The sequence below is a fragment of the Oncorhynchus clarkii genome, chromosome 9, assembly GCF_045791955.1.
Source record: "Oncorhynchus clarkii lewisi isolate Uvic-CL-2024 chromosome 9, UVic_Ocla_1.0, whole genome shotgun sequence".
NCBI lineage: Eukaryota > Metazoa > Chordata > Actinopteri > Salmoniformes > Salmonidae > Oncorhynchus > Oncorhynchus clarkii.
In genome coordinates this window covers 44,408,649-44,524,145 of record NC_092155.1, presented here as the reverse complement: position 1 = coordinate 44,524,145, position 115,497 = coordinate 44,408,649, and the positions used below count along the sequence as shown (strand labels likewise).

General features: G+C 44.4%; 6 protein-coding genes across 18 annotated transcripts; 3 read left to right on the top strand and 3 right to left on the bottom strand.

Annotated features, from left to right (window-relative positions):
* Positions 1–1,178: 1,178 nt before the first annotated feature.
* Positions 1,179–33,608, top strand: LOC139416380 (myelin transcription factor 1-like). Of its 7 annotated transcripts, none has more exons than XM_071164937.1 (23): positions 1,179–1,438; positions 5,453–5,547; positions 6,338–6,392; positions 6,516–6,546; positions 6,805–6,867; positions 7,055–7,302; positions 7,477–8,514; positions 8,616–8,735; positions 8,883–8,973; positions 9,150–9,275; positions 9,502–9,716; positions 17,214–17,422; positions 18,126–18,350; positions 19,725–19,879; positions 20,091–20,153; positions 20,520–20,588; positions 21,073–21,135; positions 21,258–21,341; positions 21,516–21,740; positions 28,150–28,241; positions 31,821–31,924; positions 32,101–32,244; positions 32,427–33,608. In XM_071164937.1, exons 3-23 carry the CDS (start codon positions 6,338–6,340, stop codon positions 32,568–32,570), a joined length of 3,564 nt encoding a protein of 1,187 aa, XP_071021038.1. In that variant the 5' UTR covers positions 1,179–1,438; positions 5,453–5,547; the 3' UTR covers positions 32,571–33,608. The 7 variants fall into 7 exon arrangements, with proteins under 7 accessions (XP_071021038.1, XP_071021041.1, XP_071021039.1 ...); XM_071164940.1 differs by having other exon boundaries at positions 6,802–6,867; positions 18,243–18,350; XM_071164938.1 differs by having other exon boundaries at positions 6,802–6,867; positions 32,430–33,608.
* A 9,397-nt stretch (positions 33,609–43,005) lies between these two features.
* LOC139416379 (protein-L-isoaspartate O-methyltransferase domain-containing protein 2-like) lies at positions 43,006–56,421 on the top strand. Of its 2 annotated transcripts, none has more exons than XM_071164933.1 (7): positions 43,006–43,111; positions 43,274–43,306; positions 50,646–50,965; positions 51,134–51,236; positions 51,608–51,779; positions 52,369–52,492; positions 54,508–56,421. In XM_071164933.1, the coding sequence occupies exons 3-7, from the start codon at positions 50,659–50,661 to the stop codon at positions 54,933–54,935; spliced, it is 1,134 nt and encodes a 377-aa protein (XP_071021034.1). In that variant the 5' UTR covers positions 43,006–43,111; positions 43,274–43,306; positions 50,646–50,658; the 3' UTR covers positions 54,936–56,421. The 2 variants fall into 2 exon arrangements, with proteins under 2 accessions (XP_071021034.1, XP_071021033.1); XM_071164932.1 differs by having other exon boundaries at positions 43,030–43,181.
* A 1,987-nt stretch (positions 56,422–58,408) lies between these two features.
* On the bottom strand, positions 58,409–86,128 carry LOC139416378 (polycomb group protein ASXL1-like). 3 transcript variants are annotated; one of them, XM_071164931.1, is made up of 13 exons: positions 85,698–86,128; positions 76,402–76,484; positions 76,222–76,224; positions 75,958–76,075; positions 72,161–72,320; positions 70,708–70,838; positions 70,466–70,550; positions 65,982–66,104; positions 64,847–65,013; positions 64,527–64,623; positions 62,955–63,060; positions 61,816–62,794; positions 58,409–61,502 (listed from the first exon to the last, which is right to left on the bottom strand). In XM_071164931.1, the coding sequence occupies exons 1-13, from the start codon at positions 85,752–85,754 to the stop codon at positions 58,776–58,778; spliced, it is 4,836 nt and encodes a 1,611-aa protein (XP_071021032.1). In that variant the 5' UTR covers positions 85,755–86,128; the 3' UTR covers positions 58,409–58,775. The 3 variants fall into 3 exon arrangements, with proteins under 3 accessions (XP_071021032.1, XP_071021030.1, XP_071021031.1); XM_071164929.1 differs by lacking the exons at positions 76,222–76,224; positions 76,402–76,484; positions 85,698–86,128 and having other exon boundaries at positions 70,708–70,796; positions 75,958–76,072; XM_071164930.1 differs by lacking the exons at positions 65,982–66,104; positions 76,222–76,224; positions 76,402–76,484; positions 85,698–86,128 and having other exon boundaries at positions 75,958–76,072.
* Positions 86,129–87,130: 1,002 nt separating this feature from the next.
* Positions 87,131–92,687, top strand: LOC139416377 (zinc finger protein PLAGL2-like). Its single transcript, XM_071164928.1, has 3 exons — positions 87,131–87,253; positions 88,174–88,326; positions 88,396–92,687. The coding sequence occupies exon 3, from the start codon at positions 88,674–88,676 to the stop codon at positions 89,952–89,954; it is 1,281 nt and encodes a 426-aa protein (XP_071021029.1). The 5' UTR covers positions 87,131–87,253; positions 88,174–88,326; positions 88,396–88,673; the 3' UTR covers positions 89,955–92,687.
* Positions 92,688–97,568: 4,881 nt separating this feature from the next.
* Positions 97,569–106,875, bottom strand: LOC139417245 (TPX2 microtubule nucleation factor). Of its 3 annotated transcripts, none has more exons than XM_071166496.1 (16): positions 106,760–106,831; positions 106,263–106,403; positions 105,848–105,988; positions 105,591–105,741; positions 105,154–105,240; positions 104,566–104,676; positions 104,151–104,260; positions 103,925–104,070; positions 103,580–103,751; positions 103,323–103,461; positions 102,798–103,017; positions 102,286–102,555; positions 101,862–102,008; positions 99,018–99,129; positions 98,424–98,611; positions 97,569–98,042 (listed from the first exon to the last, which is right to left on the bottom strand). In XM_071166496.1, the coding sequence occupies exons 2-16, from the start codon at positions 106,375–106,377 to the stop codon at positions 97,932–97,934; spliced, it is 2,220 nt and encodes a 739-aa protein (XP_071022597.1). In that variant the 5' UTR covers positions 106,378–106,403; positions 106,760–106,831; the 3' UTR covers positions 97,569–97,931. The 3 variants fall into 3 exon arrangements, with proteins under 3 accessions (XP_071022597.1, XP_071022594.1, XP_071022596.1); XM_071166493.1 differs by having other exon boundaries at positions 97,774–98,042; positions 105,591–105,744; positions 106,760–106,875; XM_071166495.1 differs by having other exon boundaries at positions 97,774–98,042; positions 98,424–98,608; positions 105,591–105,744; positions 106,760–106,875.
* A 664-nt stretch (positions 106,876–107,539) lies between these two features.
* LOC139417244 (trafficking protein particle complex subunit 6B) lies at positions 107,540–111,968 on the bottom strand. 2 transcript variants are annotated; one of them, XM_071166492.1, is made up of 6 exons: positions 111,543–111,968; positions 111,385–111,452; positions 108,578–108,695; positions 108,368–108,451; positions 108,175–108,268; positions 107,540–107,852 (listed from the first exon to the last, which is right to left on the bottom strand). In XM_071166492.1, the coding sequence occupies exons 1-6, from the start codon at positions 111,621–111,623 to the stop codon at positions 107,821–107,823; spliced, it is 477 nt and encodes a 158-aa protein (XP_071022593.1). In that variant the 5' UTR covers positions 111,624–111,968; the 3' UTR covers positions 107,540–107,820. The 2 variants fall into 2 exon arrangements, with proteins under 2 accessions (XP_071022593.1, XP_071022592.1); XM_071166491.1 differs by having other exon boundaries at positions 108,368–108,433; positions 111,543–111,865.
* Positions 111,969–115,497: the final 3,529 nt, after the last annotated feature.

Sequence of the window (115,497 nt, the reverse complement as noted above, 5' to 3'; positions counted from 1 at the left end):
GTGCCTGAGATTAGATGGGGGAGAAAAAGGCCCCAGCTGGTAACCGAAGAGGAGGTGAGTCTCTTTAAATATGCAAAACTCTTTCGAAGTTACTTCATTTTTATCGGTGCCAAAATGTGGATGATTTTTTTCTAGTTTTGCAACCGGAGGTCTGATGGATATAGACTAGGCCTGCTAGGCTATAGACCTATGCCCAATAAGTAAAAACATTTAGTTACATGCACTCCAAAGTGTAAACTACTAATTCATTTTAGCCTATTCCTATTCCTAAGTTATTAATTGGGTTTCTACATTTGTATAGGCTGCGTGATTTGATGATTAGACCTCGATGATTAGACCTCGATTACTGTCTTATATTCGTGGCTATGTTAGCATTTATTAACATATATTTAAACCTACTTCTTAAGTTTATGTTTTTTTTGCTGTTACATTATATTATTTTCATCAAAACAAAAGTTTTTCGGTTGATACTTTGGATGCCTACACAACGTGCTACGAAGACGTTGTCTATAACAGACCCCATGCAATTCGAAGTGGCATAGCGGTCTAAGGCACTGCAGTCCCTGGTTCGAATCCAGGTTGCATCACATCCGGCCGTGATTAGGAGTCCCATTGGGCGGCACACAATTGCCCCGGGTTTAGCTGGCCGTCATTGTAAATACGAATTTGTTCTTTACTGACTTGCCTAGTTAAATAAATGATAACGTCAAAAGCCGATGTTTTTTTAAATGTAACTTTGTAGGGTTTTCTATCGGTGTGCATTGGAAATTGGTTTATATTGAGCTGTAAGAGTAATTATCAAACTTATAAGACCAAATGTCATGTTTATGGATGGCAGTTTTAGCAGAGTGGTCTAGCTACTGTCCATGGTGCTGAAACTAAGGCACGCGCCACCTAAGCGCTGTCCGGGACACTGAACTGTTCAAGATCCTTGCACGGTGCTTAGATTTGCCTCAATACTGATGTTGATTGAGGGTGTCTAGTCTAAAGATAATTTATGATTGATGCACCATGATAAGTGATATCAAAAATTAACTGGAGTACCCGAAGCCCTGCCCCTCTTAGCCTATGTTGTGGGGTTTGCTATGGTGATGTCAGAGTATGGGGGAGGGGTGAACAAGGGACCATGAGCGAAAGGTAAGGCAATATTACGTATTCTCGCTGACAAAGGCAAATGAAGCCATGTTTTTTTGCTTATATATTTTGGTGTAGGCTATTCTACATTTAAAGTTGGAGTAATGCCGCATTTGTAAACTGGAGACTGTCGGAAGAGCACCCAGCTCCGGATTATGTTTGATGTCTCTAACGGTCAATGAGGGCGGTGCGGGGATGTTGTGGACGTTGTATCCAATGCTGAGCAGAAGTTGTTGAAATAGGGATCAGAAAGCCCGTTTTGCCTACTTGAAAACAACGAAGCAACCAGAACCATTCAAAAATGGTAGGCTATTTATAAATCATATTACGTTTACAATTATGCAGTATATAGTTACATTATTATGTTCCCCAAATTCGTTTGAAATCAGATTGTAAGCCTATCCTTTCGCGAATATATTTTGGTTTCTGTAATGGACGTCCCGGTCCTAATTCTTAAAGATGCAGTCTCTTTAGGCTGCTCATTTATATAAAACACTCATCTTATTTCACATAACCTTCAGTATCATATACATTATGGGCTGAAAAAGCAGAATACACAGTTCTGTTAATCCAAAGGTAATCCAAAGGTAATCCAAACGACCAGAGAATGTCAAATCGGACAAATAACTGAACTCTTTTGGATATTCCCCTTGAAAAAAAACGCTTATCGTTTTGATATGAGTTTCAGAATAAGCTATAATGTTCACAGTTTGTAAAAACATTAATGTGTGACTTGTAGCCGATTGAGTGTTGCTTAGGGTTATAGAAACTTGGAGAAAATCATAATGTTGATAAGTTTGAAAGCTGTAGGCCTTGTGCAGTAGCCTATGCCATTGTATTTTGTGGTTTACCCTTCCTTTACATATGAAGAGCCTATAGAAAAAGTAGGAGATATCAAATCATATTTGAAGCCAGGCATATTTGTTTCGATTTAGGGTGCTATTGTGAAAGTCCTTTATGTTTTTGCAACCCAGAGAGGCATAGGCCTTTAATAAACGCAATGTTGCCTACTTTTCTTGTTCCTATCTCTTCAGTTTTTTGTCTTTGTAGTTCAGTTGTATGTGGATGTTCACTCGGTGACCAATTAAGGCCCAAACCTGCATGTTATTTTGTGACAAAGTGGCTTTGCAATGGGCCTACTTGCTGCGTTACTGTATAATTCGCCTAGTGCTTTGCTACTCGGCTCGCAGGAGGTTGTGTGTCGATGACTGTAAAGTGTGTCGGTAGGAGACGGGGGAGGTGGAGCTACATTTCCGAGAGCCGATGCGCCCCTCAAATGTCACCATCTCCCGGGGCTAAGTGCGCTCAGAGTGCCATTTATAACGAGTTTATTAATATAGTAGCACTAGAAAAACCCACCCAAGCTTGATATTTGAAGGCTCACTCTCTCTCTCTCTACAGCAAGGACTGATTAAATCGAAGGCGTGGTGGCATAGCATCTCATACAGAGTGAGTGTGTTAGGTCGTGTTAGCACCATGGACAGCGAGCGCCGTTGTGTTTTTGTGCAATAACGATAAACAAAGACACGAAGCCCCGTTCTCTTTAAACCCACAATCATATATTTTTTGTTGAATCTATTCAAATGTGTCCTACAGTATGCTTTTAGGTCTAATTCCATTATGTGCAATACAAAAGAAAAATAGCATGTTCGAGGGCTATGCTTTTGGTAGGCTAGCTGCTCTGGTAAGCGGATATGCATTTCCGTTGTACAGTTAAATATTTTAGCATATATGCTTCATGACTGGTTTATTAAAGCCTATTCCTCAAATAACAAAATTACACCAGTTACTGGGCTAACTGTCCATCCAGATAGCAGGCGTAATCATAGGTAGGCCTAATATGGTGTAAAATTATACATATTTTTTTGCACATTGCTGCATGTTTTACGCAACATGATCTTAGAACACTGTAGGCTATCCCTCAGTATCAGTGATTAACTGAGAGCTCTAGTGATAACACACGTGAAGGCCTTCTGTATTGTTCTCATATTTTTCTGGGAGAATCTCACACACAGCCCAACCCTGTTCGTGGAGAGCTACCCTCCTGTAGTTTAGACGTTTTTTCATTTATCAGACGCGATTTACAGTAGTAAATGCATACATTTTCGTACTTTCACGTACTGGTCTCCGGTGGGAGTCCAAACCACAACCCTGGCGTTGCAAGCTGCATGCTCTACCAACTGAGCCACACGATTGTAAATAACAGATTAAACAAACCTGATTCCGTTTATCAACCAGCTAATTATTAGAAACAGGTGCGCTAGATTAGGGTTGGAGCGAAAACCTACAGAATTGTAGCTCTCCAGGCACAGGGTTGAAGAGTCCTAATGTATGAGGAGCTCCAAGGTACCAGGTGCCCACATGAGGCAATAGCTGTGTGGATGTAGTTCGTAATGTATAGTATGCCTAAAATGAAACAGCTGGGTCGAGTGCCCATGCTATACAGCACCAGTCAAAAGTTTGGACACAACTACTCATTCCAGGGATTTTCTTACATTTTTACTATTTTCTACATTGTAGAATTATAGTGAAGACATCAAAACTATGAAATAACACATATGTAATCATGTAGTAACCAAAAAAGTTTTAAACAAATAAAAATATATTTTATTTTTGTGATTCTTCAAAGTATCCCTTTGCCTTGATGACAGCTTTGCACACTCTTGGCATTCTCTCAACCAGCTTCATGAGGCAGTCACTCAGAATGCATTTCAATTAACAGGTATGCCTTGTTGAAAGTTCATTTGAGGAATTTCTTTCCTTCTTAATGCGTTTGAGCCAATCAGTTGTGTTGTGACAAGGCAGTGGTGGTATACAGAAGATAGCCCTATTTGGAAAAAGACGAAGTCCTTATTATGGCAAGAACAGCTCAAATAAGCAAAGAGAAACGACAGTCCATCATTACTTGAAGACATGAAGGTCAGTCAATCTGGAAAATTTCAAGAACTTTTAAGGTTTCTTCAAGTGTAGTCACAAAAACCATCAAGCGCTATGATGAAACTGGCTCTCATGAGGACCACCACAGGAAAAGAAGACCCAGAGTTACCTCTGCTGCAGAGGATAAGTTCATTAGATTTACCAGGCTCAGAAATTGCAGCGGAGGTCAACATCAACTGTTCATAGGAGACTGCATGAATCAGGCCTTGCAAAGAAACCACTACAAAAGGACACCAAGTATAAGAAGAGACTTGCTTGCTCCAAGAACCACAAGCAATGGACATTAGATCAGTGGAATTCTGTCCGCATGTGTGGTTCCCACCGTGAAGCATGGAAGAGAAGGTGTGATGGTGTGGGGGTGCTTTGCTGGTGACACTGTCAGTGATTTGTTTAGAATTCAAGGCACACTTAACAAGCATGGCTATCACAGCATTCTGCAGTGATTCAACATCCCATCTAGTTTGCGCTTAGTGGGACTATCATTTGTTTTTCTAACAGGACAATGACCAAAAACACACCTCCACGCTGTGTAAGGACTATTTTGACCAAGAAGGAGAGTGATGGAGTGTTGCATCAGATGACCTGGCCTCCACAATCACCTGACCTCAACCACATTGAGATGGTTTGGGACGAGTTGGACCGCAGAGTGAAGAAAAAGCAGCCAACAAGTGCTCAGCATGTGTGGGAACTCCTTCAAGACTGTTGGGAAAAAGCATTCCAGGTGAATCTGGTTGAGAGAATGTCAAGAGTGTGCAAAGATGTCATCAAGGCAAAGGGTGGCTACTTTGAGGAATCTCAAATATACAATATATTTTGATTTTGGTAACTTTTTGGTTACTATGTTATTTCATAGCTTTGATGTCTTCCCTATTATTCTACAATGTAAAATAAAGAAAAACCCTTGAATGAGTAGGTGTGTCCAATCTTTTGACTGGTTTTTGGTCATTGTTCACGGGTGTAACGCTGTGTCATCATAGAATTAAAATATCGTTCTATAGCCTAGTGGGTGCAACAGTCTAGTGGGTGCAATAACAATACTAATAATTTAATAAGAGTCATGGCTATTTATCACCCTCTTATGAACCATCCACCTTTTTTTTACCTATAGCTCTGTCCAGATTGAACATGAGATGATTTCTGGGGTGCTTTACAATGATCAGTTTGTGTACACGTTTTTTTTAAAACAAATTTTGTACTCAAATAAGATCAACAACAAACAACACCGCCAATGAAATCTACATTATGTAAAGAAATGTACTTGCCATACATGGAAAGAATATAGTACGTAACGGGTTAGAATGTAGGCCTGACTAAGTATTTATGCTTTATGCTGCTGATGTATAACCATGACTTTGTGTACAATGTCTCTCCTCTCCAATAGAAAATGAGTTCAGAGGCCAGCTGCTGAACCAGAGGTGGACACGAGGGGACAGAATAAGCAGATTCTGTGAGACCAAGAGGAGCCTGCGAATCAAAGTGAGAAGCTGTGTGTGTGTGTTGGTGTGCGTGCACGTGTGTGCCTGTGTCTGTGTGAGAAAGAGCAAGAGAGAAATAGAGAGTTAAGGTTTCGTGATACCGATGAGTGGTGTCAGAAACCGTGACCCTCCCATTTCACACAAATCTATCTCACTCTGCTCCTCTCTCCCGCTCTCTTCCTCCCCTCCCTAAACTTAAGGAGGTCATACATTTTTCCTTTTAAAAGCTTTTATTAGAGTTGATAAGGACTCTGCTTCTGTAACCAGATCTTGAGGATGAGGGGAGGTTCCACCTCACTTTGAAATCAGTATGAATGTTATGTGTATGTGTTTGGTTATGGATGTATCTGTGCTTTAAAATACATGTGTGTGGGAAGAGGAAGATGGGGGGAAGATAAAATGATACTGCTATGGTACTTGCAATGAAGTACTGTATGGATTGATGATGGAGAATAATTGTAGAGAAGTCACTCAAAAAGTGAAGCTTTGTATGTGTGTGTGTGTGTGTGTGTGTGTGTGTATGAATCAAATTCAAATCAAATCAAATTTATTTATATAGCCCTTCGTACATCAGCTGATATCTCAAAGTGCTGTACAGAAACCCAGCCTAAAACCCCAAACAGCAAGCAATGCAGGTGTAGAAGCACGTATGAGCATCAATATGTGTACCTGTGTGCCTATGTAGTATGTATGTATGTATGCGTGTGAGTGAGTGAGTGAGTGAGTGAGTGAAAGAGAGAAAGAGAGAAAGAGAGAAAGTGAGTGCACTGTCATAACACTTTGTTTTTCAGATGAGTCAGGAGGCAGCAGAAACAAGAACACGGACCCGCTCAAAAGGCATCAGAGGTGAGCTGGGGCCACACACATGCACGTTCAAACGCATGATACTAATGGAAACAGCTTCGTTTGGAGTGCATTTAGCATAAAGTGTGTCTTTTGATGTTCACTGTTTGTCTTTTTACTCTCCAGTACCCAGTGAACTCGTGGGAACAGAGTTAAGGTGAGAGAGGACAATGTTTTATGCTACAGTATTAAATTCACAGACACACTTTTCCTATTACTGTATACATGTAGCCCAGTCCTGATAAATGTAATATTGGTTTAGCCCGGCCCAGTGCACTTAAACCAGAGCATGCAGATATTCAGAGCAAATAAACTGGTCTGGTGATGAACTGGAAAGCACATACAGAGTTTGAACGTATCCATTGCGCAACATGAAGAAAACAAACGTTTGTTTCCTGTTTGTATCACTAAGTAGCTGCCCCACCCCTGGATGTGATGGTTCAGGCCATGTCAGTGGGAGATATTCACGACACAAAAGGTATGATATACTAACTGTACTAACTACCACTAACTCTTAGCACTCAAGTTCCTATGCTAACACAGTTTTTTAAATACATCTCAACTTTGGGTCATTGATAAGAAGTGCCATAACAAATTCAACGTATAGTGTAAAATATACACTTGAAGGGGAATTCAATAGTCTCTTACCATCTCCGCACCCACAGCGTTCTCGGATGCCCAATAGTGAAGAAAAGGAAACTTGCGGAGGCGGAGGCAGAGGCAGAAGAGAATCAGCCCGCCCCTAAGAAAAAGTCCCCGTCCCTGAAGTTGGCCATGGACGAGGGTTTCAACGCAGCAGACAGTGATACTGGCAGTGAGGCGGAGCATGAGGAGGAGGAGGAGGAGTCAGAGGATGAGGAACAGAAAGAGAAAGAAAATAACAAAACGCCAAACCCACTGGAGTCCTTGAAAGGTGAGTCAAGAGAAGACCAGGATCCAAGGAAAATATCACATTTATCATGGATTGTTATTAGCTATTACAGTGGTATATATTGATATTGATACTAAAGTAAGTAATGATGGAAAGACAAATATAGGGAACAGCTTTCTCTTTAGCAATAACCTATCAACTCTGCACTGTACACAGCCAATTGCGCTCAGGTGTTACCCGAAGACACAGAAAAAGAGACATCTGTCAAGTTCGACACCATAGCTGCACCTGAAGCAGAGGCTCTGCAGGAGGACACAGAGGCAGCCACCACAACCCAACAGCAGGTTTCCACAGAGGCAGAAGCAGAAACAGAGGCAGAGACAGCAACATACAGACATGAAGAGGAGGTGCAAGTAGTGGCAGAGATACAGGCCACAGAGGAGGAGGAGGAGGAGGAGGAGGAGGATGAGGGGACAGTTGATGAATACAGAACAACAGAGAAGCCCAAAGGCAACGATGAAACAGGGAGAGCAGAGATTGAGGAGAAGCAAAAGGAGGAGGTAGGATACGAGGTAGAAGAGGAAGAAGAGGGGGTGGAGGAAGAGAAAGAGGAGGAGAGGCAATGTGTGGGTCAGGAGAACTCAGATCATCAGTACTCCAGTGGTGACTACAGCAGGCATCAGGCAAAAGTGGAAGGAGATGATGAAGAAGAAGGGGGAGAGAAGGAGGGAGAGGAGACTGAGAAGAAGGTAATAGAAGAAAAGGAGGAGGAAGAGGAGGAGGAGGTGGTCCACGTGGAGCCTCTTGCCTCTAGTACGCTTGCTCAGGGATGTGAGGATACAGAAGTGGCACCGGAGGAGGTAAAGATTGGTACCCCGTTGACAGAAGAGGAGGAAGAGGAGGAGGAAGGAGAGGAGGAAACAGAAGCAGGGGAGGTGGAAGAAGAAGACCAAGACTCTCACAAAGCCTCACCTACCACAGTGGTCATCGAGATACGATCTGAGGAGGAGGAAGAGGAGGAGGAAGATGACTGTCTCTCACAGGGTTCAGGCGTGACAGATGACTCTGAGACCTGGGATATGACCCGGGGGAACTTGGGGCTGCTGGAGCAAGCCATCGCCCTGAAGGCCGAGCAGGTGAGAGGGCCGAACGACGACCAACAATCTACCGAGGACCAGCGCTACCACAGCCCCGACGACAGGGCCAGCAAACCCATGGACCCAGCCATGCGACACAGAGGACACCACAGCAAAGGTAGGACAGTTTATGGTTTATCAGGATGTCTTTTATCCCACCATAGGTTAATCTTCCAATTATTATCCTGCTCACTCAACTTCTCTCCCCTTTCCATCCAGACAAGAAAGAGGTGAAATGCCCCACCCCTGGGTGTGATGGGACGGGCCATGTGACTGGGCTGTACCCCCACCACCGCAGCCTCTCTGGGTGCCCTCACAAAGACAGGATCCCACCTGAGAGTGAGTACTTTTGTTTGTAGTACTAGCAGAGTAGTAATACAGTACTACCAAAGTGCTAACAGGGAAACTACTGCTTTGAACAATATGCAGACTTGTAACACATACATTTATCTCTCTGCCTATGTCTCTTTGCCTCCATTTCCCTAGTCCTGGCCATGCACGAGAATGTGCTGAAGTGTCCAACTCCAGGATGCACAGGCCAAGGTCACGTCAACAGCAATCGCAACACGCACCGCAGGTATTATACTGTCCAGTGATTATAACCTCACATTTACCTTTTATCCCTACACTTAAAGACTATCATTGAGTGTATGCTAAATGAGCTGTTGATGAGCTGTAGTTCTAGTCACAAAGTTAGTCAATCAAAAGTGAAACAATTGATGAATTATCACTATCTCTCTTTGTCTGTCTCAGTCTGTCCGGTTGTCCCATCGCAGCTGCAGAGAAGCTTGCCAAGGGGGGCCAAGTCACCCTCAGTCACCCCCAGCCTTCAGTCAGCGAGCCCCAAACTGGGAGCCCCCACTCAGACAGAGTTCTCAGGTGAGCCCTTTCTCCTCCTCCCTTTCTCCCCTTACTTAAATAGCTGTCCGTCTCTGGTGCATTTTTACTCATATTTGACCCCTTCTCTTGCACACAATGTTCTCTCTCTCTCTCTCTCTCTCTCTCTCTCTCTCTCTCTCTCTCTCTCTCTCTCTCTCTCTCTCTCTCTCGCTCTCGCTCTCGCTCTCGCTGTCGCTCTCTCTCTCGCTCTCTCTCTCTCCAACAGACCAATGTGTTTTGTGAAGCAGCTGGAGATCCCTCAGTACGGCTACAGACCCAACATGGTGCCTGCTACACCCCGCGCCAACTTGGCCAAAGAGCTGGAGAAATACTCCAAGGTTTCCTTCGACTATGCAAGCTTCGACGTCCAGGTGTTTGGGAAGCCTATGCTGGTTCCAAAGATGCCCGCCACCAGTCAATCCTCACCCAAAGCCATCAAATGTAAGATGATCTTGGCAGAAAGAATTAAAAACTATGAGAATGCAGGGAAAGTAGCTATAATCTTTATAGCACATTAATAACAAGGTTGTGTATTATGGTAATTGAACAGTCATCAGATCTGATAACAGTAAGGGGCTAAAAATGTATGGATTAGAGACAAAGGTTCTCGAGTCCTCAATCTTCAACCTTGAAGGGCCTTAAGATAAGACAAGATAGTTGTTTATTCATCCCCCAGTGGAGAAATTTGATTGCACCAGCCAATACATACATTACCACTAAATATGCCATAAAAACACAACAAAAGACACACAGACATTAAAAGCAGCACATCATCATGTTAAAAGCCTCATAGCATATGGTAAAAAGGATCCGTGGAAACGCTCTGTATTTTTATTTTGTATTTGTATTTTTTTATTTTACCCCTTTTTCTCCCCAATTTCGTGGTATCCAATTGTTGCAGTAGCTACTATCTTGTCTCATCGCTACAACTCCCGTACGGGCTCGGGAGAGACGAAGGTTGAATGTCATGCGTCCTCCGATACACAACCCAACCAGCCATACTGCTTCTTAACACAGCGCGCATCCAACCCGGAGGCTACACCATGCACCTGGCAACCTTGGCTAGCGCGCACTGCGCCCGGCCCGCCACAGGAGTCGCTGGTGCGCGATGAGACAAGGAGATCCCTATCGACCCTAACCCGGACGACGCTAGGCCAATTGTGCGTCACCCCACGGACCTCCCGGTCGCGGCCGGTTACGACAGAGCCTGGGCGCGAACCCAGGGACTCTGATGGCACAGCTGGAGCTGCAGTACAGCGCCCTTAACCACTGCGCCACCCGGGAGGCCGGTATCCAATTGTTGTACGGGCTCGGTTGAAAGTCATGCGTCCTCCGATACACAACCCAACCAAGCCGCACTGCTTCTTAACACAGCGCGCATCCAACCCGGAAGCCAGCCGCACCAATGTGTCGGAGGAAACACCGTGCACCTGGCAACCTTGGTTAGCACGCACGCACTGCGCCCAGCCCGCCACAGGAGTTGCTGGTGCGCGATGAGACAAGGACATCCCTACCGACCAAGCCCTCCCTAACCCGGACGACGCTAGGCCAATTGTGCGTCGCCCCACGGACCTCCCGGTCGTGGCCAGTTACGACAGAGCCTGGGCGCGAACCCAGGGACTCTGATGGCACAGCAGCGCCACCCGGGAGGCCCTGGAAACGCTCTGTTTTAGGAAAAATAAATCTGTCTGCCATCGCACTGCAATGCTCCAGCCAGGTACTGTGGAGGGCGTGGCTAGTGATGGCCTCTATACTCCTGAGCTTCTTGAGGTTCCGCTTATCTAGGGTGGGATCTAGATTGTTCTCTTTCCACTGCAGCTTATCGTCAATCACCACCCCAGGTATTTGTACGAGCCCACCCTTTCCACAGTGACCGCATTGATGACCACAGCAAACGCACTCTCCTTCCTCCTGAAGTCTATCACCAGCTTATTGGTTTTAGACCCATTCAGCTCCAGGCGGTTTCAGCTGCACCATATTACAAATTAAGATATTTCCTCCCTGTATTGGGAATCATCATCCTTTGTAATGCAGCCTACAATGGCTGAATCGTCTGAAAACATTTGTAGGCGACAGGAGGCTTGGGCGTGCCAGCAGTCTGCTGTGTAGAGGGTGAAGAGGAATGGTTACAAAACTGTCCCTTGTGGGGCATCTGTGTTAGTGAGGATGTTGTCTGAGACAGAGTGGTTCTGTAGTCTGACCCACTGCGGCCTGTCAGTGAGGTAGTCCATGACCCAGGTGATGGTGGAAGGATGTAACTGCATGACCTGGAGTTGGCGGGCTAGAAGATGGGACTGGATGTTGTTGCACAGTCCTTGAGCACCCGAAGTCTGAATTAGAGGTCGACCGATTATGATTTTTCAACGCCGATGCCGATTATTAAGAGGCCCAAAAAAAGCAGATACCGATTAATCGTTCCGATTTTTAAAATGTATTTGTAATAATGACAATTACAACAATACTGAATGAACACTTATTTTAACTTAATATAATACATCAATAAAAATCAATTTAGCCTCAAATAAATAATGAAACATGTTCAATTTGGTTTAAATAATGCAAAAACAAAGTGTTGGAGAAGAAAGTAAAAGTGCAATATGTGCCATATAAAAAAGCTAACATTTATGTTCCTTGCTCAGAACATGAGAACATATGAAAGCTGGTGGTTCCTTTTAACATGAGACTTCAATATTCCAAGGTAATAGGTTTTAGGTTGTAGTTAATATAGTATTTATAGGACTATTTCTCTCTATACCATTTGTATTTCATATACCTTTGACTATTGGATGTTCTTATAGGCACTTTAGTATTGCCAGTGTAACAGTATAGCTTCCGTCCCTCTCCTCGCCCCTACCTGGGCTCGAACCAGGAACACATCGACAACATTAACATTAACTGACTTGCCTAGTTACATAAAGCTTTTTTTAAATTGCCCAAATCAGTGTCCAAAAATACCGATTTCAGATTATTATGAAAACTTGAAATCGGCCCTAATTAATCGGCCATTTCGATTAATCGGTCAACCTCTAGTCTGAATTCATAGGTCCTGCCACCTTCCTGGCATTGGTCAGTTTTAACTGTTTCCTCACCAACAGTCAGAGTAATAGCAGGACTGGTCCCAGACTCCGCTGTTGTAACCTCTCCATAGACCCCTTACCAAGGACTGTGGGCTCTTGTTCTCCGTGGCCGACATGAGTAAGACATTTAAGCGTGTTAATCCTCACAAGGCTGACGGTCCTCAGAGCATGTGCAGACCAGCTGGCTGGAGTGTTTATGGAGACATTCAATCTCTCCCTATCCCAGTCTGCTGTCCCCACTTGCTTCAAGATGTCCACCATTGTTCCTGTACCCAAGAAAGCAAAGGTAACTGAACTAAATGACTATCGCCCCATAGCACTCACTTCTGTCATCATGAAGTGCTTTGAGAGGCTAGTTAAGGATCATATCACCTCTACCTTACCGGACACCCTAGACCCACTTCAATTTACTTACTACCCCAATATATCCACAGACGATGTAATCGCCATTGCACTGCACACCGCCCTATCCCATCTGGACAAGAGGAATGCCTATGTAAGAATGCTGTTCATTGACTATATCTTAGCCTTCAACACCATAGTACCCTCCAAGCTCATCATTAAGCTTGGGGACCTGGGTCTGAACCCCGCCCTGTGCAACTGTGTCCTGAACTTCCTGAAGGGCCGCCTCCAGGTAGTGAAGTTAGGAAACAATACCTCCACTTCACTGATCCTCAACACATGGGCCCCCAGAAGGATGCGTGCTCAGCCCCCTCCTGTACTCTCTGTTCACCCATGACTGCGTGGCCACACACTCCAACTCAATCATCAAGTTTGCAGACGACACAACCATTGTAGGCCTGATTACCAACACTGACTAGGGAGGAGGTGAGGGCCCTGGCGGAGTGGTGCCAGGAAAATAACCTCTCCCTCAACATCAACAAAACAAAGGAGCTGATTGTGGGATTCAGGAAAAAGCAGAGGTAGCACGCCCCTATCCACATTGACGGGACTGCAGTGGAGAAAGTGGAAAGCTTCAAGTTCCTCGGCATACAATACACTGACAATCTGAAATGGTCCACCCACAGAGACAGTGTGGTGAAGAAGGCGCAATAGCGCCTCTTCAACCTCAGGAGGCAGAAGAAATTTGGCTTGGTCCCTAAGACCCTCACAAACTTTTACAGATGTACAATTAAGAGCATCCTGTCAGGCTGTATCACTGCCTGGTATGGCAACTGCACTGCCCGCAACCACAGGGCTCTCTAGATGGTGGTGCGGTCTGCCCAACACATCACTGGGGGCACACTGTCTGCCCTACAGGACACCTACAGCACCCGATGTCACATGAAGGCCAAAAAGATCATCAAGGACATCAACCATCCGAGCCACAACCTGTTCACCCCGCTATCATCCAGAAGGCAAGGTCAGTACAGGTGCATCAAAGCTGGGACCAAGAGAATGAAAAACAGCTTCTATATCAAGGACATCAGACTGTTAAATAGCCATCACTACCCGGCTACCACCCAGTTACTCAACCTTGCACCTTAGAGGCTGCTGCCCTATATACATATACATGGAGTCACTGGTCACTTTAATAATATAACACTAGTCATTTTAATAATGTTTACATATTGCTTTATTCATTTCATATGTATATTCTGTATTCTATTCTACTGTGTTTTAGTCAGTGCCACTCCGACATTGTTCGTCCTAATATTTATATATTTCTTAATTCCATTATTTTACTTTTAGATTTGTGTATTGTTGTGAATTGTTAGATATTACTGCACTGTTGGAGCTAGGTACACAAGCATTTCGCTACAGCCGCAATAACATCTGCTAAATATGTGATAATCTTTTTATTTTTTTATTTGATTTGTTGGGTCATTGTCCTGTTGAAAAGCAATTGATAGTCCCACTAAGCGCGAACCAGATGGGATGGCGTATCGCTGCAGAATGCTGTGGTAGCCGTGCTGGTTAAGTATGCCTTGAATTCTAAATAAATCACACAGACAGTGTCACCAGCAAAGCACCCCAACACCATCACATCTCCTCCTCTATGCTTCATGGTGGAAACTACACATGCAGAGATCATCCGTTCACCTACTCTGCCTCTCACAAAGACACAACAGTTGGAACCAAAAATCTCAAATTTGGACTCATCAGACCAAAGGACAGATTTCCACCGGTCTAATGTCCATTGCTCATGTTTCTGGGCCCAAGCAAGTCTCTTCTTCTTATTGGTGTCTTTTAGTACTGGTTTCTTTGCAGAAATTCGATCATGAAGGCCTGTTTCACGTAGTCTCCTTTGAACAGTTGATGTTGAGATGTGTCTGTTTCTTGACCTCTGTGAAGCATTTATTTGGGCTGCAATTTCTGAGACTGGTAACTCTAATGAACTTATCCTCTCCAGCAGAGGTAACTCTGGGTCTCCTTTCCTGTGGCGGTGCTCATGAGAGCCATTTCCATCATAGCACTTGATGGTTTTTGTGACTGCACTTGAAGAAACGTTCAAAGTTCTTGACATTTTCACGATTGACTGACCTTCATGTCTCACCTTCTTGCCACAAATGAACTTTTAACGAGGCAGACTTGTTAATTGAAATCAATTCCAGGTGACTACCTCATGAATCTTGTTGAGAGAATGCCAAGAGTCTGCAAATCTGTCATCGAGGCAAAGGGTGGCTAATTTGATGAATCTCAAATATAAAATATATTTCGATTTGTTTAACACTTTTTTGGTTCACTTTTTTGGTTACATATGATTCCATATGTGTTATTTCATAGTTGAGATGTCTTTACTATTATTCTACAATGTAGAAAATAGTCAAATAAAGAAAAACCCTAGAATGAGTAGGCGTGTCCAAACTTTTGACTGGTACTGTATATACATTTACAAAAATGTCTATATGCAGGTTTTCACTTTGTCATTATGAGGCATTGTGTGTAGATGGGTGACAAAAAAATCCCAATCTAATCCATTTTGAATTCAGGCTGTAAAGCAAGGTGTATGAATACTTTCGGAAAGTATTCAGACCCCTTGACTTTTTCCACATTTTGTTACGTTACAGCCTAATTCTAAATGTATTACATTGTTTCTCCCCCCTCATCAATCTATACACAATACCCCATACCGACAAAGCAAAAACTGATTTTTAGAAATGTTTATTTTTATAGAAAATTAAAACCGAAATATTATGTTTACATAATCATTCAGACTCTTTACTCAGTACTTTGTTGAAGCACCTTTGGCAGTGATTACAGCCTAAATTCTGCTTGAGTATGACGCTACAAGCTTTGCACACCTGTATTTGGGGAGTTTCTCCCACTCTCTGCAGATCCTCTCATGCTCTGTCAGGGTAGATGGGAAGTGATGCTGCACAGCTATTTTCAGGTCTCTCCAGAGATGTTCATTCGGGTTCAAATCCGGGCTCTGGCTGGGCCACTCAAGGACATTCAGAGACTTGTCCTGAAGCCACTCCTGCGTTGTCTTAGCTGTGTGCTTAGGGGTTGTTGTCCTGTTGGAAGGGGAACCTTCGCCCCAGTCAGGGGTCCTGAGTGCTCTGGAGCAGGTTTCCATCAAGGATCTCTCTGTACTTTGCTCCGTTCATCTTTGCCTCCATCCTGACTAGTCTCCCAGTCCCTGCCACTGAAAAACATCCCCACAGCATGATGCTGCCACTACCATGCTTCACCGTAGGGATGGTCCCAGGTTTCCTCCAGATGTGACGCTTGGCATTCAGGCCAAAGAGTTAAATCGTGTTTTCATCAGACCAGAGAATCTTGTTACTCGTGGTCTGGGAGTGCTTAGGTTGTCTTTTGGCAAACTCCAAGCGGGCTGTCATGTGCCTTTACTGAGTAGTGGCTTCCGTCTGGCCACTCTACCATAAAGGCCTGATTGGTGGAGTGCTGCAGAGATAGTTGTCTTACTGGAAGGTTCTCCCATCTCCACAGAGGAACTCTAGAGCTCTGTCAGAGTGACCATTGGGTTCTTGGTCACCTCCCTGACCAAGGCCCTTCTCCTCTGATTGCTCAGCTCTAGGAAGAGTCTTGGTGGTTCCAAACTTCTTCCATTTAAGAATGATGGAGGCCACTGTGTTCTTGGGGACCTTCAATGCTGCAGACATTTTTTGGTACCCTTCCCCAGATCTGTGCCTCGACACAATCCTGTCACGGAGCTCTACAGACAATTCCTTCCACCCCATGGCTTGTTTTTTTCTCTGACATGCACTGTCAACTGTGGGCCCTTATATAGACATGTATATGCCTTTCCAAATCATGGCCAATCAATTGAATTTACCACAGGTGGACTCCAATCAAGTTGTATAAACATCTCAAGGATGATCAATGGAAACCAATGGAAACAGGATGCACCTGAGCTCAATTTCGAGTCTCATAGCAAAGGGTCTCAATACTTATGTAAATAAGGTATTTCTGTTCTTTTTTTAAAATAAATGAGCAAAAAATAATTAAAACCTGTTTTTTTTCTTTGAAATGGGGTATTGTGTGTAGATTGCTGAGGGAAAAAATGTTCTAATCAATTTTAGAATAAGGCTGTAATTTAACAAAATGTGGAAAAAGTCTGAAGTCACTGTATATACAGAATTGTTTTGTTTTCCACCAAGTCCAACAACCAGGGGATTCGATATTATGCAAGTAATGTTATTTGATAGAGACTCCAATTATATCTGCTAATTTCATAGGTGATCTGTCCCCTATATAAAAAAAAGATGATCTTGGCATTTGTTGAATTTCTGTTGGAAACCATTCCTTAACTACCAAAACATAACTTTCATTTGTTATGTCAGTGCTCATGAGAGAAATTGGATGGTTATAGGGAGAACTGTAATGGTGGCTTGGTGCATGTTCAACTGGGAGGATGAATTCTCATTTGGACTCCCACCCTCTCTCTCCTCCACAGCTAAACCATTCCCTAAGGCCTCGTCCCCGAGCCATAGCTTGTCAGGAGGATATGCAAAGAGCAGCTCCTCCTCGTCCTCCAGCGGCTACGATTACTCCCATGATGCTGAGGCTGCTCACATGGCTGCCACTGCCATCCTGAACCTGTCCACGCGCTGCTGGGAAAGGCCCGAGAACCTTAGCACCAAACAGCAGGATGCAGCCGGCAAGGTACCCAGCCCATCATATCCTATTGGTGTTGGTAGTTGACTTTACAAAGTCTTTCCCTCTTGAAAATATTTATTGGACACACTGCATTACTTGACCATGCACTTTCTGGCGAATCAACCTGATCTTGTGATCTTCTAACTTTTGTCATCAATGTACATAAATATACAGGTATAGGATCTAAATTTGACCTATATTGTCACAGCAAAATTATCCTGCAGCAACAAGATTTGAACATTTAGTCCATAATATTGCTTGATCTGTGGTTAGGCTATTAGCTGGCCAAAAGTAGGCTACATGAAAAGTTCAATACTGTTAATATAACCATGTATTAGTGTTTCTTTTGTGTGAATTTATGTAAATCAGAAGCTCATCTGCAGGAATTTTCCTGAGCTTCTGCGAGAAGCCCAGAAAAAGTCTCATTAACAAAATAGTGATCAAACTAGGATCCTACATCTATACACACTAGAGGAGGTTGGTGGCACCTTAATTGGGGAGGATGGGCTCATGGTAATGGCTGGGGTGGAATCTGTGGAATGGTATCAAATGCATCAAACAAATGGATTCCATATGTTTGATGCCATTCCATTTACTCCAGTCCAGACATTATTAGGAGCCGTCCTCCCCTCAACAGTCTCCACTGGTACACACACACACACACACACACACACTCACACACATGCTAACATAGTCCTTGTACCTTCAGGAAATTGATATTGAAGTGGATGAGAATGGTACACTGGACCTGAGCATGAAGAAGCCGATCAAGAGGGAAGGGATGCAATCACCAGACCCATCTTTATCCTCCTCCTCTTCCTCGCAGCACCTGGGAGGTGTTCCCTTGTCCCAGGCCCACCTGCAAGAGGAGTGGGAAGGACCTCTGGACTTCACCAAGCCAAACTGTTCCAAAGAGGAGGAGGAGCAAGATGAGGTAACCACATAACGCCAAGTCTGCAAATAACACCAAACCATTGGAATTATGATAATGTTATAGTCTTGAGAGAGGTTACCTGCTGGGCACAAACTGGTTAAATCAACGTTGTTTCAACGTAATCTGTCTACGTATTGTGATGTGGAAAATACATATTGGATTTGAAAAAAGTTATCAACCTTTTTTTTTACCCTTATTTTACAAGGTAAGTTGACTGAGAAGACATTCTCATTTACAGCAACGACCTGGGGAATAGTTACAGGGGAGAGGAAGGGGGATGAATGAGTCATTTGGAAGTTGGGGATGATTAGACAGCCATGATGGTATGAGGGCCAGATTGGGAATTTAGCCAGTACACCGGGGTTAACACCCCATCTCTTACGATAAGTGCCGTGGGATCTTTAGTGAACACAGAGAAGACACCCGTTTAACTTCCCATCCAAAAGACGGCACCCTACACAGGGCAATGTCCCCAATCACTGCCCTGGGGAAAAGGGATATTTTATTTCGACCAGAAGAAAGAGTGCCTCCTACTTGCCCTCCAACACCACTTCCAGCAGCATCTGGTCTCCCATCCAGGGACTGACCAGGACCAACCCTGCTTAGCTTCAGAGGAAAGCCAGCATCAGGATGCAGGGTGGTATGCTGCTTTTGAGGAAAACATTTTAAACCACCGGATTATGTCATCATGGTAACCAATTTTCAACAAAGACAAACCTTGTATTAAATATGTTGAAGTTGTACCTTTGAAAGAACGTCAGATCTTCAAGGTAATATGCACAATAAGAAAAAGCTATAGGCTGGGCAGCACCTCCTACTGGAGAGTTGATCAATCTACAGCCATCCTTTCAGTCTCCCATCCAGGATTTTAACAAAGCCCAACCCTGCTTAGCTTTTGTCACCGACTAGTACCAATGTGCTATCATGAGAATAATTGTTGCTATCGTGTTGTACTATCGTGAGAATGATTATCGAAGTCATTACAAAGGGTAGGTTCAACTTTATCAATCATACATCATCAATGATGCTATTTAGGCCTGTATAGTATTTGGGAAGTAATCAACAGCTATTCAGCACATGATTCAAATACATATACATATACATATTTTGTTACTTTACAGCCTTATTCTAAAATGTATTAAACATTTTCCCCTCATCAAGCTACACACAATACCCATAATAACAAAGCAAAAACAGGTAAAAAAAAAACAAAAAAAAAACTGAAATATCACATTTACCTAACTATTCCAAATCAAAATTGTAAGATTGCCTTTTTGTCTCAATGGAACATCCTGGAAATGAATCAGGGATGGATGAAATTATAAACTATAATCTCTCTCCATCCTTACATGTGTTTGTTTGACCTTCCCCCAGGTGGACTTTGTGGCCCACTCCTACACCTCTTCTGATGCAGAGGACGATGACATCGCTCAGGAGAGCATGGAGGACAGGAAGTACCCAGGCGAGGTCACCACGTCCAGCTTCAAGGTCCAGTTCTCGCCCAAAGACTGCAAGAAAGAGGTTCTACTGTAAGTCTGCTCTAAAATAACTTAAATCCAGCATTCATAACAACATTATAAGAGAAAAAGCATCCCAATTTTAATCTTAAAATTTCTATCTATGGAGTACTCTAATCTCAAGGCTGACACATAACTATTATAAAGGACATAGTTCAAAGTAGTACTGCCATCCACCCTCACTATGTTTTCAATTAATTAATTAATTTCCAATTATCTCCAGATGTCCCACCCCAGGTTGTGATGGCAGTGGGCACATCACTGGAAACTACGCTTCACATCGGAGGTATGACACAGCCCCACTCCCCTGCATTTCAACCAATGCAGTCGGTAGCGCTGTTTCACATTTTCCGTCTTACAACTACATACAACTGCATTTATAGTGTTTTTCAGGCACTGATTCTGAATGTCAACTAATCTGCACATCTGCATTACAAATCCAGAACTTTCAATAATGACTATACTCTATTACTCTCTTATCCTGTGCTACAATGAATCCTGTAAACAATATTCATTGTTATGATTGGGATCGAGCCCTTTCATTTGTTCTGCCCCTTATTAAATGACTTCACAATATCCTCTCCATCGCTCTCCTTCCCTCTCTCTCTCGCTCCCCCTCCTTCTCTCTCTCTATATTTTCCATATCTTCCAGTCTGTCAGGCTGTCCTCTTGCTGATAAGTCTCTTCGGACCCTCATGGCAGCCCACTCTGCTGAACTTAAGTATGTCTGTGCTTGTATTCCCCCTTCTGTCCTTCCTTCCTTCCTTCCTTCCAACCCAGGGGTAACTCTGCTCATGGAGTGTTGCATGTGTGTGCATGTATTGGTTGCAGTTCAGCTCCAACACATCTACAAACCTAACTGTTGTCTGACTTGAAGATCATGGTTAGTCAAGGATTTGAATTAGGTGTTAGTGCTGGGCTGAAATAAAAGTCTGCACACGCTTTGGCCCTCCTGGACCAGAGATCCCTATCCCTGTTCTAACCCTACTTTATGCTGACATGACTGAACCCTACTGATCTTTGTGTTGTCACCACAATGTGCAGGGATGTGTCTTCCTCTGTTGCGATCTCCTGTATCAAACAAATTGCTATCCTATAGAGAAAGTGTGTTAGCTACTTTTATGAGAAATGCTTTCGTATGTTCTTTACATTTGCTATGCTATGCTCACATGACTTGTGCTGACCTCTGTCTGGTTGACCCCCAGGTGTCCGACCCCTGGATGCGATGGATCAGGTCACATCACTGGAAACTATGCCTCCCATAGAAGGTACACACAAATAGTTTATTGTTTTTGTTTCTATTTTTATTTCATCCTAGACAATCCTACTGCAAGATAGTCTAAAAAGGACTGTATTTGAATCCTTATTTTTCTCTCTATGTCTCTGTCAGTTTGTCTGGATGCCCTCGTGCAAAGAAAGGTGCTGTCAAGACAACACCCACCAAGGACGACAAGGAAGACTCTGAGCTTTTAAGGTTAGTCCACGACAAACCATTTGTTTTCTTTTCTTTACGATCCACACAATGGATTGCCCTTTATTTGGCCCTCTAGCTCTCAAACGAAATGCTGATTGCTTTCCTCTCTCTCTCTCTCTCGCTCTTCTTTCTCCTCTCCTTCACTGTCGACCCTGGCTTCCCCCCCTCCATTAGTAGATGCCCGGTGCCCGGCTGTGACAGCCTGGGCCACATCAGTGGGAAGTATGCCACCCACCGCAGTGCCTATGGGTGCCCCCTGGCAGCGCGGCGTCAGAAGGAGGGGCTCCTCAACGGCTCTCCTTTCTCCTGGAAGGCCTTTAAGACTGAGGGACCCACCTGTCCCACCCCCGGCTGTGACGGATCAGGACACGCCAATGGCAGCTTCCTCACACACCGCAGGTATTACACTCAATCAAATTCAAATAAAGGTTTTTGTTTGTGTTCTTACTGTTAAGGGTTTGTACGGGAGGCGAAGTCAGCAGAGTGTAGTGAACAGGCACACTTTTTATTCCGGTCCAACGAAAGCACAAAAGTACATAAATGTGCCCAAAAAGTATGGCGCTTAATTAATAATACCTACATAACATAAATACAATTTCACACAAAGACATGGAGGGGAACAGAGGACTAAATACATGCAGTGTGATTAGGGAATGAAAACCAGGTGTGTATGGAACAAGACAAAACAATTGGAAATATGAAAAATGGAGCGGCGATGGCTAGAAAGCCGGTGACGTCGATCGCTGAATGCCGCCCGAACAAGGAGAGGAGCCGAAGGCCCCCCACCCGACGCCTCGAATCCAGGATGGAACGAACGGAGTACGCCGGGACCCCATCGATGTCCAGAGGGGGCAGAGGAACCTCTCGCACCTCAGATTCCTGGAGCGGACCAGCCACCACCGGCCTGAGGAGAGACACATGGAACGAGGGGTTAATAAGGTAATCGGAGGGAAGCTGTAACCTGTGACACACCTCGTTCACCCTCCTCAGGACTTTGAATGGCCCCACAAACCGCGGACCCAGCTTCCGGCAGGGCAGGCGGAGGGGCAGGTTTCGGGTGCGAACACCGGGGCCTCACTGCGGTGATGTTCCGCGCTAGTCATTTCACGGCTCGCTGGAGGTGAACATGGGTGGCCTCCCATGTCTCATCCGTGCACCTGAACCAGTCGTCCACCGCAGGAGCCTCGGTCTGACCCTGATGCCACGGCGCCAGAACCGGCTGGTACCCCAATATGCACTGAAAAGGGGAGAGGTTAGTGGAGGAGTGGCGAAGCGAGTTCTGCGCCATCTCGGCCCAGGGCACAAACGCCGCCCACTCCCCCGGCCGGTCCTGGCAATAGGACTGCAGAAACCTGCCGACATCCTGGTTGACTCTCTCTACCTGCTCGTTACTCTCGGGGTGAAAACCCGAGGTGAGGCTGATCGAGACCCCAGACGTTCCATGAACGTCTTTCAGACTCTCGACGTGAACTGGGGACCCCGATCAGGCACTATATCCTCAGGCACCCCGTTGTGCCGGAGGACGTGAGTAAACAGGACTTCCGCAGTCTGTAGGGCCATAGGAAGACCGGCAGAGGGAGGAGACGACAGGACTTAGAGAAACGATCCACAACGACCAGGATCGTAGTGTTTCCCTGTGAAAGAGGAAGATTGGTTAGAAAATCCACCGACAGGTGTGACCAAGGTCGTTGTGGAATGGGTAAGGGATGTAGCTTACCTCTGGGCAGGTGTCTCGGAGCCTTTACACTGGGCGCACACCGAGCAGGAGGAAACATAAACCCTCACGTCCTTTGCCAAGGTGGGCCACCAGTACTTCCCAGTCAGACAGCGCACCGTCCGACCGATCCCCGGATGTGGTGACGTGTGGGCCCAATACAGTGCCTTGATGGGAAGATGGATGGAGCCAAATACAGGACCATTCTGGAAGAATGGAAAAGACCTGAGACTGGGACGGAGATTTGTCTTCCAACAAGACAATGATCCAAAACATAAAGCAAAATCTACAATGGAATGGTTCAAAAATAAACATATCCAGGTGTTAGAATGGCCAAGTCAAAGTCCAGACCTGAATCCAATCGAGAATCTGTGGAAAGAACTGAAAACTGCTGTTCACAAATGCTCTCCATCCAACCTCACTGAGCTCGAGCTGTTTTGCAAGGAGGAATGGGAAAAAAATTCAGTCTCTCGATGTGCAAAACTGATAGAGACATACCCCAAGCGACTTACAGCTGTAATCGCAGCAAAAGGTGGCGCTACAAAGTATTAACTTAAGGGGGCTGAATAATTTTGCACGCCCAATTTTTCCGTTTTTGATTTGTTCAAAAAGTTTGAAATATCCAATAAATGTCGTTCCACTTCATGATTGTGTCCCACTTGTTGTTGATTCTTCACAAAAAAATACAGTTTTATATCTTTATGTTTGAAGCCTGAAATGTGGCAAAAGGTCGCAAAGTTCAAGGGGGGCCAAATACTTTCGCAAGGCACTGTAGATTAACTGGTCACGGACAGCAGACGGAACGTACATACGCCCGACGGGGCACTGGAGGGGAGCGGGCTCTGTACGTAACGCCTGCTCAATGTCCGCGTCTAGCTCCCACATGACCGGCACTACCAGGCAGGAGGCCGGGAGTATGGGAGTGGGATCCATGGGCCGCTCCTCTGTGTCATAGAGCCGGGACAGTGCATCTGCCTTCATATTCTGGGAACCTGGTCTGTAGGATAGGTAAACTCAAAACGGGTAAAGAACATGGCCCACCTTGCCTGACAAGGATTCAGTCTCCTCGCTGCCCGGATGTACTCCAGGTTGCGGTGGTCAGTCCAGATGAGGAAAGGGTGTTTAGCCCCCTCAAGCCAATGTCTCCACGCCTTCCAACGCTTTACCCACAGCCAACAGCTCCCGGTCCCCCACATCATAGTTACTCTCCGCCGGGCTGAGGCTCTTCGAGAAGAAAGCACAGGGGCGGAGTTTCGGTGGCGTACCCGAGCGCTGTGAGAGCATGGCTCCTATAACAGCCTCGGGCGCGTCCACCTCCACTATGAACGCCAAAGATGGATCCGGATGGGCCAGCACGGGAGCCGAGGTAAACAGAGCTCTCAGGTGCCCAAAAGCCCTGTCCGCCTCAGCCGACCACTGCAACCATACAGGACCCCCCTTCAGCAGTGAGGTAATGAGAGCAGCCACCTGGCCAAAACCCCAGATAAATCTCCGGTAGTAATTGGCAAACCCTAAAAATCGCTGCACCTCCTTTACCGTGGTGGGAGTCGGCCAATTACACATGGCTGCAATGCGGTCACTCTCCATCTCCACCCCTGATGTGGAAATGTGATACCCTAGGATGGAGACGGCCTGCTGAAAGAACAGGCATTTCTCGGCCTTGACTTACAGGTCATGCTCCAACAGTCGTCCAAGTACCCAGCGCACCAAGGACACATGCTCGGCGCGTGTAACGGAGTATATCAGAATGTCATCGATATACACCACTACACCCTGCCTGTGCAGGCCCCTGAAAATCTTGTCTACAAAGGATTGGAAAACTGATGGAGCATTCATCAACCCGTACGGCATAACGAGGTACTCATAATGCCCTGAGGTGGTACTAAACGCTGTCTTCCACTCGTCTCCCTCCCGGATACACACCAGGTTATACGCACTCCTGAGATCCAGTTTAGTGAAGAAGCACACCCCATGCATTGACTCAATTGCCGTGGCGATAAGAGGTAGCGGGTAACTGTACCTCACCATGATTTGATTGAGACCTCGATAGTCAATGCACGGGCGCAGACCTCCATCCTTCTTCTTCACTAAAAAGAAACTCGAGGAGGCGGGTGAAGTGGAGGACCGAATGTACCCCTGACTCAGGAATTCAGAGACATATGTCTCCATAGCCACTTGCAACAGGGGATACACGTGACTCCTGGGAAGCGCAGCGTCTGCCAGGAGATTTATCGCACAATCCCCCTGTCGATGAGGTGGTAATTGAGTCACCTTTTTACGGAAGGCGAGAGCCAAATCGGCATATTCTGGGGGGATGCACACGGTAGAGACCTGGTCTGGACTTTCCACCGTGGTAGCACCAACGGAAACCCCTACACACCTCCCCGAGTACTCTCGCGACCACCCTGTGAGAGCCCTCTGTTGCCAGGAAATGGTGGGGTTATGATGAGCCAACCAGGGAAGGCCTAGTACCACGGGCAACGCAGGACAGTCAATGAGGAAGAGACTGATTTTCTCCTCGTGACCCCCCTGCGTCTCCATTGCCAGGGAGATGGTGGCCTCCCTGATTAACCCGGACCCTAATGGTCGACTATCCAGAGCGTGTACCGGGAAAGGTCTAACTACAGAAATAATGTGGATCCCTAAACTAATGGCTAACGCTCTATCGATAAAATTCCCAGCTGCGCCTGGATCGACGAGCGCCTTATGCTGGGAATGCGGGGAAAACTCAGGGAAATAAACAGGTACAAACAGGTGGTCAACAGAGGACTCTGGATGAGTGTGGTGCAAACTCACCTGGGGTGACGCCAGAGTGCCCTGCCTGCTGCCTCGACTCTCAGAGGGACCGACACGGCACCGACTGGACGTGTGCCCTCTGCGGCCACAGATGGTGCACGTGATGGCCCCTCCTCCAGCCTTCCTACATGCAGCCCCTCCCAACTCCATGGGCACCGGAGCGGGGTGCTGGAAGATGGAACCGACAGAGCCCCCTCTGGACATCCGCTGGTGACCAGACCAGCAGGTTATCCAACCGGATGCACAAATCCACCAGTTGGTCAAAGGGGATGGTGGCATCCCTGCAGGCCAGCTCACGTCGGACGTCCTCGCGCAGGCTGCATCGGTAGTGGTCGATGAGGGCCCTGTTGTTCCAGCCCGCTCCGGCTGCCAAGATCTGGAATTCCAGGGTGAACTCCTGGGCACTCCTCGTCCCCTGCCTCAAATGGAAGAGCCATTCCACCGCCGCTCTACCTTCGGGCGGATGGTCGAAGACGGCCCGGAAGCGGCGGGTGAACTCCTCGAAGTGGTCTCCTTCCCCCTACATAGCGTTTGACCACTCCAGAGCTCTCCCCGAGAGGCGTGAGACAAGGGCGGACACTCTCTCCCTTTCCGAGGGAGCTGGGTGAACGGTGGCCATGTAGAGGTCTAGTTGTAAAAAGGAACCCCTGGCACTGTGCTGCCGTCCCATCATACTCCCTGGGAAGGGAGAGACGCATCCCACTGGGAATGGCTCCGGACGGGGCGGGTAGAGGTAACCCCGGTTGCGCTGGTCGAGGCACTGGAGAGACTTCCTGTCTCTCCCAGCGGTCCATGGTCTGAACAACGCAATCCGTCATGGCACCAAGATGATGTAACATTGCAGAGTGTTCCTGGACGCGCTCCTCAACTCCTCTAACCGGGGTACCTGCTGACTCCATGGTGGTGTGAAATTCTGTTATGGGTGTATATTGGAGGCGAAGTCAGGTGCAGGAGAGCAGAGTGTAGTGAACAGGCACACTTTTTATTCCGATCCAACGAAAGCACAAAAGTACATAAATGTGCCCAAACACGGAACAATAGACAAAAGGTATGGCGCGTAACAATACCCACATAACATAAATACAAATTCACACAAAGACATGGAGGGGAACAGAGTACTAATACATGCAGTGTGATTAGGGAATGAAAACCAGGTGTGCATGGAACAAGACAAAACAAATGGAAATATGACAAATGGAGCGGCAATGGCTAGAAAGCCGGTGACGTCGATCTCCGAACGCTGCCCGAACAAGGAGAGGAGCCGACTTTGGCGGAAGTCGTGACACTTACATACACAATACAAACAGCTGGGCCTAAACATGAAATATTAGTAATCTACAGTGCCTTCAAGTATTCATACCCCTTGACTTGTCTGTATCAGCTTTGCACATCTGGATTTGGGGATTTTCTCCCACTCTTCCTTGCAAATTTTCTCAACCTCTGTTAAAATATATGGGGAGAGGTGGTGAACAGCAATCTTCAAGTCTTTCCACTGATTTTCAATGAGATTCAAGTCTGGGCTTTGGCTGGGCCATTCAAGAACTTACACATTCTTGTTCTGAAGCCATTCCAGCGTTGCTTTGGCTGTATACTTGGGGTCATTGTCCTGTTGGAATGTAAATCTTTGCCCCCAGTCGAAAATCATTTGCACTCTGAAGCAGGTTCTCATCAAGGATTTGCATGTATTTGGCTCCATTCATTGTTTCCTTTATCCTTACCAGTCTCCAACTCCCTGCCAATGAAAAGCATCCCCATAGTATGATGTCACCACCAGTAGGGATGGTGTTAGACGGGTGATGAGCTGTGCCTGTTTTTTTCTTCCAGTGCTTTGCATTCAGGCCAAAGAGTTCTATTACATCATATTTATCCTTATGCTTTCAGTCTTTCACGTGTCTTTTTGCAAACTCCTGGCATGTGGTCATGAGCATTTTTCTCCGTTTGGCCACTTTCCCATAAAGTCCAGACTGGTAAAGTGCTGTAGAGACTGTTGTCCTTCTGGCAGGTTCTCCCATCTCAGCCAAGGGACTCTGTAGTTATGTCAGAGTGTTCACTGGGTTCTTGGTCACCTCCCTGACTAAGGTCCTTCTTGCCCGGGTGCTCAGTTTGATCAGACGGACAGCTCTAGGCCGAGTTTAACATATTGACAGGTTTTTAAAGCATGGCAAAACATATTGTGTAAAGAGAACTGATAGCATATTCAAATAAAATAAACTAACTAGCAGTTAGTCACATTGGCCCTATTCTAGCAGCGCTCGCATCACTAGCCTCACTTCTCTTTTCCTCTTCTGTTGCTCCTAGTCTCTCTGGTTGTCCCAGAGCCTCTGCTAATAAGAAGAGAAGCAGGTTTCCCGGAGACGAGTACATTACAGCAAAGTTCAGGGCCAGCGATGGTAAGTCTGGACATAACTTCAAAGCTTCATCTGACAGTAAAAAAAAATATAGATAAAAAAAATCAACCCATTGTCTTCAGAGGACAAATATTGCTTTTTTTAGTTACATATACATTTTACATATTACATTTTACATACTACATACTTTTATATACAGCATTCACCCAACAAAGCATTTACCTGACAAAGATATTTATAGAAAGATATACAGTTGAAGTCTGAAGTTTACATACACTTAGGTTGGCGTCATTAAAACTCGTCTTTTAAGCAATTAACAAACTATAGTTTTGGCAAGTCATTTTTCCAACAATTGTTTACAGAGATTATTTCACTTACAACTCACTGTATCACAATTCCAGGGGGTCAGAAGTTTACATACACTAAGTTGACTGTGCCTTTAAACAGCCTGGAAAATTCCAGCTTCTGATAGGCTAATTGACATAATTTGAGTCAATTGGAGGTGTACCTGTGGATGTATTTTAAGGCCTACCTTCAAACACAGTGCCTCTTTGCTTGACATCATGGGAAAATCAAAAGAAATCAGCCAAGTCTGGGTCATCCTTGGGAGCAATTTCCAAACGCCTGAAGGTACCACGTTCATCTGTACAAACAATAGTACGCAAGTATAAACACCGTGGGACCACGCAGCCGTCATACCGCTCAGGAAGGAGACGCGTTCTGTCTCCTAGAGATGAACGTACTTTGGTGCAAAAAGTGCAAATCAATCCCAGGACAACAGCAAAGGACCTTGTGAAGATGCTGGATGAAACAGGTACAAAAGTATCTATATCCACAGTAAAACGAGTCCTATATCGACATAACCTGAAAGGCCACTCAGCAAGGAAGAAGCCACTGCTCTTAAACCGCCATAAAAAAGCCTGACTACGGTTTGCAACTGCACACGAGGACAAAGATCGTATTTTTTGTAGAAATGTCCTCTGGTCTGAAGAAACAAAAATATAACTGTTTGGCCATAATGACCATTGTTAGGTTTGGAGGAAAAAGGGGGAGGCTTGCAAGCCGAAGAACACCATGCCAACCTTGAAGCACGGGGGTGGCAGCATCATGTTGTGGGGGTGCTTTGCTGCAGGAGGGACTGGTGCACTTCACAAAATAGATGGCATCATGAGGGAGGAAAATTATGTGGATATATTGAAGCAACATCTCAAGACATCAGTCAGGAAGTTAAAGCTTGGTCGCAAATGGGTCTTCCAAATGGACAATGACCCCAAGCATACTTCCAAAGTTGTGGTAAAATGGCTTAAGGACAACAAAGTCAAGGTATTGGAGTGGTCATCACAAAGCCCTGACCTCAATCCTATTGAAAATTTGTGGGCAGAACTGAAAAAGCTTGTGCGAGCAGGGAGGCCTACAAACCTGACTCAGTTACACCAGCTCTGTCAGGAGGAATGGGCCAAAATTCACCCAACTTATTGTGTGGGAAGCTTATGGAAGGCTACCTGAAACGTTTGACCCAAGTTAACCAATTTAAAGGCAATGCTACCAAATACTAATTGGGTGTATGTAAACTTCTGACGCACTGGGAATGTGATTAAAGAAATAACAGCTGAAATAAATCATTCTCTTTACTATTATTCTGACATTTCACATTCTTAAAATAAAGTTGTGATCCTAACTGACCTAAGACAGGGAATTTTTACTCTGATTAAATGTCAGGAATTGTGAAAAACTAAGTTTAAATGTATTTGGCTATGGTGTAATGATGTAAACTTCCGACTTCAACTGTATATCTTTGTCAGGTGAATGTTGTGTGTGTGTGTGTGTATATATATATATATATACACACACACGCACATATACATATATATATATATATACACATCATATTGGACACCTGCTCATTCAGGGGAAGGCAGATAGCCAAGTGGTTAGAGCGTTGGGCCAGTAACCGAAAGGATGGTGGATCGAAACACTGTCCTGACAAGGTAAAAATCTGTCGTTCTGCCCCTGAACAAGGCAGTTAACCCACTGTTCCTAGGCCATCATTGTAAATAAGAATTAGTTCTTAACTGACTTGCCTAGTTAAATAAAATAATTGTAAAAAATAAAGGGTTTTTCTTATTTTTACTATTTTATACATTGTAGAATAATAATGAAGACATCAACACTATAAAATAACACATATGGAATCACGTAGGAACCAAAAAAGTGGTAAACAAATCAAAACGTATTTTATATTTGAATTTGCCATCCTTTGCTTTGATGACAGCTTTGCACACTCTTGGCATTCTCTCAACCAGCTTCATGGAGGTAGTCACCTGGAATGTATTTCAATTAAAAGGTGTGCCTTCTTAAAAGTTAATTTGTGGAATTTCTTTCCTTCTTAAGCACTTACACTGCAACGGTGAAGTGTAAGTGCGTTATTGTGAAGTGGAAACGTCTAGGAGCAACAATGGCTCAGCTGTGAAGTGATAGGCAATACAAGTTCACAGAACAGGATCGCCGAGTGCTGAAGTGCGTAAAAATCATCTGTCCTCGGTTGCAACACTCACTAATGAGTTCCAAACTGCCTCTGGAAGCAACGTCAGTATAAAAACTGTTAGTCGGGGGCTTCATGAAATGGGTTTCCATGGCCGAGCAGCCACACACAAGAACAAAGATCACCATGCGTAATGCCAAGCGTCGGTTGGAGTGGTGTAAAGATCGCTTCCATTGGACTCTGGAACAGTGGAAACACGTTCTCTGGAGTGATGTATCACGCTACACCATCTGGCAGTCTGCTGGACGAATCTGGGTTTGGCGGATACCAGGAGAACGCTACCTGCCCCAATGCATAGTGCCAACTGTAAAGTTTTGTAGAGGAGGAATAATGGTCTGGGGCTGTTTTTCATGGTTCGGGCTAGGCCCCTTAGTTCCAGTGAAAGGAAATCTTAACGCTACAGCATACAATAACATTCAAACAATTCTGTGCTTCCCAAATTTTTGGCAAAAGTTTGGGGAAGGCCCTTTCCTGTTTCAGCATGACAATGTCCCTGTGCACAAAGCAAGGTCAATTCAGAAATGTTTGTCGAGATCGGTGTGGAAGAACTTGACTGGCCTGCAGATCCTGACCTCAACTCCATCGAACACCTTTGGGATGAATTGGAACTCCGACTGCGAGCTAGTGCTCTTATGGCTGAATGGAAGCAATTCCCCACAGCAATGTTCCAAGATCTAGTAGAAAGCCTTGCCAGAAGAGTGGAGGATGTTATAGCAGCAAAGGGGGGACCAACTCCATATTAATGCCCAAGCTTTTGGAATGAGATGTTCGACGAGCCGGTGTCCACATACTTTTGGTCATTTGATTTTACTCTGGTATACATTATATGTAGTGTTTTAAATAATAATAATTTCTGACAGTTTGTGCATATCGGCACAAATCCTAATTTCCATTTAAGTAACATTTCCATTGATGTCAATTGGAGACTAAGTGAAAATTCCACTTAAGTAGAAGTTAGCATTTGTCCCAAAATGAAAAGTGGGTCAAGTCTTGTCCAGTAAAACTGGATGATCTTCAATTATGTTTGACTGTTGCTAGTTGTTTTATTTTTTCTAACTGGTTTGCTATTAATTATTCAGTTCTGGATAATGATGAAGATATCAAGCAACTGAACAATGAGATCAGGGAACTCAGCGAGTCCAATTCAGAGATGGAGGATGACATGATGAACCTGCACACACAGGTTGGTCTGCCACTTCTTAACAATAGCCACTAAATACTGTCTTGACGTTCCTAATTCAATTAGAAATAAAAACAATGATTGTATAGAGAGTTTGTGGTGGACTGATAAGCTGTTATTGACTTGTTTGTGGCTAACTGAAGAACCGTAGTTGATTGGTTTGTGGTTCTCTGCTCCAGATCTCATCCATGGAGAATAACCTGAAGAGTATGGAGGAGGAGAACAAGCAGATCGAGGAGAGAAACGATGCCCTGTACATGGAGCTGTCTGGCCTGAGCCAAGCTCTGATCCGCAGCTTGTCCAACATCCGGCTGCCACACATTGTGAGTTACACCCAGGGTTGGATCACTCAGAGCATGCACACACGCACGCACACACATACACAAACACTTTCTCTTAGAGAGAAAATGTTGACATAACCTCAATTTTACACATCTACATGCATAAAACACACATTTTCTAATTACACACACTTTATCTAACGTGTTACTTGTGTTTACTTCAGCAGGAGCCTATGTCGGAGCAGAACTTCGATACCTACGTGGACACCTTGACCCATATGTTCTCCAATAAAGATTGCTATCAAAACCCGGAAAACCGCGCTCTGTTGGAGTCCATCAACCAAGCAGTAAAAGGCATCGAAGTATAGTCTCTCAAAGGGAGATGGAGGCTAAATGGAATATATGAAAGAGAGGGAAAAGAGGAACGAGAGCAGGGTGATATGGTGTGTGGGTATACAAAACCCAACAACTATACAAAACCCAACAACTATAAATAAATCCATTGCTTTTGGAATATACTGTAGACCTGATTTTTCTTGTATTTGTTTTGGAGAAAATGTGTCCATTTCACATTGCTTCCCCTCCCTGCTTGCATGAAGGTTATCAAGATCAATGGACACCCTTGTGTATGGATGAGTACGGAAGTTTCAATTATGTCTTGAGTGTTCTTGAGTGCATTGGAGTAAAACTGTGTTGGTGTGGGTGTTTAGGAACGTTTTGAGGGGTATAATAAAAAAGCCACTTTAATGGTTCAGAACGGACTAAGAATGCAGTATACTGGCTCCAATACCCCATCACACAATATTCTCCTAAATAGTGTACATGTATTCCAACCCCATTGAGTAATGTTGATAGTATTTATGAGCGTAGATGTTGCACTTCCAGGGGATAGTTTTTAGTTTCATTACTATTGTTGTGTATGAATTTGAGTCTTAAAAATGTCTGTTTAATGTATTATTTATTAATGTTGTGTTAATTTAGCTTATTTATTCAGCATTTATTTATTGGCCTATTTATTTATTTTTACAAAACAAAATTATACTGAAGACATTTTTAAACAGCGATTGAGAGGAGTTTTCCTCTGCACTGTTGAAAAATAGGAAATATTTTAAAATATCAACTATAAATTGTTTTATATATCTTATTATTTATTTGAAATACTGGGATCTTTTTTAAGTGCAAATATTTTATAACCGACAAGTTTTGATAATTTTTTAAAGATTTTTCTTTTGTTTATATTATTTATTTTATTCCATAAAGTATTTTGAGACACCTTGCAATGAACTGGGAGAAATGTGTATGTATTTAATATTTATTTGATAATGAAGAACAAAGTGAATGGAGATGTTGGTGTATATTTATTTTGTATTGTCTATGTGTTAGTGATGATGGCTGTGTATGGATTAGTCTTTGCCCATATGTTGATATTGAAATAAAGAAAACCTGTGCTAATTTAACTAAGCATCATGGAATATGTCACAATTAATTATGATTGTGAGTAATGATTGTAAAAGTGTATATGAATATTGTTTATGGCTACAGATATTTTGTGGAATGGTTGTGGGATACAACAATTGAAAGGATGAGGACTGAGCCAGGTATACTACGCTGAACAAAAATATAAACCCAACATGCAACAATTTCAAAGATTTTACTGAGTTCCAGTTCATTTAAGGAAAAAAGTAAATTGAAATAAATCCTGTGAATGTTGTCCAACTCCCAATCAGTGTTCGAAGTTTCTGGATATTGATGGGAACTGAAACATGCAGTCGGTCCAGAGTATCCCAAACATACTCAAAGGGTGACATGTCTGGTGAGTATGAATGCCATTGAAGAACTGGGACATTTTCAGCCTCCAGGAATTGTGTACAGATCCTTATGACATGGGGCCGTGCATTATCATGCTGAAACATGAAGTGATGGCAGTGGACGAATGGCACTACAATGGGCCTCAGGATCTCGTCAAGGTATCTCTGTGCATTCAAATTGTCATCGGAAAACTGTCATTGTGTTCATTGTCTGTAGCTTATGCCTGCCCATACCATAACCCCACCACCACCATGGGGCACTCTGTTGACAATGTTGACATTAGCAAACCGCTTGCCCACACCACGCCATACACACTGTCTGCCATCCCGGTACAGTTGAAACTGCAGTCCGGTCAAGACCCTGGTGAGGTCGACAAGCACGCAGATGAGCTTCCCTGAGACAGTTTCTGCAGAAATTCTTTGGTTGTTTTATCAGCTGTCTGGGTGGCTGGTCTCAGACGATCCCGCAGGTGAAGAAGCCGGATGGAGAGGTCCTGGGCTGGCATGGTTATACGTGGTCTGTGGTTGTGAGGTCAATTGGACATACTGCCAAATTCTCTAAAACGACGTTGGAGGCAGCTTATGGTAGAGAAATGCACATTCAATTCTCTGGCAACAGCTCTGGTGGACATTCTTGCAATCAGCGTGCCATCTGTGGCATTGTGTTGTCTGACAAAACTGCATATTTTATAGTGGCCTTTTATTGTCCCCGGCACAAGGTGCACCTGTGTAATGATTATGTTGTTTAATCAGCTTCTTGAAATGCCACACCTGGCAGATGGATGGATTATATTGGCAAAGGAATGGTGTAAACACATTTGTGCACAACATTTGAGAGAAATACGTTTTTTGTGCATAATAATTCTGTGCACAAAAAATACCCGTAAGACCTTAATGAGGGTCATATTGAGGCAATTTTGACCATAGTACAATGGTTACAGGAAAAACTAGTGGACTTTGTGATAGAGCAACCAAATTTCATAAACAGTTGGGGCATGTTTAAAGAGGTATTTTGGGCTATAGTGCCATCACAGATTATTTTCCATTACCCCCCTGGCAGCAATTTCTAATATGGGCACCAACCAACTGCATGGGGCCATATTTAACTAGATTCACTTGGCCATATCTTCATAAATAATTGCTACATACAGCCCAATGATGGCTTAACATTTTTGAACGGAAAATGTAAAAAAAAATATATATATTAGAATGTCTGGAAAACACAATAAAATGGCCCAGAAATTACATAGGAATGTAGTAAGTCTAGCAGAGAGACAGGTAACCCATTCAGCCTTTACACAAAGTAATCAAAAGTTTGAACAAAGATGTCTAGATATAGAACCATTGAGATTTAACCTATTATACTCATTGGTGTAGTGCTGTTTTTTTAGGTACCGGAGGGCAATAAAAGAAAATGACGTCATAATTTCTCAATCAACGCTTGCACAGTAGTAGCCTGTTGAATAATATTACTTTAATATGCATAAAACACATCATCCAAATGCAACGCCTGCCTATACCTACACACATTGACAATGTTTGCATATTTTACTCTTAATAACTATTTAATCAAACTCTGTATTTAACAAGTTTACCAAGGTCTTAGTTTTGTCCTCACATGACTATGTGAAACTTTTTCACCCTGGACGCTTTATCTGGACATAGATCTGCAGGACCTCTTCTGGCCATAAAAAAAGAAAGCTAAGTAACATAATGCCTTCTCATTGCAGTAGCTGTACTCTTAATATACAGAAGAACTATCACCTTAAGGTAAGGATACCCAAGTTGCAAGCTCGGCTTCAGACGCAATCGTTAGTCAAAGGCAATTTAAATGTAGGAAAGAATGATACAGCGTCTGTGCCATCGGGAATTCAGGTAGTAGTGTTAAACCCCTTACACCAGGGGTGTCAAAGTCAAATGGACGGAGGGCCAAATAAAAAAATCAGCTACAAGACGAGGGCCGGACTGTTCGAATGTTCATTGAAAAAATTTTAAATGACGCATATAGTCTAGTGAACCTAATTGAACCTACTGAAAACCTAACAAATATATTACAATATGATCAGATAAATAAAGCAATATTTTCTTATGGCTCTGTCAGTAATCTTTAATTTTCAACAGACACAAAAGACAAATTTCCTTTATATAAATATCCCCATAACATGAACATTAAATGAAAGAAACCGGTATTCAAGGCACCATCAGTAGACTATATTTTCTATTTTAGCAAAAGTGGGCTAAATTTACTTCAAAGAAAAAACAATAATAGCAATTTTCTATCATCCACTCAACTGAAATATTTTTAAAATATAATTGGATTGAAATACAAAAAAATAAAGTGCAAAAATCTATTAATCAAAAACAACACTTTGTTTAAGGAGAAGTAACATGCAGTGAAAACAAATATTAAATTTTAACTTTTAAACTTGAACTGAGTAAAAACTCTAAATATGTGATTGCACAGTAATGTTCACTTGTTTGAGGTTGAGGGTGATACTTGGTGGTGTCCCATCTTTTCCACAAGTTCATCAATGTTCGGGGTAAGGCTCTGAGCTGAAGAAATCCTCAGAATTGAGTGGAGGTGTTCAGCAGTAAGTCGACTTCTGTGTGATGTTTTGTTCAGGTTCATCAAAGAAAACAGTTGTTCACACAGGTATGTGCTGCCAAACATAGACAACGTTTGAGCAGCCTGGATGCGCAGCTGGGGCATTGTGCCGGGGAGGAAACGGGCAAACTCCGCAGCACCCACTGCCGCATATTTTTCCCTCAGTGCATCATTGCATTGGAGGTCAATCAACTCCATTTGGAGGTTTGGTGGTGAGCTTTCCACGTCAACAGCAAATGGGTTACCGAGCAGTTCCAACCTGCTTTTTTGTGCTTCAAAGTCAGCAAATCGGCGTCGAAAGTCAGTGGTAAGCATACCTATTTTATCAGCCAACTGTGTGCTCGGGAACGCACTGGTAGAGAGCTTCTCTTTCATGGTCTGGCAGCTGGGAAAGTGGCTCAAATTTTCTTTCCGCATCTGCGTCTCCCACAGAGTCAGTTTGGTTTTAAATGCCTTCACTGTACTGTACATATCAGAGATGACACGATCCCGACCCTGCAGCTGCAAGTTTATTGCATTCAGATGACTCGTAATGTCACACAGAAAAGCCATTTCACACAGAAACATTTCGTCTCGGAGTTGTGTTGTGTCTTTCCCTTTGCTGTCCAAGAATAGACAAATCTCCTCACGAAGCTCGAAACATCTTTGAAGCACCTTTCCCTGGCTTAGCCATCGCACCTCTGTGTGATAAGGCAAATCACCATGCTCCGTTTCTAACTCCGTCAGAAATGCCTTGAACTGGCGGTGATTCAAACCTTTGGCTCTGATAAAGTTAACTGTGCGCGTGATGATGCTCATTACATGCTCCATTTTCAAGGCTTTACCGCACAACGCTTCCTGGTGTATGATACAATGATAAGCTGTCAGCTCACCTGTCGCGTTTTCCTCTTGCATCTTTTCCCGTATCTTCGCCACCAGTCCGCTCCTGTGTCCACACATCGCAGGTGCTCCGTCGGTTGTCAAACCCACGAGTTTTTCCCAAGGCAGCTCCATCTCATTTACACATCTTGACACCTCTTCATACAAATCATGCCCCGTAGTTGTGCCATGCATAGGACGTAAAGCCAAAAACTCCTCTGTCACGCTTAGGCTGGAGTCCACTCCGCGGATGAAAATTGACAACTGGGCAATGTCAGAAATGTCGGTGCTCTCATCCACAGCCAAGGAATATGCAATAAAATCTTTTCCCTTTTTCACAAGCTGCTCTTTTAGATTGATGGACAACTGGTCTACTCTCTCGGCAATGGTGTTTCTGCTCAGACTCACATTTAAAAAGAGTTGCCTTTTTTCTGGGCAAACTTCGTCACAAACTTTAATCATGCAGTTTTTGATGAAATCCCCCTCCGTAAATGGCCGGGCTGATTTAGCGATCTCTTCTGCCAAAATAAAACTGGCCTTGACAGCAGCCTGGCCTTGTGATTTGGCTTTTTTGAACAGAGCCTGTCGAGATTTGAGGCCTCGTTTTAATTCCTCTGCCTTTTGTAGCCTTTGTTCCATGTCCATATTCTTGTTTTTGTCCGCGTGTTTCGTTTCATAATGTCGTCTCAGATTATACTCTTTCAGTACCGCCACACTTTCTCCACACAGAAGACACACAGGTTTTCCAGCTACCTTCGTGAACATATACTCCGACTCCCACCTTGTTTGAAACCCCCGGTTCTCAGTATCCACCTTCCGTTTTGCCATTTTTGATGGGTATCTGAAAGTTAATTTTACTGTGATGCTGACGACTGCTGTGCCAATAAATATTGAAATGAAGCAGCCTACTGCTCGGTGCGTCACCTTTGCATTGTGGGAAATGTAGTATTGGTGCGTGTAAAAGATCTGCGGGCTGCCGGCTTGCTGCGGGCCGGTTCTAATAATAAATCAAGATCATCCCAGGGGCCGTAAAAAACCTTCTTGCGGGCCGGATGTGGCCCGCGGGCCTTGACTCTGACATATGTGCCTTACACAGTCTCCGCAGCCAGACAATTTTCTCATAACTTCTGGAAAGAAATGCTTTTGACATGCTCAACCGGTGTCGCTCATTCCGCCAATAGAAACTGTCAACCGGTTTTCCTCACTAAGCAACGAGTCGTTGTCAGAGCCCGAACTTTCTCAGGTCTCTCCTCCAACCGTTACGAGGTCTGAGCTGCCGAAGCCTCCCTCCATAAGCCAGGAGAAAGGCATGGCCAGCCGTTGAGAAATGCTTATTGAAATTTTCAAATATCATGGATTTATCAGTGGTGACCGTGTTACCTAGCCTCAGTGCAGTGGGCAGCTGGGAGGAGGTGCTCTTGTTCTCCATGGACTTTACAGTGTCCCAAAACTTTTTGGAGTTAGTGCTACAGGATGTGAATTTCTGCTTGAAAAAGCTAGCCTTTACTTTCCTGACTGACTGCGTGTATTGGTTCCTGACTTCCCTGAACAGTTGCATATCGGGGGACTATTCAATGCTATAGCAGTCCGCCACATGATGTTTTTGTGCTGATCAAGGGCAGTCAGGTCTTGAGTGAACCAAGGGCTATATCTGTTCTTAGTTCTGCATTTTTTGAACGGGGCATGCTTATCTAAGATGGTGAGGAAATTACTTTTAAAGAATGACAAGGCATCCTCGACTAGCGAGATGAGGTCAATATCCTTCCAGGATACCCGGGCCGGGTTGATTAGAAAGGCCTGCTCGCAGAAGTGTTTCAGGGAGTGTTTGACAGTGATGAGGGGTGGTCTTTTGACCGCGGACCCATAGCGGATACAGGCAATGAGGCAGTGATTGCTGAGATCCTGATTGAAAACAGCGGAGGTGTATTTGGAGGGCAAGTTGGTCAGGATAATGTCTATGAGGGTGCCCATGTTTACGGATTTAGGGTTGTACCTGGTGGGTTGCTTGATGATTTGTGTTAGATTGAGGGCATCTAGCTTAGATTGTAGGACTGCCGGAGTGTTAACCATATCCCAGTTTAGGTCACCTAACAGAATGAATTCTGAAGCTAGATAGGGGGCGATCAATTCACAAATGGTGTCCAGGGCACAGCTGGCAGCGGAGGGGGGTCGATAGCAGGCGGCAACAGTGAGAGACTTATTTCTGGAGAGGTTAATTTTTAAAATTAGAAGTTCAAACTGTTTGGGTATAGACCTGGAAAGTATGACAGGAATTTGCAGGCTCTCTCTGCAGTAGATTGCAACTCCTCTACCTTTGGCAGTTCTATCTTGACGGAAAATGTTGTAGCTGGGTATGGAAATCTCAGAATTGTTGCTGGCCTTCCTAAGCCAGGATTCAGACACGGCAAGGACTTCAGGGTTGGCGGAGTGTGCTAAAGCAGTGAGTAAAACAAACTTAGAGAGGAGGCTTCTGATGTTGACATGCATGAAACCAAGGTTTTTTCGATCACAGAAGTCAACAAATGAGGGTGCCTGGGGACACGCGGGGCCTGGGTTTACCTCCACATCACCCGAGGAACAGAGGAGGAGTAGGATGAGGGTATGGCTAAAGGCTATCAAAACTGGTCACCTAGAGCGTTTCGGACAAAGAATAAAAGGAGCAGATTTCTGGGCGTGGTAGAATAGATTCAGGGCATAATGTGCAGACAGGGGTATGGTGGGGTGCAGGTACAGCGGGGCACTGAGTGATATTAAGAGAGGTTGTATCTCTGGATAAGCTGGTTATAATGGGTGAGGTCACCACATGTGTGGGAGGTGGGACAAAGGAGGTATAATGAGTGGAACTAGGGGCTCCATTGTAAACTAAAACAATGATAACTAACCTAAACAACAGTATACAAGGCATATTGACATATGAGAGAGACATACAGCGAGGCATAAAGTAATCACAGGTGTTGATTTGGAGAGCTAACTAAGACAACAACAGCTAATCAGCTAAAACAACAGGTAAAATGGCGATGAATGGGCAGAGGGTCGGTTAACTACACACAGAGCCTGAGTTTGCGGCTGGGGCCGGCAGATAAACAAAAAATATATATATATATATAAATATATATATATATATATAAACAGAATGGAGTACCGTGATTAATGGACAGTCCAGCGGGCATCAGCTATCATACATTGAGAGGAAACTACTTCAAAAGAGAATCTTACTGGCTCAACACACTGTCTCCTCTTGGCCTTAATGAGGAGTTTGACTTTAAACTTTATAGTTCTAAAAATGTCCAAACTACTGTTCTTACCCTAAATGAACAGTGTATGTATATTACTTTAAATATTTCTCACATTCCTCATGTATGGTTATATATTTTGATATATTGAATGTTGATATTGTGAACAAATATTATATATTTTTACCTCCTGTTTCAGGAAGTGATGTCACTGAGCACTGCTCCTATATATAGGACTTTCCACCCCCACCTGGGATATGGATGCCTGATGAAGACCTAAGGGTCGAAACGTTGTAACAATAAAATCACCTGGGAGCATGAACAGCAGTGTGCGGCACTTTTGTTTTTCATGTATTTAAATCCTGTCAAGACTTTCCTCCATTTCTTTCCAGTTGTATGCGTCCAAGTTAAAAGTATGTTTGTTTCATATTTTCCATGTATTATTTAGTTGTCATAACATTAAGATATCATGCAATGTCTTTATTTAAGGTATATTGGTTTAATAGATTCATCCTTATGACCGTTACCTTTTATTTATGCAACCTGCTTCTAATGTCTCCCCTTTGTTGCAGAACCACACACAAATCCAACTTTACCATGTCCAACCACAAGCCCTCAATAAATATGTGAACTTTGGCACTGTCTCTGTTGTCTGCTTGCTCTCTGAACGGAGCCTAATTACCTATATTGTTTTTTTTTTGTGTATATTTTTCAGCAGCCATATTGGAAATGACCTCCAGGGGGTAATGGACAAAATCTGTGATGGCACTATAGTCAAAAATACTTATTTAGACATGCCCTAGCTGTATGTTAAATTTGGAGGCTCTATTCTCAAAGTCCACAATGTTTTCACGTAACTGCTGGACTATGGTCACAATGACCTCAATTGGACCCCCATTAAAGTCTTGAGTACTTTATGATCAGAATTATTGTCTATATTATCTGTAGGATTAAGTTAGTTGGTAGATAACATTACAAAGTCATTTTTATATGGTTTGGAATGATTTTACCCTATTTCTTCTAATAGGAAATCCAGATATCAGCAATTGACTGATAGGATTCCTAGGCTGCCTCCAACCTTTAAAATGTCCCTTAAGGTATCTACTATTAGTTTAGAAAGTTTGATACTTGCATCATAAAATGGAACAATTATTTCACCTGTGCGCTGGACTATACTATTACTACCACACTGTTAGAGTTTTGTTTACCATCAAAGAGTGGGTCCACCAGTCAAAATCTGGATAAACGTTCTGAAGTACATTCCATGATAATTTCACATGCAAATAGCAATTGATTTCTATGATATAGGCATAAGGGTTACAATTGGCATATTACAGGCGTACAGCCCACATACTGTTTTATGTTTCATGTCAAACAAGTTCAAAAGCTTTGGGGTGATATTCCAAAATTGCATTCAAAGCCTATTTCTAAACTAGGTAAAATTAGTTTCATACCGGATGTTTGTGGATATTTCGTTTACTCCCGTCAATAGCTATGGAACCAAGCATGCCATAACTATGAAGATGGTATATTCTGAATCAGGGGTGGATGGAGAAATATCCACACCTTTTTTTGTTCCTTTTTTAAAACTATTTTGAAATAAGATCTCAGATTTCAATCTTCAATAGCTCTTAGGCAAAGCATGCCATGACTATGAAAATTAGATGTTCTGCATCAGGGGAGGATTGGATGCTTTGTGTAAGAGCTATTGAAGATTGAAAGCAAAAACATTAAAAAGCGCATTTTTGTCCATCCTCCCCAGATTCAGAATATATAATTTTCATAGTCATGGCAAGAGCTATTGAAGAGCTATTGAAGAGCTATTGAAGCCCCACTAAAAAGAAAATCACAATTTCAACAAGAACAAAAAATGTGGATTTTTGTCCAACCTGCTTTGCCTAAGAGCTATTGAAGATTGAATGCTAAAAAAATATACTAATAAATACGAAATGTACAACAACAAAAAAGCTGTGTATTTTTGTCCAACCTTCCCATGATTCAGAATATATCATTTTAATAGTCAAGGCACACTTTGTGTAAGAGCTATTGATGATTGAAAGCAAAAAATATATAATAATAATAATAATAATACATAAATAAATAAAAACTGTGGACTTTTGTACACCCTCCCCTGATTCAGAATGTATCATTATCATAGTAATGTCACTCTTTGTCTAACAGCTATTGGCTACACCGAATATCCAATTTAAAATAATTTTACCTAATTCATTTTCCATTGGAGATTTAACATTTCGGCCAATGCAAGACGAGTAGAACTCTCCCTCTCCACTGGGGAACTGACTGATCAGAGTTTGGTGTTTGTGTGACGTCAGTGTCAGCTGGTCAATGTTTACGTCCAGAATTGTGGCGACATCTATTGAATGTTTATGGGGGAAAACGAGAAGGTAACAACATATTTTTTCGAAATACAATTGACACTATAAAGCAGTGTCAATTAACCGTCACATCCATAAGGTAAAGACCGCTGCTTCGTATTTCTTATGGCGAGTGTCTTTTTTAGCTCCAGCCAGACAATAATTTATCTTCTCTCCCATGTACCCATGCAGAGCGCTTCGTTGACGACATCAACAGAGACAAAGGTGATGCATATTTATGTATATATCTCGCGTTGAAGCAGCAGTTCGATAACATGTTGTGTTTGGTTGTTAAATATCAAATTGCCAATGTCAAACTATTTGAAAGAAGATTAAGAAAAACACTATGAATGCACAACAAATGCTTACCCAAATGTTGGCTGCAGTACTTTTGGTGATAATAAGAATATTTATGTAAACACATACTATTTTGTTATTCAGTGGCGCAGCTGTATTTTGTGTGTGCGTTCATTGGTGGGAAATATGCATCACTGAGAGGATTCGATTATCTGGTCCGGGCGCCCGGTTAGGCGTGTTTTTTATTGGGTGAAAGTAGTGGCATTTGTTTTGGAACGGGCTGCCTCCTGGGTGTGAGTGAGCCAGGGACCTGGTTCAAAGCACACGGCGAAATCGGCTCAAAACAAAAGTGACGTAATTAATCACGTTGAGTAACGACTAGGATTCTGTGTTCTCACATGCACAAATGATTGCTTTTGATATAAACGCCCTATCTGCCTTACAATGAAACTAGTTTGAAAATGAGGTTTATTATATGGCAAAGAGATGTATTTCTGGATGATACACCATGTTTTCTTGTTGCCAACATGACCGAACGTCCGAGATTATGCCGCGTTCATCTGCTAGTCAGAATTAGGAAAATATGACATTTTCTATTTTTAACTGGTTGTAGTTATACACGTGCCACGTTCAACTAATCAGCACATAGGACATTTCAGTTTTCTAGTACCGACTAGCAGATGAACGCGGAATTGATGTTCGATTTCAGATGGGCGCTCCTCCCTCACCGCTTTTGCCCGGCACATCACGGGACATAGACAGGTGCCCCACGGCTCAGCATAATCGAATTCGCCTACTCCTGCAGTTACAAAGAAGGCGTTTCCACCATCACTAGGATTATCGTGTGCTGTGGCAGTGACACCGCCCGGATACTCGTGAAAGCAGAATACAATACCAGTTTATTTGACTGGTTTGTAATATAAGAACTTCATTAAAGGCCCGAAGAAAGAGGTTCTTAAACAGGCCTGTCTTTTACACATACCTTCAGACCCAAAATGACATGTTCAAAGTTCATCCTTTCTCCAACTAGAACTCATTCCAGGGTTTTTCATTATTTTACAATTTTCTATTATAATAATGGTGAAGACAAACTATGAAATAACCAATATAGAATCACGTAGTAACCAAAAAGGTGTTAAACAAATCAAAATATATTTTATATTTGAGATTCTTCTAAGTAACCACCTGTTGCCTTGATGACAGCTTTGCACACACTTGGCATTCTCTCAACCAGCTTCATGAGGTAGTCACCTGGAATGCATTTCAATTAACAGGTGTGTCTTGTTAATTTGTGGAATTGATTTACTTCTTAATGCATTTCAGCCAATCAGTTGTATTTTGACATGGTAGGGGTGGTATACAGAAGATAGCCTTATTTGGTAAAAGACCAAGACCATATTACGGCAAGAACAGCTCAAAAGAGAAACGACAGTCCATTACTTTAAGACATGAAGGTCAGTCAATCTGGAAAGTGTCAAGAACTTTGAAAGTTTCTTCAAGTGCAGTCGCAAAAAGCATCAAGCACTGTGATGAAACTGGCTCTCATGAGGACCGCCACAGAAAAGGAAGACCCAGAGTTACCTCTGCTGCAGAGGATAAGTTCATTAGAGATACCAGCCTCATAATTTGCAGCCCAAATAAATGCTTCAGAGTTCAAGTAACAGACACATCTCAACATCAACTGTTCAGAGGAGACTGCGTGAATCAGGCCTTCATGGTCAAATTGCTGCAAAGAAACCACTACTAAAGCCCCCCATAATAAGAAGAGACTTGCTTGGGCCAAGAAACACAAGCAATGGACATTAGACCGGTGGAAATCTGTCCTTTGGTCTGATGAATCCAAATTTTCGATTTTTGGTTCCAACCACCATGTCTTTGTGAGATGCAGAGTAAGTGAACAGATGATCTCCGCATGTGTGGTTCCCAATGTGAAGCATGGAGGAGGAGGAGGTGTGATGGTGCTTTGCTGGTGACACTGTTGGTGATTTATTTAGAATTCAAGGTACATTTAACCAGCATGGCTACCACAGCATTCTGAAGCGATACGCCATCCCATCTGGTTTGGGCTTAGTGCGACTATTATTTGTTTTTCAACAGGACAATGACCCAAAACACATCTCAAGGCTATGTCAGGGCTATTTGACCAATGAGAGGGATGGAGTGCTGCATCAGATGACCTGGCCTCCGCAATCACCTGACCTCAACCCAATTGAGATGATTTGGGATGCATTGGACTGCAGAGTGAAGGAAAAGCAGCCAACAAGTGCTTAGCACATGTGGGAACTCCTTCAAGACTGTTGGAAAAGCATTCCAGGGGAAGCTGGTTGAGAGAATGCCAAAAGTGTGCAAAGCTGTCAAGGCACAGGGTGAAGAATCTAAAAATATATTTTGATTTACACTTTTTTTTATTCGTTACTACATGATTCCATATCTGTTATTACATAGTTTGTCTTCACTATTATTCTACAATGTAGAAAATAGTAAAAATAAAGAAAAACCCTTGAATGAGTAGGTGTGTCCAAACCTTTGACTGGTACTGTGTGTGTGTGTATTTACAATTTAATTGCACAATAAAAATCTACATGTAAAGTGTTACCAAGTAAAAGGTGCATTGTGTCCCCAGAGGATCCAACAAGACTGAAATACTAAACTTAGTTAATATCTAAGATCCTTCTCATCAATCATCTGTTGTGAAAGCCATTGTTGGCAACACGTTCTACTTTACCAGAGGGACTTCAAGGAAACCTGAGAGAACACTTTCTCTTCCAATTAAGAAATCAAATTTTATTTGTCACATACACATGGTTAGCAGATGTTAATTTGAGTGTAGCGAAATGCTTGTGCTTCTAGTTCCGACCATGCAGTAATATCTAACAAGTAATCTAACCTAACAATTTCACAACAACTACCTTATACACACAAGTGTAAAGGAATGAATAAGAATATGTACATACAAATATATGAATGAGTGATGGCCGAACGACATAGGCAAGATGCAGTAGATGGTATAGAGTACAGTATATACAGTGGGGCAAAAAAGTATTTAGTCAGCCACCAATTGTGCAAGTTCTCCCAATTAAAAAGATGAGGCCTGTAATTTTCATCATAGGTACACTTCAACTATGACAGACAAAATGAGAAATAAAATCCAGAAAATCAAATTGTAGGATTTTTAATGAATTTATTTGCAAATTATGGTGGAAAATAAGTATTTGGTCACCTACAAACAAGCAAGATTTTTGGCTCTCACAGACCTGTAACTTCTTCTTTAAGAGGCTCCTCTGTCCTCCACTCATTACCTGTATTAATGGCACCTGTTTGAACTTGTTATCAGTATAAAATACACCTGTCCACAACCTCAAACAGTCACACTCCAAACTCCACTATGGCCAAGACCAAAGAGCTGTCAAAGGACACCAGAAACAAAATTGTAGACCTGCACCAGGCTGGGAAGACTGAATCTGCAATAGGTAAGCAGCTTGGTTTGAAGAAATCAACTGTGGGAGCAAATATTAGGAAATGGAAGACATACAAGACCACTGATAATCTCCCTCGATCTGGGGCTCCACGCAAGATCTCACCCCGTGGGGTCAAAATGATCCCAAGAACGGTGAGCAAAAATCCCAGAACCACACAGGGGGACCTAGTGAATGACCTGCAGAGAGCTGGGACCAAAGTAACAAAGCCTACCATCAGTAACACACTACGCCGCCAGGGACTCAAATCCTGCAGTGCCAGACGTGTCCCCCTGCTTAAGCCAGTACATGTCCAGGCCCGTCTGAAGTTTGCTAGAGAGAATTTGGATGATCCAGTAGAAGATTGGGAGAATGTCATATGGTCAGATGAAACCAAAATATAACTTTTTGGTAAAAACTCAACTCGTCGTGTGTGGAGGACAAAGAATGCTGAGTTGCGTCAAATAACACCATACCTACTGTGAAGCATGGGGGTGGAAACATCATGCTTTGGGGTCGTTTTTCTGCAAAGGGACCAGGACGACTGATCCGTGTAAAGGAAAGAATGAATGGGGCCATGTATCGTGAGATTTTGAGTGAAAACCTCCTTCCATCAGCAAGGGCATTGAAGATGAAACGTGGCTGGGTCTTTCAGCATGACAATGATCCCAAACACACCGCCCGGGCAACGAAAGAGTGGCTTCGTAAGAAGCATTTCAAGGTCCTGGAGTGGCCTAGCCAGTCTCCAGATCTCAATCCCATAAATCTTTGGAGGGAGTTGAAAGTCTGTGTTGCCCAGCAACAGCCCCAAAACATCACTGCTCTTGAGGAGATCTACATGGAGGAATGGGCCAAAATACCAGCAACAGTGTGTGAAGACTTACAGAAAACGTTTGACCCCTGTTATTGCCAACAAAGGGTATATATCAAAGTATTGAGAAACTTTTGTTATTGACCAAATACTTATTTTCCACCATAATTTGCAAATAAATTCATTAAAAATCCTACAATGTGATTTTTCTGGATTTTTTTTCTTCTCATTTTGTCTGTCATAGTTGAAGTGTACCTATGATGAAAATTACAGGCCTCTCTCATCTTTTTAAGTGGGAGTGATTTAAGTGGCTAGTGATACATTTATTACATTTATAAATTTGTCCATTATTAAAGTGGCTAGAGTTGAGTCAGTATGTTGGCAGCAGCCACTCAATGTTAGTGGTGGCTGTTTAACAGTCTGATGGCCTTGAGATAGAAGCTGTTTTTCAGTCTCTCGGTCCCCGCTTTGATGCACCTTTACTGACCTCGCCTTCTGTATGATAGCGGGGTGAACAGGCAGTGGCTCGGGGGGTTGTTGTCCTTGATGATCTTTTGGCCTTCCTGTGACATCGGGTGGTGTAGGTGTCCTGGAGAGCAGGTAGTTTGCCCCCGATGATGCATTGTGCAGACCTCACTACACTCTGGAGAGCCTTACGGTTGTGGGCGGAGTAGTTGTCGTACCAGGCAGTGATACAGCCCGACAGCATGCTCTCGATTGTGCATCTGTAAAAGTTTGAGTGTTTTTGGTGACAAGCCAGGAGGAAGAGGCTCTGCTGCGCCTTCTTCACCACGCTGTCTGTGTGGGTGGACCATTTCAGTTTGTCCGTGATGTGTACGCCGAGGAACTTAAAACGTTCCACCCTCTCCATTACTGTCCCATCTATGTGGATATGGGGCGGCTCCCTCTGCTCTGCGGGGGCGGGGTCGAGACCGAAAACCCAATTACCATTAATTGTGGAGAAGGTTAAAGAGTGGCCCACTGTGCTCTCACGTACCTCAGGTAATCCAATCAGGCTACACTGCAATGTCTGAGACTGGATCTCACAGTTAATGATAGCTGCTTCACTTAGATTGTTATTCACATCAAAAAACAAACAAATGTACTGTAACTTGTACGTACGTATACACTACCGTTCAAAAGTTTGGGGTCACTTTGACATTTCCTTGTTTTTGTCCATTTTCTTTCAATTAAAATAACATAAAATTTATCAGAAATACAGTATAGACATTGTTATTGTTGTAAATTACTATTGTAGCTGGAAACGACAGATTAATTTTTATTTTTTATTATGGAATATCTACATAGGCGTACAGAGGCCCATTATCAGCAACCATCACTCCTGTGATCCAATGGCACGTTGTGTTAGCTAATCCAAGTTTACCATTTTAATAGGCTAATTGAACATTAGAAAACCCTTTTGCAATTATGTTAGCACATGGCCAGAAACAAAGAACTTTCTTCTGAAACTCGTCAGTCTATTCTTGTTCTGAGAAACTTAGGCTATTCCATGCGAGAAATTGCCAAGAAACTGAAGATCTCGTACAACGCTGCGCTGTTCTGTGAAGGGAGTAGTACACAAACTGTCTCTAACCAGAATAGAAAAAGAAGTGGGAGGCCCAGGTGCACAACTGAGCAAGAGGACAAGTACATTAGTGTCTAGTGTGAGAAACGGACGCCCCACAAGTCCTCAACTGGCAGCTTCATTAAATGAAGAGGCAACTCCGGGATGCTGGCCTTCTAGGCAGAGTTGCAAAGAAAAAGCCATATCTCAGACTGGCCAATAAAAAATAAAATATTAAGATGGGCAAAATAACACAGACACTGGACAGAGGAACTCTGCCTAGAAGGCCAGCATCCCGGCGTCGCCTCTTCACTGTTGAGACTGGTGTTTTGCGGGTACTATTTAATGAAAAAAAAATGATTTTTTTCACCTAGTTGGCTCGGGCATTCGAACCAGTGCCATGTGATAACCTTCCAGAAGGACAACCATATCTCTGCAGCACTCCACCAATCAGGCCTTTTTGGTTAAGTGGCCAGACGGAAGCCACTCCTCAGTAAAAGGCACATGACAGCCCGCTTGGGAGTATGCCAAGAGGCACCTAAAGGACTCTCAGACCATGAGAAACAAGATTCTCTGGTCTGATGAAAACAAGATTGAACTGTCATGTCTAGAAGAAACCTGGCACCATCCCTACGGTGAAGCATGGCGGTGGCAGCATCATGCTGTGGGGATGTTTGCGCTCAGGACCTCAGATTCTCTTGAGAGACCTGAAAATAGATGTCTAGCAATGCTCCCCATCCAACCTGACAGAGTTTGAGAGGATCTGCAGAGAGGAATGGGAGAAACTCCCCAAATACCAGTGTGCCAAGCTTATAGCGTCATATCTCAGACTCAAGCCTGAAATTGCTGCCAAAGGTGCTTCAAAAAAGTACAGAGGAAAGGCTCCAAATACTTATGTAAATGTAATATTTGTTTTAAAAAAATAAATTAGCAAACATTTGTAAACCTATTTAGTATATGGCTGTAACGTAACAATGTGAAAAGTCAAGGGGAGTGAATACTTTCCGAATGCACTGTAAATTATGAACGTCCTATGTCAAGTATGACTTTTTACAGATATAAATTGGATCGTGTCCTGTTCGCACAGTTGAATAAATAGTACATAATAGAACAGCAGTGTTGACTGTGTGAGTATGTGTATGAGAGTCAGTGCCTATAGTCTGTAAAGTGTGGATAGTCTCTGAGGTACAAATAATCTCTCAGGAGCAGGTCTGAGCAGGTAGACAGCAAGGGGTAGCTGTTCAGCAGTCTGATTGCCTGGTGTTTGAAGCTGTCTCGGGAGCCTTTTGCCCTGAGACCCGATGTTCTGATACCGTTTGCAAGATGGTAACAGTGAACAGTCTTTGAGGAGATGAGGGGGATGAATCAATCTGAATCAATTGATCAATATTTTTAGACACCTTTTTGTCTGACTCTATCCTCATCTCTCTCTCTCAGCGAGTCCGTGAGGATGGGAGGAGCTGTGAGTGCGGGGGAGGACAACGATGAACTGATTGACAACCTGAAGGAGGCTCAGTACATCCGTTCGGACCTGGTGGAGCAGGCCTTTAGGGCCATCGACAGGGCCGACTATTATCTGGAAGAGTTCAGAGACAGTGCCTACAAGGACCTGGCCTGGAGGCACGGCAACATCCACCTCTCAGCCCCCTGCATCTACTCCGAGGTGATGGAGGCCTTGGATCTCCAGCCTGGCCTGTCCTTCCTCAATCTGGGCAGTGGTACGGGCTACCTCAGCACTATGGTGGGACTCATACTGGGTGAGTCAGGATGGCACAAACCTCACCTGGCCAGGTGAAACAAAATAAAACAATTATAAGGGCAAGAATGGCTTAAAAATCATTTTTACCATTGCTTTACATAAGAAAATGGAAAATAAGATGGAAAGTGCAAATGTACTCACACCTTGTTTCTCCCCTTTACTGTAGGTCCATTTGGAGTGAACCATGGGGTGGAGCTGCACCAAGATGTCATTGAGTATGCATACCAGAAACTGGAGTTTTTCATCAAGACCAGCGACAGCTTCGACAGGTAGGAGTTTCATGATGAAAATGACAATGTAGGAATTATAACCAGAGTTATGAGCTATCAGGAGAATCCAGTTAATTGGCATTATACCAGAGTTATAGGAGCTATCAAGATAATTCAGTTAAATGGCTATAACTCTGGTATATCAGGAGAATCCAGTTAAATGGCATTATACCAGAGTTATAGAAGCTATCAGGAGGATCCAGTTAAACATAATTATTCTGTAACAAGCTAGTAAGATAACATACTGCAGTTATAGTGGGTAGGCTGATTCTCTGAGGAAACTGTGTCGGGAGTGCTACAGGTATCCAAGGAACATCAGACGTGGCTCTGGAATGGGGGAATCATAGGGGTGTGTGTGTGTGTGTGTGTAGGTTTGAGTTCTGTGAGCCCTGCTTCGTGATGGGGAACTGTCTGGAGATAGCCCCAGAGAGTGGTCCGTATGACCGGGTGTATTGTGGAGCTGGGGTGCAGCGGGAGCAGGAAGACTACATGAAGAACCTGCTCAAAGTGGAGGGAATCCTAGTGCTGCCATTGGAGGAGAAGGTCAGCGCTCGCACATGCACACCCCCAGTGGTGGCTGCTGAGGGAAGGACGGCTCTTAATAATGTCTGGAATGGAGCGAATAAAATGGTATCCAACACGTGGAACTCCACTCCAGCCATTACCACGAGCCCGTCCTCTCCAGTTAAGGTGCCACCAACCTCCTGTGACCCAGGCACACAAAATGTGAAGTGAAACAGAATGGTGAGCGTAGCAATCAGGATGGTTTCACAAGGCTAAATTGTGACTGTAAAGACATGGCCACTTTTAAAACCAGAATAAACTTAGATAAACTCACCTCTTAACCCAGTGCTATTTCTAGCACTTTGATATATTCTGGTGTCTTGTGGTGTCATCTTCCCTGTTGTAGACTTTGTTGTCTCATCTTTCTTGGTCCCGCTCCTAGAATTTGTTTGTATACCCTCTATACACATTGAGACATTTTGATACTCGTTTCCTTTGTGTGTAGCTAATGCTCTGTGCTCCACTTGTTTAGAGAAAAATCTGTATATAAATACATATTTCTTAACACTGCTTACTACAAAAAAATCTCCAGTACACAAACACATTATTGCCCTTCCTCTCTCCTTAGTTGACCAAGATCACTCGAACAGGCTACAACAGCTGGGAGACCAAAAACATAATTGCCGTGTCCTTTGCCCCACTGGTGTTGCCCAAACACAGAGATAACAGTAAACCCAAAGCAGTGCCTTTACGTAAGTACTGTACTAGCACATCTGTCATATGATTGTATACAGTGCCTTGCGAAAGTATTCGGCCCCCTTGAACTTTGCGACCTTTTGCCACATTTCAGGCTTCAAACATAAAGATATAAAACTGTATTTTTTTGTGAAGAATCAACAACAAGTGGGACACAATCATGAAGTGGAACGACATTTATTGGATATTTCAAACTTTTTTAACCAATCAAAAACTGAAAAATTGGGCGTGCAAAATTATTCAGCCCCTTTACTTTCAGTGCACAAACTCTCTCCAGAAGTTCAATGAGGATCTCTGAATGATCCAATGTTGACCTAAATGACTAATGATGATAAATACAATCCACCTGTGTGTATTTAAGTCTCCGTATAAATGCACCTGCACTGTGATAGTCTCAGAGGTCCGTTAAAAGCGCAGAGAGCATCATGAAGAACAAGGAACACACCAGGCAGGTCCGAGATACTGTTGTGAAGAAGTTTAAAGCCGGATTTGGATACAAAAAGATTTCCCAAGCTTTAAACATCCCAAGGAGCACTGTGCAAGCAATAATATTGAAATAGAAGGAGTATCAGACCACTGCAAATCTACCAAGACCTGGCCGTCCCTCTAAACTTTCAGCTCATACAAGGAGAAGACTGATCAGAGATGCAGCCAAGAGGCCCATGATCACTCTGGATGAACTGCAGAGATCTACAGCTGAGGTGGGAGACTCTGTCCATAGGACAACAATCAGTCGTATATTGCACAAATCTGGCCTTTATGGAAGAGTGGCAAGAAGAAAGCTATTTCTTAAAGATATCCATAAAAAGTGTCGTATAAAGTTTGCCACAAGCCACCTGGGAGACACACCAAACATGTGGAAGAAGGTGCTCTGGTCAGATGAAACCAAAATTGAACTTTTTGGCAACAATGCAAAACGTTATGTTTGGCGTAAAAGCAACACAGCTGAACACACCATCCCCACTGTCAAACATGGTGGTGGCAGCATCATGGTTTGGGCCTGCTTTTCTTCAGCAGGGACAGGGAAGATGGTTAAAATTGATGGGAAGATGGATGGAGCCAAATACAGGACCATTCTGGAAGAAAACCTGATGGAGTCTGCAAAAGACCTGAGACTGGGACGGAGATTTGTCTTCCAACAAGACAATGATCCAAAACATAAAGCAAAATCTACAATGGAATGGTTCAAAAATAAACATATCCAGGTGTTAGAATGGCCAAGTCAAAGTCCAGACCTGAATCCAATCGACAATCTGTGGAAAGAACTGAAAACTGCTGTTCACAAATGCTCTCCATTCAACCTCACTGAGCTCGAGCTGTTTTGCAAGGAGGAATGGGAAAAAAATTCAGTCTCTCGATGTGCAAAACTGATAGAGACATACCCCAAGCGACTTACAGCTGTAATCGCAGCAAAAGGTGGCGCTACAAAGTATTAACTTAAGGGGGCTGAATAATTTTGCACGCCCAATTTTTCAGTTTTTGATTTGTTAAAAAAGTTTGAAATATCCAATAAATGTCGTTCCACTTCATGATTGTGTCCCACTTGTTGTTGATTCTTCACAAAAAAATACAGTTTTATATCTTTATGTTTGAAGCCTGAAATGTGGCAAAAGGTTGCAAAGTTCAAGGGGACCGAATACTTTCGCAAGGCACTGTATGTAACAGAGGTTGTTTTCCAAGTAAGCCTTTGTGTGATGAGTAACCATATCGGAGATCTGGGCCGGTATTCGCAAAGCATCTCAGAGTAGGTGCTTATCTAGGATAAATTTAGCCTTTTGGATTATAATAAATGACGGGGGGGGCTGATTCTAGATCAGCTATCCTACTCTGAGGCTTTGTGAAAACAGGCCCTGGAGACTCAGAACCACGGGGGGGAGGTGACAGTTGTTGAACACTGTTGTCTCAAATGCATGTTGGACTAGTTACAAAATGGGAAGGCAGAACTTCCATCACTTACTATGTGGGAGTGTGTGAAATGGTTTCCTCTTGTCATTTGTGTGTACCTCCTCAGCGACCATGTTTGAGGTGCGGACTCTGCAGGACTTGGCTCGCATCTTTATCCGTCTGACGTTAAAGAAGACAGTGGTGGGGCCAGGGCCGTTGCCCAGGGGGTTGGCCCACAACGGGGAGCGGCTCCGGCAGGCCCAACACTGTGGCTCCACCCTGCTCTCCAACCGCTACGTATTCATGAGCCGCCTCATCCCCGGGCCGATGGACGACGACAACAACCGCTCAGACGCAGAAGAGGAGGAAGAAGAAGGGAACTGCAGGATTCGAGGAGAACCTGAGGAAGAGGAGCAGGAGGAAGAGGGGGAGGAGAGTAGGGAGGGCGGTGCCCTTCTACATGAGGCTCCAGTGAACCTGCTCAGAGAAAGGATCCTGAGCCTGCCGCTCCCTGAGCCTCTGAAGATGTACATGCTCCACTACAGAGAGAAGTAGGGAGGTACAGGAGACAAGAAGCTGTGCTCCCATTCTCTAACTTGTTCCCATCCCTATGCTCTTGATTCCCCTTTCTGGATACAAAAGTAATTAATGTGTAAGAAATAGGCTGATCACTCCACAGGAATGGCTAAAATGAGTTCCCATCCGAATTCAAAATGTAAGCCCTAGAAACTTCATGTTGAAGTGAATAACTAGAAGAATTGGATAAGTAGAAGCAATATGGTAATAGCTCCATCTCCCCCTTCCCCGATAGCCCAGGTACGCCTATCTAATCTACAGAGGTGCCTGAGGGGTAGGTCGAGGTTGGAAAAACAAGGATTTAGGGATTGGGAGCATCCTTAGGGTCACCCCTACCCCCAGAAGCCCTCACCACCACCACCAGCCCCCTAGGACTATTCCAACAACCCCTCTGAACACTAGAAAACTAGTCTCATCCCACCCAATGCCCCACCCATGAACTTTATCTCCCCCTCCTTTGGGGTATCTTGTCTCGTGCCTGACACTGGCACCCAGTCTCGAAGACCTTCTTTCCTCCCTCTTTGAATTTTGTAAATGTGATTTTTCTGAGAATGATGATTTTGTCTGTGACCGAACAATTCAGGGGAGCTTTTGAGATCAACTTACAAGAACTGAAAGCCCCAAATGGTGTGGAAACATTTGCTCATTCTGTGTTCACATCTGTAAGATCTTCTCTGCATTGAATATACTTGTTGAGAGCAGGGGTGAAAAATAAAAGTAATTTAACTGAAGAGACCTACAGGCATGAAAAAAGTATATTAACACATTTTTACACTGTATAGCAAAGAAATTACCACATTGTCAAACAGCATTACCCGAATTCACTCTCATTTTGTGAATTCTTATTTCTTCAACATCAAATAATGGGAAACTGCAAATGCCTTTGGACCGTAGAACACCTTTGGATTAGGGGTAGAAAGTGAGTGTGGGAAAGAAATTTACTATTAGGTTCTCAAAGCAGATCTGTAATTAAAGCAGTAAATAATTTACAGTGAGGTCCAAAGGTATTTGGACAGTGATACATTATTTTGCCTCTGTACTCCAGCACTTTGTAATTAATATTTTACACACACACACACACACACATACATACATACATACATATATATATATATATATATATATATATATATATATATACATACACACAAAAGTATGTGGACACCCATTCAAATTAGTGGATTCGGGTATTTCAGCCACACCCGTTGCTGACAGGTGTAGAAAAGCTTTCAGAACGGGCCCGCCGAGTACTGAAACACGTAGCGTGTAAAAATCGTCTCCTCGGTTACAACACTCACTACTGAGTTCCAAACTGCCTCAGGAAACAACGTCAGCACAATAACTGTTCATCGGGAGCTTCATGAAATGGGTTTCCATGGCTGAGCAGCCGCACACAAGTCTAAGCTAACCATGTGCAATTAAGCGTCGGCAGGAGTAGTGTGAAGCTCGCCGCCATTGGACTCTGGAGTAGTGGAACGCGTTCTCTGAAGTGATGAATCACACTTCACCATCTGGCAGTCCAACTGACAAATCTGGGTTGGAAAATGCCAGGAGAACGCTAGCTGCCCCAATACATAGTGCCAACTGTAAAGTTTGGTGGAGGAGGAATAATAGTCTGCGGCTGTTTTTCATGGTTCGGGCTAGGCCCTTAAGATTTCCCTTCACTGGAACTTAACGCTAGAGCATACAATTACATTCTAGACGATTCTGTGCTTCCAACTTTGTGGCAACAGTTTGGGGAAGGCCCTTTCCTGTTCCAGAATGATAATGCCCTCGTGCACAAAGTGAGATCCATACAGAATTGGTTTGTCGAGATCGATGTGGAAGAGCCCTGACAACCCCAACGAACACCTTAATCACCCAACCTCATGTTTTTGTGGCTGAATGGAAGCAAGTCCCCGCAGCAACGTTCCAACATCTAGTAGAAATCCTTCCCAGAAGAGCGGAGGCTGTTATAGCAGCAAAAGGGGATCAACTCCACATTAATGCCCATGCTTTTGGATGAGATGTTCGACAAGCAGGTGTCCACATGCTTTTGGTTATGTAGTGTACATTGAGGTTAAGGTGCGGGCTGTTGGCTTTAATTTGAAAGTATTTTCATCCATATTGGGTGAACGGTTGAAATTAAAATACTTTTTGTACATAGTCCCCACCCATTTTAGAGAACCAAAAGGATTAGGACTTGTATATTAAACAGTCAAAAGTTTAGTACTTGGTCCCATATTCCTGCAACGCAATGATTACATCAAGCTGTGACTCTACAAACTTGTTGGCTGCATTTGCAGTGTTTTGGTTGTTTCAGTTTATTTTGTGCCCAATAGAAATGTATGGTAAATCATGTATTGTCATTTGTGTCACTTAGAGTAAAGAATATAATATTTTTCTGAACCCTTCTACATTGTGGATGCTACCATTGATTACAGATAATCCTGAATGAGTCGTGAATAATGAGTGAGAAAGTTAGTGGCACAAAGAACACAACCCCAAGACATGCTGACCTCTCGCTATTTCTAATAACAGGAGAGGTTGGCATTTTTTTGTGGGCTTACAATATTTATGCCTCATTCATGGGCACAAAATGTGAAACCAAAAAAAGTGCAAATGCATCCAGAAAGTTCAGTCACAAGCCTGATATCATTGTGTGCGAGGAATATGAGACTAAACATTTGACTACTTTAATGAGTGAATTTTCCATGTCTGGTCCCATAAAATGGGGGGCAAAGGGAAACAGAAGTACAAAAAGTCCTGTTATTTCCAAACGGTTCACCCGACATGGATGAAATTACCCTCAAATTAAAGCTGGCAGTCTGCACTTGAACCTCAGTCATTGTATAATTTTAGTACAGAGCCAAAACATGTCACTGTCCAAATACATTTGGACCTCACTGTGCGCATCCACCTGTGAAGGAATTTAAGCACTTATTTGTCTACCTTGGAACCAGTGTGATGGACTGTGTGTGTTATGCCCTGATGCTGTTGAGGTATATATAAAAAAAAAAAAATATTGAAATGTTTTGTCTGACGTTCAGTGCCAAACTCAGTGCCAAACTTATCCAGCACTTGACGGGTCCAAATGTGTCTTGCTGTTCAGTTCTACATGTCAAATTGTTAATCGAATAAATCATGTGTATTTAGAATAAATATCTACGTGTGACAAAAGTTGTAAGTTGAACTATACTGCCAGAAAATCCAAAATGAGTGCCATTGCTTAACACCAGACTGCTCAATCTTAGTTATTCATTTTGAATACTGTGCTTAGCTGCAGAGTACAGACTTGATTTTGTGCAGGGAAAAATGGAATGAAAGCACTTACAAAACTGAACAATGTAATTTATGCTTGCTTTAATGATTAAAAAAATATTTCTTTGCAAGAAAGAGACGAGAACAAATCCCCCTCCAAGCCCTCCATGCAGGGCCAGAGAGGAAAACAAACAATAACGGCCACCATTTTCACACTGAACTGCTGACAGGTGTGTCAAGATAAGATGAGGTAAATGTTTTGAGGAAAGAATAAAAAAAGGCACAATTTACAATCAACCGTGCCAAATAAATTCACAATATTAATAATTATAACAAAATAATAATTACATCAACATAACAGCATTAGAAAAAATATGCAACAAAAAAATACATACCGATTTTATAATACAAGGCAACACTTCCAAGGGTTATGTACATGTCAAAGCCTGAAGTCCCACACCCTTGTTTCTCTCAAGTTCGGGGTGTGTTAGGTTAGTTTATACATGGAGCAGGTATGCTGAAGGTGGCACAGCATATAACATCAAACCACCAACACCGTGATAACGTCAGAGAAAGCTCCTATCTGACCACCAGACAGGAGACACACAGTTTGGAGGGGCCGATGCAGTCGTCGTGGCAGAAGGCCCCGCAGCCCTGGCACATGATCATGGCCTTGAGGCGGCACGAGCACTTGAGGGCCACTTCCTCAGCGGCGCTGTCGGCGAACGCCTGGATGCTGAGTGTGGCGCTCTGGCTAGCGCTGTGGCGCTGACGCAGCTGCAGGACGCCGTCAGCGATGCTCCTCGAGAAGCCGCTGCCGTCCACCACAGACACGTTGGCCGTGTAGCTGAAACCGGGTGACGCCACGCCACCCTGCTTAGGCAGCTTTCCGTAGAGCTGGAAAGGGAGGGAGGAGGGGGAAGATGAGGAGTACTGAGCTTTGCTCTGCGCCTCCTTCTTAGCCATGCGGGCTAAGGACATCTCCATGTTCAGCAGTCCCTCCATAGCCCCACCTCCTCCTATACCTCCTCCAGTCAGGTAACCGTCCATAGAGTTCACTGCCTCCTTTTTGGTGACCACCACACCTGGCCCGCCACCTGCCATGGGGCCAGAGTGAGAGGTTTTGGCAAGAGTTTGGCAAGAGGGCCGGGAGGTGACCTCGCTCTTCACGGGCGAAAGCTGCTGTTGGTGTGGGGGGTGGGGTTTGGAAGGGTGCCAGTTGATCTTGACGGTGGGGACCACGTCAGAGAGGCCGAGGTTGCTGTGCGGGGGCGATGGGGCGTCCGGGGTGGCCCGCGGCTGGGTGAAGTTGTGGTGCCTCTCTGGAGACTCTCTGATGACGGCCGACTCCTGGGAGTTGCGTCTGGAGGAAGAGGACGAAGAAGAGAGGGATGTAATGACGGGCACGGCCCCGGGGGGAACGGCACCAGCTGGCTGCTGGGAGAGATACTGCTGCATGGCCGTGGCCCGAGAGGAGGCCTCCTCCAGCAGGCAGGCCATGCGGGAGGGTACTGTGCCTGGGGGAGAGGACGCAAAGCTCCTGCCTGCCCCAGGGGAGCCTCCTCGGCCAGCAGGGGACTTCTGCTGGTTCTGAGAGGACAACTCGGGGACCAGCGACTCCATCGTACCGGACTCTGGGGGGCCCCTGAAGCGAGTGCCTGGGTTCCTGGTCTGCTGCTGCCGGCTGAGCTGGGACTTGGGGCCTGACTGAAGCCCCTCTGGCAGGCGGTTGATCTCCAGCTTGCTAGCCGAGTGCGTCTGCGGCAGGACTTTCTCCAGCGGGAGGCTGCCTTGGAGCAGCTGGGTGACCAGAGGGTTGTTGGCCTCCACTGTAGACACAGGCCGGGCAGAACTAGGGAGCCTCTTGCAGCTAGCGGTGGGAGAGGGATTCAGCCCCAGCCTACAGTCCTCATCAGCCAAGCAACGGCTAGATGCTTTGTAGTCTTCGATGGCGTCTGTTTTGTGCCCCCTCTGGGCTTTGGGGTGTGGCGCAGCGATAGCTTGTTGGTCTGGGTGGGGAGTGCGTCCAGGCTGCTGCGGATTTTGTCCCGGCTGCATGAGACTCTGGCTGGGCAGGCCGTTGGGGAAGCAGGGCTGGATGACCGTCTGGCCGTGCTGGTTGGACACATGGGCCTGGATGACCGGCTGCTGGTTCTGCTGTGAAGGGGGACTGCAGATCACAGGCTGGCCATGGGCCTTCTGAGACAGCCTTTGGAGGTGCTGGATGTTGCCGTTGCGCTGAGCGGGCAGGTGGTGGCGCCATGTGCTGAGGTGGGGCTCCTCCTCCTGGCTCTCGTTCTCACAGTCGGAGGCCGTCTCCGTGGAGTCGCTGTGATGCCCTGCGTCGTCCTCTCTGACTGAGGGTGGGAGACGAGGGAGAGAGGCTGTCTCTCTCTCCCTCCCCAGGGGCTCCGACTGCTGCCTTTCGCCCTGGATGCGGCCCTCTCTAGCCGGGGTGGGGGGGTTCTCTTGTGGACCCACGTGGTGGGAACCATGCTGGATGACACCCCCTCCTCCCCCCCTGGCCTGCTCGGTGCCGGCCAGGGACCTGATCACATCCACTCCCTGGGCCCCGAATCTGGGCAGAGAATCTGGGATGGAGGTGGGTGCCAAGGGACCGCTTTGGGTCGTTGTCCTGTCACAGTCGGCCCCCTCGCTTTGCCCTTGGAGGTGGCTGGACACAGTCTCAGGCTTCAGAAGCGCTGCCTTGTCCGAGAGTCCGTTGGTGGTGCATTTGACTGGTGGTGGTGTTAGTGTAGCCCCTTCCTCCCCACTCAGCTCCCCCAGCCGCTCCTCCTGGGCGGGTAGGGGTGGAGTGGGGGTCTGCGGGGGCTCTGAAGAGGACAGGGAGGGGTTGGAGGAGGTAGACAGGGAGGGGGATGAGGCAGCTGTGTGGGGGGTGGGGGTAGAGGAGGGCTCTACATTGGACAGCTGTAGTTGTGTTCCAGGCGGATGAGAGCCCGCAGGCGATCCCTGCTCCTCCACGCCTCCTGCTCCTCCTCCTCCTCCTCCTCCTCCGGGCTCGACGGGTCCTGGGTGCTCTCGAGTTCGTCTTCCACTGCTGCGATCCGGTAGCCCAGAACCAGCCCTGCCCCCGCCGGGCCCTGGCCCGTCCCCAGTGGCTGCAACAGCAGCAGCGGCCTCGCGCTGGGCCCGGGCCTGCTGGGCGCGAGCTTTGATGTCCGCCAGGGTGCGCGCCCCCGTCCCCGTGCGCCGCAAGCCCTCGCCGGGGGGCACAATGCGGGGACAGATCTGGTAGGTTGGCGGCCCTTTGACCCAGGGCGGTTTGATTCTGGAGAGTTGAATCTGGAGGGACAGAGAGAAGGAGAGCATGTCAAATATGGAATTTACCAAGGCCATATACAGGACATTCACATGCATTGCTTGGCTAATAATCTCACACCGAAACCCAGAGTCAATCATCTCTATTGATTTACCATCTTCAGAGAAAGAACGTGGTCTTTGTCAAGTTGATTTGAAATGTTTTGTGGAGACAGAAATCAAAAAATAATCCAACTTACTTTACAGATTGTGGACTTCAGGTCTTAGGAAATTGGGTGCCTGCCACTGCACCACTAGTCACAATAAAGACTTACAATTACAAATGGTGACTTCATACCCGGATAGGTGGGACCTTGGGCTCCTCTGCTGTCGGCTGCGGCTTTTCCGTGTGGACCCCGTCGATTGTGGTACGAAAGGACTGACGATCTTCTATTCGCGGCCTCTTCTCGGGGAAGCTGGAGAAGGCCTGGGTCTCGTCTGGCCTCCTCTTCTGCTCCTTGGTCTGGGTGGAGGTGGCGGCAGTGGGGGTGGGGCTGGCTGCAGGGCTGCTCTCCTGGCTGCTGGTGGCCGTTCCCCCCGTGACCGAGGTGACCACAGAGGCCCCATCGTCTAGTGGATCGGCGGTGGCGGCGGCCATGGAGGAGGAGGAAGAGGAAGAAGAGTCCAAGCCGGCGGTGAACGCCCCCTGCCTCTCGGAGGTTGAGGAGGGAGAGGAGGAAGGGGAGGAGGACGAGGAGGAGGAGGAGGACGAGGAGGAGGGAGAGGTTGAGGCGATGGCGGGTGCAAGCTCTTCGGGGAGCAGGCGGGCAGTGACTTCAGGCTCGTCGATGGCACTGACGGATGCAGGGCTGGGGCTGGGGGTCGGGGTGGGCTCAGGCTCAGGCTCAGGCACGGTCACAGACAGGAGCGTGGGCACAGGGGAAGGGCAGGGCGTGGGCTCTAGGGAGGCAGACTGGGCCAGGGTCTCCAGTCCAGATTCGGCCTGTAGCACCACCTCTCCCTGCACCATGGTGGCCTCTGGGACGGGCGAGGGCGCAGAGACAGAGGCAACAGCGTCTAGAGTGAGTGTGCCCTCCGGCTGCTCGGGGGTCTGCATGGCGGGGGAGTTGGTCTTGCAGAGGGTGCGCCGCGCCCTGCGTCTCATGTCTGCACGCGTTCGCCGTCTCATCCTGCCGTCCCGCCGCCTCCTGCCCACACCACGGCGCTTGGGCGTTCCTGCAGCCACAGATGCCACCTCACTCTCCAGGGCGCTGGCGGCAGCATCGGCCTCTTCACTCATTGTCAACTTCAGAGACTCTTCCCGTGTCAGGCCAGACCTGCAGCCATAGATCACAACGTTAGTGCACAGAGTATATACCATTTATAAAAGACACTTTCACCCAATTGAAATAATGAAAGTAATTTTCTAAATGGTCCACGGAATAAGAGCGAGCTTAAAAAAATACTGATGTGACGGGGTGTGTTCAGGAGACTTACTTTTGACCGTGGTACTCCTCAAAGAACTTCTCCTTCCATGCCTCCACTTTCTTCTCTTTCTCCATCTCCTGGCGAAATCGCACCTGCATCTCGTGGGTGAACTCCCCTGAGTAGGTCAAACAATATTGGACAAGATTAATCCACAGATATCTGGCTATAGGGGTTTAAATAATACATGAATTTGTGTATTGACTGATTGTTTCCCCTGGTATTTACTAGGAAGCTATGTTGTAGTATCAATGGGCACTTTCTGGTTTCCCCAAGAGAGTTACCTGCCACCCTAGACCCACTTCAATTTGAATACCGCCCCAATACGTCCACAGACTATGCAATCGCCATCACACTGCCCTGTCCCATCTGGACAAGAGGAATACCTATGTAAGAAAGCTGTTCATTGACTACAGCTCAGCATTGAACACCATAGTACCCTCCAAGTTCATCATTAAGCTTGAGGCACTGGGTCTCAACCCCGCCCTGTACAATTGGATCCTGGACTTCCTGACGGGGCACCCCCAGGTGGTGAAGGTAGGAAACAACATCTCCACTTCATCGATCCTCAACACTGGGGCCCCACAAGAGTGTGTGCTTAGCCCCCTCCTGTACTCCCTGTTCACCCATGACTGCATGGCCATGCACGCCTCCAACTCAATCATCAAGTTTGCAGACAACAGTAGTAGGCTTGATCACAAACAACAACGAGACAGCCTATAGGGAGGAGGGGAGGGCACTCGGAGTGCGGTGTCAGGGAAACAACCTCTCAATCAACGTCAACAAAACGAGATCGTGGACTTCAGGAAACAGCAAAGGGAGCACCCCCCTATCCACATCAACGGGACAGCAGTGGAGCACCTCAGGAGGCTGAAGAAATTTGGCTTGTCACCTAAAACCCTCAGACTTTTACAGATGCAAAATTGAGAGCATCTTGTCGGGCTGTATCACCGCCTGGTACGGAAACTGCACCGCCCACAACCACAGGGCTCTTCAGAGGGTGGTGCGGTATTCAGGACACCTACAGCATCTATTGTCACAGGAAGGCCAAAAAGATCATCAAGGACAACAACCACCCGAGCCACTGCCTGTTCACCCCGCTACCATCCAGAAGGCAAGGTCAGTACAAGTGCATCAAAGCTGGGACCAAGAGACAGAAGCTATTTTTCAATCTCAAGGCTACCAGACTGTTAAATAGCCATCACTAGCAAACAGAGAGGCTGCTGCTACATACAGACTTGAAATCATTGACCACTTTAATAAATAGATCCCTAGTCACTTTAATAATCTTTACATATCTTGCATTACTCATCCCATATGTATATACTGTATTTTATACCATCTATTCCATCTTGCCTATGCCACTCGGTCATCCATATATTTATATGTATATATTCCATCCCTTTACTTAGATTTGTGTGTATTAGGTAGTAATTGTGGAATTGTTAGATTACTGCACTGTCAGAGCTAGAAGCACAAGCATTTTACTACACACGCAATAACATCTGCTAACCATGTGTATGTGACCAAAACAATTTGATTTGAGTTATTATTGTACATAACTAACTACAGTTAGGTACTAACCCTCAGCGAGCCTTTCCTTCCAGCTCTGGGAGGCGTGAGTGAAGAATTCATTGTTGAGAGCCGAGTTACTGAGGCGAGCCAGACCGTCAGGTCCCACCTAGAGAAGAAGGAAGACAGAACATACTTGGGTTACATTCCAGAGAAATACCAAAAACAATATGGCACAGAAATGACGAGACGTTATGGGCTGGACTAAAAGGCACGCTCCAATAGGGAATCTCCATTGAAAAAGCTTTTTATTCCAGGGAAAAGTGTCCCAGTTATAAACTATCAGTTATAAACTATGAGTATAATGATAAATTCTGAGCGTGCGCACTCACCTGGCGGTCGACTTCAGGGAGGAGCTGCAGGAGTTGCTGTTGGTACTGCGCTGGGAAGGCAGAGAAGGTGCGCATGTTGATGAGGGCCCTGATGTTTGTGTTGACCAGGATTGAGCCAGGCGTCTCAAAGTCCACCTCCACCCCACCTCGGCTCCTCTTCATGGGCCCTGCAGACAAACACAACCCATAGGCCTGCACGGGTTAGCAAGTGGCTAATGCTATCCAACCCTAGGTTTAAACACATTCATTCAACTAACAGCAAGCACAGCGTGGCCATTCCATTGCCAGCCAGCAGCAGCACAGTAGGTGTTTAGCTTAGCAGCCAACACAACCACAACAGCTGTCAGTAAGTGAGCGGTTAAGTAAGTCCTGGCCGGATGGCTAGTGTTGGGATAGCTAGCTGACCCTGGCATTCAGTTAGCAACCTGCAAAGCACTGCCTGTTAGCATTAGCAACCAATGCAATCCTGACAATGTTAGAGACCAGTGTACCATTAGTTAGCTACCAAATCACCCTGTCCACGTTTGGTGCTTATTTGTGTTGTTATTTGTGTTGTTGTATGTGTCGAACTGCTTTGCTTTATCTTGGCCAGGTCGCAATTGTAAATGAGAACTTGTTCTCAACTTGCCTACCTGGTTAAATAAAAGGTAAAATAAATAAACATTTGTAGACGGCTGACCTGCGCAACATCTATATACATCTAATAGTTCTACAGATCGTGTGCTATATCTAGACTGATGTTTGGCCTTTTCCTTCGTGATAGCTAAATTCAAGTCATAAGATAAAGATTTGTGAAGTTGTTTACAGTTCAGGTCCATCAGGCATCTCTCTCTGCCAAAGATGTCCTGAACAATGATGGGAGGGAAAAAAATGCTTCACAGCTGAACCCGTCCCCCTCCCTGCTGAATTGGACTAAATAAAAATGGGACAGTCAATGAAGAGAAAAATACATTTTGTTGAATTCAACCACAGTGCAACAGACTACGCTTCCACAAATCCAGGGGATTTTTGGGTTGCTAATTGTTTAGGGTTTGATAATTGGGTAGACTGAGGGGGAGAGAGGGGTTTGGCGTTTTCGTGGTTACTGAGGGGGATGTTGGTTGGGGGTGATTATACCCGGGTCTAACCCCTGTACCTGAGTGGTGGCCACGAATGCTCTTGAAGTGCTGGGGGCGTTTCCAGCTAGCCAGTTCAGGGCGGGCACGGAGCGTGGGGCCTGGACCCCCCCTAGAGCCTTCCCTGCGCCTCCCCGCTGCTCCTGAGGGGGAGAGGTGGGGAGGAGGGGGAGCCTGGTGAGACACTCCCATCACGTGATTAAGGGGGGGGGGGGGGGGGGGGGATTTTTTTTACAAGCGGGGGAGGGCAGATCAGGCAGACAATCCAAAAGGGGGGACAGCAGAGCCAATAGCACGGGTGGGATGGGGGGGTTGGGAGGGGTGAGCAGCACATAACAAAGCAAGAGGAGCAGTTACCCAGGCCCACAAACACAGAGAGGAGGGTGGGGGGGTGGGGGGGGGGGGGGGGGGGGGGGTGCAGCAGACATCTGAGAAAGTGCTCACCTCACCCTCTCTCATACAGAGCAAATCAGGTTTACTGGGCAGCTAAACGTAAGGCAGGAGGGAGGGACTGATATTCCAGGTACACACAGAAAGAAGGAGGGTATTGGAAGTTGCACTCAGGTCAGTGAGGGCAAGGGAAGGTTATTCTGCACGCAGAGACGGACAGAACCACAAGAAGGGAGGATCTTCTGGGGCACCTCAGAATGAGAGAAATACTCTGGGTGCACACATAAGGAGTACGGTCAAACATGAGCAGCTCACTAGGGTTGATCTACAATTTGATCGCACATTATTTTGCGCACGGAAAAGAGAACACAATATTAAGGACACATTGCGAGGCCTAGTTTTTTTTATCTAGTCTAGGCTGCAGAATAATTTTCAAATTGGTAGGGCTATGATTCTCTTGTCCATAAAAATACATAGATAGTTATATTAGCCTACCCTTAAAAAATTATTATATTATAAACTGGGTGGGTCGAGCCCTGAATGGTGATTGGCTGACAGCAGATGTATATCAGACTGTATACTACATGGATGACAAAACATATATTTTTACTGCTCTAATTACATTGGTAACCAGTTTATAATAGCAATAAGGCACCTCTGGGATTTGTGATATATGGCCAATATACAGCGGCTAAGGTTTGTGTCCAGGCACTCTGAGTTGGGTCATGAGTAACAGCCCTTAGCAGTGGTATATTAACCATATAAGTCATTCTATTTCTATCCGCAATGTTCAGAAAGTTTCACCGCCGTGTTGATGTTGACTCTATTCCCCCCCCCAGTGCCAACTGTCAAGCCACTGACTTTCTATTACACTGCTCAAAAAAATAAAGGGAACACTTAAACAACACAATGTAACTCCAAGTCAATCACACTTCTTTGAAATCAAACTGTCCACTTAGGAAGCAACACTGATTGACAATAAATTTCACATGCTGTTGTGCAAATGGAATAGACAACAGGTTGAAATTATAGGCAATTTGCAAGACACCCCCAATAAAGGAGTGGTTCTGCAGGTGGTGACCACAGACCACTTCTCAGTTCCTATGCTTCCTGGATGATGTTTTGGTCACTTTTGAATGCTGACGGTGCTTTCACTCTAGTGGTAGCATGAGACGGAGTCTACAATCCACACAAGTGACTCAGGTAGTGCAGCTCATCCAGGATGGCACATCAATGCGAGCTGTGGCAAGAAGGTTTGCTGTGTCTGTCAGCGTAGTGTCCAGAGCATGGAGGCGCTACCAGGAGACAGGCCAGTACATCAGGAGACGTGGAGGAGGCCGTAGGAGGGCAACAACCCAGCAGCAGGACCGCTACCTCCGCCTTTGTGCAAGGAGGAGCAGGATGAGCACTGCCAGAGCCCTGCAAAATGACCTCCAGCAGGCCACAAATGTGCATGTGTCTGCTCAAATGGTCAGAAACAGACTCCATGAGGGTGGTATGAGGGCCCGACGTCCACAGGTGGGGGTTGTGCTTACAGCCCAACACCGTGCAGGACATTTGGCATTTTCCAGAGAACACCAAGATTGGCAAATTCGCCACTGGCGCCCTGTGCTCTTCACGGATGAAAGCAGGTTCACACTGAGCACATGTGACAGAGTCTGGAGACGCTGTGGAGAACGTTCTGCTGCCTGCAACATCCTCCAGCATGACCGGTTTGGCGGTGGGTCAGTCATGGTGTGGGGTAGCATTTTTTTGGGGGGCCTCCATGTGCTCGCCAGAGGTAGCCTGACTGCCATTAGGTACCGAGATGAGATCCTCAGACCCCTTGTGAGACCATATGCTGGTGCGGTTGGCCCTGGGTTCCTCTTAATGCAAGACAATGCTAGACCTCATGTGGCTGGAGTGTGTCAGCAGTTCCTGCAAGAGGAAGGCATTGATGCTATGGACTGGCCCGCACGTTCCCCAGACCTGAATCCAATTGAGCACATCTGTCTCGCTCCATCCACCAACGCCACGTTGCACCACAAACTGTCCAGGAGTTGTCAGATGCTTTAGTCCAGGTCTGGGAGGAGATCCCTCAGGAGACCATCCGCCACCTCATCAGGAGCATGCCCATGCGTTGTAGGTCATACAGGCACGTGGAGGCCACACACACACACACACTACTGAGCCTCATTTTGACTTGTTTTAAGGACATTACATCAAAGTTGGATCAGCCTGTAGTGTGTTTTTCCACTTTAATTTTGAGTGTGACTCCAAATCCAGACCTCCATGGGTTGATAAATTTGATTTCCATTGATAATTTGTGTGTGATTTTGTTGTCAGCACATTCAACTATGCAAAGAAAAAAGTATTTAATAAGAATATTTCATTCATTCAGATCTAGGATGTGTTATTTTAGTGTTCCCTTTATTTTTTGGAGCAGTATATATTAAATAAAAATAAATAATAATAAAATAAAAAATATACCACACCTCAGGCCTTGTAGCTTAATTATAGCATATCAAGTGTAGTTTCTTCAATAGGGATACTTTCCGACAGTAAAAAAAGTGACCGGATTTCATAAGTATAGCTTAAGCTAAATCCGGGGAAAAAAACATATGGTGACTTGGTGGGAAAGAAAAGCATGTCGACACCAAGTTGAAAGTTCTTCGATTTCAGGCCGAATGATAAAGGTGAGCCAGCAGACCTGACGAAGTCCCTTGCAGCATACGCAAAAAGATTATTAGGACAAAAGACGGACAGACCACAAACCTGAGTTCTGAGTTCACTAGAAAAGGTAAACATTGCCAGAAACCTTTAGGTAGGCTTGAGACATTCAGTTAAAAAATGTAGCCTATATTCAAATCCAGATGCATCTTATTAAAAAAAAAAGAACATTTTTGCTTTTTTATTTTAGTATTTTGTTAAGGCTACTTTGATTTATTTTTTAACATGTAGGTCTATATTTAGGATTTGTATAGGCATATCCTAATCGGTTTATTCGTTTAAAAACGCACGCCATGTTCATTCAAGTGTTATAAAGAATGTTATAGGAAAGATGAACTGAGGTCCACACTCCAGTCGGTGGTAATGCACCTTAAAGTTAGTTGCCAATCGACATAAAAGTCCACAGAAGAAGACAACTACTTCTACTGAAGGCGAAGAGATTACTAGAAACAAACTGTTTCCCCTTTTATCTGTGGATTCATTTTTGGAGAAGAGAACATACAATTTTGTGAAACTCAAAATTCTACAAAGACCCAGATGGAAAAAGGACCTTATGCATTTCAGGTAAAATAACAACCCAATGGTTATATCCCAGGACAAATGAGCTAGCAACAGCAAGCTAGCTAAATGTTTCATGTGTTTCGACCGGTCTCCAAATTAACATAGTTGATTCAGAGTTCCTTTTGATAATTCTGGAACACATCTGGTGTAGATGTACAAAATCAACATGCGCGCAATGGTGCACACCCGATCTAGACAGCATGTTAGGCCCCATCTGACATTATGCGCTGCTTTGGTGCTCTCCGCTCTTTCTACAATTTGCATTGTTCTCTTGCAATATGTTAATAGTTTAACTACCACATATGTATTGAACATTTATGCTATGGCAAATAGGGAATGGACCATTTGGCAGGTCACCCTGCTGTGTGTTCACTGCGCTGCGCTCTTATCCACCGCCAGACTCAAATTCAACCCATCATTTGTGACATCAAGATCAACGATGGCTGTCAAACATCTTTGATAGTCGATCCAATTGTAAAATCGCCCAACACTAGAGCGCACAGGTCATCTTTTGGTGGTGCTGTGGTGACATTTGTCACAGTTTGAAGGCCATTCACAGACGGGTGTTTGTTTTACCCCAAGTTTGCTGAGGAATTTGAAGAGCTCAGAGGTTACGGTCTAAGAATGCTGCTGCAACAGTAAATAGGCAACATATAAATGACAAGACTCGCAAAAGGAGCAGAGGCCAATGCTGGGTGCGAAATGGTCCAAGACCACCGTAGGAATAGGACTCAAACGGTGTTGGTGTGTAATGCTACCACAATTTGCTGCCCAGGAAGTGTGTGTGTGGGCACAGAGAGATGGGGTTAGGGTAGCAAAGGGGCTAGTAGAGAGCAGTGCTAACCTGATGGGACGTGGTCACCATTGACCTTGAGTGGAGTGAGGACCACGCGTGGCATCATCACAGCCTTCTTCCTCTGTCTGCCCGACTGCAGCAAAGGAGAGCAGGAGACATGGTGAGAGGTAATAGAATGCTAAGACTGATGTTATCACTAAGTCAGAGATAAAGGGGATCTTCAATACGCAATTATTTCTTATACATCATATCCAAAACCTCTTCAGAGGGAGTGGGGGGGTAAAGCATACCTGTCTGGATCGGCTTAGTCGGGTCTGTGCCTGGGCCTCGGAGCGCACCTGTCCAGAGACTCCAGACCTACTCAGCCTGGTCTGGGGCTCTGTGGAGCAGGACGCACTGGATGAGCTCTCATCTACTGACGCTGTGTGTGTGTGTGTGTGGGGGAGGGGGGGGGGGCAGAGAAGGGTATGGTCATATATCAAAATTGTTACTCTTTACTGGGTTCCAACTGGCATAGTTGATGACAAATGGTCCATGGATCACATACACTGACTAGAAGGCTTTTCACACTGCACGTTTTGGTTTCTGTTACCACAATTGGTGATGGTGCGTTTATCATCTAGAATTTATCAGCCATGCATTCAAAGACTCGCATAAACAGCAGCTCCCATACAAATAAACAATAAATGCTTCTCTTAAAAAAATTTTTTTTTTTAAGTGCACAGACAAACACATAGATCTAGGCCGGGGATGGCAGTGTCCTGTCTCCGATTCCCAGTTTTTGTTCAAAAAGCCCTCTCGTGGGCATGCTCCTTCCGCCTGTATCATAATACATATTCCGGTGTTGTTTCGAAAGCACCTTTGAACAGACCAGTCACAGTAATAAAATAGCATTTGATTTTTGTGCTTAATAAAGACCAGGGATGTAGTGGTAAAAACAAAAAGGTGGATAAACAGTAAACAGTGGTTGAGAAAATGGGCAGTGAGTCAGGTTGCACGTTGTAACCAAACTTGAAAAATGGTCCATAACTCCAATGTGTTACTTTCGGTTCTTCTGTCAAATGTGTCTCATGTTGTATACTGACAGAGGATTAAGTCAGTCTAGTAATTTGCCTGAACAAGACGAGTAACGAACAGCAAATCAGATAACCTCATAGTGGAATAGTTGACCTATTTACCTAGTCAGCTTGTTGTTTAATGCAATCGTGGGGAAAACGCATTTGAAATAAGTTTTGATAGCCTTTGTTTATAAAAAAAAAGGGAATCCCAGCTTTCGATCGCTACTACAACTCCTAAAAATGAGCGCAAACAGCACAGTTTCAAAACGGAGTACATCAGCATGGTTCGGCGTGCTAGCGCTCCTTAATTCACAGTGAGTGCATAGGGGAGACTCAGGCTAAATGTAACACTGGATAATTCTAACAGACGTCTACATTATATCCACTGTGTTTATGGGGACATTAAAGTCATCAATACGTTGCTAACTAGTAACAAGATCATGTTTAGAGTTTGGGATCCAGCTAAGGATTTGCCCAATGGGGTATGCATATATGCAATCCTATGCTTCAGCCTATTTATTTAGCCATTATGCTGCATCAGTTGGGCTACAGCTGATAATGCTTATTGGATTATGTATAGGCTATGGTAAAAGTAAGCCCTAAAAAGGAATTCTGGTATTGTGACAGCACTAGAGGTAAGTAATGTAAACTAACACTAATTTACAGTAGATGTGACCATACACACCGTCATTCTCTCCGCTGGCCGCAATCGTTTCCATGGAGTCACAGCTCTCTTGCTCCCCCCCTTCCGTTGGCCCTGCTGTTGCAGTGGAAGCGGTAGCCTGTGTGGTGGTGTCCGCTGTCTCCGCCTCTGTCGAACTCTTGGTCCACTGCAGAGCGTTCTTCTGCAGAGGGAGAGTCAGAAAAGTGACTCCTATCAGAAACGTGTGTGCATGTGCATTTTAGGTAGAGGTTTGTATGGCGTTTATAAGGGGTAGGGATAAGAGTTGTGTGTGCGCATGTACACTTCCGGCGCCGACAGAGATGGCCGCCTCGCTTCGCGTTCCTAGGAAACTATGCAGTTTTTTGTTTTTTTACGTGTTATTTCTTACATTAGTACCCCAGGTCATCTTAGGTTTCATCACATACAGTCGAGAAGAACTACTGAATATAAGATCAGCGTCAACTCACCATCAGTACGACCAAGAATACGCTTTTCGCGACGCGGATCCTGTGCTCTGCCTTACAAACAGGACAACGGAGTGGATCCCATGCAGCGACCCAAAAAAACGACTCCGAAAAAGAGGGAAACGAGGCGGTCTTCTGGTCAGACTCCGGAGACGGGCACATCGTGCACCATTCCCTAGCATTCTTCTTGCCAATGTCCAGTCTCTTGACAACAAGGTTGATGAAATCCGAGCAAGGGTAGCATTCCAGAGGGACATCAGAGACTGTAACGTTCTTTGCTTCACGGAAACGTGGCTTACTGGAGAGACGCTATCCGAAGCGGTGCAGCCAACAGGTTTCTCCACGCATCGCGCAGACAGGAAAAAACATCTTTCTGGTAAAAAGAGGGGCGGGGGCGTATGCCTTATGACTAACGTGACATGGTGTGATGAAAGAAACATACAGGAACTCAAATCCTTCTGTTCACCTGATTTAGAATTCCTCACAATCAAATGTAGACCGCATTATCTACCAAGAGAATTCTCTTCGATTATAATCACAGCCGTATATATCCCCCCCCAAGCAGACACATCGTTGGCTCTGAATGAACTTTATTTGACTCTTTGCAAACTGGAAACCATTTATCCGGAGGCTGCACTCATTGTAGCTGGGGATTTTAACAAGGCTAATCTGAAAACAAGACTCCCCAAATTTTATCAGCATATCGATTGCGCAACCAGGGGTGGAAAGACCTTGGATCATTGTTACTCTAACTTCCGCGACGCATATAAGGCCCTGCCCCGCCCCCCTTTCGGAAAAGCTGACCACGACTCCATTTTGTTGATCCCTGCCTACAGACAGAAACTAAAACAAGAGGCTCCCACGCTGAGGTCTGTCCAACGCTGGTCCGACCAAGCTGACTCCACACTCCAAGACTGCTTCCATCACGTGGACTGGGACATGTTTCGTATTGCGTCAGACAACAACATTGACGAATACGCTGATTCGGTGTGCGAGTTCATTAGAACGTGCGTTGAAGATGTCGTTCCCATAGCAACGATTAAAACATTCCCTAACCAGAAACCGTGGATTGATGGCAGCATTCGTGTGAAACTGAAAGCGCGAACCACTGCTTTTAATCAGGGCAAGGTGTCTGGTAACATGACCGAATACAAACAGTGCAGCTATTCCCTCCGCAAGGCTATCAAACAAGCTAAGCGTCAGTACAGAGACAAAGTAGAATCTCAATTCAACGGCTCAGACACAAGAGGCATGTGGCAGGGTCTACAGTCAATCACGGACTACAGGAAGAAATCCAGCCCAGTCACGGACCAGGATGTCCTGCTCCCAGGCAGACTAAATAACTTTTTTGCCCGCTTTGAGGACAATACAGTGCCACTGACACGGCCTGCAACGAAAACTTGCGGTCTCTCCTTCACTGCAGCCGAGGTGAGTAAGACATTTAAACGTGTTAACCCTCGCAAGGCTGCAGGCCCAGACGGCATCCCCAGCCGCGCCCTCAGAGCATGCGCAGACCAGCTGGCCGGTGTGTTTACGGACATATTCAATCAATCCCTATACCAGTCTGCTGTTCCCACATGCTTCAAGAGGGCCACCATTGTTCCTGTTCCCAAGAAAGCCAAGGTAACTGAGCTAAACGACTACCGCCCCGTAGCACTCACTTCCGTCATCATGAAGTGCTTTGAGAGACTAGTCAAGGACCATATCACCTCCACCCTACCTGACACCCTAGACCCACTCCAATTTGCTTACCGCCCAAATAGGTCCACAGACGATGCAATCTCAACCACACTGCACACTGCCCTAACCCATCTGGACAAGAGGAATACCTATGTGAGAATGCTGTTCATTGACTACAGCTCGGCATTCAACACCATAGTACCCTCCAAGCTCGTCATCAAGCTCGAGACCCTGGGTCTCGACCCCGCCCTGTGCAACTGGGTACTGGACTTCCTGACGGGCCGCCCCCAGGTGGTGAGGGTAGGCAACAACATCTCCTCCCCGCTGATCCTCAACACTGGGGCCCCACAAGGGTGCGTTCTGAGCCCTCTCCTGTACTCCCTGTTCACCCACGACTGCGTGGCCACGCACGCCTCCAACTCAATCATCAAGTTTGCGGACGACACAACAGTGGTAGGCTTGATTACCAACAACGACGAGACGGCCTACAGGGAGGAGGTGAGGGCCCTCGGAGTGTGGTGTCAGGAAAATAACCTCACACTCAACGTCAACAAAACTAAGGAGATGATTGTGGACTTCAGGAAACAGCAGAGGGAACACCCCCCTATCCACATCGATGGAACAGTAGTGGAGAGGGTAGCAAGTTTTAAGTTCCTCGGCATACACATCACAGACAAACTGAATTGGTCCACTCACACAGACAGCATTGTGAAGAAGGCGCAGCAGCGCCTCTTCAACCTCAGGAGGCTGAAGAAATTCGGCTTGTCACCAAAAGCACTCACAAACTTCTACAGATGCACAATCGAGAGCATCCTGGCGGGCTGTATCACCGCCTGGTACGGCAACTGCTCCGCCCTCAACCGTAAGGCTCTCCAGAGGGTAGTGAGGTCTGCACAACGCATCACCGGGGGCAAACTACCTGCCCTCCAGGACACCTACACCACCCGATGTCACAGGAAGGCCATAAAGATCATCAAGGACATCAACCACCCGAGCCACTGCCTGTTCACCCCGCTATCATCCAGAAGGCGAGGTCAGTACAGGTGCATCAAAGCTGGGACCGAGAGACTGAAAAACAGCTTCTATCTCAAGGCTATCAGACTGTTAAACAGCCACCACTAACATTGAGTGGCTGCTGCCAACACACTGACACTGACTCAACTCCAGCCACTTTAATAATGGGAATTGATGGGAAATGATGTAAATATATCACTAGCCACTTTAAACAATGCTACCTTATATAATGTTACTTACCCTACATTATTCATCTCATAGGCATACGTATTTACTGTACTCTATATCATCGACTGTATCCTTATGTAATACATGTATCACTAGCCACTTTAACTATGCCACTTTGTTTACATACTCATCTCATATGTATATACTGTACTCTATACAATCTACTGTATCTGCCTATGCTGCTCTGTACCATCACTCATTCATATATCCTTATGTACATATTCTTTATCCCCTCACACTGTGTACAAGACAGTAGTTTTGGAATTGTTAGTTAGATTACTTGTTGGTTATTACTGCATTGTCGGAACTAGAAGCACAAGCATTTCGCTACACTCGCATTAACATCTGCTAACCATGTGTATGTGACAAATAAATTTGATTTGATTTGATTTGTTCAAGAGATTTGGTAAATGGAGTGGGCTTGTTCCATACCTTTAAAGTGAACAGACTCATCCTGCCAGGAAGCTTGAAGAAGATGCTGTTCTTTACTCGGTCCCCCCTCACTTGGGAGTGCAGCATGGTCACCAGACAGGCCAGAGGGGCCGTGCCACTTATGGACAGAGAAGAGCAGAGTAGATGAGTGTGAGAAGCAGACAAAAAATGTGAACTTGCAAGGTAATACTATGGTATGCAAAGAGACCGCACAAAAAAAATAAAGAATGATAATATTTTCCTTTTGTTATTGTGCCATCTCACCTTCTGTTTTTGTGGAACACATTGTGTATCCCGCCAGGTAGAGATCATGGGGGAATGGTGAAAAATTACAAAGTGAGTTACTTATTTTACATAAAACGAGTGATATTATTATTGTACATACGTTACATATTATAGTAGAGATGTGCGTTAATTAAAAGGTGTGGGTGTGTGGTTGTTGACCTCATTTCCTTGAGTCCTTTGGTCTGGATAACATGCAGGATCTGCTTGGGCGTCATGGGGGCATCAGAGAAGTTCTCTAGAACCTGAAAAATACAATAAGTAATGAACATGTTAGAGCAAACAGAACATTTGAGAGTTGGGCCTAATCATAGCTCTCGAAAATAGCTGTTAGCGTCGCTCACGGTTGGCTGCGTGTGTACTAGGACTGACCATTTATTAGACTGGTCGATTGTTTAGTCGATGGGCTGTTGGTTGACCGAGATTTCTTTAGTCGAGCAGTAGTAAAAATATTTTGCAAATAACGTTGTAGAAGACACCTGTCTGAGTGGACTGAACCATTGTGGAGGCCGTGGGGATGGCACAGTCCATCACTCTAAGACATGTTACTGAAATTGTACACTACCGTTCAGAAGTTGGGTCACTAAGAAATGTGCTTGTTTTTGAAAGAAAATCACATTTTTTGTCTATTAAAATAAACAATTTATCAGAAATAGTGTAGACATTGTTAATGTTGTAAATTACATCTGTAGCTGAAAACGGCTGATTTTTATGGAATATCTATAGGCGTACAGAGGCCCATTATCAGCAACCATCACTCCTGTGTTCCAATGGCACGTTGTGTTAGCAAATCAAAGTTTATCATTTTAAAAAGGCTAATTGATCATTAGAAAACCCTTTTGCAATTATGTTAGCACAGCCGAAACCTGTTGTTTTGATAAAGAAGCAATAAAACTGGCCTTCTTTCGACTAGTTGAGTATCTGGAGCATCAGCATTTGTGGGTTAGAGTGTCTAGTTTGAGAAACAGATGCCTCACAAGTCCTCAACTGGCAGCTTCATTAAATAGTACCTGCAAAACACCAGTCTCAACGTCAACAGTGAAGAGGCGACTTCGGGATGCTGGCCTTCTAGGCAGCGTTGCAAAGAAAAAGCCATATCTCAGACCGGCCAATAAAAATAAAAGATTAGGACGGGCAAAAGAACAGACACTGGACAGAGGAAGATTGGAAAAAAGTGTTATGGACAGACAAATCTAAGTTTGAGGTGCTTGGATCACAAAGAAGAACATTCGTGAGACGCAGAAAAAATGAAAAGATGCTTGCCACTATCTGTCAAGCATGGCGGAGGCAATGTGATGGTCTGAGGGTGCTTTGGTGGTAAAGTGGGAGATATGTACAGGGTAAAATGGATCTATCACTCCATTTTGCAACACCATGGCATACCCTGTGGACGGCACTTAATTGGAGCCAATTCCCTCCTACAATAGGAAAATGACCCAAAGCACAGCTTCAAACTATGCAAGAACTATTTAGGGAAGAAGCAGTCAGCTGGTATTCTTTCTATAATGGAGTGGCAAGCACAGTCACCGGATCTCAACCCTATTGAGCTGTTGTGGGAGTAGCTTGACCATATGGTACATAAGTGCCCATCAAGCCAATCCAATTTGTGGGAGGTGCTTCAGGAAGCATGGGGTGAAATCTCCTCAGATTACCTCAACAAATTGACAACTAGAATGCCAAAGGTCTGCAAGGCAGTAATTGCTGCAAATGGAGGATTCTTTGACGAAAGTTTAAACAATTATTTAAATTTAAAAAATGTTTTTATTTATAAACTCGTCAACATATTGACTATATTTCCTATTCATTTTGCAACTCATTACATGTATGTTTTCATGGAAAACAAGGACATTTCTAAGTGACCCCCAACTTTTGAACTGTAGTGTATATGGTTAAATAACATAAGAACAACACTAATGGGGGAAAAATGTATTTAACAAACGCGCTTTGTCCTGCGTTGGATAGTGGATTGCCTTTTCCTAGACCATGTTACCATGTGCATAATAGCAAAGCTAAACAGCATAATAATGTGGAGAACAATGAGGTGGAGGCAGCAGCGTTGTCTAAGAAGTGATGAGGAAACCAACTTAATTAGGCCTATAATTAACAGCCTAAGTTAAAATGTGCCTGGCTATAAATCATCCATATACAGCGCATTCAGAAAGTATTCAGACCCCTTGACTTTGCTACGTTACAGCCTTAATCTAAAATGTATTAAATATTATTTTTTTTCTTATCAATCTACACACAATAACCCACAATGACAAAGCAAAAAGGTTCAGAAATGTTTGCAAATGTATTACAAATTAAAACAGAAATAGCTTATTTACATAAGTATTCAGACCCTTTGCTATGAGACTCGAAATTGAGCTCAGGTGCATCCTGTTTCCATTGATCATTCTTGAAATGTTTCTACAACTTGGGAGTCCACCTGTTGAGCTGACATGATTTGGAAAGGCACACACACCTGTCTATATAAGGTCCCACAGTTGACAGTGCACGTCAGAGCAAAAACCAAGCCACGAGGTTGAAGGAATTGTGCGTAGAGATCCGAGAAAGGATTGTGTCGAGGCACAGATCTGGGAATGGGTACCAAAACATTTCTGCAGCATTGAAGGTCGCCAAGAACACAGTGGCCCCATCATTCTTAAATGGAAGAAGTTTAGAACCACTAAGACTCTTCCTAGAGCTAGATGCCCGGCCCAACTGAGCAATCGGGGGAGAAGGGCCTTCAGGGAGGGGAACAAGAACCCAATGGTCACTCTGACAGAGCTCCAGAGTTACTCTGTGGCAATGGGAGAACATTCCAGAAAAACTACCATCTCTGCAGCATTCCACCAATCAGGCCTTTATAGTAGAATGGCCAGACGGAAGCCACTCCTCAATAAAAGGCGCATGACAGCCCGCTTGGAGTTTGCCAAAAGGCACTTAAATACTCTCAGACCATGAGAAACCAAGATTGGCCTGAATGCCAAGCGTCATGTCTGGAGGAAACCTGGCACTGTCCCTACGGTGAAGCATGGTGCTGGCAGCATCATGCTGTAGGGACGTTTTTAGCGGCGGAGACTGGGGAGACTAGTCAGAATCGAGGGAAAGAGTGCAAAGTGCAGAGAGATCCATGATGAAAACCTGCTCCAGAGCACTTAAGACCCCAGACTGGGGCAAAGTTTCAACTTCCAACAAGACAATGCAGGAGTGGCTTCGGGAAAAGTCTCTGAATGTCCTTGAGTGCCCCAGCCAGAGCCCGGACTTGAACCCGATCAGACATCTTTGGAGAGACCTGAAAATAGCTGTGCAGCGACGGTCCCCATCCAACCTGACAGAGCTTGAGGATCTACAGAGAAGAATGGGAGAAACTCCAAATACATGTGACAAGCTTGTAGCGTCATACTCCAAAAGACTCTAGGCTCTAATCACTGCCAAAGTCGCTTCGACAAAGTACTGAGTAAAGGGTCTGAATAATTATGTAAATTTGATATTTTCCACAAGTCAAATTTATTCCACTCACCATCCTTCCTCTTTACCTCCTGAGCAACCAGTAAACATTCCTGCTTCGAGTTTGTCACATTCTCTGCCTTAATTCTGCAGTCACATGTGTTACGGTGTTCAGATTTTGTTATAACCAATTTATTGGTGTGATTATGATATGTTATAGGTCAGGCCCTATTGGTCACGTGCATATGTCACACTAAAAAGAGATATGAAGAAAGGGTTGAGGAAATCGGGAATGTTTTTCCTAAACAAATAATTTGGTAACAGAACTTTTCAGTCAGAAATGGCTGTAATTATGAGGGATGAGAGAGAGACAACGGGTGCTAGTCACAGTTGCTTGCAGTCTTTCTTATTTTTAAATTATTATATATTTTTTTACACAGCAAGTCTGAGTCCGGCCCAACACAATCAAATCAATTGCGGTCGGACTTCCTCTAGCCATGTGAGTCTTAAAGCATCAGACAAGCTCGGTGTTTGAAATAGTTAAGCGCACTGCTAGTTGATTTGACTAAGACACCGGATGTATCTATATATGGAAAGATGCGCATATGTTGACCAATCGATTGGTCGAAAGAACAGACGACTATCGATCGGTTGACCACGGTAAAAAAAAAAAAAAAAAAAAAATGTCGGGGATAGCCGCGCTTGCAAAACGGTTTTCAAAACTGATATATGCTGATATTCCCCTTATCTTTCATATCAGCAAGAAAGAAACTTTCAAATAAAAAAAGATACACTTAATGTAGCAGATTAGCACAGATCCATATGCTTTGTGTGCCTCCAGTTGACAAACTGCACTTCCTCGCCATTTACGCTGACACACAGGTGTTCAGAGCATGCTAGATAGCCAATTAGCACAGGTGGCCATCTACATCTTCCTTAAACAAGCGCTGCAACATGGAGATATGGCTGTGTGGAAACACTAACCTTATAAAAAGATGTGTAGTAATTTTACCTTTATTAAAATATTTCTCAATGTTGAAAGACACGTTCCTTATGTTTCCAAAACTGTAACGCAAGCTTTGTGTTTTAATGTTCAGAATGAGCATCAGGGCTCTAAACAAAACTCCACCGGCCAGAAGATACTATCTTCAATAGGTGCTATAGCTAGTTAGGAGAAAGCTAACCCATTCATAGAGGCGAACTATAAGTCTGTACCATACATACAGTCAGTGAATACAGAAGCTTCAGAAATATTGGGTGGAAACTAAATGTGAACTCCATACCTCAAGAATGGAAGACTCAGAAAGGCCGTGCCTAAAACTTTTAAAAGTATTTATTAAAATGCTTAAAACACATGAGTTAACCACTCAAGCTTTGTCAGCAGAAAGGGGAAATTATAGCAATACGCTAAGACAGAAATAGTACACAACACAAACCCACAACTAGGTCCATCACTCTAGGTGAACCAATTCATATCTATCAGGCGATGTAGCTTAATATTTTTTCTAAAGTGACATCACTACACAGCCTAGTAACCTGTGGTTTAACAGCCATCTCCACTCACTTAAAAATACAGTGAATTATTGATTAATTGCAATGCTGAAGATGAAAAGACCAGAGACAGATAGGTGGTTGGGGTTGTGAGATCGATCCAGCGTCTCTCCGTGTGTCGCCATGACAGGATGCATGAGAAGGAACAATACATAATACAGACTGGGTAGTAGAGCGCTGCTTCAAATGAACCCAAGGACATACAAGCAGGAAATGGAATGGAGAGGAAGGGTATTTTATTCCACCAACCACGCACGCACCCTAAAGATGCAGATCCCAATAGAGAAACAGTATGCTCCATGATTAGGTGAGTAGTTGGTGAATAACAGAATGCTACGACATGTGGCAATCAATGTAACATTTCTCTTGTCCTTGTCCCAGAAGAAAATGTAAAAATAGAAAACTGTCCCTGAGGAACCAGGGGCCAGATGGTCAATAGGTTAGACTTATCAGGGTACTCTGCAATCTGTGGAGAAAATAAAAGAACCTGCTCAGTTATATATATATATATATATATATATATATATATATATATATATATATATATATATATATATGGAACTGGTAAAGTGTGTGCCCCTATCTTGTTGAATATACAACCATGTGTCCACTGCCTAACTACCTGAATGTGTGAGCGTGCAATGTATTTGTGTGTTTCCAGCCTCTATATGTCTTGTGACACTAATTGGTCGGTCATTTCTGTATGCCTCAGCAAATGACAGAAGTCCTTAGTTTGAACATGCTTATTTTACACACAAACCTAGCATGGCACAAGATTCAGAACACACTGGACTCCTGTTATTAGTCTCAGCCTATAAATATTGTTTATGCTCCCAAAAGCTACACATTCTCCACAAGAATCGGCAGTGACATATGGGCCTTAGATTATAAATACATGCATTCTCTGCACAGTCAAAACCAAAAATGGCACAGAGCTTTGTAGCACTTCCATGGCGTGCAGGGATGCAGAAAACAGTAAAATAGGGTCTGGCAACTGAACAGAGCCACATCCTAAAATGCAGGCCTGTGCATCTAAGGAACTTCCACACCCATATTAAGGAAGGAGAAATGAGCTATAATGCATCTGCAGTATGCATGTACAATATAAAACATGGTAGGATTTATAGCATTGTGAACTGAATAAAATTAAACGCGTCATTAACTGCATCCAGTTCAAGATCCTCAAGAAGCACCAATGATAATATCAAATTGTATTTGTCGAATAAAACAGGTGAAAACCTTAGTGAAATGCTTACTTACAAGCCCTTAACCAAAAATGCAGTTAAGAAAATCCCTTAAAAAATAAGCGATAAGAATAACAAAGAATTAAAGAGCAGCAGTAAATAACAATAGCGGGGCTATATACAGGGTGTACGTACGTACTGGTACAGAGTCAATGGGTCAATGTACAGGGGGCACCGATGTTGAGGTAATTATGTACATGTAGGTAGAGTTATTCAAGTGACTATGCATAGAAAATAACAGAGTAGCAGCAGCGTACCGGGGGGGCAATGCAAATAGTCTGGGTAGTCTTATGGCTTGGGGGTAGAAGATGTTTAAAAGCCTCTTGGACCAAGATTTGGCGACGGTCAGCTTGGCCCCGGTCAGGATGTTCTTGATTGTGCAGCTGTAAAACCCTTTGAGGATCTGAGGACCCATGTCAAATCATTTCAGTCTCCTGAGGGGGAATATGTTTTGTTGTGCCCTCTTCACAACTGTCTTGGTGTGCTTGGACCATGTTAGTTTGTTGGTGATGTGGACACCAAGGAATATTAAGCTCTCAACCTGCTCCACTACAGCCCTTCGATGAGAGTGGGGGGAGGGGGGGGGGGCGTGCTCGGTCCTCCCTTTCCTGTAGTCAAAACTCATCAGGTCTCCGACCTCCTCCCTATAAGCAGTCTCATTGTTGTCGGTGATCAGGCCTACCACTGTTGTGTCATCAGCAAACTTAATGATGGTGTTAGAGTCGTGCCTGAAGTGCAGTCATGGGTGAACAGGAAGTACAGGAGGGGACTAAGCACGCACCCCTGAGGGGCCCGTGTTGAGGATCAGTGTGGCGGATGTGTTGTCATGAAGTCCAGGATCCAGTTGCAGTGGAAGGTGTTTAGTCCCAGGGTCCTTAGCCTAATGATGAGCTCTGAGGGCACTATGGTGTTGAACACTGAGCTGTAGTTAATGAATAGCATTCTCACATACAGTGGGGCAAAAAAGTATTTAGTCAGCCACCAATTGTGCAAGTTCTCTCACTTAAAAAGATGAGAGGCCTGTAATTTTCATCATAGGTACACTTCAACTATGACAGACAAAATTTAAAAAAAATAATATTTTGCGATTTTCTGGATTTTTTTCCTCATTTTGTCTGTCATAGTTGAAGTGTACCTACAATTACAGGCCTCTCTCATCTTTTTAAGTGGGAGAACTTGCACAATTGGTGGCTGACTAAATACTTTTTTGCCCCACTATAGGTGTTCCTTTGTCCAGGTGGGAATGGGCAGTGTAGAGTGCAATAGAGATAGCATCATCTGTGGATCTGTTGGTGCAGTATGAAAATTGGAGTGGGTCTAGGGTTTCTGGGATAATGGTGTTGGTGTGAGCCATGACCAGCCCTTCAAAGCATTTCATGGGAACAGACGTGAATGCTACAGGTTGGTAGTCATTTAGGCAGGTTACCTTAGTGTTCTTGTGCACAGGGACTATGGTGGTCTGCTTGAAACATGTTGGTATTACAGACTCAGACAGCGAGAGGTTGAAAATGTCAGTGAAGACGTTTGGTCAGCGCATGCTCGGAGTACATGTCCTGGTAATCCGTCTGGCCCAGCGGCCTTGTGAATGTTGACCTGTTTAAAGGTCTTACTCACATCAGCTGTGGAGAGCGTGATCACAGCCTTCCAGGACAGCTGAGGCTCTCACGCATGTTTCAGTGTTACTTGCCTCGAAACAAGCTAAGTTATTTAGCTCGTATGGTAGGCTCGTGTCACTGGGCAGCTCTCGGCTATGCAACGCAGCCTCGTCTGGCAGTTGCAGAAGAGTGGACTGCCTCCCATTGAAATTAATGGACTTTTGCCAGATGCAGACTGTTTATAGCAGTAAATATGCACTGTTAGGGCTCTGCATAACTAATGTAGGGGCCTGATCATGCTGCTCAGCATAAAGTCAATTCCGAGTGGCATGACATGAACCCCTCTCTCTCTAAATTACTTTATTTGCCTCATTTAGTAGACCTAGCTATTTAGACCCCTCTACAAAGCACAGAGAATAGTGTGTATGTAGCAGATGAAACCACGGCCGAAAAATGTCTGACAAATCTAGATTTGTAAATGGTAAAGTACGGGTTACGGTCAGGTAAGGACGTCCCAAACATCCCAGATAGCACTAACCATAGAAACACACTGTGGTGCATTTCCACACATTGTTTACCCAAAAGGCTCAGACTTTCCTGTTTCCATCTATGGTCCGGCACCTGTGTCTCATTGGTCCATGGCTCTGGTAGATCTGACTGAACTTTAACACATTCTCACAACTGTTTTGATTATGCAGAGGTTGTTGCTGCTCGTCACATAACCTCACTTTCAGCCCTAGCTAGGGATATAATTTCCCTAGTATAACATAAAGGTGTATACACTAGTGTAACACTGGTGTTACAGTCGAAAAGCAGCATTGAGGACTTGCAGTACACAAGAACACAGACATGATTTCTATACTACTACGGTAGCCTACAAGCTACTTCTTATCTGGCTTATTTATCAACATGGCTACATAAAAACATTTGCACGCATGCACCAGTTTAGCTATCCAAAAACTATGGTGATGGCTACATAAAGACGGCTTTATCCACATCTTTATATGGTTGTAGCTAGCTGCCACCCAGAGAGCTAACATTAGCTAAACTGGGGGTGGTAACCTTAACGTTATGCCCCCCTGACCCTTGTTGACTCCAGCCACAGAGGGGCCTGGCTAAATGTGTTAAAAAATACGAACAGCTAACGTTAATTACACTAACGTCAGCTGGGAAACAGTTTTGGTGGTTAACTAGGAAATGTATATGTAGTTAGTTACATGTTCAATTAATGGTGGTAGTCTGGCTAACGTTAACTTGCTAATACAGTGAGTTATGCTAGCTAGCAAACAAAGGGTCAAACGGGAAGGCAGACGTACCCCCTAACGTTAGCCAGCTAGCTATGCGCCTGTCAACAATGAGGGTTCGTTTAGCCACAGCCACACGCGGAATGGCAAATCAAGAGAATAAAAAACGGTATTTCGTTATTAGGGCTCAATGCATGTATTTATTCCATTGTTAACATGTTGGCAATTTAATGCTGGAGCACTCCCTGCCAGCTAGCGTTAGCGGGCTGCGTGCAGTGCCAACCAGACTCGGTACAATCTTTGTTCGGTTGCCGACAGTTGTTCGTCTACCCTGTCGCACAGGGGCTGTCAGTACATTACACAATTACAACTAATAATTAGTAGTATATTACCATGCGAGCCGCCTCAGCCCACGTGCGTTCCTTCTTTCTCTTCTGTTTGTCCTTCATTTCCTCCCTCTAGTAGCTAGCTATCCTCTCTCAGTTGCTCCTCCAGCAGCAGTTGCGATAGCTTCAATGGGTCAGGAAACGCCGAACTAGCAAGCTACGTTAGCTGAGCGGTTTCTCTCCGTTTCGCTAACTTAGCCTTCCCACCACGCAGTTGCTCGTTTTCTCGCTCGTCCTGTGCTCGGTAGGCACGTCCCTTGGTGAGCTAATTCATTTATATAAACTATTGTTGTTCTAGTCTAGTGCACTGTTACGTGACAGAAGGCTCATGAGAAGCTATCTAGTAAACACGTACGGGGAGCGCAGTAACGAGCGAACCCTAGCAGCTACGAGCGCCTCTCGTCTGTTGAAGCTACATCTGCTGCAGGAAAACCTCACTTTGGAATGCAAGGCGGAGAGAACACAACAACGAGGTCAAGGGTCAAACACACTGCAGGAACGCAACACAAAACAACTCTCCCCACCCCCTCTCTATGTAGCCACTCTGCTACAAACCAACGCTAGTGGGAAGGAAATGACGGAGAACAAGACATTGTGGCTCTAGTATCTGCAAAATGAGCCACAATGGCGTCAACATGTAACCTGCCAGAGATCTACCTGAATAAAAAATATGAAAGAATCTAAAATCAGATACCACGTTTCGATAAAAAAATTACGTAAATTCCAAAATTGTACTCATAGGCTACTCACATTACATACGATAAGGGAACATACTGCTGCAGTGTTTACAACAAATGCGTTCTGATACCTGAGTATAGTCTATAATGCATAGAGTACTGATAATAATGATTGTCCGTGTCCCAAAACGAAGTCACACAGAGAACATCCACATTAAAACATACATATATTCACCTTAATAAAATAGGTATAACCTGTAATTTCAACAGCCTGATCCTGACACATTGTTTTGTAAACTGAGGTATGGGGCTAAGGAAATGTCACCACATTTGTGGATGGAGCTATGAATGCAAACCTGGACAGAGTTTGTGAAATTGACATGGTGATATAGTTGGAAGCTATAGGTTATAGAAGAAAATTACAAAAACTTGAACAGTAGGCTATGCAAACTTACTCCACAACTAATGCAACCTAAATCCATGTTGCTAACAGTTCAACAAAGTTCTTCATCGAGGAACTGTTTGCAACATGGATTTAGGTACTATTTCCAGATTTTGACCAGCAAATGAGATGGAAAAGATGAGCTTCCTCCATCATCTTCGCTTCTTATATAGTATCATGATATGGGGCCCATAATGTCATAAGTGTTCAAGTTTAATATGAAGTATAGTATCGCATACTAGGTCAATCAGTGTTGGTGAACCGTATTTAGCAACCACAGCAAAAGTTTGTCAAAGCGGTGTGTCTGACGTCACACTCCCATAATGCACGCGCTCTGAAACTCCAGCGCTGCACTGGAAAACCCAGGCCCTGAAAATAATAAAATAGTTTTACAAAATATCTCAGAGAAAAGGAACAAGAACCGATTCCCGAAAGTTTTAAAGGTACGTTTATGCCAATTTCTAACAGAAAAGTCCCAAATATAAGTCTGCCAGCCTGATAGTAAAAATCGACTCATGCCGAGCAACTTCGTGACATGAACTTGCTGAATTTCTTTTGCAGTTTTCAAATAGTAGTGAAATATGTCTATTTCTGTTAATTACTTAATTACTATCTGTAATAATGAAAAGCATAACTGTTCCGCTGGCGTTCACCAAATGTTCAGAATACAAAAGTGTTAAAAAAGTGTTTTTAAATGTTCGTCCTTATCTTCGCACTACGTGCCACCATTACGTTTTTTCGATCATGAATTACATTAGCTAGTCCCGTTTATCGAGTTTTCTGTTTACTCTATATTGTAATTGACTAGCGTTGCGTGATTTAGATAGTCGTTTAAAAAACACATTTCTGAAACACATCATTAAAGATCATATACAGCTCGAGTTGATGATTAACCATATGTTCGTTGTATTTAGACACTTGATTGGTTTTCAAGTGTTACTAACATACCTTGTTTTACATTGTGTTGAGATCAGAGACGGTTTTGTAGTTAGAATTTTCTAATATAAAAAACCTTGGCTCATCATGCCACCCAATTTCCACAAGAGGGCACTATGACTAGAATATTGATCTGCAGCACTTGCACAATTATAACCATCGTTGTACTAAATCCTGAACTTCAACTTATTGCGACAGTTTTCCTTTTTTCACCTGTGTAATTGCAAAATCCGAGGAACTCCATTACATTACAATTTCAAAGTAATTAGTGAAGTACTATGTAATTACACTGTTACTACCAATGACATATGTCTATGGTTATTACACAGGTATAGGTATGGGGTGTGTCAGGCACCAGCGTGACTGTGGGTAATTTCATCACACAACAACTATAGGCTGATCTGTGCTTATTTGTGCTTATATATAGGGCTGTAATCATGAAGAACTGCCACTCACATTCAACCCCTTCTCTGGCTGGTGTGGCTGGATGAGACCGGGAGAAGCACACAACTTACCCAAGAATTACCCTCTGGAGAGACACACACACACACACACACACATACAACTCACACAAGCTCAGGTAGGTTCATACACATCCAGTCCGAGCTTTAACGGCTGAGTGTTTGACTCCTCTCCTTTCATCGCCCAGGCCCTATTGGGTTGCTATGGCAGCTGCTGCTGCAGAACCACCCCATCTGATAGAAGCTTGTACTGGAAAGGGAGACAGGCGGACAGACCGTCGCCTGGAGAGAGTACGAAACACTCCACTAACAGCATTCAGCAGCACTCAACACCCCACTCTCCATTAAGGGTGGAGCCAAGGTTGTCAAGTTTGAAGGTCCTCTCTTAAAATACCCCATGAGTCTGCTCAGGCTTATGCTCCGTTGCCCTCTGCAGAAGACCCAGCACTGTTCCCTCTGCTAGAAGATGTTCCAACAGAAGGAGCACCTGAAAAGCCATCTGCAGGCCCATGACGCCAACAGGCAGGTGTTCCAATGCCAGGAATGTGGCAAACAGTACAGCACTCAGCTGGGTTACCGGCGCCACCTTCTGGCCACTCACACCCCCACCTCCCTCTCTGGTGAGCTCCATTTCCAGGAGGGAGAGCCCACCCTGCTGGAGCAGCTAGGGAGCCACACCGACAGGCCTCAGCCACTGGGGGGTGCCACCGACGCCATCAGGGAGAGGAAGTATTCGTGCGAGCGTTGCGACCGACGCTTCTACACCCGCAAGGATGTGCGGCGCCACGCTGTGGTGCACACGGGCCGCCGGGACTTCCTGTGCCCGCGCTGTGCCCAGCGCTTTGGCCGCAGGGACCATCTGACACGCCACCTGAAGAAGAGCCACGTCCAGGAGGCCACACCCACCACCCCCACAGCCACACCTGCCCCCACCACACCTTGCCCCGTAAAGGAGGAGCAGAGTCCTGTGTCATGTGGCATGGGGCCCCCCTCAAAGGAGCCCATAGAGACCTTCCCCATGGACATGTACAGCAGCTACCCCCTGCAGACCATGTCCAATCCAGACATGGGCCACCACCACCATTCCCTCATGCAGGTTTCCCTGTCCACGGCCATGGGGGTGGGCCGCCATATGCCGGACCCCGCTCCCCATCCCCACCACCACCTTCCCCAGCCCCAGCAGCAACAGCAGCCTTATGGCCATATGCCCAGGTACCAGCATGGATCTACCTCATACTCCCACCCTGACACGGAGAGCTTTCTCATGGACCTGCAGAGTGGGCTGCCCCCACACCTGACCGCAGCCTCCTCCTCTTCCTCCTCCTCTCCTCAGAGGGAGGTGCTCTCAGAAGCCCAGGGTGGGCCAGGGGCCGGGGACCCCCACATTCTGTCCAGGAGCCCCGCTCTCTCCTCGGCCGAGTTGTCATGCGCTGCTAACATGGACCTGGGTCCTCTCCTGGGCTTCCTGCCGTTCGGCTTGCCTCCCTACAGTGCTCATATGAGTATGGGAGGTCTGGTGATTGGCTACCCCTCTAGCTCTACCTCCACTGAGCTGCCCTCCTCCTCCAGTCCCCTGCCTTCTCAGGCCCCAGGAGGCCTTACCTTCCTGCAGCCTCCACAACCGCACGCACCCCAGGGTCCCGGAACCCACAACCACAACAACAACCAGCTACCTCAGGGGTTCAGCAACCCTGGAATGAGCACTTCCACCTCCCTACCTCGCTACTACCAGGCCTTTCAACAGTGAGCAGCCTGATACCATGTGACCCACGTGATCTAACACCAAGCCAAGGGACACTTCAAATAGTCACGAATAAAGCCTCCAATAGAATATGAGTGTTTAGAACAGGGATGGGCAAGTGGAATTTTGTTGTCCCCTTTCTTAACAGCGGAGAAGGGGGGGGGGGGGGGGGTTACAGTTAACACGTTTAGCAATGGGGCAGAGTGAAGATTTAGCAATTTTATAACACATTTAATTCATTTCTACAAATTTGTGCATTGATGCATTGGTGCATTGATCCGCAGGTCAGTTGCCCATCCCTGGTCTAAAATGACCAGAATACACAAGTGATACATACACTATATATACAAAAGTATGTGGACACCCTTCAAATCAGTGTATTGGGCTATTTGCGCCACACCTGTTGCAGACAGGTGTATAGAATCGAGCACACAGCCATACAATCTCCATAGACGAACATTGGCAATAGAATGGCCTTACTGAAGAGCTCTGACTTTCAACGTGGCACCGTCATTGGATTCCACCTTTTCAACTAGTCAGTTTGTCAAATTTCTGCCCTGCTAGAGCTGCCCCAGTCAACTGTTCCAGACAGCAGGTGTCCACATACTTTTCGTCGTGTGGTGTATATGCTTTCAATGTGCTTGCATTAAAATAAATAAAATAAAAACACATACATTTTCAGTCTTTAAAAACGATGGTCATTAAGCTTTCGGTGGCAATAATTTCCATTATGACGTTGAACACAATGAACCACCTCATCAGTATTACCTCATCCGATTAAAATAAACTTGAGCAGAAGGAGAATAGGGGGAGTGTCTTTTAGCAACCCAAATGTTGTTTTACTGAAACCTGTTAGAAATAGGCCAAGTGGTTGCACTTTGGAAAGATCGCGTCAGGTCTATACAATGTGGACATAAGTGCTACATGACACCTGCCACTCATCTTGATTATTTTTTTTCAACAATGTGATTTACTTTGATGACAATTGTTATGCTAGATATATAACATCAGTTTGCATAATATTGTACTTTTGTGTCATCAGGTAATGCTTATTTATACAAAAACTAGACACGTTTAATTTTTAAGTTACTTTAAAGAAGTTTCCTCTACCCAGTACCCCATTCCACTTATTTGGTCTGTTCCAGACAGTTTTAGCACACTGGTTCAAGTAATCAAGGGCTTGATTATTATTATAAACTGGGTGGTTTGAGCCCTAAATGCTGATTGGCTGAAATCCGTGGTATATCAGACCGTATTCCACGGGTATGACACATTTATTTACTGTTTTAATTACATCGGTAACCAGTTTATAATAGCATTAAGGCACCTCAGGGGTTTGTGGTAAATGGCCGATATACCATAGCTAATGGCTGTATCCAAGCACTCCTTATTGAGTCGTGTATAAGATCAGCCTTGAACCGTGGTATATTGGCCATATACCACACCTCCCCGGGCCTTATTGTTTAAGTTGACGTTTTAAATCAGCTGTGCATGTTCTGGTATAGACCAAATAAGTGGAATTGCAGGGGGTACTCGAGAGGTTTGGCAAACACCTCTTTAGAGAGTTTTACTGAAATGGGTTTCATATTACTGCATATCATTGACTGTATCCTGTATTCAGTGAAATGTCGCACCGATGTCTTAAAAAATGCTACTGTTGTGCCTCTTGGATGCCTACTCTCGACTGTGTTAAAGCACTTATGACATTATGAAAGGAGAGAATTAATGTCTTAAAAAATGTTTTGTTCCTTTTACCTCAACAACATCCTAGATGAACAGCTAAACAGAATTGTGTCCTGTGAGGTTAGGGTAGGTCTATATCTTTCCAATTGACTTTGGCTCTGAGTTGTGCCATTAGATCTAAAGTGAAAATGTAGGTTTTATGAATCTAGTTGCTTTTTGTTGTTGTTGATACAACATACAGTGATATTAATTGACCCATATTCTTTCTACCTCTATACTATTATAGTATATGTTTTTTTTTTTCTGCCATATTCTGTCACCGGTGTAATCTAAAAATATAACAAGAAGTGTAACAAGCAGTACGGAAAATGTTGTATAACATCTCCTTGACCATTGTCTCTTTTTCCAGTTCTCATGTATTATATCCTACCTATCCTGATATGTAGATCTCTGTTCCACACCCATGTTTATTTTATACTTGTTTGCCGCATTCCAGACTGACTACATTGCAGATGCCTGCCAGATCTCACAACACCTGGATAGGTGTTTTAAGATATCTGCCAACCACATCATATGATATAGCAATCGGATGCCCGGCTGTACAGTCGATGACGTAACATGCCACCATTGGTTGATGCAATGCACCTGTCTGCAATGTAGTCGGCCCGGAACGTGACCGTTGACTACCTCAGAAAAGAGCAACTTGTTACTTCATATTATTGTGTAGAGTTTATTTTTTGTCAGTTCAACGAACGCACACTTTAGTACTAGATTTGTTTTGAGGTTAGCTTAGCATATTGACGGAAGGATGTTAGCACAATAATTAAGTTCCCATTATATTATGTTAAATGGTGATTTTGTTGTATTGAATTGCGGTGTTGCCTGCAGTAAAATGAGCTACTATTTAGGCAAACATCCCCATTAGCTTTTAGGACTAACCTCTTGCTGTTAGTACCATCACCCTGTAGAAGAAGTTACAAAATAAGAATTGCTCTTATCATATTATCTTTGAAGCATTTTCTTATTGTCAGAATGTGAACATTAAAGTACCACATAGATTGATTGATTTTTCACTATCGAACACATTTCCTCTATAGGTGTAATGTCATTTGTTTTGGCATGAATTTGCTTCCATACATTTCCACACGAAAAGGTACAAATATTAAAGAACATTTATGTACATTTAACGAGTCAAATGATGTAGCGTAGCCACTATTTAATCACACACCAGTTTATTTTACACAGACAGACCAAGATGAGGATCTTCTGACTGATTGTGAGGGAAGTCTTTACAGGAATGCAGTCCAACGGAAGAGGTCAGAAGCACATTTACAACATACAGTGAGCAAGGCAGGAAGCTTTGTTGCATCTCATCAACTGGTAGACCAGAATCAATTTAGATGAAGTTGATTGCAGTGCAAAGATGATAAAACTACTGTAATGTAAACAATATATCTTCTAACCACAAAATGAACCAGAGTAACATGTGTGGTGTAGGAAATCTGTTGAACTGATGATCTTCCATAGTCTCTTCGCCAGGTATTTCTTCAGTAGGACCTGGGACTTCAGTACTATATTGCTGCCCTTGGCCTTCTCTGCAATGTTGTTGCGCCACGGGCATCTTAGACACTGTGCAGCACTTATTCGTCCTCTGGCCAAACAGGGAAACGGGTAGAAGTATTACAATTAAACTGTAATAATCACATACTTTTGTTAATGTAGTGTATATTAGACTCGCAGCATATAAGTGATGACCCCTAAGGTCCAGAGTAGCAACTTACTATTCCAGAATTAACACCAGCTGGTGCTTGGCCTCAAAGACCTCGTAGAGCTGGAGGATGTTGGGATGACTCAGCTGGTTCATCGCCTGCACCTCGTTATTCACCTTTTTTCACAGGCAAATGTCAACATACAAATACAGTGCCTTGCGAAAGTATTCGGCCCCCTTGAACTTTGCAACCTTTTGCCACATTTCAGGCTTCAAACATAAAGATATAAAACTGTATTTTTTTGTGAAGAATCAACAACAAGTGGGACAAAATTATGAAGTGGAACGACATTTATTGGATATTTCAAACTTTTTTAACAAATCAAAAACTGAAAAATTGGGCGTGCAAAATTATTCAGCCCCCTTAAGTTAATACTTTGTAGCGCCACCTTTTGCTGCGATTACAGCTGTAAGTCACTTGGGGTATGTCTCTATCAGTTTTGCACATCGAGAGACTGAATTTTTTTCCCCATTCCTCCTTGCAAAACAGCTTGAGCTCAGTGAGGTTGGATGGAGAGCATTTGTGAACAGCCGTTTTCAGTTCTTTCCACAGATTCTCGATTGGATTCAGGTCTGGACTTTGACTTGGCCATTCTAACACCTGGATATGTTTATTTTTGAACCATTCCATTGTAGATTTTGCTTTATGTTTTGGATCATTGTCTTGTTGGAAGACAAATCTCCTTCCCAGTCTCAGGTCTTTTGCAGACTCCATCAGGTTTTCTTCCAGAATGGTCCTGTATTTGGCTCCATCCATCTTCCCATCAATTTTAACCATCTTCCCTGTCTCTGCTGAAGAAAAGCAGGCCCAAACCATGATGCTGCCACCACCATGTTTGACAGTGGGGATGGTGTGTTCAGCTGTGTTGCTTTTACGCCAAAGCTAACGTTTTGCATTGTTGCCAAAAAGTTCAATTTTGGTTTCATCTGACCAGAGCACCTTCTTCCACATGTTTGGTGTGTCTCCCAGGTGGCTTGTGGCAAACTTTAAACGACACTTTTTATGGATATCTTTAAGAAATGGCTTTCTTCTTGCCACTCTTCCATAAAGGCCAGATTTGTGCAATAGACGACTGATTGTTGTCCTACGGACAGTCTCCCACCTCAGCTGTAGATCTCTGCAGTTCATCCAGAGTGATCATGGGCCTCTTGGCTGCATCTCTGATCAGTCTTCTCCTTGTATGAGCTGAAAGTTTAGAGGGACGGCCAGGTCTTGGTAGATTTACAGTGGTCTGATACTCCTTCAATTTCAATATTATCGCTTGCACAGTGCTCCCTGGGATGTTTAAAGCTTGGGAAATCTTTTTGTATCCAAATCCGGCTTTAAACTTCTTCACAACAGTATCTCGGACCTGCCTGGTGTGTTCCTTGTTCTTCATGATGCTCTCTGCGCTTTTAACGGACCTCTAAGACTATCACAGTGCAGGTGCATTTATACGGAGACTTGATTATACACAGGTGGATTGTATTTATCATCATTAGTCATTTAGGTCAACATTGGATCATTCAGAGATCCTCACTGAACTTCTGGAGAGAGTTTGCTGCACTGAAAGTAAAGGGGCTGAATAATTTTGCACGCCCAATTTTTCAGTTTTTGATTTGTTAAAAAAGTTTGAAATATCCAATAAATGTCGTTCCACTTCATGATTGTGTCCCACTTGTTGTTGATTATTCACAAAAAAATACAGTTTTATATCTTTATGTTTGAAGCCTGAAATGTGGCAAAAGGTTGCAAAGTTCAAGGGGGCCGAATACTTTCGCAAGGCACTGTATGTACCTGTAAAAAATATATATATGTTTATACACTGCTCAAAAAAACAAAGGGAACACTTAAACAACACAATGTAACTCCAAATCAATCACACTTCTGTGAAATCAAACTGTCCACTTAGGAAGCAACACTGATTGACAATACATTTCACATGCTGTTGTGCAAATGGAATAGACAACAGGTGGAAATTATAGGCAATTAGCAAGACACCCCCAATAAAGGAGTGGTTCTGCAGGTGGTGACCACAGACCACTTCTCAGTTCCTATGCTTCCTGGCTGATGTTTTGGTCACTTTTGAATGCTGGCGGTGCTTTCACTCTAGTGGTAGCATGAGACGGAGTCTACAACCCACACAAGTGGCTCAGGTAGTGCAGCTCATCCAGGATGGCACATCAATGCGAGCTGTGGCAAGATTTGCTGAGTCTGTCAGCGTAGTGTCCAGAGCATGGAGGCGCTACCAGGAGACAGGCCAGTACATCAGGAGACGTGGAGGAGGCCGTAGGAGGGTAACAACCCAGCAGCAGGACCGCTACCTCCGCCTTTGTGCAAGGAGGAGCAGGAGGAGCACTGCCAGAGCCCTGCAAAATGACCTCCAGCAGGCCACAAATGTGCATGTGTCTGCTCAAACGGTCAGAAACAGACTCCATGAGGGTGGTATGAGGGCCCAACGTCCACAGGTGGGGGTTGGGCTTACAGCCCAACACCGTGCAGGACGTTTGACATTTGCTAGAGAACACCAAGATTGGCAAATTCGCCACTGGCGCCCTGTGCTCTTCACAGATGAAAGCAGGTTCACACTGAGCACATGTGACAGACGTGACAGAGTCTGGAGACGCAGTGGAGAACGTTCTGCTGCCTGCAACATCCTCCAGCATGACCGGTTTACGGTGGGTCAGTCATGGTGTGGGGTGGCATTTCTTTGGGGGGCCGCACAGCCCTCCATGTGCTCGCCAGAGGTAGCCTGACTGCCATTAGGTACCGAGATGAGATCCTCAGACCCCTTGTGAGACCATATGCTGGTGCGGTTGGCCCTGGGTTCCTCCTAATGCAAGTCAATGCTAGGCCTCAAGTGACTGGAGTGTGTCAGCAGTTCCTGTAAGAGGAAGGCATTGATGCTATGGACTGGCCCGCCCGTTCCCCAGACCTGAATCCAATTGAGCACATCTGTCTCGCTCCATCCACCAACGCCACGTTGCACCACAGACTGTCCAGGAGTTGGCGGATGCTTTAGTCCAGGTCTGGGAGGAGATCCCTCGGGAGACCATCCACCACCTCATCAGGAGCATGCCCAGGCGTTGTAGGGAGGTCATACAGGCACGTGGAGGCCACACACACTACTGAGCCTAATTTTGACTTGTTTTAAGGACATTATATCAAAGTTGGATCAGGCTGTAGTTTGGTTTTCCACTTCCACATCCAGACCTCCATGGGTTGATAAATTTGATTTCCATTGATAAGTGTGATGTCAGCACATTCAACTATGTAAAGAAAAAAGTATTTAATAAGAATATTTCATTCATTCAGATCTAGGATGTGTTATTTTAGTGTTCCCTTTGTTGTTTTGAGCAGTGTATATTGCTTCCACACAGGTTCAGTTCCTGAGTTAAACAATTAACATCCCATCAAGCTTAGGGTCATGTATAAAAATGCTGGGCAGGCAATTATTCAGGTAAATATCTTTGGGCTTAGCTGTGGTCAATTTGCAGTGTACAAATAATTTTGGCCATCTGCTCCAACAAAAATATACAGTACCAGTCAAAAGTTGACACCTCATTCCAGGGTTTCTTTATATTTCCACATTGTACAATAGTGACGACATCAAAACAATGAACACATATGGAATCATGTAATAAGCATGACAGCTTTGCACACTCAACCAGCTTCATGAGATAGTCACCTTTAAATTAAAACAGGTGTGCCTTGTTAAGAGGCACACCCGAGAAAGGCACAAACCTAGGAACAAACCAGGTTATGAGGGTTGGCCAATCCTCTTCTGGCTGTACCAGGTGGAGATAACAGTACAGCGCCAAGACCTTCAACCTTTCATAGATGACCGGAAGGGTCAAATAATAAATCACAGTGGTTGTAGAGTGGAAACAGATCAGCACTCCAGGAGTAAAAGTCAGTTCTCGTCATAGCGGAGCATTGAGTTCGAGACAGGTGCAGCAGTCGAAAACAGCACATCCAGTGAACAGGCCAGGGTTCCATAGCCACAGGCAGAACAGTTAAAAACCTTGCTCAGTTGGTCAGCCTCTGGTCCTGGAAATAGTCAACACGTATATACCCAGTTCTACTGCTGTAAGCCCCCCCAGAGGGAAAACTACCGACTACCGGTCCCTGGTAGAAAAAAGGTTGAGAAACTGCAAAAGCTCATAAAGAATTCAAAAAGTATCAGAGAACATTGTAGTCCATTTTTATTGGCAGAAGGCTGCTGCAAAATGTTGCAGAGACAGTCAAGACTACATTCATGTCAGGAAATTAAATACAGGTAACAAGACTTCAAAGAGAGATGATGAATTTAAAGCCTGGTGTTTTAAAAGGTTAAGACATTAAGAACATGACTTTATTAGACATAATCGAAAGCAAAGCGACAGCAAGTCAGAACAAGCAAGTAATGTACAGGCCATAGTGGGAACGAGTAGTCAGGTTTTTCCAGAGAAATTTAAAGCCGAAGGTTCAAACCAATAAAATAAAAACAGAAGCGGCATAGAACTAAATGAAGTGTTTATATAATATACACAACTAAATCCCTTCTCATCCATCACATGCGGAAGCGATCAGAAAAGTTGGGAGACTGGGGCACAGTGAGTGTGACGTCACTCTTCTTCAGCTCCAGCTGTTTGTAACGTCTGACGGGTTGGGCTTTGTGGACCTGAGGGACAGAGTGAGGACACTCACGTTACACTAAGGTACAACCAGGGCTTCTGTTCCGACAAACCACCACATGCCCGACTAAAAACTATACCAAATGCCCTAATGAGCAATAAATCAGTTGTACCAGGTGTGTTGATGCCGGCGCTAGAGCAAACATCAGATTAGGGTACACAACATTTTGAAACCAAAAAGGAACATTTTAGACAAGTTCAGGTTGGCCACCCTACCCAGGCATGTTTGTGCTGGAACAAAAGCCAGCACATGTAGAGGGAGACTGGTTTAAAAGTGGTATAGGGACAACAAGCCCTTACCAGCTCTACAGTATTTTAAGCACATGACCAACTTCTGGGCGGGGCTGGTCTAAGGTCAGTGTAGTTACCTGTTCCAGGCGTAGCCTGGCCATGTCCTCCTTCTCACGCTCCTCCTGCTCCCTGCGCTGTTCCTCCTCCATGCGAGCCCTCAGCACCTCCTTCTCACTCACCGCCCGGTCAAACTCCAGCCGCTCCTTGGCGCGGCGCTCTGTAGACAGCTGGAAGCCCTCTGGAACTACGGAATTATTAATGTCTTCTAAAGAGAGGCAAGAAAAAAAAGAGGTGAAGAGGGGTTTGGGTGGTGGTGTTTAAAAATAAAGATTGGCAGGTGGTAAAGGAAAGGCAAAAAGGTTATGAGTGCAGAAATCCAGCTCAGCATTACCCAAACAAAGCCCACGTAAAGGAGTAGGCAACCCTGATCCAGTGTTGAGACTAAGATAAACAAGACTGGAATTTGTAGTTGAGGGAAAGAAATAGGCTTGAGATGAGTCTCAAGACAGATAATGATCCAAGAGAACTGTGCAGTGTGACGAAAGTGGGGGAATCCCTGAGATAAAAGGTGGGAAAAGTTGAGTTAGAGGTCCAACAGGTTTCCAAGACTACGGTTGTGGTCTATGGCCAGTGCAGAAAGAGGTGAGCAAGGCTGGTGTGATCATACTTACCCAGGACAGAGCGGTTCTCTTTCTTGGGGATGAACGGCTCTTTGTGAGTGACCATATTTGGTCGAGCTTTGAAGGTGGCTGCCTCCGCCTGGTGCTTCTGTTCCTCCTTCACCTGGAGAGAACAAAACAGAGGGGTTTGGGCAGGAATAGTGCGGTGGAGGTCATGAAATTCTGTCAGACAGTTGTCGTCATGCAAAAGACTTCCGGGCTGACGGTAATTGACCGTTAATTAACAAACACGTTTAGCATCTCCAGGCCTCCACACACACACGAGCCACTAGTGTGCATTTGTCACATCTACATAAATACGTTTCCTCCCGAGTGGCACAGCGGTCTAAGGCACTGCATCGCAGCACTTGAGGAGTCACTACGGACAAGGGTTTGAGCCCAGGCTGTGTCTCAACCAGCTGTGACCGGGAGTCCCATATGGGCGGCACACAATTGGCCCAGCGTTGTCCAGGTTAGGGGAGGGTTTGGCCCAGCGTTGTCCAGGTTAGGGGAGGGTTTGGCCCAGCGTTGTCCAGGTTAGGGGAGGGTTTGGCCCAGCGTTGTCCAGGTTAGGGGAGGGTTTGGCCCAGCGTTGTCCAGGTTAGGGGAGGGTTTGGCCCAGCGTTGTCCAGGTTAGGGGAGGGTTTGGCCGGGTGGTGGCTTTACTTGCCTCATCACGCTCTAGTGACTCCTTGTTGCGGGCGGATGCCTGCAGGCTGATTTCAGTCAGCTAAACAGGGTTTACTTCTACACATGGGTGCAGACGGCTTCCGGGTTAAGTGGACGGGTGTTAGAAGGGCCGTTTGGCGGACGCATGACTCGACCTACGCGTCTCCAGAGCCCGTTGGGGAGTTGCAGCGATGAGACAAGCTCTTAATTGGATATCACGAAATTAGGGCGAAAGACATTCACCATCAGTAAATATTCATCACAACAAATCCATTATTTTAGGCAGGTCTAAAGAAACATGAAGAAAATGTATTTCAGAAGAGAATATAAGTTGGCTATGCTCCATGCTTTAGGCTTGTTCATTTAGCAGACAAGATGTCCCTTGCCATTATTTTATAGTAAGAATTATAATTGAACTCGGCTGAATAAAATAGAAAGGACATTTTTCCCCCATTCCGGAGCAAGAGGGTGTGCATATGAAGCGGCTTTGTTGAGTGTAAAAGTGAGAATTTGAAACAGGTCCTATATGCTACATTGAGTTTTGGCAACTTTAGTTGTGAATGATACAAACGTTAGATAAAAAGATATGGGCTGCATGATGCGACTATAGGCTATTGACGAGTTGAGAAAGTCAAGAAAGCCTGCACTCCATTCCTTGCCTCAGGATGCACATGCAGTTCTCATTAAGTTATCCTATTTTCACCCATCAGACTATTCTCAACTTAACCTAGTCTTTACTATGTCAAATTTGTTTAGATTTAGGCTCATTAGGCCACTTTCCCACCAGTCTGGTAATGTCACTGCACAACGGGTGATATTCAGCAAACTCTGTAGGCCATGGACTCTCCAACCCTGTTCCTGCAGCAACCCAGTGCTTCAATTTGGGAAACCAAGTGAAATCTGTTCGGGAACATTGATAGTAACATGTTTTCACGACTAAACATTTGATTAAACTGTTGACAACCGGGGCCTACCGGGTGGCGCAGTGGCAGCAGACTCTGGGTTCGCGCCCAGGCTCTGAGGTCTGTGGGGCGACGCACAATTGGCCTAGCATCATCCGGGTTAGGCCGGTAGGGATATCCTTGTCTCATCACGCACCAGCGACTCCTGTGGCGGGCCGGGCGCAGTGCACGCTAACCAAGGTTGCCAGGTACATTGGTGCAGCTGGCTTCCGGGTTGGATACGCGCTGTGTTAAGAAGCAGTGCGGTTTGGTTGGGTTGTGTATCGGTGGAAGCATGACTTTCAACCTTTGTCACTCCCGAGCCTGTACGGGAGTTGTAACGATGAGACAAGATAGTAGCTACTAACAATTGGATACCACGAAAGTGGGGGGAAAAAAATGGGGTAAAAAATAAAATAACTGTTGGCAACCCCTCTATGCACGCTGGAGAAAGGAATGAAGGAAATGTAAACTCAGCTGTGAAATATTCTGTAGCTTAAGGTAAAGCGTCAGCCTATTAATGATTAATGTATTACTACACTATTCAAATCTCACTATAATTGTAAGCTAAATCTGTTTAATTTAGGCTTCACCAATTACGTACCAAAGATATCTTTAAATCAGTTTCTTTTTACGTTTTATTGCCATGTGCAGTAGGCTGTGTATTGTATAACGGAACAATAATGTTAAATCAGGTTCTTTGACCATGTCTTCCACTCCATTTCAACCGGTTGAACATCTTTCTTCAAATGGATCACAGTGAGGTGAGTTTTAAAAGCACATAGTGTTTTCATAAGTGTTTGATGCGATTTTATTTGCATTGACGTCAGAGTGTTTAGAGGGACAATAGAGCCCCAAGTACCAGGCCATTAGGACCTGATGATCGTTAGCCAGTTTCGTACAACTAATGCATGCCCAGAGTGCATAACAGGAGATCAGAATTTTACTGTGGTCATGACTCATGACTGCTGGTGTGGCAGTAATAGGGTCACTGCAACAGCTCTAGGCAGGAAATAGGATTTTGCAAATAGTCGATGCACATATAAAAATTAAACTTTTAAACTGATTGTGCCTGACACGCAGTACTTTGGTGCCAGTCAGAAATACGGAACTCTACTTATAGGGTCAGAGTATGAAAGCAACTGCATGAACTTAGCCACATCTTCAGTTTGACAGCCGAGCAGGAATTCAATAAAGCCAGTCAGTACAACTCTGGAGTTGTCCAGGGACCCCGCCTTTGCCTTACCATCTGCTCCCAGCGGTCGTGCTTGACAGCTCCCCGCTCGTCAATGAGCAGCTTGAAGGGCTCAGGCTTGGTGGGCTCAGCCACCTTCTTCTCTGGCAGGACCACCTCATGGAAGTCCGGCAGCGGCTGGGCCTTGAACTTTGGCACCTGAGGTTCAGAATTTATTGACCAATCTGGTTACGATAACATTTTCTAGCAAAACAACGTGCAGCAAAAAGGCTTTAATTAATTATCTCAAAATAATGTTGCACCACAAATCTTAGATGTGCAACACCTTGCTCGTCACCATCTAATGACACAGGGCACAACAGGGAACTGCTCCTGTAACCCCTCTAGTGGGACTACTCACCAGATCTCCCCATTTTAAATAGAATTTAAGGCAAACGCAACCCGAGGAGAAAACTGAACACTTTTAAGGCAGTACCTCTTCATGCCTAAGCTCCTCCAGCCTCTTCTCTTTCAGCAGCCTTCTCTCACACTCCCGCTCTTCAAAGGAGAAGGGGCACACGTCCATATGGGTCTTGTCCTGGAGCTTAGGCTGGAAGGGCAGGCCAAAGTGGGGCGCCGCGTGGGCCTTGAGCGGGGCCGGGGGTTTTACCTCCTCCACCTTTCTGTCTATGCGCACCCTCTTCTTCAGGGCCCATGCAGGGGACTCTGGAACAGTGGGACATAGCACCTTCTTCTCCGGGACACCCTGTAAACCAACAGGTGTGCGTATACCATTAGCAAGGGCACCATCACATCATATACACCATCATAGTATTATGATAGTACCAGAGCTAGAATGTTTTGCATGCAAAATACTACGTTTTCTGTTCATTGTTTGGCATGGCAATACCATAAGGAGCAGACTGCAAACAGACTCGCATCTAGGCTACATGTACTACCAATCCATGACAATCGAGTAAAAACTAGAGTTGGCCGTGTAGCACTCACCACCACCTCCTCTAGGATCCTAACCGGCAGCGGGCGGGAGTGGAAGGTGTGCTGCTCCTCGGGCTCCTCCGGCTTCTTACTGGCATTTCGATCCATCAGCCTCTTGTCCATGTGCAAATGGAAGCCCTCCGGCCGCGTGGACTCCTTCACCGAGGGCTTCTTGGGATTCAGCGCCCCCTCTAGGATCTTCCTGTTCAGCTCCAGGGCCTTGAACTTAAACCTGGAAGATACCACAGGACATGGGTGGATAATGAAGGTTGCAAATAGAATAAGTGAAGACCATTCCTTATTCAAATTGAAACAAATCATATATGTTCAATACAAAGCATTTCTATCTTCTTGAAGAGGGTTCAAGGTCATTGGACCATGAATGGGCTGGAGCACCAGTAAACATGTCAGCTTCCTTCTAGTAACGTAGAGTACACACTGGTAGAAGTAACCCACCAAGTCCAATAACTACTATTTATAGGCCACACCGCATGCCAGTAGAAGAACAGAGTGAAGAAGCCGTAAGTGTGGACTCACTGTTGGAGTTTCTGGAGTTCCTCAGCCTCAAGCTCAGCACTGCTCTTGACTGCCGTGGGTCGGCGCCTCTGCCGGGTCATCAGCAGAGGGGTGTGAGGGTGGGTGATCTTCAGCTGCTCACTCTTCACAGGCGACGGGCCTGAAGGAAAGAATCATTGTAGTTTGCTGCCATTTTTACTTCACGCACAAAGCACACCCCAGAGCATGGGACTGCCACCATAACAGAAAGGACTAGCTGGATTAGAGCTAATACACACCCCTCTCGTGGCTCTGTCGACTGCGAAGGTGGTAGCGGGTTGGAGTCCGTCTCTGAAACTGCTCAATCTGCTGGGCCATGGGCACGTAGGGGGCAGGGTCCTCCAGCTTCCTCTTGCTGCCAGTAGACAGGTTAAAGGGCTTGGGCACAGTGGTACCATTTGGTGCCTTGGCCTGACAAAGAAAATAATTCAGGAGATTACTTCAAGGGGGAAAACAATAATCACAAATATGTCTGGGTGAAGCGACAACGTAGGGAAGTGGAAAAATCATATCTTTGGGTTGCACCCATCCCTTAAACTGCCATAGCAGCTGATGTGGCCCCCCCAAAAAAGATAGCTACTTACGGGGGAGGATGGGTGCTTGCGGAGCTGAGCGGTGAAGTCCATCTCCTTGTGTGGTGGCAAGGTGCCAACCTTGACGCGTCCGTCTGTGCTGAAGTTGAACTCTTTGGGTACGGTGGTGGCCAGAGCCAGCTTCTTAGGGGGCTGACCTGAATGACGACATGATTGACAAGATGAAATCCTGCTTAATGCAGACAGATTACTCCTTCCTAAAATTGAAGCTACTCACTGCCTGCCATTGCAGCCCTGTAACTGGCCTCGTTCCTCTTCCGCTGGTCAGCCACTTCCTTCTGAAGAGTCTTGATGCGCTCCATCTCCTGCTGCTCAGAGCTCTTATGCCTGGGGTTGACATACAAACATTATAACACAATCTAGGGATATTAACCTTCAAATGCAGTGTTCCACAATCTTGGTCCCAGAGAACCACTGGGTTTTGCAAGCTTTTGTCCTAGCCGTGTCAATACTTGATTAGTTGAATAAGGAGAGTTATTGCTAGGGTTATAATGCTGAGTGATGGGAAATGTAACCAGTCAAATTCCTTAACATATCCATGGATTAAAGGACTGACAGTCTTGTCAGCACCAACATCAGGTCATGCATGCCTCCTTGAATTAAAATCCATGAGTGATAGCAGTATGACATACTGTGTGGTGGTGGGGGCTGCTGCAACGTGCCGGGCCTGCGCGGCTGCTCTGGGGTTGAGTCGCACGGTGGTGCGGCCACTAAGACTGCGCCTGGGGGGCAGAGATGAGCTCCTGGCAAATGAACAGACCAGGACAGTCTGGTTACTTTTGTCCACAAGACAATTGGTCAAGGTTCATTATTAAAGATGGAATCTGCAGTAGGGGGAAACAGCACCACTGCCCAGGCATTATTGTTTTGTTGACAAAGCAGAGGTGGAGAGCGCTGCATGTGAAAAAGGAATACATTCACCAACACCCAATATTAATTTCATACTTCAAACCCAATAGTCAACAGTTTGGACCATGCTAAACAAGCCCTCTCAAAATACATTTCCACCATGGTGGGAGGGGGAAGACAAGATACTCCAGTTGTTTAACGGCGATGCGTTGACGAATTGTTGGGTTTTTGTGTGTTGTGTTACAGCAGTTGGGTTTGAGCTGTAAACAGTAAGATGAATTGCTGTCTCTGCCACATCCAGGGCTAGATTTAATAATTCCAGGCACACCGTGGCAGAGGGGAGGATAGTGAAAATGTATAAGTTCCCTGACCTTCTCTGCTTCTTGACAGGCGGTGGCACTTGAGGGGCGGTGTGCCGTCCTTCCTCATTGCAGGCTGCCTCTTTGCGCTTTGACACCCTTCAGTGCAGAAACAAGTGTTATATTACCACTTAAAAGCATATATTTGCTTGGTCTAATACTGACCAGATAGGACTAAATTAAGTTCCTATTGTATTTGACCTGACTGGTCTGCAGTTAAACAGGTTGATGCTGTTATAAAAGAAACATAACTTTAACAATATAACCTTTTGCCATCTTTCCTTTCCACTTGAAATGGACTAATAAAATACTCCAAACACCCATGAATGCAGCAGGATGGCTGCAATTGGGTTTTTCAAAAATAACCACATTCCTTAGTAACTCAATTTGACCAATGCAGAGCCTCAAACGAGATCTCAGCCGAGCTGAGTGTTCTAGAAGCAACATACCTGCGCGGTTGGGCAGGGGGTCCCTTCCTTTTTGGCAGGGCACCTACCGGAGCTGGCTTATTTCCCCAGGAGGTGACAATGTTGGGGAGGGTAGCTGAGGACATGCTCGGGGAATCTGCTGTGGTGGGTCCCGAGGAAGTGCTTGGGGCCTCTACTGTGGAAACAAGAATATATATCACATTACACAGGTCAGTCCAACTTGTGAATGTAAGTGTGAAAACACCCTGGATAATCATAAAACTGTCTAAAGTACCAACCTGAGTTAGAGTTGTCCTTCACCCTGGGAGATACAATCACCCTGGGCAAGTGTGTTTTAGGGGTCATTCCAAATGGCATATTGTTTCTGTTTGGGGTGGCAAGGTGGCCAAACATTCCACCATCCTGGCCAGCACATTGGTCTGCAGAAAGTCACACGATTCAAGAATAAAAGTGTAAATTCAACAACTTTAAGTTACAATAGGTGATAAAGCATTTAACACCAAGACCACCCACCCATATGTCAGCGTGCTCCAATATTTAAAAATACATGCATTAATCTTGGGAAGATCTATCCTTACACAGCCCATGGGAATTGTATAACCGTTGCCTTACTAACAACCCCATAACTTCTAAGATCGGATTTCCTCCAAAATACTTTATAATATTGTGCACAAGCTTGCGAACATATCTTACCAAACCAAATGTCTGCGTTGTCCTCCGTATCCAATGCTTTGAAATCAATTACATGTGACGGTGCATCAAATTCGTAGTGACTTGTCGATTCACTCTGCGCCATCTCACCATCCATTTCAGCAGCTGTCTGTAGCTGCTCTCCTAACAAGTAGATGTTGATGCATGACATGAGGCCAATTGTTAAGATGGGAGTTAGTTTTGAAGACGTAGCAGTGGCTAACTTCGCTAAATTAGCGAGAAAAACGTTACGCTTTTCCCCCATGAACACATTTAACTGCTTAGCGACAAGATAGATATACAGTACGTTAACATAATCACAAGAGAGCCATATAAAAACAAAATACCAGAAATGGTATCGTTAGTGTATTGAAGCTAGCTACAGTAGCTAACGTCGGGGTACTAGCTAGATACTGTACTGTGGATCCAAAGTATCTGAGATATGAGATTTAAAAAAAATAGCTAACATGTTCATAAAAACACACTACATTATAACATACCTTTTAAACGCGTATCTTAGAAACACAACCAAGCCGTAGTGGCAATCCCTTGAGCCGTCAGTTAGCTTCAGTGCTGAAATAACAAAATAAGGTTTGGCGTTACCGTTTAAATTTCCTCCCCATTTGAACCAGCCAATCAACAGCCTCTTCCAGAGCAATTGGTTTTCCATTGGCTCAACGTGCCTGGATTACGGCATACTCAAATTATATTTCCTGCCACGTGAGGACTTTCTGTAACAATTCTGAATGCCCACATTCTTACATTTTCATTTAACTACATTTTACTAATTTAGCAGACACTCTTACCCAGAGTCAACTAATGTATCTAGATAAGAAACCCACATAAGTAATTATAATTTAAAATTCCCCCAAAAAACAGCTATCAGCAAAAACCTACAACAGTGCACGAGTTCGTTTTGGATGGCCCGGGGTTTAAGCGGGGTTTACACATTTTAAACCATTCCACTGGACCTCAAAATAAAACTCCACCCAACAGGGACAACGGACAATACAAAACTAACACTTCCATTATCAGGGGGGGGCATCTTTGACCATGTTCTTTGAAGAGCATCATTTTCATCATTAATTTATCAACAATGTAACAAATTCAACTCGATGGGCAATCAACTGCAAATAATAAATGTGCATTTGCACAGCATCATGCTCTGTAGGCCTAATCTTTATCAATTGTTAAATAAAGTAAAACATTTTGCATGTTAGGCCTACTTATTTAGGCCTATGCTAATGGTCTACCTTCAACAAATGATATGGATACAACGGTTGAAATAGACTTGGGTCTTTAATCAACACTCAGTGCAAATAATATTTTTCAGATGTAAAGAAAAAACATGATTCATGTGCATGTTACAATAATGCATTCATTAATCGTAATCAACAATAATAAGTAACAATAGTACACATACATTTGATAAAAACATAATGATATGTAGGCACAACACTGATGTCTGCATGCAGGACATTTCAAGCTTTTGTTCAATAAAGAAAGTCAATACAACTGGGATGGGTGGCGTTGGAGTGAATACGCCTTCCTTCGGAGGGTGCTACATTTTCTGGATCATGACCTGAAATTTACCTGTGAAAAAATAAACAATATGTCAAAAGGATAAAAGTACTGTATATCCCAAGATCATTTTGCTCTTCTCATACCAAGATCACACACAACATACTGTGTCTGGGCTGGCTGATGTTTTTGGTTGGTTGTATTAGACTGTGTTGAGTAATGGTTGGGGCATGGTTATGTTGAGAATCATTATAGCTCTGGATACCTGTAATAAGTCTAACATTCATTAAAATGTTTACAACCCTGGATATCTTGTTTATGGAGGAATGTGTGGTTATATGTTTAATATGTTTCTCAATTCACAAGCTCTACCAAAGAGAAAAGTCTTCCTTACAGGCAGGCATAACGGACACCTCTGCTGTGACAATACTCTTCACTCCCAGGTTGGAAAGCCCTCCTCTAACCAGGCCACATGTGAACGCCAAATACTGCAATGACAGGGGCAGGGAGAACCATTCATGTGGTGAAAGTTGTCCAGGTATAAATAGTGCTTGACAAGTGAGTTTTCCCCCATTATGCTTCCTCACCTTTGGGGCATGCTCCAAATACTGTTTACCGGCAGAGAGCTGAGTGAGTAACCGGAACTTGTTATCCTGCAGGACATAAATACCCTGAAAAATAATCCACAGAAATCAACACTACATGAACAATTACAATATATTCAGTGAAAATATTTGACCGCATTATATTTCCATGAAAGGTGGTGATTGAAGTGCAATTGGGAAATTTAATCTTACTTGGTGGTTTGTTCTTAGGTTGTCAATTTGCTTTTTGAAGACACAGGTCCAGAAGTCTTTGCAGATGAATTTCATGACATCAAGCTCATCTTTAAACCGTGCTGTGTCTTTGGTGAACCTAAAGAAAAAGAGTATGTTCACCATGATGTTGTTCCCAGGGCCGACTCCAGACAGAAACAGGTACTTAGGGCCCCATGCCGCTAGGGGGCACCCAACCCAGGGCCCCAGCCCAGCTATCTAAACTTGAATTAATCATAATCGAATACCAACCGGTCATGCAGGGCACGTGCCAAGGGGTCCTGACCTCCAGGGGGCCCCTATTGATTTTGTTAGTTACACTCACTCAGATATCATTAACATGGCATGAGTCATGGCAAAATGTGTATAATTGCAGGAAATTAGCCTTAAAACTGAAATGTCTCTCCGGCCAATGGCAAAATGTGTAGAGCTGCTTAAAACTTGACTCAAACCTGCAACTTTCAAATGTTATTTATTTTTACTCAGCTCAACTTACTCTTGAGAGTTAGAATACACAAGGTGCAAGTTCAAAATGTGGCTGTGCATCAGACATTTTTCTCTTGTTATGTCAGTCACTAGCTAGGTTTCCATCCAATTGGATACAGATTTTCATGCAAATATTCTAAAATCTGCATAAAAGCAATATGTGCATTTTCCCACCAGAGATGTGTTCCCATCGAATTGACTTGTTGCAGATAAAAGGCTGTGCGAGATGACGTAATGCACAAAAAATACATTTTGCAGTTAAATTCCCATGTACAGAATACAAATTAAAGTTCAATTGTTTTCCATCACATTTTTAACTTTACTGGTGGTTTTCTCACAAAAAAAAATGTGTGTTTTATAGCGTGTGCCCACTTTGGTACTGGCACGTGCTCTCTAGCCAACAGCGTGCAGGTAGCGCTGTTGGCTAGCGCACATACAGTGGGGCAAAAAAGTATTTAGTCAGCCACTAATTGTGCAAGTTCTCCCACTTAAAAAGATGAGAGAGGCCTGTAATTTTCATCATAGGTACACTTCAACTATGACAGACAAAATGAGAGAAAAAAAACAGAAAATCACATTGTAGGATTTTTAATGAATTTATTTGCAAATTATGTTGGAAAACAAGTATTTGGTCAATAACAAAAGTTTATCTCAATACTTCTTGCGTCGAGCCCCAGATCGAGGGAGATTATCAGTGGTCTTGTATGTCTTCAATTTCCTAATATTTGCTCCCACAGTTGATTTCTTCAAACCAAGCTGCTTACCCATTACAGATTCAGCCTTCCCAGCCTGGTGCAGGTCTACAATTTTGTTTCTGGTGTCCTATGACAGCTCTTTGGTCTTGGCCATAGTGGAGTTTAGAGTGTGACTGTTTGAGGTTGTGGACAGGTGTCTTTTATACTGATAACAAGTTCAAACAGGTGCCATTAATACAGGTAGCGAGTGGAGGACAGAGGAGCCTCTTAAAGAAGAAGATACAGGTCTGTGAGAGCCAGAAATCTTGCTTGTTTGTTATTGACCAAATACGTATTTTCCACCATAATTTGCAAATAAATTCATTAAAAATCCTACAATGTGATTTTCTGGAGAAAAAAAAATCACATTTTGTCTGTCATAGTTTAAGTGTACCTATGATGAAAATTGCAGGCCTCTCTCATATTTTTAAGTGGGAGAACTTGCACAATTGGTGGCTGACTAAATACTTTTTTGCCCCACTGTATAGCCTACATGATGAGATTATTATAGACAAAAGGGCAAGATTATTTTTAGTTTTCAAATGGCAGCCAAGCATCGATTATCATGTAACCAGAAAAATACCTTCAATATTTATTGGAAAGCAGCATTAAGCTCATCACCTTGCACTTCCACCACCCATAACTTATTTAATCTCTAGCCTAATAAACTGCATGAAGAGTCATAGTGGGAGGACCACACAACATGTCATCACGTGACTCCAAGTTTACTTCGATATGATCGTTATTATATTAATATTTACACATAAAAGTGTTTCCATAAAATTTTACAGACAAAAAAAGATCCCTCCTTGTCTAGCATATTTTATTTTGTTGACATTTGGAAAGTTTACCGAAAACTTTTCTGTTTCCATAAGGCCTGTCATGACATTTTTTATTCGAAAATTACTCTAGCCAGCTATCTAAACTTGTAGCAATCATGACCAAATAACAACCGGTCACACAGGGTACGTGCCCAGGAGCCCTGACCTTCAGGGGATCCCCACTGATTTTTGTTAATCACTCTCACTCAGATATCATTAACATGGTATAAGTCATGGAAACACGTGTAGTAGTGCAGGAAATTTGCTTAAACTGAAAAAATATGCATCCACCCCATGGCTAAATGGGTAGAATTGCAGGAAATTGGCTGTAAAACTGCAAAGGTTTTTCTCTGCCCTATGGTAAAATGAGTAGAATTGCATGAAATGTGTTATACAATTGCTAACATTTCTCTGCACCTTATGGCAAAATATGTAGAATTGCAAGAAATTCACCTTAAAATGTAAATGTATTTCCGCTATCGGGGGGTGGCAATCACACATTTTTTTTTCGTGAGGTGGGGAGGGGACCCCAATCAAATCTAACTTGGGGCCCAAAAAGGGTAGAGCCGGCCCTGATTGTCATTTACCATTGACAGATCAGGTTGGAAAATATCACCCTTGGAAATAATTTGTGTTTGGTGATGTCAGTGATTATTATAATAATTGGAGGTGGTCACAGTGGTAAACAACATTAATTATCATATTAGTATGAATAAATAAACAAAACAAACATAGTGCTTCAACAAACCTTTCTATTAGTCCCTGACCCACCCGGAATCCCATATTTTCCAGTTTGGTAATACATCTCCCATTTTCCTAAAGGATTTGAGGACAAAACAACATAATTAGTTATTATGCACACACATTCCATATGTTCCAATACCATTAAAAAAAATATGGCCTCACCATTTCCCCATGTTCAGATGATTTGTATATATACTGTATCACCTCATTGTGTAAAAACTGAAAAAGGGCTTCGTCTGCCATCCTTGGTTATTCCCAAACCTATCAAACACCTCTGGCTAGTAAGGATGACGCCACCCTAAACGCTATCAGTATTCATATATAGATATTTATATATATAACGTTATATATTCGTCTTTGAATTTAGTGATGTGTGTTTCTACAGTTACTTAATAATGTAAAGCAAAGAACACAACCTAATCGAAATTTCTATGAACCCACGAGTATTTAAGCCAACATATATTTCTAACTAGCAGTCAATAAATTACTATGATTAAACATCTCAACTTGAGTCGTGAGACGCAAAGATTTAACGATGAGACATGAAAATAAACATCTGACAGAGGTCCTTCTTTCACACTAGCGAACAGTCGGCCAAAATAATGCCTGAATAGGAAGCAAAAAATGATGAAAATATGATTATTACATCCCTTATTATTTAAAAGTTCATACGGTAAAAAAAAAATGCCAGTGGATGTATGTGTTAATTAGCTAATTAGACACAAGAAACATTGTGGCAATGTGGGCAACAACGTTACAAAGGCATATATGGACTACTTCCATAGAGATAGATAGAGGACTCATCTTTGTATCTGTGCCATTGTAGCGTCTGTGATAGCATCAAATCAAATCAAATTGTATTGGTCACATGTGCCGAATACAACAGGTGTAGACTTTACCACGAAATGCTTACTTACGAGCCCATTCCCAACAATGCAGAGTTAAAAAGTAAGAACAATAAATGCTACAGTATGTACAAAAGTGACTAGACAATCAGGATAGATAATAAACAGAGTAGTAGCAGTGTATGTAACAAGTATGAAAGTCTGTCTATGTGTTAGTAGTGTGTGTAGTCAATATGTATGTGTTTTGAGTGTGTGAGCGTATGTAGTGTGTGTGTGTGTGTGTGTGTGTGTGTGTGTGTGTGTGTGTGTGTGTGTGTGTGTGTGTGTGTGTGTGTTGGAGTGTCTGTGTAGTATGTATACGTGTGTGACTAGAGTCTAGTGAGTGAGTGTGCAGAGAGTCAGTGCAAAAATCATAATAAATAATAAAGGGGGTCAATGTAATTAGTCCGGGTAGCCATTTGAAGTGATGTTCATCAGGCGGATCCCTATTTTTGATCACAAGCATGGTACCAATAATTGCTTCTATTTCACAAGATGTACAGTACCAGCCAAAAGTTTGGACTCACCTACTCATTCCAGGGTTTTTCTTTATTTTTACTATTTTCTACATTGTAGAATAATAGTGAAGACATCAGAACAATGAAATAAAACATATGGAATCATGTAGTAACCAAAAAAAGTGTTAAACAAATCCAATTTTAATTTGAGATTATTCAAAGTAGCCACCCTTTGCCTTGATGACAGCTTTGCACAATCTTGGCATTCTCTCAACCAGCTTCACATGGAATACTTTTCCAACAGTCTTGAAGGAGTTCCCACATATACTGAGCACTTGTTGGCTGCTTTTCCTTTACTCTGCAGTCCAACCCATCCCAAACCATCTCAATTGGGTTGAGCTCGTGTGATTGTGGAGGCCCAGTCATCTGATTAAGCACTCCATCACTCTCCTTCTTGGTCAAATAGCCCTTACACAGCCTGGAGGTGTGTTGGGTCATTGTCCTGTTGAAAAACAAATGATAGTCCCACTAAGCGCAAACCAGATGGGAATTCTAAATAAATTGAATTCTAAATAAATTACTGACAGTATCAGCAGCAAAGCTCCTCCTCCATGCGTCACAGTGGAAACCACACATGGGGAGATCATCCATTCACCTACTCTGCGTCTCACAAAGACAGCGGTTGGAACCAAAAATCTCTAATTTGGACTCATCAGACCAAAGGGCAGATTTCCAACGGTCTAATGTCCATTGCTCATGTTTCTTTGCCCAAGCAAGTCTATTCTTCTTATTGGTGTCCTTTAGTAGTGGTTTCTTTGCAGCAATTAGACCACGAAGGCCTGATTCACGCAGTCTCCCCTGAACAGTTGATGTTGAGATGTGTCTGTTACTTGAACTCTGTGAAGCATTTATTTGGGCTGCAATCTGACGTGCAGTTAACTCTAATGAACTTATCCTCTGCAGCAGAGGTAACTCTGAGTCTTCCTTCCTTGTTGGGGTTCTCGTATGAGCCAGTTTCATCATAGCGCTTGATGGTTTTTGCGACTGCACTTGAAGAAACACAATTGACTGGCTCAAACACATTAAGAAGAAAATAAATTCCACAAATTAACTTTTAACAAGGTACACTTGTTAATTGAAAGGCATTCCAGGTGACTATGGGAGTCCCAATCACGGCTGGTTGTGATACAGCCTGGAATCAAACCAGGATGTCTGTAGTGATGCCTCAAGCACTGAGATGCAGGGCCTTTTTAGATCGCTGCGCCACTCGGGAGCCCAAGTGGTGCATGTTGACAGAATGCCAAGAGTGTGCAAAGCTGTCATCAAGGGGTGGCTACTTTGAAGAATCTCAAATCTAAATATATTTTGATTTGTTTAACACTTGTTACGACATGATTCCATATGTGTAATTTCATAGTTTTGATGTCTTCACTATTATTCTACAATGTAGAAATTTGGTAAAAATTAAGAAAAACCCTCTAATGAGTAGGTGTGTTCAAACTTTTGACTGGTACTGTATGTCCTTGAACCGATTACTTTCAAATCACACACAGACAATAAATTATAAGGATAATTTAGTTGATAGCCTACAGTACCTTGGTCGGGCCTTCATCTTGAGATACTCCATGAGAGGGGGATGCACTGAGCCAGTCTGCAAAGTCACTTTCAAGAGTAGCTCAAACTGTTCACGCAATGTTTCCAAAAACTCCTCCATGTATCAAGATGACACTTCCTGATCATCAACTGCGCCACTGAGCATTCTCATAGGAAACAATGGGGTGACGTCATCGATGGCTTCCTCCATATTTTTTACAGTCTATGGGTGGAAGCCCTCAATGGCGCTGCCCATGCTAATACAGCCTTTTGGCCACGAGAAGCCTCTATCATTCTCTATAGCTATTTCCAAATAGTTTTAACATGGTTCTCTGCATACTAGGTTTGGTTTGGTCCTAGTCGAAGTTGGGCTAGGCGAAGTGAATGTCTGTACCTCACATGCTCTTGACCTTTGATTGAAAATAGTACTGTTTGTTCCTCTTTAGACGCTGTAGCCAGTATACTTCATCAAAATAGTCTAAATTAATCTAAGATAACTCCTGCTGTGTTTCAGAGCAGCCACTGGAATAAGTTAAATTGCCTTGGGGGGTACGAACGAAAGTCGTATTCCTGGTCATAATGCTGGGGAGTTACTGCCTTTCTAACATCCAAAAGTTCTTTATGTATGTAATAACACCAAACATTTTATGAGCTAATAAACCAAAATGCTGCAAAGTTGCTTAGGAGCTAGAAGCAGAGCTGCCATATCTGTCGGTGCCAAACACACAGATCTTTTTCCCAGTCTGATGTCCTTAGTGCTCCGGAGCAGGTTTTCATCAAGAATCTCTCTGAACTTTGCTCTGTTCATCTTTCCCTCGAACCTGACTAGTCTCCCAGTCCCTTCCGCTTAAAAACATCCCCACAGCATGATGCTGCCACCTCCATGCTTCACCGTAGGGATGGTATTGGCCAGGTGATGAGCGGTGCTTGGTTTCCTCCAGACGTTACGCTTGGCATTCAGGCCAAAGAGTTCAATCTTGGTTTCATCAGAGAATCAGGGAGTCTTGTTTCTCATGGTCTGAGAGTCCATTAGGTGCCTTTTGGCAAACTCCAAGCGGGCCGTCATGTGCCTTTTGCTGAGGAGTGGCTTCTGTCTGATTGGTGGAGTACTGCAGAGATGGTGGTCTTCCATCTCCACAAAGGAACTCTGGAGCTCTGTCAGAGTGACCATCGGGTTCTTGG

Coding starts and splice junctions, on each gene's coding strand:
- LOC139416380 (XM_071164934.1), top strand. CDS start 6,338: ATGAGTCAGGAGGCAGCAGAAACAAGAACACGGACCCGCTCAAAAGGC. Junction 20,589..21,072: donor GCCCACTCTGCTGAACTTAA/GTATGTCTGTGC, acceptor GTTGACCCCCAG/GTGTCCGACCCCTGGATGCG. Junction 28,242..31,820: donor AAAGTTCAGGGCCAGCGATG/GTAAGTCTGGAC, acceptor TTAATTATTCAG/TTCTGGATAATGATGAAGAT.
- LOC139416379 (XM_071164933.1), top strand. CDS start 50,659: ATGGGAGGAGCTGTGAGTGCGGGGGAGGACAACGATGAACTGATTGAC. Junction 50,966..51,133: donor TATGGTGGGACTCATACTGG/GTGAGTCAGGAT, acceptor CCTTTACTGTAG/GTCCATTTGGAGTGAACCAT. Junction 51,780..52,368: donor TGCTGCCATTGGAGGAGAAG/GTCAGCGCTCGC, acceptor CTCTCTCCTTAG/TTGACCAAGATCACTCGAAC.
- LOC139416378 (XM_071164931.1), bottom strand. CDS start 85,754: ATGAAGGACAAACAGAAGAGAAAGAAGGAACGCACGTGGGCTGAGGCG. Junction 72,321..75,957: donor TGAGTCTGTTCACTTTAAAG/GTATGGAACAAG, acceptor CTCCCTCTGCAG/AAGAACGCTCTGCAGTGGAC. Junction 63,061..64,526: donor GAAGGAAAGGCTCGCTGAGG/GTTAGTACCTAA, acceptor TGACCTACTCAG/GGGAGTTCACCCACGAGATG.
- LOC139416377 (XM_071164928.1), top strand. CDS start 88,674: ATGTTCCAACAGAAGGAGCACCTGAAAAGCCATCTGCAGGCCCATGAC.
- LOC139417245 (XM_071166493.1), bottom strand. CDS start 106,377: ATGGATGGTGAGATGGCGCAGAGTGAATCGACAAGTCACTACGAATTT. Junction 104,677..105,153: donor CCTGTCAAGAAGCAGAGAAG/GTCAGGGAACTT, acceptor TTCATTTGCCAG/GAGCTCATCTCTGCCCCCCA. Junction 102,556..102,797: donor GGATCCTAGAGGAGGTGGTG/GTGAGTGCTACA, acceptor GTTGGTTTACAG/GGTGTCCCGGAGAAGAAGGT.
- LOC139417244 (XM_071166492.1), bottom strand. CDS start 111,623: ATGGCAGACGAAGCCCTTTTTCAGTTTTTACACAATGAGGTGATACAG. Junction 108,696..111,384: donor GGTCAGGGACTAATAGAAAG/GTTTGTTGAAGC, acceptor CTTTTTCTTTAG/GTTCACCAAAGACACAGCAC. Junction 107,853..108,174: donor GGTGTCCGTTATGCCTGCCT/GTAAGGAAGACT, acceptor ATTTTTTCACAG/GTAAATTTCAGGTCATGATC.